Genomic DNA, 112,930 nt, shown 5'->3' on the forward strand with positions numbered 1-112,930 from the left:
TTCTTTAAAAACCTCCAAAAGCTGTAGGAAAATCAAATTTAGATTAATGAAGTACCTAGGCTGAGATGGTTAAAGGTAAGCTCCAAAGTAGGGTCGGCAATTTGTTTGTTTGTGTAAGAAATGGTTTTGTGTCAAATTTAGGTCTAATCCAAACATGCCCACGTTTAGTAAGCATTCCATATTTTTTGAAAACACAAACATGAAATTTATTCAATGGGCCATAGGATCGACATGTTTAACATGTCAAACAGTTACAGATATATTCTCTTATATAAACGCGTCAAAATGTATTTAAAGTATATTAATGTGCCTTAATGAATGTATCTAAACATGTCAAGTTGAAACAAATAACTCACTAACATGTTTATTTAAGCGCGTCATAAACAGGGTTAAAAGGGTCAACCTGTGAACGACACGTTTATTATTAGGTTCCGTTCGTTTGGCGGAAAATATTTTCCGAGTTTTCCGGTGTTCGAGGGGCGGAAAACGTTTTCCGTGGAAAAATATTTTCCTTCCCCCCCTCACAAAATAGCCTAAATCTATGGAAAATGACTTCCGCTTCTTCAAAAGCGGAAATCATTTTCCGGAGCTGCTTCTTCTTCTTCTTCACTAAGGTCGCCGGCCGCCGCTACCGCCGGTCGCCGCCACCGCCGCCGCGGCCGCCGGTCGCCGCCACCGCCGCCGCGGCCGCCGGTCGCCGCCACCGCCGCCCGCGCGCGGCCGCCCGCCGGCCGCCGCCGGCGAAAAATATTTTTCGAAAATTTTTCATATTGATCACCGAACACCGGAAAATTATGTTCCGGGAAAACATTTTCCAGGAAAATGACTTCCGGGAAAATATTTTCCAAAAGGAGAATCTTTTCCGCCAAATGAACGGAGCCTTAGTGTATAAACAAATTGACCTGTTTGTGACACGAACACGATGAAGCTCAACCAAAGCACGCTTAACTACATGTTAAGCAAAAGGGCAGCGCTATTGAAAATTGATAGCCCTACTCCGAAGCTATGAAAGAGTTCGTGTTGATGGTCATATCATTACACTGGGCAAGCAATAAAGCACTGGTTTTGGAAGTTCCAAAATGAACACACGTCATATCACTAGCAACTTATGTACATCACCAAAACTAGGAAATGTACAGGACTGCATAAAACAGGTCAGCCATTTATAAATCACATGCTAGCTAGGTAGAAGATATAGGGATCAGTGAAACATACAGAACTGAAGACACAGAATTTAACTTTTATCAGGTACTTTTAAAGGGAATAAACCCCCATGTGTAAGTAACTTTCAGATATGTTAGATTCTATTCGTCATATATGAGCTCTTCCGTGTATATGCTTGTTAGCAACAGCATTTCTTCTCTTATTTAGTTCAATCCCCTTGACGTTTAGTTTCGTTAAATCCATATCACATTGGAATGAAGCAAGCCACCAATTTAAAGATCACTCAGTCGTGTGGCCCAAAGTTCCACACTCATCCTACCTGCTCAAAGAGGTAACATGTGTGTGTGCCCTCACTTTCACAGAGAAAGAAAAGAAAAATATATCGTAAGCTCATCAAAATCAGATTATTCAGAAGATGTTTCCATCAAGTAACTGTGCAGTTAAGGAATTTAGCATGGGACTGTACCTGCAGTGAGACAAGTCAAACTGAAAGACACAAAATACAACAAAAACACATGTCAAGCAATGTCCCAAAATCCCATGAATCATCATCACAAGAAGAGCAATTCAGCAAGAAGAATGTGACGATGGTTAGCATTTGAACATCCGGCTTATCCGCACCTACAACTATGGGGACTAAAAGAAGTTGAGGATTGGTTTGAATATTAATCACCTTTAACAATTACTGAGTCACTGATAGACACAGCATTAACATAAATAAATAACAGAAGATACTTAACCTCTGGATTCCTCCTTCCATAGTCACAGCCAAACAATGGCTGTCCCCACAAGCAATTTGCTTTATTCTCAAACCCTGTAAAGTTTTGATTGGTTGAGGCATAAAGACGTCACTAGAGTTGCCATGACCCAACCTCCCAAAGTCACCCCTGCAGAATAAACAAGAAGCTTGATTGCCAATTGTGTATGCAAAGACACAAAATGACAGAGAGACACAGAGGGGACCTCAAAATGACTAAATTTGGAGCAAATCCTGCTCCTCCAACTGACTAGGTTTGTCAGTATTAATGTTGCTTATGCAATAACTAAACTTTCCCTTATAAGATAAATAAGACATCTTGTAGAAGATGAAAGGTTGTTTATGTTTATTCTGTGTGAGACCTATTCTTTTTGCTGTCTTTGTTATATTTCCATCAACAACATTCATCTCAAGGGTAAATGTCTCAAACAGAAATTCACATGATGGCCTAACGAACCTTAAAGCCAATCTGAAAGTAAAACCATCAACTCAAGTCCAAACAACTGCCCAAGGTAGGAAATAGACACTAATATCTAGCAGAATGATTGAAAAATGGAATCTTTTATAGTGTTAAATTAAAAGATTCAAACAGACCATCCCCAGCTCTCCTTAAGTGATTCAGAATATGCAGTTGTGTGACAGCTCAACAAGTAACAGATACTACTTCTTGACCATCCAGTGCACTCAAATGTGTAGGTGATGAATGATCTTCAGCATCCCCATGGCCTAGTTGGCCATCCTCCCCTCGTCCCCATGAGCAAACAATATTTCCAGCTGCAGACGACACAGAGTAAGCTTTAAAAATTTATGAAGCCAACCTAAATTTAAGAAGTTATCACACAGCACAACCATTGGCCCATGCAAAACGCTATAAGTCTTTCTTTTAAAGACTTTATCACAAAAAAACCAAGGGAAAGTACCTAGGATGCGATTATCATAAAGATCAATCCAAAAGCAAACAAAGATTCTAACACTTGTGCTGAATCTTACCATTCTATCTCCTCCGCAAACTAATGTCCATGATCCATAAATTTGGGATTTGGAAAGAGTCTATGACATTTAGTAAGAACTTTTTTTAAAGAAAAGCTCTCCTCACTTGGTACAGACTCAAGTACTACCTTATCGCAACAACGATTGAACTAGAAACACACAGAGTCTTAACCCCAACGAATAACCAAATGAAGGTGCATAAGATTCCCATCCCAACAAACCCAATCAGATTAAACCAAAAGTAATCGCATATCAAATCACCTAGTCACCGGCTGGAGATCAGCAAGTTTCAGGCAAAGGTTTTTGTCCACAAATTATCATTCTATGAAGGGAAGGCCACAATACATATTGGCAGGAGTAGTGTACCAGTAAAATAATCTCAAATTTTTCCAGACCCTGTGCTGTCAAGCAAGCTTTCTGGATATTCTTATCAATGGGCTGGCATAGGTTTATATCCATTGGTATGTGCTAATTACATCAATTACATCCTCCTCACACCTTGATTATTTGTCAAAATAGGGGTGTAATTGAGTCGAATTGACATGGTTTAATAATCAACTATGTGCAGTTTGAAACTCGACTCAAGCTTGATTTCTCAAGATTGAGCTCTATTTCCCAATATCAAGCTTGACTAAGTTGAGTTTTTCAACAACCTCAAGCTCGAATAAGCTCAGGTTAATTAAGTTTTGGATAACCTCAAGCTCAGATCAGTTTGACTCAGTTTTCGCTGGTAAATTGTATTCTAAGCTCCAGTTGAGCTCGAAGCCATGTATCCATATGATTAAGGCGGACAAACATTCAACCACTTGATTGAACCTGAGAGCTACTCGGATAAAGTATTTTCAAGTTCGAGCTCAACTCAATAAAATGTTCAAGCTACGACAAGCCGACTCCAACTCTATCCGTCCTCAAGTAATCTACAAGTTGAGACCGAGAAGATAGGTTAACTCATCTACACCCTTATCTCAAACCTTACAAGGAACGGGGACGCGATAATATTCCCTTAAAATGCACACAAATGCACGAAGACGGAACCAGAGCAATGAAGCCCCAAAAGGAAAGAGACAAACACCCATCGTGAGAAGACCTACAAAAACTTACGCGACACTCTCAAAACTATAATGTTAGCAAGCAACGCAGCGTGGCTCGCAGCAAACTTGCTCAACTGCACACCCAACAAGCCAATGGCTCTAAAGGATCAAAGACCTACAATATGAATCGCGAGCCACATGACCGCGCTTTTCGTCGTACTGCAGTGCAGACACAAACAGCAACAGAACCATAGCGAAGCGCGAAGTAGAGTTCGCGAAGCTTACAGAGGAGTGCAACAGAGCGACTCGCGCCAGCGGAGATGAAACACGTGTGTAAGCGACACATATACGCCAGCGGAAATATGTGTCATCTGTTTACATATCAGCTTAGTTGACATTTCTTTCTTTCTTTTTTTGGTTCTTCTTCCTTTTACCGCCGCCATTGACAACCTGTGTAAGCGACACTGTTCATCGTCTTCTTCGCAGGGACTCGCTGGGCCACAGTTCACCGGCGCTCAACCATCGCCATCCAGACCTCCGACGCCGGCAACGACCTCCGACAACCCCTCCGCGACTGTAGGCAGTCGTCGGAATCATCTCCGGCAGTCTCGGCCGAGACCCCTATTTCCGTTTCCAGTTTTTCAAGCTTCAAGAAGGCATCTTACCTTCGCTCAGTCATCCCCGAAGCCTTGCAGATCCATTTCGTGCCCGGGCGACGACAAAACGAGCCCAAGCTCTTCTCTCTCTCTCTCTCTCACTCTGTCCCTTTGCCCTTTGGTCGACCTCCATTAATGGAGGTTGCCACCCGCAATCGGGGCGCCCGATCTCACGTTTGAGGTAATCTCTCCTGTTACGTTGAACCATACACAACCAAGATTTCAGTTTCGCACATGCCCTTTGAGCTCTAACTCACAGATTCGCTGTCAAAATCGAATCACTTCGGCCTCAAAACATCTGATCTGGACCATTTTCAGTCCTCGAAACTCTATGAACTCTCGAACTTCTCTTTTGTAAGCCTCGCTAAAAAAAGTACAAGACCCATCATCACTGTTTCAACCCACGACGAGGTCTCAATTCCCAGAGCAAGAACAGCCGAACTGCCCTCGTTGCAATTCCAGCAGTTTCAAGTTCTGCTATTACAACAACTACAACCTCTCTTAGTCCCGCCACTTTTGCAAGAGCTGTCGTGGATACGGGGCAGCCGGCGGTGCCCTCCGCAACATCCCCGTCGTCGTCGGCGGCGGCGGCATCCCGAAGGCCACCGAACAGAGTTAAGTTGATCTCATGGCTGGGTTGATGGTGTTCTGTCATGGCGGAAGTGAAAAGAGAAGAAGAAAGGGACAACAAAAAAAAAAAAACAAGAACAAGGAGTAAAAAATGAAAATAAAATAATCTTGATTCGGAAGATTTAACGAAATCTTACGGCGGTAGATTCGTTATAATTGCACTTTATTTTTAGTGATCAAAAAATTAATTTAAAATTAATTTATTATAAATATATTAATTTGAAATTTTTCGTGATATTAATTCATATTTATTATGAAACTTTGCGCTAAAAATAAGAGTTAATATCATGAAAAATCTCAAATCGGTATACCCGTAACAATTTTACTCCGAACTAATTTTTTAACCACTAAAAACTCTAAACTGATATAAATATAACACATTTACTCTGTACTAATATTTTGACCACCAAAAACTTTAAATTGATACACTTGTGACAAATTTACCTTCCGTTAAATTGAATTAATACTACGAAAGACCATAAATAGGCAAACATGTGATTAACAGAAAGGTAAAACCTCAAACTGATACATCCGTCAACTGTCACGTGCCATCCAACTCAGCAATTTGGTGCTAAAATTTAACGAAAATTAATTAGAGTAAATTTATCGTAAATATATTAGTTTCGGATAAATTTATCATAAATATATTAATTTTGAGTTTTTTCGAAATATTAATTTTAGAAATAATTAATAAGTACTGAATTAACTATTGCCTAACTATTTTTTCCTCGGGTTTATAAGTTGCTATGCCCCCTTGTCTCAGCCAAATCGTTCATAATTGGTACACCTGGCAATCAACTCATTTGCTTCCAAGTTATCAATTGACTGACCCAAAGCATGCCACGGTCGCAAGCCCCTGTCAAAGATGATTGATGGACACGCGGGAGTAGTTAGGTTGTAGAAATTTCGTGGAATTTACGTGTGTTAAGTGTATGAATCCCTACTTGAATCATTTGAAGTCATAACTCTTCGCAGCGACGATGATATCGTATGGACAGGATATCTTAATTTATAAACTATCAGAACTTGAACTTCTCATTGGTAAGTCTCCCTAAAAACAGTAGGCGAGGAAATGTACCAAGACCCACCATCAGTGTTTCGACTCACGAGGAGGTCTCAATTCTTAGAGCAAGAACAGCTGAAATGCTCTCGTTGCGACTCCAGCAGCACCAAGTTCTGCTACTACACCAACTGCAACCTCTCTTAGTCGCGCCACTTTTGTAAGAGTTGTCGTGGATACGGGGCAGCCAGCGGTGCCCTCCGCAACATTCCCGTCGTCGGTGGCGGTGGCATCCCGAAGGCCACTGAATAGGGTTAAGTTGATCTCATGGCTAGGTTGATGGTGTTCTGTCGCGGGGAAGTGAAAAGAGAAGAAGAAAGGAACCAAAATGAAAATAAGATAATTTTAATTTGGAAGAATAAAATGACGTGAAATTGACACAAGAGATTCCAATTATATAATTGCACAGAAAAATAACAGCGGGCGGATTTAGAAATGAGGTGAAAGTTCATCATTTTTTTACGAGACAAAAAATAATTTGAGGTAGAATTTAACATAATCTAAAATTTGAGGTCTTTAATGGAATTAGGCCACAAATTAACTTAGTGGAACAATAAGCCAAATAATGATTAAAAGAATGCAGTATATCCGTGCCTCCGTTTGGAAATGTCTAAGAAGTCTATTTCCTTCCCCACCATCTCGAGGGCAGATCGATCCAAACACGTTAAAACCATACAATATATTCATACCTTCATTTGAAAATGAATTTAAGGGTGCATTTGGTAACTTGTCAGACTGATTATATTCTTTTATTTTCGAAAATAGAAAAAGAATAGAAATCTGTTTGGTAATTTTTTTGTTCCCGGACACAAATTTGTTCTCAGAATCAGTTTTGAAACAGAATTAATAAGCAAAAAAAAGTTGCTTCTTGATTCTGGAAACAAAAATTAGAAATAGAAGAGAAATTTTTTTTTCTTTTTCTTCTTTCCTTCTTGGCTGTGGCCAATTCTTCTTCTTTCTTGGCCTGTGGCCTGTCGAGAGTCCCCCTCACCGGCGAGGGCGAGGGCTGGACCCTCACGACCTGGGCTAGGGTGGCCCTCGCTGGCCTTTTCCAGCCCTTGCTCGAGCCAGCAAGGGCCACTGTCGAGGCTCGTGGCCTGGGCGAGGGCGGCAACAAGGGTCCAGCCCTTGCCAGATCCGGCGAAGGCAGCCCTTACCAAGCCACGAGCCTCAACGGCGGCCCTCGCCCTTGCCGGCGCTGGCCTGTGGCCGGTCGCTGGCCAACCGACCACTGCCAAGAACGAGAAGAAGAAAAAAAGAAAAAGAAAGAAATATTAAAAAAATTAAAATATTATTAATAAAAAGAAATTATGTACAGTTACCAAACGCATTTCTGTTATTTTTCTATTTTAGAAATGAAAATTTTAGACTGTTATCAAATACCTTCAAATACTTATAAATTATTTTCGAAAATAAAATAAAAAAATTTATTTCTGAGCAGAAATATAACAGCCAAGACCATTAGATTCGCTAGTTGACGAATCTCAACCATTTTTTTTTGATATAAAAGAGGTGTCCGCGGCCGAGCTAGGGCTCAAACGCGGTGATGCAGCTAGTCCTCGAGGGGGCTAGCAGCATCCCACCGCCACGACCCCCCACTTAAATCACTGATGGGCGAGTTTGAACCCAAAACCTCTCGTGAAAGGAACTGAGCGCAAACCAACGCGGCCACCGATGGGTGGGTGAATCTCAACCATTTTATAGTGCACTGTCTCAAAGAATAACCAGTTTTATCACGAAGCTTTGTGCTATTTATAATTAGGGTTAATACCACAAAAAACCATAAACTGGTACACTTGTGACACATTTACCCCAAACTATTTTTTTGACCATAAAAAACCCTAAACTGGTATGCCTGTGACAATTTTACCCCAAACATATCACAAAAAACCTTAAACTGGTACACATGTGACAATTTTACTCCGAACTAATTTTTAATATTATTTTTTTGAATTTTTTTGAATTTTTTCTTTTTTCTTTTCTTTTTTTTTTCCTTCACCTTCAACCTCGGCCGATCAGCGGGTCCGGCGAGGCCCAGGGAGAAGCCGGCGAGGCCGCCTCGCCCGTCTGGGAGGGCCGCTCTCGCCGAAGTCGGGCGACCCTCGCTGCGTCGGGCGACCCTCGCTGCGTCGGGCGACCCTCGCTGCGTCGGGCGAGGCCGCCCTCGCTGCGTCGGGCGAGGGCGTCTCTCACGCCCGGGGCAGGGCGACCCTTGCCAGGCTCGGGTGAGGGCGGCCTCGCCTTGCCTGGGCGGGCGAGGCGGCCTCGCCGGCAGCCGGCGAGGGCGCCTCCTCGCCGACACGCCGGCGAGGCGGCCTCGCCCGACGCCGGCGAGGCGGCCCTCGCCGGCTTCCGCCTGCCGGCGTCGGCTGGGCCATGGCGGCCATAAGGTCGAAGATGAAAAAAAAGAAAAGAAAAGAATAAAAAATAAATAAAAATTCGAAAAAAATAAAAAATAATATTAAAAATTTAATTCGGGTAAAATTGTTACATATGTACCCTTTGAGGTTTTTTTGTGGTAAGTTCAGTGGCAAAATTGTAATTGTGTGTACCATCAGCCGGTTTGGGGTTTGTACCAAAAAAATAGTTCAGTGAGTAAAATTGTCACAAAAGGTGTCTGGCTTTGTAGTTTTTATTGGTCAAAAAAATAGTTTGGGGTAAATGTGTCACAAGTGTACCAGTTTAGGGTTTTTCGTGGTATTAACCCTTATAATTAATAAGTACCGGAATAATTATTGCCTAACTATGTCTTCCTCGGGTTTAGAAATTGCTGGGTCCCATCGTCTCAGCCAAATTTCATAATTGGTACCCTTGGCGGTCACCTCACTTGCTTTTAAACATTCCAAGTTATTCATTGACCGACCCAAGGCCCATGACGGAGTTTTTCTTTTTTTTTTCGAAAGGTCTGTGATGGAGTTTGGTTGTAGAATTTCGGGGAATTTACGTGTGATGATCAAATACTGTAATCACTTTGGCGCATGTGGGCAAATAAAGGTTCCCTCCCGCGTCCAACAATTTAACTGAGAGGAGACTTCTAGGGATTCACAAAATGCGTATATCATGCCATTGAAGCTAAGAAATGCGAAGTTTTGCCTTGAAACCCGGCCATCACCTGGAAGTGACATGCCGGGGTGGCCTAAGCATAATGAGAAGTAGACCCGTAAAAAATGAGTCATCGACTCATTCCTTAACCTATATTTAATGAGCTAGGTTATTATATGTGTTAAGTTATATAGGTAAATGAATCATAAATTGATTTCAAATAGTACGGCCCAAAATAATATGGGTATTAAATGGGTTCACAGCTTATTTAGACTCAGTCCATTTCTATGTTTCTCTCTTTACTTCCTCTCGATCTTTCACTTGCTTACTCTATGCTCTCCTCAATTTGGGTATGGATTTTCTTATATTAGGTTAAATATAAAAGTGTTTTAATAATATGGATTGGATTGGATTGGATATGGGCTGGGTATAAGTTAAGTCGGGTATGATTCAATATATTTTTATTATATGAAAATGTGTCAATTTGGATTAGACTATTTTTGATATGATGCAAACCCAACTGAACTCACCTATTTGACAGGTCTAGTGAGAAGTAAGCAAGGCCACTTGACCAACACCGAAGCATTTTGTTAAACAAGAAAACGACATGATGATTCCTAAACTTTGGTCCAATATACAATATTGTCCTTAGACTTTTAATCCGCTTTGATCTAATTCTTAAAATGTATACATGTTGTCCTTCCGTTAATTCAAATTAACAAAATTTGTTGATGCGACTTCCAATCTGTGTTAGTTTGAACTGTGGACAAAAAAAATTAAATTTTGATTATCCAAGTAAGTTATTATTTAACATCAAGGTGTAATAATCCATGTCATCAAATAACGATGGATATGTTAACGCCCTATATTTTTTTATTATAAATAAATGGATAAAAAGATGAACATGTTGACTCATCATTTTTCTAAATCCATCTCAAAATATAATAATTCACGTCATCAAATTACGTTTGATTTGTCGTTTGAGCAAACAAAAGAACTATGATAAATATTTACCGGTAGTTCAGGGATAACATTGAACAAATTAAAAGTCTAAGGACGACATTGTACCCAAATTAAAACACCATTTGTGTCATTTTTCTTTATCAATCGAACAAGGGTTGTCGGGTATTAGACAAATAAGGGTAAAGAAGTCGGTCCATTATACGATGATTTGGTTGGGACTTTGATTGGGTGAGTTGGTGAAAGCGATTGGCGTGACGATGGGCGAGTTTGGTGAATGTGAAAGTTCATACTACCCTTTGGTGAGAATTAGAGAAGTGCGTGTGGTGCTTTGTGCGATAGTCATACGTCAGGTTAACAAAAGGAAAAAGTTTATGGGACGACAATAAGATTAGAGCTACTCCATGACACGAGTTCGAACTTCTAAGCAAGTAAACATCAACATGTGCGCCAAAATAAGCACCGGGGAAATGAGAATGCTTCATTGCATGCGGGAACACGGGAAAAGACAAGATTAAACATGAATCTATATGAGAAAAAAAAATTGACGTTGCTCAATCGAGGATTCTATGAAAGCAGGCTGTTCGAGATGGAATTGATCCTATTAAACGAATCAAATGCTCCTGTGCGGAGATGTAAGCAAAAGATACAAACGATGGTTGTGGAAGGAGATGATCATAAGATAAGATAGGGAGAGTTTACCGAGAACTTTCATTGTCCGCAAACTTTATAATGGCAAAAATTACTTAAAAAATCTTAAACCTATTACATTTGTGCCAATTCAGTTCTAAACCTTTTGATTTGGTCAATTTAGTCCTAAACATTTTGACGATTTGCCAATATTATCCTTTCGATCAATTTTGGCCCGAAATCACTAACATTGACGCCGGCAATGCCATGTAGGACGGCCGGCGTTGACGTGGATAATTTTTATAATTTTTTTAAAAATTTTCTGAACTCTTTGTAAGTTAGAGAATATTAAAATATTATTAAAAAATTGTCCACGTTAGCGCCGATCATCCTGTTGGCTATGCCACGTAGGACAGCCGGCGTCTACATCAATGATCTCCGGCCAAAACTGGTCGGAGGGACTCAATTGTCAAAACGTGAAAATGTCTAGAATTTAATTGGCAAAATTGAAAAGTTTATGATCAAATTGACAAAAGTTAAATAGGTTTAAAACTTTTTGGATAATTTCCTCACTATTTGATAGAAAATGTGGTGAGTTAATGGATCTTTTATCTTGGGACCACTTTGTTATTGGGACATGAGCTTTCCAAAATTAGCATGTAAAATTATGGTCAAAGTGATTAGAATTTACTTTAGTGATTTCGAAGTCCAAAACTTAAGAGGGTCGAACTGCCTGACTAAAAATTAATGTAGATAATAATTGGAAAAAAAACATTTCAGTGGAGCCATTTGTCCCCAATCAAATTGTTTCACGAGAAATGGTAGTCAACTCAAACATTGAAAAGTCATTCACCAAAGATTGATCTTTGACTGTTCTGTTAGACGGACTCAGTGATGATTCGAACGGGGAATTCGAGTCGAGTATCAGGGACGAAGAACGATAAATTTAGAAATAAAATATTGTAAATGCTAGAAGCTGAAAATACATTGAAAAATTGACTGGTACATAGAGAAGTGTGTTTTTGATGATCGTGAGTCCCTCTACAATAATTACACATTGCCTATTATAATCTACTAAACATAACAACCCACAAGCGCAGTTAATACTCTACGTGCGGTTACAACTACAATTCCACAATTTTAATCCTCATGATCACATATCGATCTTATCCATAGGTGATTATAACTTCTAAAGTATCACTTGGCTTTAATGGTTGATCATATATATTGGTCTTCAATCGGCATATTCACTTTGTCTCCTTTTCTCATTTCCCTACATCCAACACTTAGCCAAATTTACTATTGGTTTTTATCATCAAATCGATATGTTCATCGACAGTTTACCATCGTGCATCGATAGCTGTATTTTATGCTAATTGATAATCGTTGCTCATAGTCATCGATGAGTTCTACTATTATCGATAACTACATTATATAACTGTCGGTGACCATCACATTACTTGTTAATAGCCATATTGATCTCATGACCGAGTTCTATGTTCGTCCAAATCGACTTCATGTCAATTATAAAGAATTGGACATTTTTTGGTGTAAATACAAATATATGAAACATTGCCACTCTTAAGCGATGGGGAAATTATCCACAAAATCCGAAACCTATTACACTTTTGCTATTTTAGTTATAAACCTTTAAATTATGTCAATTTAGTCTTAAATATTTTCACATTTCGCCAATTTAATCTATCATACCAATTTTGGTCAAAAATTGCTGATGTGGACGCCTAGCATCCTACGTGACACGGCCGGCATTAACTTGAACAATTTTTATTAATATTTTTTGAATTTTTTATATTTTTATTTTCTTTCTTTTTCTTTTTCCTTCTTTACTTTTTTTTCTTTTTTTATTGTCAAGGGTCAACAGGGGACCACCGGCCACTAGACGAGGGCTCGCTGTCCTCGCACGTAGCCAGTGAGGACCGTGCGGCCCTCGTCCAATGGTTGGCGAGGGTTGTCACGCCTCGGTCGGTGGTTGCTAACCCCTTGCCGGCCCTTAAAAATAAAATAAATAAATAAAAGTAAAGAACGAAAAAGAAAAAGAAAATTATTAAAAAATCAAAAAATAGTAAAATATTATTAAAATTGTCTATTTAAGCGCTCGTAAATTGGCCGAATTGATTCAATTGACACAATTAAAAGGTTTATGACTAAATTGGTAAAAATTTAATAGATTTAAAACTTTTTGGATATTTTTCTCCAAGTGAGGTAGTAAATTTCAAGCTAACGTTGAAATAAACAAGTTATACTTTTTTTCTTTTATCATGTAACACATCAATTGGTACGCCAAATTTGGTGAAATCAATTTTACCATGACTAGCATTTCTCGTTGCAAAAACTTGTTTTTTCAATGGTCCACGTGTAAAAAGAGAGGGAGAGAGAGAGAGCGCTAGAGAGAGCGACCAGTTTGGAAAGAGAAAGGTATAAGCAAAACCAACAGCCAACTATCGAGTATAGGGCCTCGAAAGAAAATCGACAAGCATGCTTTGCGAATCGACCTTGTGGTGGTGCATCATGAAAAGCAAGTCCCAGAGCGTCTGCCTTCTACGTCGAAATCAGAGGGCAGAACTGTAATTGTCCTTTCATGAGCTGCAAACTTTGACGTCCACCATCTCTATCTGTCCTGTGTTTTGTTTCCGAGTTCCCTTCCTCGTCTCTGGAAATCAACTTCCAATGTTCAGCAAGATCCAAGTCTGGGCAGGTCTCCGACTCAGCCCCAGCTCTCACGACTTGCCCACATATAAATGAAAACGACCCAGAGAGATAAGGAAGAGCAAATCCCTAACCTTGAACCCAAACAGCACCTGTTGATATTCATCGCACTTCCCACTAGACGAGCAAAAGAGTAGATCATGGACGCCGACGCTTCGTTGTATCAACCTTCTCTCTCTTCTCCTACTCATCTCGATTTCCGGCAATCCCATGTTTCAAGCTACGTTTCTTCCTTAACTTTTGCTCTGTTTTGTTTTTCTTCTTCCCTTTTTCTCTCTTGTTTTGGCAAGGTTTGAGACGAGCGAGATGGTGGGGACTTTCCTGGCGTCGACGCCGCTGCTGCAGGAGGCGTGGAGGCTGTGCGGCACCGCGAACTTGATGGGGCGTGGGGCCTTGGTGGCTGAACAAGTTGGGGGCGTGGGTTACGTGGCATTCTCGGGCGTCCAAGCGCTGCCGGTGCCCAGTTCGGATCTGAACTACGGGATGCTGGTGCTGCTAGATGAGGCGGCCCACGGACTGTTCACGCCGTTGAAACGCCACTACGACGGGGAAGAGCCAGTCATGGTCCACTCGGGAGTGCTTAGCCTCTTCCTTGATTTTCATTCATGTCCTGAGTTTCAGAGCCAGGTTAGCGATTTCTGTTTCCCGATATTATTAGCGTTATTTACTGTTCTTGAAAAGTTTTTCACCGGTCAGTTGCCGGTGGTTTTTCAAGACTTCCGCAAGGGTGATGAATACTAATAGTCAACTTTTTTGTTTCTGAGCTTCTCCCTTGAACCTACCTAATAATTTCGCGAGGACGATGTCTAATGGTTAACCTTTTTTTTATTTCTGGGCCTTCTTTCTACGCTGCCGAGCCTGAAAGTTCTTGTCCAGGCTCGCCCACGACTAAAATATTAGATTTTATTAAGGCTTGGACGGGCCAAAGTGGGCTGGCCAAGCCAAAGAAAAGAGGTGCTTTGCTCAGGCCAGCGATTTTGTCCTCCCTATCCACGTTGATCAAGCATGGGCGGATCTGCCGGCCCGTTTGGTCCATGATAACCTATGGGTCCGAATTTCGAAATAATGTAGACCGATGATTTTGGATTGGAGTTATATCAAACCGAACCGTTCTTGAGACAGAACTTCTGGTCCACCCAATAACTTTTGCTTGACTTTAGTGGCCACTTAAAAGCTTAGTTAGTGCTCAATTAGTGCTCGACTACTCTATCTATTGTTGATCCATCATATGACGAGTTTAATTATAAAAAAATGTTAGTGGGTACTGTCCCATTGCCAAATTTTCCACGGATTAGCAAACAGACAGATAAAGAAAACGCAAGATGCTATATTTTAATCCCCGTTAGCTCATTGGTTGTTTGTAAATATATGGATTCTTTGGCAATAAATATACTAAAAAACAACGCACATTATTTATTGATCTATTTTATTGTAAATTGCTGCTACCGGTTTACCTGCACCAGGCTTGAGTAATCATCTATCTCTTAGTTGATGTCTGCAATATTACATAGGCAATAGTACCAATAGGCTACTCTTATCAATGGGCGGGCCTGGACAAGCTGGGCCAAGTGCAAAGCCTAAAAATTCTTGTTCAAGCTCACCCACCATTAGAATATTCAAAATTTTCAAGGCTTGGACGGGCGGAGGTGGGCTGGGCAAGCTCAAAGAAGAGGATTTCTTGCTCAGGCCCGCCTTTTTTTCCTTCAGCCTATCCACGTTGATCTTGCATGGGCAGGTCTAACGACCTGTTGGGTCTATGCTAACTTCCAAGTCCAAATTTCGAAGTTCAGTAGACCAATGATTTTTGTTTGGTGTTAATATATAACATATGGTCCACACAAATCACATCAAATTGTTCAGGTGACAGTGTTCAATGCATGAATGGTATTGTTCTCATAGATTAGCTTAATACATACGATGGTGAAATGCGCGGGTGCATTGTGTTAGGAAAAATCATATAAAGGAGAATCGGTGCGATGTAGAGTAATTGATATATCCTAATTGTTTTAGAATTCATTGGTTTAAACTTTTGAGTAAAAGTGAGTCTAACTAGATATATTGACGAGCTTGAACGTAGGCTTCCTTGGCGATTTCTCAAGCGAATGTATCGAATTTTTGTTACGCACTCTCAACAAATGATATTACAGGCGATGGTGGCCCACTCCCAATATGTTATTGGTGTTTGGTGAATATCTAAAGTAAGGAATCTCATGACCATCCCGGTTTCTAGGTAGCATTCACGGTTCGGTCTGGGAAAGAGACTAAGAGTGAAAGTGGGCGTTTTGGTGTAGTAATGTAATCTCGATAGCAACCTTCATGGTATTTTGGTCTGGTGAAAGGGACTTGGGCTAAAGGTGTGCATTGTGGTGTTGTAACGCGGTCCCGATGATAGCCTTTATGGTTCGGTTCGAAGAAAAAGATTAGGGATGAAGGTGGACGTTCTTATTGTCGCGGTTCTCACAAGGGAACGAGGAGATTCAAGTTGAGGGTTGTGTTAGAATAAGTTATACATTAGGGAATTTGTGTAGTGCAGAGTAGTTAATATATAGTTGGCCCATAACTTATTAAATTAAGTTTTTGAATGAAAATAGGTCAAACTAATTATATTGACAGGCTTGGGCTCTCTTTTTGTTGTGCGCTCCCAACATTCACCATACACGTAGATACATTCTAGACATGTGTTAAACGTATTTGCACACTTATCATCATTTGCTGAACGTGTTAGTGTTGTTCAATTTATTTAATAGACAATTCCGTATGGTTAGCAATTGCAGCACGACCAATAATTTCTAGCTGATCTATTAGTGTAACTCTTCTAATTTGACATGATCTGGTGCAACTTGATTTTTCAGGGAAGTTTATAAAAAGTTGTAATCGAAATTCTTTCACGAAGTGTTTAACTAATTTTAAGAAATCTTAATTATGCATGCAGATTCGTAGCTTGCTGGCTGAAACCAAGTCAATAGTAATCACAGGCCACTCCATAGGAGGATCAATTGCCTTCCTCACAGCTCTTTGGCTCCTCTCCAAGCTCAAATCCATCTTCCCACCCATCTCAGTCTTGTGCATTGGTTTCGGCTCGCCTTTCCTCGGCAACGAGTCGCTTTCCTGAGCCATCCTGCGAGAAAGATGGGGCGGCAGCTTCTGCAACATTGTGTCGACGCATGATATAATGCCGAGGTTATCTCTCGACCAATCACTTGTTCCAACTCCCCAGTGGCAGGCTCTCATAAGATTCTGGTACACGTCTATGATGTCACCGAACTCTATGAATTTGGCTAACCTCCAATTAACTGAAGAAGACAAAGCTTGGTTATTTTCCTCCGTTGCTGCTGACATGGAGCGCCTGGCGCAAGCAGTGGAAGGCTCGGGAGGGAGGTCGTTTTGGCCGTTTGGGAATTACTTGTTTTGTTCAGATGAGGGCGCGATTTGTTTGGATAACGTAGTATCGATCAATAAGATGATGCATTTGATGCTATGGACAGGTTCTCCAAATTATATCATTGAGGAGCACCTTAAGTACGGACAATATGTTGAGAGACTCTCTCATCAGCCTTCGAGGAGAAGCTTCACGGAAAGACATCTCTCTGAGTCAAGCTATGAAGCAAGTAGGAACATGACACCTTATATCGTCGGAAAGACATCCTCGGGAACTTACCGTCAGGTAGGAACACGACACCTTATATCGTCGAGTGATCAAGATAAAAAATGTATCCATCTAGGCCTTCTGTTCCCGGGTGCAATTCCTCCAGTTTAAAAGTTCTTTGATCCCCTTCTATGCAGGTATTGATTGCACCGATGGCAAAAGATTGCTTGAAGATGGCAAGGCAAATAGGGCACGCGCCAAACCTAAATGCCACCAAATTAGCCATTGCGCTATCAAAAATCACTCCTTATAATGCGGAGATAGAGTGGTATAAAGCTTGGTGCGATAAGTCCAACGAGCAAAGAGGATACTATGATTTTTTCAAGCAAAGGGGGGCCTCGAAGAGGGAGTTCAAGATAAACATGAACCGGTTCATGCTTGCGGCCTTTTGGGATAATGTCATACACATGATGGACAGGAAAGAGCTCTCACACGATTTGCACAGAAGGTCAAAATGGGTAAACGCATCGCAGTTCTACATGCTTCTTGTGGAGCCATTGGATATCGCGGAGTATTATCGGTCGGGGATGCACCTTAAGAAAGGCCACTACATAAGCAATGGAAGAGAGAGGAGGTACGAAATTTTCGATCAGTGGTGGAGCAAGGGAGCTGTTAGGCAGAAAGTGGGCAATAGGAGGACCGAGTATGCAAGCTTGACCCTTGACTCCTGCTTTTGGGCAAGGGTGGAGGAAGCAAAGGAGTGGCTGAACAACATTAGGAGTCAGAGTGACCCTAGAAACCTGGCTTTTCTTTGGGATAGACTCAATAAGTTTGAAACTTATGCAATGAGTCTGGTTGAAGGAAGAGAGGTGTCTGCTGATGTTGTGGCTAAGAATTCAAGTTTTACCCTGTGGTTAGAAGAATGGACAGCATCGAAATCACAAATTGATCCCCTTATTGTGTCCCAATCGATGTCACTTATTTAGGTTGATAATACTGTGCTTTCGACTTTTTAAAAGTTTAGCATTAATAAGAAGTGAGTCGAGATCCTATGCATGTAAGATCGGGACACATCCACGGGAATAGAGGGATGTAGGATTGATGTGGTACTGAGCTCCCCAGGGACAGACAATCAATGGATGGAACTTATACTGCATGTGGGTGATGAATTTAGAAATTATCTTTGTGCTGACAAGATGTCTTTGTATTATGAGATGTATCATATGTCATTTTAGATACTAGCATTTGAATTTCTTTATCACCTATGTACAATATGGAGTGAGAATCTTCACTCTCCTGAAATACATTTTCTTTTTAAAAGAGTACACTAAAGTTTGCCTCAATTGTTAAAAGGCGTGTAGCAAAATAATATTAAAAGGGAGAGACTAGCCATTGATAGTAGTAACTCGACAAACATCTGGATTCAACTATCTTTTTCCCCCCGAGTTAATTATTTGTTTCCCAACTTAGAATACACCAACCAAAATGTTTAGCCTTGCTTAAGAGGGTAAAATGAGCCCAGAGAAGAAAGGAGTCGAGATTCAGGTACCAAAGTTGGGAAATATTAATTTTACAGAAGGAATCAAAATTCCTTTTTCACAATTCGTTCACCGAACAGTAAAGATGGGATTGTGGCCTTGCAAATGCATTCCATTCAAGAAGGAGTTTTGTGTACCAAAAGTATCGGCCTAATTCCAAAAAAAACCCCAAACTTTATACTTTGTCCCAATTATACCTTGAACTTTTTTTTGTCTCAAGAAAAACCTCAAACTTTTCTCCGAATCCCAAATCTACCCTACCGTTATAACTCCGTCCAATTAACGTCGGAAAAAAAAAAACAGAACCAGCGGTGCGGCGTGGCCAAGCCTTCGCTGTGGCCGCCGCCACCGCCCGTGGGAAGGAGCGGCGACCCTCGCCGGCCCGGGCGAGTCGCCGGCGAGGGTCTGCGGCCCCGATCACGGGGAAGGGTCGCCCTCCCCGGATCGGGTCCCGAACCCTCGCCATGGAATCGCCCGGCCTTCGGGGAAGGCCCGGGCGAGGCCTCGCTGAGGTCGGCGGCCCTCGCTTGGGCCTTCCGAGGCGGCGACCCTCGCCGGCCGGGCGGAGTTGCCGGGCGAGGGTCTGCAGCCCGATCCGGGGCGAGGGTCGCGGCCTCCCCCGGATCGGGGCTGCGAGACCTCGCCTAGGGTCGCGGCCCTCGCTGGGCCTTCCGAAGGCCCGGCGACCGTCGCCGGCCCCGGCGAGTCGCCGGCCCGGGCGAAGTCCCCGCCCAAGCGGAGTCGCCCGGCGAGGGCTGCGGCCCCGATCTCGGGGGAGGGCGCGACCCTTGCCCCGGATCGGGGCGCAGCCCTCGCCGGCGACTCGCCCGGGCCGGCGAGGGTCGCCCGCCCGGGAAGGCCGGGCGAGGGCCGCCGCTCCTTCCCGGCGGGCTATGGCGGCGGCCACCGCGAAGGCTTGGCTGCGCAAGCCGCACTGGCTTCAGTTTTTTTTTTTTTTTTGTCGACATTAATTGGATGGAGTTATAACGGTATGGTAGATTTGGGACTCGGAGAAAAGTTTGAGGTTTTTCTTGAGACAAAAAAAAGTTCAGGGTATAATTGGGACAAAGTGTAAAGTTTGGGGTTTTTTTTAGAATTAGGCCCAAAAGTATCAGAATTATTGATCTGATCAACTTATTTCCTAGAATTGAACCCATCGATGCACGGGACTCTATAAAATAAATAAAAATACAAAATCTTGATATCTCTAAAATATAGACAAATTATATGAAATATATATAATTTAGGAGTACAGTTGTAATTTCCAGTGATTTAAAAATTGGGCTAAAGAAAGCGATTAAGAATGGGATAACTTAGAATAACAGAACAGATGGTCGGAACACTAGAAGATATTCATACATGAAAATCACATGTGAGAGTTGTATTATGTATAGTGAATTTTTATTTCATGGATGTTGAGATTAATAATTTTTATTCAATCTTATAGTTAAAACTTATCTACTAAGTTATTGGTATTGCTAATTAAACATAGTCAAGGAGATAAAAGTAAAACTATTGAGTTATATACTCATTTATTTCACGGAAAATGATTGATTTAGAAAATATTTTTCTAAAAATAATAGCTTGTATTGCTTATAAAAATGAATAAACGAAAAATATTTTCATCGTTCACGAAAAAGTTTTGACATAAATTGTTATCGATAATCAAAATATTTATCATTGACTAATTATTTTAAGCGATACAAGCTATTATCTTTAGGAATATGTTTTCCCAATCATTCTTTTACCACTAAACAAACGCTCCCTAAAAAGTTACTTAATAAATTATTGCAATTTCCTATTGGTTGTTTAAAGTTAATTGTTCAATTCAAGAGTCCCAACTTATTTCAATATCCAACCCAATTGCCACGTCATAGTAAACTTTAGTAAAATTTCTTAGTACATATAACATTTTCAATCTCTTTTCTGTGGGAATGTAATTAGCTTTTGTTTTTCTTGACAAAATTTCACAATTTGTAAAGTATCCAATGAGATAATCGACTTTTGCTTTGAATCTTCTCCAAGTTTAATCTTTTTATGTGAAAAGAAAAATTAAGTCACATTTCGTATGTAGATGTCACGAGTAATGAATTGCTAATATCCCTAATAGTGATAAGTTTTCTGTCTCAGCTTGACTTATCAAGTAATAATTGTTTCACAAATAAATGAATAAATCTTTAGAAGATTTTATTCAATGTTTAAACGTAAAATTGAGCTTTCAGTAACGAGGGGTAAGATCAAACATAAATATTTACTTATTCGACAAAAGAAAAGGAAAAGGAGTAATTTTTTACAGGTAAATAAGTAAAATATTTAAATATTAGCACCTGTGTCCATTGGCCCTCACTAAATTTCCAACATCACAATGTCAAAATTTAAATAAATAAAAGGTTAATATCACGAAAACCCCAAACTGGTACACATATCACAAATTTACCATAAACTAATTTTTTCACCACAAAAAACTTTAAACTGGTATACATGTGACAAATTTACCCTAAACTAATTTTTTGACCACCAAAAATCTAAAACTGATACATTTGTGACAAATTTACCCTTCGTTAATTTCTGTTAAATTGGATTAATACAAAAAAAAAATCACAAACTAGTACACTTGTGACAAACGGAGGGTAAAACCCAAAACTGACACATCTGTCAACTATCATGTGTCATTTAACAAAATAATTTGACAGTAAAATTTAACGAAAACTAACGAAAGGTATGTGGGTTGTATCTCTGGAAAGGCTGGGAATATTAGCTTCATATCTAAATTTGTTAGTAAGAAATTCAACTGTCGCCTTGTATACAACCAAATATTCATTGAGGAAACTTAAAAATTTAACTGCAGAAAGATACTTCCTCTTAATAAGACAGCTTCAAGCATAATATCTACACAAATCTTCTCAGCAGTTCTACCAAAAACCCAAATTGCTATTATTATTATTTTTATTCATTTTTTTAGTTTCTAGAGGATCGATATATAATCATGCGATAATGACACAAACAGTTCTTGAACTTCAGTCCAATGTGCAATTTGATCTCTGAACGCTCTGAACTTTTTATTTGTTCAATATAGTCCCCGAACTTTGGCCTAATATTCAATTTGATCCATGAACTTTTAATTTATTCAATGTGGTCCCTGAACTTTCAGTACATGTTCAATTTAGTCCATAAACTATATGAAAATGTTTAATGTAGTCCCTGAACTTGAATTAATGGAATGACAACATTGAATATTTTCAAATAGTTCTTGGGCTAAATTGAACATGTATTAAAAATTCATAGACCACATAGAACAAATTAAAAGTTCAGGAACCAAATTGAACATTAAGCTAAAGTTCATGGACTATATTGAACAAATTAAAAGTTTATGGACCAAATTACACATTAAATCAAAATTCATGGACTGTTTGTGTCATTTCCCAATAATCGTCGTCATCATCAGCTCTTATAATGCTTTTTTTTCAGCTCTTATAATACTTCGGTTGGGAGCTTAATGCGATAAACCGTATCTTTCGTCCAGAATCCCAGCTGGCCTTAACTTTGAAAGATCTCATAGAAAATCGCAAATTAACTTGGATTACACAATGTGATTTTTGCTATACTAATCATGCCCTTCGATTCAACTCGATTTTCTTAAACAGAAAATGGATCATAATGGAATGTGAAGTCGTTGATGCCGAATGATTAATCTATCCATTCTGTTATGTTTGAGAGCTTCCCGGTCTCTGTGCTCTTTTTCCTTCCTTCTCGCCTGAAGAGTGAAAACCTCAAAAACCCAAAAGCCCTCCACTCTCCTTCCTTTGATCTCCGTCCGAGGGCAAGAGCGCCGGAGCTCGTGTGACTTCTCCTCGTTCTATTCGATCTTTTTCTATAACAAGTCTCCACCTTAGTTTGGCTTCATGTAGTTGGTAAGGGCGCGTTTGGTAACGCTTCTGTTTCTCTATTTTTCTGTTCTTCTATTCCTTGGAATAAAAAAAGAATAGAAATCCGTTTGGTAACGCATTTTATTTTTCTATTTCTTGGAATAGAAAAGTGGCCAAAAAATAGATTTGGAGCAGAAATAAGAAGATTCTTTGTTCCTAGAAATAGAAATAGAAATAGAAAGGTCCGGTCCTCAAGCCGCGACCTCAGCTCCTCCTCCATCTTCCGTCGTCTGCAAATCGTTTCAAAGCACCGGTCCGATCCATTCTAGGCGGAAATAATAAAAAAATTATAAAAACTTAATTAAATTATAAAAAATTAAAAAATTCCAAAAATTCATAAAAATTCTCAGAAAATCCATAAAAATCAGAAAAACTTAGAAAACCCATAAAAATTTGCAAAATTCCGAAATTGAAAAAATTAAAAAAAATTCATAAAAAGCTTTGTGGAAAATAAAAAGAGACAAATTTCGGGAAAGTAAAAAGTTTTAATAAACTTTTCCCAAAAAAAAAAACAAAAATAAAAAATTCACATAATGGCTTAGAATAAATTAAAAAATTCTGAAAATTCATAAAAATTAGAAAAATTTCAGAAAAATCCCATAAAAAATTAGAAAATTAAAAAATTCCTAAAATTCATATAAATCAGAAAAATTCTCAGAAAATCCATAAAAATCAGAAAAACTCAGAAAACCCTTAAATATTTGTAAAATTCCCAAATTAAAAAAATTAAAAAATGTTCATAAAAAATTTTCGGAAAAATAAAAAGAAACAGATTAGGGAAAGTAAAAAATTTTAATAAATTTTATCCCAAACAAATATTAAAAAATTCACATAATGGCTTAGAATACCTGTGGCCACCCACTTTGAGTGAAATTTAAATTTTTGAGGTGCCCAAGTGGTATTTTTGAAGATTCCTTAGCTTAGGGATTAAAAGGGATTTTAAACCCCTAAAAAGGATTAAACAAACCAATAAATCATGCTTATTGATTTTTTTCACTTATAACTTGTACTTATAGTTAAATAAAAGATATAGATTTGAATGCAAAAAATTGGGAATAGAAATTTTGTGCAGTTACCAAACGCATTTCTGTTCTTTTTCTATTCCAGGAATAGAAATTTTGTGCAGTTACCAAACACATTTCTGTTCTAGAAATAGAAATTTTGTGCAGTTACCAAACGCATTATTTTGCTCAAAAACTCTTCCAAGAAATAGAAATAAAAAAACTATTTCTAAAAAGAAATTGTTCCCAGAAATAGAAACGTTACCATAGGCACTCTAAGGGTGCGCATGAATACCATTTTGTGCTTGGGAACTATTTCTGAACAGAAATAATTTTTTTTTATTCTGTGCCCAAAAACAATTTCTGAGTATTTGAAGGCGTTTGATAAACTGTCCAAAATTTCTATTCCTAGAGTAGAAAAGAACATAAATGCGTTTGGTAACTACGCAAAATTTCTGTTCTCAAATAATATTTTAATAATATTTTGAATTGTTTAATTTTTGTTTCTTTTTACCCATTTTCTTCTTTGGCCATGGCCGGTCGCCGGTGACCGGCCACCGGCCACAGCCCAGGGCCGGCGAGGGCGTCACGGCCCTCGCCGCCGCCGGCAGAGGCGAGGGTCGCCCTCGCCGACGAGGGCGAGGGCTGAACCCTCGTCGCCCGGGCGAGGCGGCTCGGCCCGAGACGGCAAGGCTCGGCCTCGCCAGATCACGGGCGAGGCCGAGCCTCGCCGTCGCGACCGACGGCGAGGCTCGGTCTCGCTCGATCTAGGCAAGGCCGCCTCGCCCTCGCCTCCGTAGGCGGCCGGCGAGGGCCGTGACGCCCTAGCCGGCCCTGGGCTATGGTCGGTCGCCGGCGACCGGCCCAGCCCAGCTCAGGGAAGAACAACACAAAAATAAGAAAAGAAAAAAAAGAAAAAAAACTGATTCTCAAAATTGTGCCGAGAAACAAGAAGCAACTTTTTTTTACTTCTTGTTTCTCTTCCAAAACTGTTTCTCGGCACAAATTTTTGTAAAAATGTGCCCAGGAACAAAAAGTTTACCGAACGCATTTCTGTTCCCAAACTATTTCTGGGAACAAAAGAACAGAAATTTTCACTATTTGGCACGTTACCAAACGGGCCCTAAGTCTCTCTCTGTAACTGGTGTTGTTCTTATGCGCCTCCTCTTTGTCAATCGACGTATCTGGTGCTCACATTCGGTTTAATTTTGAGTTTGGAACATACCCTTTTGTGCAGACATGCTTGAGCACAGGTAAAGGGTTCTACTTTCGCCCATGTCACATGCTGAGCGTCCGTGGGTTTAGGATCTTGGTTGATTGTCCCCTAGACCTGTCTGCTCTCGCTGTTTTCGCCCCTATACCTCCCGGATTTTCTGCTGTGCAAGATGAAGGGCCCGTTTGGTTCAGCATTTCCAATGCTCATTTGGAGAATGCAAATACCTTTAGCTGAAGTCACTTTAGGGAAATACAAATGGCGTTTGGTAAAAAATCATTTGAAAGCCATTTGAGAAAATGCAATTGTGTTTGGTTATTTTTCTACAAATGAGCTTTGAGAGGTTTTTTTTTTCAAAAAAAGATACTCTTTGGATGAACAGGTTCGCGCCGGCGACGGCCGCCCGGGTCGCGCGACCTCGGCGGCCATCGCCTGAGGTCGAGCGACCCGGGCGGCGGTCGTCGGGGTCGCTCGACCCCGGCGGCGACCCCGAGCGACGGCCGCCCGGGTCGCGCGACCCCAGCGACGCCGCCGAGGTAGCGCGACCCGGGCGGCGTCGCTGGGTCGCGCGACCCGGCGACCGAGGCGACTCCCGAGGTCCGGCGACCCCAGGCGACAGTAGCCGGTGTCGCGCGACCCCCAGGCGGTGGTCGCCGTGGTCGGGCTAGCCCTCAGGCAGCGGTCGCCGGCCGCTGGAGCTGCTGCAGGGTGAAGATGAACCGTTCCAGTGAACAGTACCAGTTGCATTTCGAAAATGAGCATTCCTAATGGACCTTTCAAGGTGCTTTGGCCAAATGAGCATTGGAAATGTAATTGCATCTCCCCAAAGTGAGTAAAAAAATTTGCCAAACACCATTTGCATTTGGCCAAGGGCCTGAGCCCAAATGAGCATTGAAAATGCTGAACCAAATGGGGCCGAAGAAGGTTTTGTACATTCAGTTGATGAATCCGATGGCTGTGAGAAACCCTTGAATGCAAAGGTTTTGATTCGTTCTGAACCGTGGTACAAAACTGTGGCGAACCTGCACTTGTGGAATCTCTCGTTCGTCGATGTAGTGTTGATCTCGAGCCCCCCGCTGGGATGCTCGGGTTGCCGTTTCTCACTCAAGCGAAGGGCTTCTCGGCGAAGGTAATCTTCATCTCGTTGATTGAATTTGGAGTAATTTTTACGTATATGGTCGAGTGTTAGTTTAATTATCGCTTGGTCTTGGGCTTGTGCATTAAAAGATTGTAACTTGCTTAAAGATTCGTGCTTTTACCTTAGGTATATGTAAACGAGGCGGCAGCGAAACTTGGGAAACTTATGATGGAGGACCTTGTTTCAATGCATGAGGAATTCAGTCAGTTTTATGGGTCTGAAGAATTCAGTAGTCCTCACTGGATGAAGTGGCAGGAGCTCGAATCACTTCCTTATGCATTGAAGGAGATAGTATTGGGCACTGATGGGATCGAGCTTGTTGGATGGATGCCATTGTATAGGTAAGGAACAACCTTTGTAGTAGTACTGTTTTATAGCTAAATCGCTTACAAGATGTGGCTTGATAGTTTATCACGGCTTAGATCCTCATTGTAACTATCTGCAAAGCATAAATACTAGTTTATTTCTCTCAGCCCCTCCCTTAGTCAGGATAGAGCCCAAACTTTTAATGGGCTGTCGGCTTGGTAAGCCTTTATATTATGCTTTAATCTCCCGAGATCCAGATTAAATTTTGATGTTGGGAGTTCTGTCCTGCAGCCAAGGCTTAAAATGCCCTTTCTTGTTAGATGATTTTCTTGATAGGTTCTGCATCTCTAAATTAAATGCGCAAAGGCTCACATCTTGTGGTCAGAATCTTCAGCCGTTAAAAAGATTATGAAGTATTGGTTGTGATCACGCTTGTTGCAGATTACATCTTACTTCTCTTCCTAGAAACTGCATTTTCGTTTGTTTGATAACCTTTTAAGAGATAGTGATGAAGAGTGCCTCTCGGTGCAGCTGACATAGAGGATTGTGTTGAGAAGGTTCAAAAACTCAAATATGCGGAAGTGGCATGCTACAATGGCACAATAAGTATCAAACTAATCAGCTCCGGATTGGAAATAGGAGCCTGTAATTGGACAATAAGATATCTGGATGGAACAATAAGATTTGTCTTGAGCTCTAAATTTGTTCCTGGTCATGCTTTGGAGTTTAATTATAACGCTCTTTGATCATGCGATGTGCTAATATATTCAGATTTTTCATCTCTGGATGTACTGGAACCTTCCAACAAGGGGAGTTATTAAACTGCTCCTGAGGATTCTTCAACTTCGAGGTAACTTGTTTTATCGAGTATATCTCCTCTTGGGTTGTGAGTATTATGACCAAATGCATGGTTGTACAGTGTAGTACCATTTTTTTTTTTTATAACCGAGGTATCCCACGTGCAATGGACTATTTCTTGGGGTGGTGGGGTACAAGACCAATGTCACCGGGTAAGCCCCCAAGATGTGATTGGCAGGAAGTGTAGTACCATTTGATTCTTCCAGCTCTTCATATTTTCTAATACGGTAGCTTTTGACACTTGGCATCTATGAAATTAAACTGTGAGTTTACTGTGATGAAACCAGTGATCTAGAGGAGCTCTTTCTTCATGCTGATGACAGCTCAGAGGAAATGGACAAATTGAACTTTATATGCTCCTGTGCAGTTGATGCTGTTAAAGCCGGTGGTTCAGTACTCATTCCTATAGGACGACTTGGAATCATCCTACAACTCTTGGAGCAGATATCTATTTGCCTGGAATCATCACATTATAAGGTATTCCATTAGTTTGCATCTAAAATTTATACTGTGACATCGGTCTTCTCTTCCTTAAGTGGATATCAGATAAAGCTGATGCTACAAGCATAAAGTTCGAATTTCACTTGAAATAAACTTAATGATGGTGATAGAAAAGCCCGAACTATTTGTGTTCCTACACAAGAAAATCACCTAGACCAATTTTTTTTTTGGGGGATGATGAAAATCACCTAGACCGAACTATACGCTTATGTTGTTTCCTTTAGTTGCAACTTCAAACAAGTCAGGTGATGAATTAGTATGCTATGTTTAAACCCGCTGCTAAAACCCTGAACAAGCTATAATTACTCTATATATGGCACTTTGTCCACATTGGATGCCCTGAGCATGTCTTCATCTGCTTAGGATTTGATGGTGTATTAGTTAGTTTGATTGGCTGTCGCCACATTTTAACTGTAACCCAATCTAACTTGATGAGAGTTGCTGATTCTGCAGATTGTATTTTCAGTTTACTTGTCTCGCTTGTGTGATGGGTTTTACAATGTAAAAATGTGGGAACTCCTTTCAAACGGCAATGCGATCTTGTGCTTCAGAACCACAGAGAGCAAAAAACACAATCCTCCTTTTGTTTTCGTGGATAAAAATCATTGGCTGTGGTCAACCTGGTAGTGTTGTCTCCTAGGTGATCATGCAGTTTTAGTCTCAGGATTTTATTTTTTGTAATTGCTTTTGCGAACTGGAGTTCTGGTCGCTCTCACTGCTGCAAGTGAAGTCTATGTCCAATGTACTTCCTGAATGAGATATTCCAGAATGAAAAAGGCAATCAATATTTTCGGAAAAATGGTTCTTCGGAGTTTTTTTGTCTTATAACTAAAAAAAGTCCTTGTAATACCTTTTGTTCTCTCCATAGGTTCCCATATTTGTTATCTCGTCGGTAGCAGAAGAGTTATTGGCATATACCAACATAATACCTGAGTGGGTGTGCAAACAAAGGCAAGAAAAGGTATGTTAATGAGGGCACATGATTTATATACGTAGGAAGTCTCCAACTGATTATTCACATCCCTACTAAACGCAGTTTTTTTGTTGATTTTATGCCCTTCACAGTTGTTCTCTGGTGAGCCATTATTTGCACATGTCGAGCTTTTGAATGGAGAAAGGCTGCAAGTGTATCCTGCAATTTACTCACCTAAGCTATTGTACGATAACCTTTTGTTTTGACCGTGCAACCTGTCACCTAATCTTGTCCTCTGATAGCTGTTGGAATGTGCGCAGACTTCATTGGCAGGAGCCGTGCATTGTAGTTTATCCTCACTGGAGTTTGCGACTTGGCCCAGCTGTTCATTTGCTCAGACGCTGGCATGGGGATGAAAGATCATTGCTCATCTGGGAGGTGCTAATATATTCTCTCACTCATCTAAAAACAAATGGTGCTTCTCTCTTTCCCATTTTTCAGCCAATAGAACCATTCAAAAAGCAAAACCTTTTGTTCAATTTGCAGGAGGGCGTGGATAGCGATAGAGCTCTCTTGCCTTTTGATCCGAAGGAGATGAAGATGAAGGTCCTTCGATGTTCGTTTCTTTCGGGAATAGTGTAGAGACCATGCATTAGCTATGTCGCCTTTTCTTCACGAGAGTAGAGCGATATCTCACTTATCGGGACTTACGCTGTTTACACGAATAGTGTAATGGTCAATTGCCAATAAAAAGGGAAGTTCATGGGAAAGTTCTCAAGATTTAATATTAGACAAGTGCTAGTGCATGCAAAGTCAAACCTAGACAAACCAAAAGCAATGTTAGATTCACTCAATTTAATAGTAGACTAGTCGTTGATTGTTCTGTCTAGCGGTTTCTCTGTCGGAAGGACGCAATTTTTTTGTTGGAATATTTTAGGCAATTTTTGTTGGACTTTTATTAATTCTACCGTCACAAGGCATTTTTCAATTCCACGTATGGAATTTCTTTTGGCCGCTCAAATGGATGGAACTCGTAGCGCATGCGGGTGATGAAATTGAAAATTGTCTTTGGAAAGTGATGACAAGATAAAAATATTCGGTTTTCTCTCCCTTCCTCCTCTCTCCCTTTGCCTCCCTTTGCCTTCAATTCCGCAGATATCCGGCCATTCGATCATCAAGCTCGGCCGTCTCCATCGCCCGAGCTGCCATAATTTCCATCCTCGAGCCAACCAGATCTGGCTGATGTCGCCACTAACTTTGATCCCTTTGTTGCCCAAAGAAAACCCGTAGAACTCCGTCATTGCCCAAATCTGGCCTCTCCCATTTCAGTCGAGCCATCGTAGAACTCCGTCATTGCTCGTCCAAATCAGGGGCTTGAACGAGGCGTAGCCTAGCCGACCAGCCATAGATGCCAACTAGCCGGTGATGCCGTTGGTCCATGAATGACAACAGACGCAAGCCCCTGATTTGGAGTTGATGTGATCTTTTGAAACTATTGAAAAGTTTGTCAATTCCGAGTCATATCAAATACAGTGGACATCTTCTTCCTTAAATTTTGCTTTGTTTTGTTGTTCTTTTCCATAGAAAAAATTTCTCTGTTAGTCTAATTGTATAATAGACTACCAGGACGATGATATGATAGAAAACGTGGTGAGTTAAATAGCGGTATGATTGGACGGAAAACAACGGAGGGTAGATTTGAGAATGAAACGAAAGTTGATGAGTTTTCAAGAGACAACCCTTTCGCCGTACTTATTTGTCTTAGCTAATGGAAATCTTCTCGGGTGTGCTGAGAGATAAAACTCATAATCCGGACTTCCAATGGTTCTGGCGTTGCAAGAAAGTGCGCACCTCCCATCTTTTCTTCGCGGATGACGTCCTTATATTCGCACAAGCGCACTTGAGATCTATACAACTAATCAAGGAAGCAATCGATTTGTTCTCGAATTGGTCTGGTCTAAGACCAAATGCCAGGAAAAGCAACATTTACCTCTCGGGAGGGAACCCGGAGTTACATAGTGGCCTTCTACTTTGCCTTGGGTTTCAACAAGGCTCTCTCCCTTTTCGATACCTAGGCGTGCCTGTCATAACTTCGAGGCTTCGTAAAGAGGATTGTAAATGCTTGATTGATTCCATAACGTCGCGTGTCCGATCTTGGACCCATCGGTTCTTGTCTTTTGCGGGCCGTCTGCAACTTATTCGATCAGTCTTGCATTCTATCCAGGTGTATTGGGCCACCATCTTCTCTCTTCCTAAATCAGTGCTATATGGTATTGAGGCCATTTTGAGACAATTTCTTTGGAAGGGCCCTGAATTAGGTTCGGGTGGCGCTAAAGTTGCATGGGATACGGTATGCCTTCCTAAAGAAGAAGGAGGTCTTGGGATCCGAAGACTTACTGAATATAACAGAGCTATGATGCTCAAACACATATGGCTTCTTTTCACCGATAAGGAGTCCATGTGGTGCAAGTGGATACACTCGAACTTCATAAAAAGCTCTAACTTCTGGCTTGTTTCTAAGCCCACTTTTTGTTCCTGGACGTGGAAGAAAATCCTTGATATGCGAGACTCTGCTCGGACTATTTTTCGATGGAAAATTGGTAATGGTCGTTCGGTCTCATGGTGGTTTGATTGGTGGCATGACAAAGGCCCCCTATACCTTCTGTTCAGTGATATGGACATTTATCAGTCTCGTATCCCCCGGGACACGTCTATTCGGGCCTTTTATGACTCGGTATGGCAACATTCACATACTTTGGATACTATATTGAACTGGACGGAACCTCCACCTATTTTTGAGGAAGACATTGAAGATGAGCTGATCTGGGCTCCTCAACCATCCTCTACCTTCTCGGTGGCGATAGCTTGGAACCATATAAGAAGAAAAGGACTCCCGGTTCAGTGGCATTCCTTTGTATGGGATCATCATATTGCTCCACGCCACTCCTTTCTTCTATGGATAGTTTCCCTTGGTCGGTTGCCTACTCAGACTGCTCTTATTCATAATAGCAGGATTGATTCCGCTTTGTGCGCGTTTTGTGGTACTACTCCGGACTCAATCAACCACCTCTTCTTTCAGTGCTCCTCTACAAGAAGTTTGGCGTTTTTTTGGGCAACTAAATGCTATCTTCCATGGCGTAACCGGCCGTGGCATGAGCATGTAACATGGGCAATGAAGGTTTGTGGAGGATCATCATTTGCTCATCGTCTCTCCAGGTTCTCACTTGGAGCCCTTTGTCATATAATATGGACTGAAAGAAACAACTCTATCTTCCGAAACAAGAGTATTTTCATCCCTGGTATGCGCAATCATATGATCAAAGTGGTGAAGGATAAAGCTTCAACCCTTGGAAGAATTGCAGACACGCCATTGAATAGGAGATTACAAAGGAGTTAGGGGCTATCATCTTCCATTTTTTCTTAATTGGACTGGTTTGGCCTTCCTTTGTATAGCTTTTCCTTGCTTCCTTTATCTTTTTGTGGTTGAGCTTTCCGTGTTCCCTTGGATTTGTATAGTCCCTTTGGAACTTGGTTAGTCTCTTGCTTTCCTTTGTATTTGGTGATTTGAAAGTAATATATACCTTACCCTTACCAAAAAAAAAAAAAATTAGTTTGGGGGTGAATTATGAAATGACTTAAAGTTTAGGGTTTTTAATGAAATGAGGCCGCAAATTAACTTGGTGGAGTCAACCTAAGCCAAATAATGATGCAATACATTTGTGCCTCCATTTGAAAATGTCTAAGAAATCGATTTCCTCGCCACCGTCTCCAGATCAATCCAAACTCGTACGAACATAACGGCCAAGACCATACAATTTGCTAGTTGACGATTCTCGACTAGTGCTACAGCTTAATTTTCTTCCTCGCGTTTATTAATTTTTTAGTCAGAAGACGGCAGGGTAGTTAGGTTGGACAAATTTCGTGGAAGTTCTTGGTGAGAATTAGAGAAGCGCGTATGGTGCAAGCTGTTAAGAACTATTATTTAGTGTTCTTATTTTCGCCGATGGTAAACACCTTTTTAGGCTAGGAAAACAATGACGCTCATATTGATGATGTATTTTCCTGATTTGTAAAAAAAATAAAAAATTAAGCCTTCCGGAGTGAGCTCTGTAATTACTATTGACCGTGTACGACCATGTTCCTCATAATACTATAAGACCAAAAATCAGAAAAACTTATAATTATTCATATTCTTATTACAATATCTCGAATTATAAAACTTTAACGAAGAGACTTCTCAATTAGCTTCTTTTATTAAAAAAATGAATTCTCCGTTAGTTTAATTGTTAAATGGACTATTTGCTCGATAACGTGGTGAGTTAATGGATCTTTTATCTTGAGACCGCTTTGCTATTGTGACACGAGCTTTCCAAAATTAGTACATAAAATTATGGTCAAAGTGATAAGAATTTATTTTAGTGATTCAAAGTCCAAAATTTAAGGGGCAAACTACCAAGAAAATCATAAACCTATTGTATTTATGTTAATTTAATCTTAAACTTTTCAATTTAGCCAATTGAATTTTAAACATTTTGACAATTTGCCAATGTAGTTCATCCGGCCAATTTTGGCTGGAAATTGTCAACGTGTATTCAGGCTATTTTACGTGACACGGCCGGTACTGACGTGGACAATAAATAAGCTGGGAAAGATACAAGCAAAAGCAACTCTCAGAATGAAAAAGGGATTTCAAAACTAGAGTTGCGGAATGTAATTGGGCAACCATGCCAGATCGTCTTCCGTATCGAACCCAAGTCATAATCAAATACATAGCCACATTTTCTTCTAGACAAATTCTTGCGTTCTTAATCATTAAAAAATAAATGGGAAAGGACAGCGCACTGCGGACAAGACGAGGGCGATTTATCCGAAGGGAATCCCCACCACGCAAAACCGACGTGCTCTGTCCCGTTCTCCATCTTTCTCTGTGTGTGCTGTCTTTTTGTCTGCAAGTCTTCTTCTTTGTCTCTGGAAATCAACGTCCCAGCTCTTCAGCAAAGATCCAACTCGCTGGCCTGGCATGGCCTCAAGTCTTCGGCGAGTCTCCGACTCAACGACTTGACCCACTTCACATGGCCGCCATCATCGGACGAAAAATTCAGGGTTTGATATCCATCTTACTTCCCCCTTCATCGAGCAGAAACTGTGAACCATGGAACACCGAAGCTTCATCGAAACGCACCTCCTCTCCCTTCTCCTGCTCCCCTCAATTTCCCCGCATTTCCATGTTTCCAGCTACGTTCCTTCCTTAACTTCTGCTTAAACAAATGCCGGTGCAGTCTTGTGCTTGCTTTAGCTGCACAAACACATGCTGGTGCAAGCACAAAACTGCACCAAATTGCTGATGCTTGGACCAGCAGCACAGCCGGTGCAACCTTCTAACAACCAGCAGCACCAGCTAAAAGCAAGCATATACAACACCAGCAACACAAGACCAAACTTAAACTTTGCCAACATCAGCCCATAACAAACTTGCACCAATAGCATACCAAGCAAAAATTACACACGACATAACAACCATATGCAGCACTAGCCAAAAGTAAGACAAAAATGGGAACTGGCAAAAGCATTGATATAAACATCATTGCCTTAACATTGATCTGCTTGTTTACATTGACAAAAACATCGTTTTCTTCACAAAAACATTGTTTCCTTGACAAAAGCAACCATATGCAGCACCAATCCATCAGTGAAGCTTCCCCTCCCACCAAACATCTCAAAACCAACCCAAAGAAAATCACGTGCAGCAATCCCAACAGTCAATATCAACCTCCATCAGTCAAGCTTCCCATTCCAACTAAAAATAAAATACCATATTCACAACCCCATCAATCAATAACCACAACCCCAGTTCATTTCCCTTTTGATGGACTTTTGGTTTGATTCATAAGGTTTGCACTCTTTCTAACTAGAACTGGACCTACATGTACTTCAACTGGCCTTCTTATCCCATGTATCTTCTTCTTAACGGCAGTCATTTTCTTTCTAGGAGAACGTATTGTCATTTGATGGGAGCACTATGTAAATGACATTGACTCTGTGCTAGTGATGTTAGGGTCATAGTTGGAGCCAGCATCAGTTGGTTATGGAACTGGTGCCAGGTTCTTTGTTGGTGGCTATTATAGAGCTGCACCCGATATCATCTTCTTTAGAGCCACCGCTCTTGTCTTTAGACCTATTGCTTGTCTATGTAGACCTCAATTTCTTTGTGATTGTGGGGATCTATCGCGCACCCGATGGGATTTCCTCAATTACTCAGAATGATGAGTGCAGTTTTAGAGATAACCAAGAAACTTGACGTACATGTACAAAATAAATCTCCATGGTATATTCAAAGTACAAACACATTTATTATACTGTAAAGGCAATGGGGCTTGAAAACATACCCAAATTCATATTAATTGGCATTAAGGCCGCAACTATGCATGCTAATGAGCGCCACCGGAACATCCTTGCTGCATTCTTCATTGCAAATCCACATTCACATCTAGATTATCCACAACTTCCAAATATAACACTAGATTATGGAAAATGATTGCAGAGTACCGTACGACTCCATTAACAACTAACCATGCGAAATAGAAATCCAATAAACCAAACAAAATCTTCAACGGAAAAGCAATAGTAGAATCCAAATGTGAAGCAAAGCCAACAAAATATGCTGACTTCCCGTATATAATTTGTTGCATTCTCCACTGAAAATTCACATTCATATGCAGATTAAACTCAACAACTTCTTTGAAAACTAGAACCCATCCGATCCAAAAACGACGTCGCAATTGGGTGTCAAAATAGGGCTCGGAGGTCCACCGTGGTTCAACGCTCACTCAATTCGCCATTGCCGTTGCCGCCGCTTGCTCGCCATTGTTGTTTGTCTCTCTGACTCAGTCAGGTTCGTCATCCTCTCTCATTCGCTCAATTGGTTGGAAAATTTAGGGTTCAGAGGACAAAATTAGGGTTCTTGGTGTAGCCGTGGGGACGGCAGTGGTGCAACCGTGGGGACGGCAGTGCTAAAGGACATACCACGTAACAATGAAGTTGTGATTGTCTGGACCTCAATTTTTTTAATGTTAGGTTGTGTTTTTTTGCCAAAGATGGCGGTGCTTTTGCTTGATGGTAATGTCGTTCCGGTTTTTTTCTTTTTTATTTTTTTTCCCGTAGTTAATATACGGTGCTAATGCAACTGTATATACTTGCTTGACTTACTCGATTAGACAGGTCGATTCTTAGTTTATTACTCAATCTCACCGATACCCAAAAGGCGGGTGAAGAACACTAGAAGTGCCAAAACTTATGTATGGCGCTCACTTTAGTGCCAAAAGTTTGTTTCGAATCACTTAAGTGCCACTTTTTTGAAAAAACGATCACTTAAGTGCCAACTCCGATTTGAATCACCGGAAATCTGACGTGGCCATATTTTATTAATTTCTCAGTCCTATGTGGTACGTCGGCGCTGACGAGGATAATATTTAATAATTTTTTTAAATTTTTTTTCTTTTTTTTCCTTTTTTCTTTTTTTCGTTTTTTCTTTTCTTTCTTCTTCTTCGTTTGGCCGGTGACCGGACACCGGCCACCGGCCATGGCCGGCCGCCTGGCCTTGCCCGGACGAGGCCAGATCTGGCGAGTTTCAACGGAGGCCATCATGGGGCATACCCAAAAGCTCAAAAACGGATTTTTTGGCACAACGGAGCCAGGGAAGGCTCAAAGTTTGGAACTTTCGGAGATTTTAGAACGAGACGGCGAGTTTCCAAGACCCCGAGAGGCAGTGTCAACCGAAGCGCTCGATTTAAAGAGGAGGGAGGAGACTGGTTTTGGATTAGGTGGCATTCCTCTCTACTCCACTGTGAGAGGCTCCACGGAGCATCGGCAAAAAAATACAAAAAGATGAAAAAATTTCAGTGGGGTTTGGGATTGACAAGGAGGAGAGGAGGAGAATAATGTCAGAGAGAGAGAGAGAGCGCAAGAGAACAAGAACAGTGACACAAAGAAAGAAAGAAACTGTCTTTTGAGAACGGGGCTGCTTTTGCTTTTTGGCAGAGGGGGCAGGGGGGAAACGAGAGAAGGAAACTTGCAGGGGTGGGGATTCATTCACACATTATTCACAGAAGTTACACAGCACAGAAACGGCAGATTTCCAGCTGATTCCTTGCTATATTCGCCGGATCTGGCGAGGGTCGGCCTCGTCTCCCCGGGGCTCGCCCTTGCCCAGGCGAGGCCGCCTTGGCCTGGGCGAGGGCCGGCCTCGCCTCGCCGGGGCCGCACTTGCCTGGGCGAGGCGAGGCGAACCCTCGCCGGGGCTCGCCTGCCCTCGCCCAAGCGAAGGTTAGCCAGGCCTCGCCCGTGGCGGGCAACGGCAGCCTCGTCCGGACGAGGCCAGGCGGCCAGCCATGGCCGGTGGCAGGTGTCCGGTCACTGGCCAAACGAAGAAGAAGAAAAAAGAAAAGAAAAGAAGGAAAAAACAGAAAAAATAATCAAAAAAATAATTAAAAATTCGAAATTTACACATGGAAATGTCACGTAGGACTGAGAAATTCGAAATATACACTTGGAAATGCTACGTAGATTAAAATTTTAATTAAAAAAGCCACGTATTAATTTGGCCGGAATTTCTCGCCGTTGGCACTTAAGTGATCGTTTTTCTTCAGTTTTGGCATTTAAGTGATCCGAAACAAACTTTCGGCGCTAAAGTGAGCGCCGTACGCAAGTTTTGGTACTTCTAGTGTTCTTCACCCTCCAAAAGGCTGTATATTAATTTTGAAATTCGAGTGAGTAGGTAACAGACCAGCAACGTTTAAACTCGATTATACGGGATAGAACATTTCTGAAATCGAGCATTTTCTTTTTCAAGTTAGATGGGCTTGCACATGTTGAGCGTGCTACTGGGATCAGGAATGGTTTTTCTTTATAACCCAGGGGCACAGGCATGGATACTCGATTACCCGAAGATTCATTGAACACTTTAGAAGTCCAATAAAACGGTCAAATGTACGGTTAAATCCAAACATTTGATTAGTGTTGGTGACCCCGACGCAAAACAATCTGCATGGAGTTGGTGGGGTTTGAGCAAATGACCTCTAGACCTTGGGCTGGATCCCAAGTCCTCAACCAACTACGTCGATCGGTCTTGAGAGATTGATAATGAGCAGGTTTTTTAAATTTTTGGTCATGATCATTAGCAGGGTTTTTTTTTTTTGGGTCGAAATGAGCAGGTTTACGATGCACCATATCATCAATGCATAAAAACATTAATGTGCGTGCACGAATAGTTGGGGGGAGGGGGACTTAAATCCTTATTGGACCCACGAGTCAACAAGGACGGAAGCACAAATCGAGCGTGTCTGGGGAAACAATATTCTCACGAGACAGAAGCACGCACGATGGAGATTTAGGGGCACTAAATTGCTAGTTTGAGGAACTTGTGCTTTTAGATTCTAACGTAGCCTACATGATCTGCACAAAAATAAATATCGATAGAACGAATTTAAAAACAGAGCCCTAGCTGAAAAAGACGATGATTGAGGAAGGTTTCCCAAAAGCAGCTTCCGACTTCAACTGATTTACGCGCAATAAGACACAAAAATCGGAAGGAATTCTGGCAGATCGGAGAAATGACGTGTGAAGAAGCGTGAACTTATGAGTTTTCTGAATACAGATGCGGGAGAGAGACTATGATCTTCTCTGATGAAGTGGAGGACTGTCCAGGCTCGGCGATGCCATCTCCGGCGTCGCACTTTCGTCTTTGCTACAGCAATGACGCCCTGCCCCACACCAAGCGAGAGCCTTTGCGCCCTCACCAGCCAGGGTTTGGAAAAAAAGGAAGAAAAGAAAAAATTAATTAAAAATTCGAAAACATATTAAAATTTATCCATATCAGCGCTGACCGTGTCACATAAGACGGTTAGCATCCACATCAGCAATTTTCGGACAAATTGGCCAGATTGACTCAATTGGGAAAACAAGAAAAAGTTTATAACTCAATTAGCAAAATTGAAAGGTTTACAACTGAATTGACAAAAGTACAATAAGTTTATGACTTTTTGATAATTTCCCTTGGGTTCTCTCTTCTTCCTTTTTGCTTTTAAACTTTTTGGTGTGCCCCCAATTAAGTTTCTAATTTCTTATGGCTTTTTTTTTCCTATTTTGCTGGTTCTTGCATTTGAATTTCATTTCTGATTGACTGTAAAATGATGGTAGCGGTGCTTGGTAATTGTCCTTAATAATTGTAATTTTCCTATAAGCCCTTGTAAATGACAAGTTAGTAATCATCTGTCACACGTAGTAATTAACTTAAAGTCCCGTAAGGTTGAATATCTTAATAACGTTACTTTCCATGAAAAATTGTAATTAACCTGAATCTATTGTAGATCTTTTTATTCTTTTTATAATAACTTAAGTCTATGATCGTAACGTTCCTTCAATGTTCGTAAGCTTAAAGGCCATGTAGGTGATTTATTGTCCTCATATATCGTAGATTTCCTAAATCAATAGTAACATTGGCAATTTTTAGCATAAAAAAAAGTAACATTGGCAATCTTATGGTCAGTAACTTTCTTTAATTGTTGGTTAGATACAATCTTTTTAAATTATCCTGCGGTTGAAATTTTTTTCCTTTTAATCCTCCAGATTATGTACGGGACTGGTCTTGGAAATCGTTAGACGGGACCAATACTTGTCTGGGCAAGTGGGCATGGCTTTTTATTGACGACTAAACGAATATTAGATGAATAAACAGGAATTTGGAGTCTATAAAATATCCTAGTAACTTCATTGATTAGTTGAGACAGGAGTCATGAGATTAAGCAAAAAAACTGTTAATTATTCGGCTTCACTGGAATAAAAAAAATACTTTTAGTTTTAAGAGGTTGAAATAGTTTCCCCAAGATTCTAAAAAGATCTCATAAGTTTCGGAGTGTACAAAATTAATATACATGTCAAAATTCGAATACCATAAGAAGAAAGAACATAACTAAAAATAAAAATTTAGAAGTCTTTCTGGCTGGACAGGTCTTCGAAAATGTCTAGCTATCCGGTGAGAGCCGCAACGCAAACGCAAAGACACTCCCACGTCGGGGATACTGTATTTGCAGATGAGATCGAAACATTTGACAGAAAAAGAACAAAACGCCGAAATTCACGGAAGCCCTCGTCCTAAAGTTCTTTTCATTTTTTACCCAAAAAAAAGTGCTTTTTAATGGCCTCCGGTCAATTAACGAGGCGATGGTTCATGCGAAATTTCTGAAGATTTAATATGATACTAGTGCATGAAAATTCAAACCTAGAAACTGCTAAAATCTAAGCCCTTCAGGCGCACATAAATCCAAAGGACATACTAAAAGCAGCGATGAATTGGGTCAATCATACCTCGCGTGGCGTTCTAGTTCTGTGCATTAAAAGATTCGAGTTCTGGCTTTCATAGATAATACGTGACCACCATGTCAGCCATGCATTGAACCATCCGGAAGCTGACACATGGCGAGAACCGGCCCACCGTCACAATTTTCAACTCACCTTCTCTTTCTCCTACCTCTCTCTTTTTCTCTAAGTTCCTTTGTTTTTTTTTTTTTTTTTAATGACCCGGACTTCCATTCCCACCGCAGTACAAGAGTATGATAAGGTGGAAGGTAGGGGGTCTCGAACTTGGGATCAATAACCCACAAGCCCAAAGCCTTTACCACTCCACCAACCCATTGGAGGGTTCTCTCTCTAAGGATGCGTTTGTTTTACGGAAAAACGTAATATTTTTGAAAAATATTTTTAGGAAAATCATTTTTCAAGAAAAAAAATTAGTATTCCTTTGTTCGGTGATATGATGTTTGAATCTTATTTGGAAAGTGATTTCAATCTCATGATTTTATCTCAAGCAAAAAAAGAATTTCAAATTTTTTAATATTTTTATTTTTAAAAATAAAAAATAACAAGAAAGAAACGAATAAAATATTTAAAAAGTCATGGGAAGCAATTTCGAAAAACGTTTTCATCTTCTTAGATTAAGAAATTCACTTTTCTAATTTTATACATGAATGTTTTCTTTTACTGGAAAGTGTTTTCGGCTGATTTATCATTTTCGGCGAATCAAACAGGTGAAAGTCCGGAAAAACGGATTCTCGAAAAACACTTTCCCCTAAACAAACGCACCCTAAGTTCTCCCTCCGTTCACAGCAAGTTCACGACTCCACACCTCTCCGGCTCCACACCTCCGCGACCTTAGCTCCTTGTCACCATGAGGGTGTCGCAGTGGCAGTCACGACCAAGAATCGAGGTTGCGACGCCATGGCCAACCGAGATCTGAGGACGCCACGGCGGTCGCGAACTCAATCAGAGGGTCTCCATGTCCAAATGGCGACCTCAATATGGTTGCCCATGGCGTCGGCGACCTCGATCCCTCATGGCAACACAATGGGCGACCTTGGATCGAGGCGCAAGTCGCAGTGGTGTGCCTGTGCGCGAGACAACGGTTGAATCGGCAAAGAGACAGAGCACAACAACCACTCCTTCGTCGAATTCCACCTTCACGGTTTGATTTTTGTTTTCCCCTTTGTTAGTCCGTTGAAGATTTCTTCATTTCTTGAATTTTTGTTGAGCACGGAGAATTAAAAAGAAGAACAATGGAGGTTTTGATTAGAGGACCTGAAATTGGTGATCCCTCGTCAAATCCTGTGATGATTAGAGGCTCGGTTTTTGGCACGTGCCATGCACCGAATGGTTCAATGCATGGCTGATGTTGAGTGTTTCATGCCCTAGATTACTGTTTCATTTTCATGCCCTAGATGACTGTTTCATGCTTTATCTTCCCGGAAAGTTCTTGCTTCTCCTTTTTCATCAGGACTGAGTGGTTCTCTTCAAGCTGTAATCACCACTTGTCTTCAAGATCTATTTCCCTTCCTGTTCTTGGGCATACCTCTTCCCCGGGATCAGTGCAAAGCCGAGTTGATATTCATTCCGCCTTTATAGCTCTGCCCGAATCGATATCCATCATGGACACCCAAGCTCCATCGTAACGACATCCTCCCTTCTCCTCCTTTCTTCCCTAACTTTTGCTTCTTCTGTTCTTTTTTTCTTATCCTTTTCCTTTGTCGTTTCGGCAAGGTTCGAGACCAGCGAGATGTTGGGGACTTTCCTGGCTTCGACCCCGCTGCTGAAGGAGGCGTGGAGGCTGGCCGGCACCGCGAGCGCGATGGGGTGCGGTGCCTTCGCGGCGGAGCAAGTCGGGGGCGTGGGGTACGTGGCATTCTCGGGCATCCAGGAGACGCCGGTGCTCGGTTGGGATCCGAACTACGGCATGCTGGTGCCGCTGGACGTAGCAGGCCACGGGCTGTTCGCGCCGCTGAAATGCCGTTACGACGACGAGGAGCCGGTCATGGTCCACTCTGGAGTGCTTCACCTCTTCCTTCAATATCATTCGCGTCCGGATTTCCAAAGCCAGGTTAGTGTCAAAAACAACCTTTTCTTCTTCATATCTGAGATATTATGTGAATAAAACCCATGTATTGAATTTAATGAGAAAAAATGATAATAAATAAAGTATAAATAAAAAGGGTATCGCAGAACCGATCAGATCACTCACGAAAATCAAATCTTTATTTTCGTCCAACTAGATTCTAAGACTAGTGATTCCTATAATTTTTTCCTTTTTTCTTTTCTTTCCTTTTCCTTTTTCTTCTTCCTCAGGCCGGTCGCCGGCTACGGCAACGGCCGGCGAGCTCGAGGCGGGGCCGATCCAGGCGAACCTCGAGCTCGCCCGAGGCCGGCGAGCTCGAGGCTCCGCCGATCCAGGCGAGCCCGGGCTCCGCCGAGACCGGCGAGCTCGCGGCTTGCCGGGGCCGGCGAGCTCGCGGCTCGCCAGATCCAGGCGAGGCCGGTGAGCTCGAGCTCGCCTGTGGCCATCGCCGAGCGAGCCTCGAGCTCGCCTGTGGCCATCGCCGAGCGAGCCTCGAGCTCGCCAGTGGCCGTTGCTGGCCGGTCGCGGTGGAGGGAGGAGGAGGGAGGAGGAAAAAGAAAAGGAAAGAAAAGAAAAAAGAAAAAGAAAAGAAAAAAAATAAAATTAAAAAAATTCAATTTTTTTTAAAAAAGAAAATAAAAAATAATTAAAAATTCGATTTTTAAAAAATAAAAATATTTAAAAATCATTTTTTTCCTAAAATAAAATCATGAGATTTAAATCATTTTTCAATGGAATCCAAATATCAGAAAACGATTTTCATTGTAGATCACTAAATAAAGGAAAACTAAGTATATTTCTGGAAAATAATTTTTTGAAAAATATTTTCCTTCGTAATTAAGTTTTCCACGAAACAAAGGTGCCTTTAGCAAAAACACAAATCATCCTTTCATATCGTTCTTGACTCTTTTCGCAAGGCTGATGACGCTAGTGGTTAATTTTTTATTTTTTATTTTAATTTCGGAGCTTCTTTCTTGAAGCCATCTAAAACTTTCGCGAGGGCGATGTTACGAATGGCCCGTTCATGAGACAGATGATTTTGGCTTGGAGTTATATTAAATCCACCCGTTCATGAGACAGATCTTCTGGTCATGAACGGTATTCTTCTCATAGATCATCTAAATAAAAAAGCCATACGTGTAAATACATTCTATACACGTGTTAAACGTATTTGCACACTCATCATCACTTGCTGAACCATGTTGGTGTTGTTTTACTTGTTAAATAAACAGTTCTGTATACGACCAATGATTTTCAACTAGATCTATCCGTGCAATTCTTTCTGATTTGACATGATCCGGCGTAAGTTGATTTTTTCAGCGAAGCTTTGGAAGCCTTGCCATCGAGATTTTTTTGGGAAGCGTTTAACTAGATTTAAGCAAATCTTATATATGAATGCAGATTCGTAGCTTGCTAGCTGAAACCAAGTCAATAGTGATCACAGGCCATTCCCTAGGAGGATCAGTGGTATTACTCACCGCTCTTTGGCTCCTCTCCTACCTCAAATCCATCTTCTCACCCCTGTCGGTCTTATGCATTGGTTTCGGCTCTCCTTTCCTCGGCAATGAGTCGCTTTCCCAAGCCGTCCTCCGCGAAAGATGGGGCGGCAGCTTCTGCAACGTCGTGTCGACGCATGATATAATGCCGAGGTTATCTCTCGACCAATCACTTGTTCTGACTCCCCAGTGGCAGGCCCTCATAAGATTCTGGTACACGTCTATGATGTCACCGAACTCTATGAATTTGGCTAACCTCCAATTAAATGAAGAAGACAAAGCCCGGTTATTTTCCTCCGTTGCGGCTGACATGGAGCGCCTAGCGCAGGCAGGGGAAGGCGAGGGAGGGAGGTCGTTTTGGCCATTTGGGAATTACTTGTTTTGTTCAGATGAGGGCGCCATTTGTTTGGACAACGCTGTATCGGTCAACAAGATGATGCATTTGATGCTAAGGACAGGCTCCCCAAATTGTATCATTGAGGAGCACCTTAATTATGGGTGGTATGTTGAGAGACTGAGTCTTCAGTCTTTGAAGAGAAGCTTCATGGAAGGAGATCTCTCTAAATCAAGCTATGAAGCAAGTCTTTCATTGGATTTGAACTCCTCAGGGACTTATCGACAGGTAGGAACACGGCACCTAAAATCGTCGAGTGATCGCGTTCTGTAAATGTATCGATCTATGTTTTATTCTTGGGTGCAACTCCTCGAGTTTAAAAGTTCTTTGATCCCCTACTTTGCAGGTATTGATTGCACCGATGACAAAAGATTGCTTGAAGATGACGAGGCGAATGGGGCTCGCGCCGAACCTAAACACTGCCGACTTAGCCAATAGGCTCTCCAAAATCACTCCTTATAGGGTGGAGATAGAGTGGTATAAAGCTTGCTGCGATAAGTCCAACGAGCAAAGAGGATACTATGATTCTTTCAAGCAGAGGGGGGCCTCAAGGAGAGAGTCCCATGTAAACATGAATCGGTACAAGCTTGCGGCCTTTTGGGACAATGTCATACACTTGATGGACGGGAAAGAGCTCCCACACGATTTGCACAAAAGGTCCAAATGGGTAAACGCGGCGCAGTCCTACATGCTTCTTGTGGAGCCATTGGATATCGCGGAGTATTATCGGTCAAGGATGCACCTTAAGAAAGGCCACTACATAAGCAATGGAAGAGAGAGGAGGTACAAAATTTTCGATCAGTGGTGGACTGAGAGAGTTGTTACCGAGAAACTGGGCAATAATAGGAGGATCAGGTATGCAGGCTTGACCCAAGACGCTTGCTTTTGGGCAAGGGTGGAGGAAGCAAAGGAGTGGCTGGACAACATTAAGTGTCAGAGTGACCCTAGAAACCTGGCTTTTCTTTGGGATGGACTCAATAAGTTTGAAACTTATGCAATGAACCTGGTTGAAGGAAGAGAGGTGTCTGCTGATGTTGTGGCTAAGAATTCGAGCTTTAGCCTGTGGTTAAAAGAATGGACAGCATGGAAATCACAAATTGATCCCCTTATTGTGTCCCAATCGATGTCACTTATTTAGGTTGATAACACTGTACTTTTGACTTTTTAAAAGTTTAGCATTAATAAGGAGTGAGTCGAGATCCTATACATGTCAGATTGGGACACATACACGGGAATAGAGGGATCTAGGATTGATGTGGCATCGAGGTCCCCATGGGCAGACAATGAATGGATGGAACTTATACCGCTTGCGAGTGATGAATTTAGAATTTATCTTTGTGTTGACAAGATGTCTTTGTATTATGAGATATATCATATATCATTTTAAATAGTAGCGTTTGAATTTCTTTATCACCTATATATGATATAGAATGAGAATCTTCACTCTCCTGAAATACATTTTCTTTTTAAAAGAGTACACTAATGTTTGCCTCAATTGTTAAAAGGAGTGTAGCAAAATAATATTAAAAAGGAGAGACTAGCCATTGATAGTAGTAACTCGACAAACATCTGGATTCAAGTATCTTTTTCCCTCCGAGTTAATTATTTGTTTCCCAACTTAGAATACACCAACCAAAATGTTTTTTTTTTTTTTGGTAAGTACCAACCAAAATGTTTAGCCTTGCTTAAGAGGGTAAAATGAGCCCAGAGAAGAAAGGAGTCGAGATTTAGGTACCAAAGTTGGGAAATATTAATTTTATAGAAGGAATCAAAATTCCTTTTTCACAATTCGTTCACCGAACAGTAAAGATGGGATTATGGCCTTGCAAATGCATTCCATTCAAGAAGGAGTTCTGTGTACCAAAAGTATCATAATTATAGATCTGATCAACTTATTTCCTGGAATTGAACCCATCGATGCACGGGGCTCTATAATATAAATAAAAATACAAAATCTTGATATCTCTAAAATATAGACAAATTATATGAAATATATATAATTTAGGAGTACAGTTGTAATTTCCAGTGATTCAAAAATTGGGCTAAAGAAAGCGATTAAGAATGGGATAACTTAGAATAACAGAACAGGTGGTCGGAACATTAGAAGATATTCATACATGAAAATCACATGTGAGAGTTGTATTATGTATAGTGAATTTTTATTTCATGGATGTTGAGATTAATAATTTTTATTCAATCTTATAGTTAAAACTTGTCTACTAAGTTATTGTTATTGCTAATTAAACATAGTCAAGGAGATAAAAGTAAAACTATTGAGTTATATACTCATTTGTTTTACGGTAAATGATTGATTTGGAAAATATTTTTCTAAAAACAATAGCTTGTATTGCTTATAAAAATGAATAAACGAAAAATATTTTCATCGTTCACGAAAAAATTTAGGCATAAATTGTTATCGATAATCAAAATATTTGTCATTGACTAATTATTTTAAGCGAAACAAGCTATTATCTTTAGGAATATGTTTTCCCAATCATTCTTTTTCCACTAAACAAACGCTCCCTAAAAAGTTACTTAATAAATTATTGCAATTTCCTATTGGTTGTTTAAAGTTAATTGTTCAATTCACGAGTCCCAACTTATTTCAATATCCAACCCAATTGCCACGTCATAGTAAACTTTAGTAAAATTTCTTAGCACATATAACATTTTCAATCTCTTTTCTGTGGGAATGTAATTAGCTTTTGTTTTTCTTGACAAAATTTTACAATTTGTAAAGTTTACAATGAGATAATCGACTTTTGCTTTGAATCTTCTCCAAGTTTAATCTTTTTATGTGAAAAGAAAAATTAAGTTACATTTCGTATGTAGATGTCACGGGTAATGAATTGCTAATATCCCTAATAGTGATAATTTTTCTGTCTCAGCTTGACTTATCAAGTAATAATTGTTTCACAAATAAATGAATAAATCTTTAGAAGATTTTATTCAATGTTTAAACGTAAAATTAAGCTTTCAGTAACGAGGGGTAAGATCAAACATAAATATTTACTTATTCGACAAAAGAAAAGGAAAAGGAGTGATTTTTTACAGGCAAATAAGTAAAATATTTAAATATTAGCACCCGTGTCCATTGGCCCTCACTAAATTTCCAACATCACAATGTCAAAATTTAAATAAAAAAAAGGTTAATACCACGAAAACCCCAAACTGGTACACATGTGATAAATTTACCATAAATTAATTTTCTGACCACCAAAAACTCCAAACTGGTACACATGTGATAAATTTACCCTAAATTAATTTTTTGACCACAAAAAACCCAAAACTGGTACATTTGTGACAAATTTACCTTCCGTTAATTTCTGTTAAATTGGATTAATACAAAAAAAAATCACAAACTAGTACACATGTGACAAACAGAGGGTAAAACCCAAAACTAGTACATCTGTCAACTACCACGTGTCATTTAACAAAGCAACTTGACAGTAAAATTTAACAGAAATTAACGAAGGGTCTATGGGTCATATATCTGGAAAGGCTGGGAATATTAGATTCATATCTAAATTTGTGAGTAAGAAATTCAACTGTCGCCTTGTACACAACCAAATATTCATTGAGGAAACTTAAAAAATTTAGCTGCAGAAAGATACTTCCTCTTAATAAGACCGCTTCAAGCGTAATATCCACACAAATCTTCTCAGCAGTTCTACCAAAAACCAAAATTGCTATTATTATTATTTTTATTCATTTTTTTTAGTTTCTAGAGGATAGATATATAATTATGGGATAATGATACAAACAGTCCTTGAACTTTAGTTCAATGTGCAATTTGGTCCATGAATTTTTGATTTGTTCAATGTAATCCCTGAACTTTAGCCTAATATTCAATTTGGTCCCTGAACTTTTAATTATTCAATGTGGTCCCAGAACTTTTAGTATTTGTTCAATTTAGTCCCTGAACTATATGAAACTGTTCAATGTAGTCCCTGAACTTGAATTAATGAAATGACTATATTGAATATTTTCAAATAGTTCAGGGATTAAATTGAACATGTATTAAAAGTTCACAGATCACATAGAACAAATTAAAAGTTCAGGGATCAAATTGAACATTAGGCCAAAATTCAGGGACTACATTGAACAAATTAAAAGTTTAGAGATCAAATTACACATTATTTCAAAATTTAGGAACTGTTTGTGTCATTTTCCCAATAATCATCGTCATCATCAGCTCTTAGAATACTTTTTTTCAGCTCTTATAATACTTCGGTTGGGAGCTTAATGCGATAAACCATATCTTTCGTCCAGAATCCCAAGTGGCCTTAACTTTGAAAGATCTCATATAAAATCGCGAATTAACTAGGATTACACAATGTGATTTTTGCTATACTAATCATGCCCTTCGATTCAACTCGATTTTCTTAAACAGAAAATGGATCATAATAGGATGTGAAGTCGTTGATACCGAATGATTAATCTATTCATTCTGTTATGTCTCCCGCACCCGATAGATCTTAATAAGAAGTATATTTTAAAAAAAATCTTCCTTAACGATACTGAAGTTCTTGTCCAGGTTTGCAATTTCCATTTCTGAATATATAATTTAAACAACCATTTAAATAATAATAAAAAGTTCTCGTTGTGTTGTTGTTTGAGAGCTTCCCGGTCTCTGTGCTCATTTTCCTTCCTTCTCGCCTGAAGAGTGAAAACCTCAATAACCCAAAAACCCTCCACTCTCCTTCCTTTGATCTCCGTCCGAGGACAAGAGCGCCGGAGCCCGTGTGAATTCTCCTCGTTCTATTTGATCACTTTCTGTAGATTTTCTGTAAGAAGTCTCCACCTTGGTTTGGCTTCATGAAGTTGGTAAGTCTCTCTCTGTAACTGGTGTTGTTCTTATGCGCCTCCTCTTTGTCAATCGACGTATGTGGTGCTCACGTCCAGTTTAATTTTGAGTTTGGAACATACCCTTTTGTGCAGACATGCTTGAGCAGAGGTAAAGGGTTCTACTTTCCCCCTTGTCACATGCTGAGCGTCTGTGGGTTTAGGATCTTGATTGATTGTCCCCTACACCTGTCTGCTCTCGCTGTTTTCGCCCCTATACCTCCCGGATTTTCTGCTGAGCAAGATGAAGAAGGTTTGGAACATTCAGTTGATGAATCCGATGGCTGTGAGAAACCCATGAATGCAAAGGCTTTGATTCGTTCTGAACCGTGGTACAAAACTGTGGCGAACCTGCACTTGTGGAACCTCTCGTTCATCGATGTAGTGTTGATCTCGAGCCCCCCGCTGGGATGCTCGGGTTGCCGTTTCTCACTCAAGCGAAGGGCTTCTCGGCGAAGGTAATCTTCATCTCGTTGATTGAATTTGGAGTAATTTTTACGTATATGGTCGAGTGTTCGTTTAATTTTCGCTTGGTCTTGGGCTTGTGCATTAAAAGATTGTAACTTGCTTAAAGATTCGTGCTTTTACCTTAGGTGTATGTAAACGAGGCGGCAGCGAAACTTGGGAAACTTATGATGGAGGACCTTGTTTCAATGCATGAGGAATTCAGGCAGTTTTATGGGTCTGAAGAATTCAGTAGTCCTCACTGGATGAAGTGGGAGGAGCTCGAATCACTTCCTTATGCATTGAAGGAGATAGTATTGGGCACTGATGGGATTGAACTTGGTGGATGGATGCCATTGTATAGGTAAGTAGCAGCCTTTGTGAAGTAGTTCTGTTCCATAGCTAAATCGCATACAAGATGTGGCTTGATAGTTTATCATGGCTTAGACCCTCATTGTAACTATCTTCAAAGCACAAATACTAGTTTTTTCTCTCAGCCCTCCCTTAGTCAGGATAGAACCCAAACATTTTAATGGGCTGTCGGCTTGGTAAGCCTTTATATTATGCTTTAATCTCCCGAGATCCAGATTAAATTTTGATGTTGGGAGTTCTGTCCTGCAGCCAAGGCTTAAAATGCCTTTTCTTGTTAGATGATTTTCTTGATAGGTTCTGCATCTCTAAATTAAATGCGCAAAGGCTCACATCTTGTGGTCAGAAGCTTCAGCCATTTAAAGATTATGAAGTGTTGGTATCCTTGCATCTTCCGAGTTGTGATCACGCATCAGCTCCGGATTGGAAATAGGAGCCTGTAATTGGACAATAAGATATCCGGATGGAACGATAAGATTTGTCTTGAGCTCTGAATTTGTTCCTGGTCATGCTTTGGAGTTTAATTATAATGCTCTTCAATCATGCGATGTGCTAATGTATTCAGATTTTTCATCTCTGGATATACTGGAACCTTCCGATAAGGGGAGTTATTAAACTGCTCCTGAGGATTCTTCAACTTCGAGGTAACTTGTTTTATCGAGTATATCTCCTCTTGGGTTGTGAGTATTATGACCAAATGCATGGTTGTACAGTGTAGTACCATTTGATTCTTCCAGCTCTTCGTATTTTCTAATACGGTAGCTTTTGACACTTGGCATCTATGAAATTAAACTGTGAGTTTCTTTCTTCATGCTGATGAGAGCTCAGAGGAAATGGACAAATTGAACTTTATATGCTCCCGTGCAGTTGATGCTGTTAAAGCCGGTGGTTCAGTACTCATTCCTAGAGGACGACTTGGAATCATCCTACAACTCTTGGAGCAGATATCTATTTGCCTGGAATCATCACATTATAAGGTATTCCATTGGTTTGCATCTAAAATTTATACTGTGACATCGGTCTTCTCTTACTTCAGTGGATATCAGATAAAGCTGATGCTACAAGCATAAAGTTCAAATTTCACTTGAAATGAACTTAATGATGGTGATAAAAAAGCCCGAACTATTTGTGTTCCTGCGCAAGAAAATCACCTAGACCAATTTTTTTTTGGGGGGATGATGAAAATCACCTAGACCGAACTATATGCTTATGTTGTTTCCTTTAGTTGCACCTTCAAAAAAGTCAGGTGATGAATTAGTATGCTATGTTTAAACCCGCTGCTAAAACCCTGAACAAGCTATAATTACTCTATATATGGCACTTTGTCCACATTGGATGCCCTGAGCATGTCTTCATCTGGTTAGGATTTGATGGTGTATTAGTTAGTTTGATTGGCTGTTGCCACATTTTAACTGTAAACCAATCTAACTTGATGAGAGTTGCTGATTCTGCAGATTGTATATTCAGTTTACTGGTCTCGCTTGTGTGATGGGTTTTACAGTGTAAAAATGTGGGAACTCCTTTTGAACAGCAATGCGATCTTGTGCTTCAGAACCACAGACAGCAAAAAACATAGTCCTCCTTTTGTTTTCCTGGATAATAATCATTGGCTGTGGTCAACCTGGTAGTAGTGTTGTCTCCTAGGTGATCATGCAATTTTAGTCTCTGGATTTTATTTTTTGCAATTGCTTTTGCGAACTGGAGTTCTGGTCGCTCTCACTGCTGCAAGTGAAGTCTATGTCCAATGTACTTCCTGAATGAGATATTCCAGAATGAAAAAGGCAATCAATATTTTCGGAAAAATGGTTCTTCAGAGTTCTTTGTCTTATAACTAAAAAATGTCCTTGTAATACCATTTGATCTTTCCATAGGTTCCAATATTTGTTATCTTGTCGGTAGCGGAAGAGTAATTGGCATATGACAACATAATACCTGAGTGGGTGTGCAAACAAAGGCAAGGAAAGGTACGTAACTGTGGGCACATGATTTATATATGTAGGAAGTCTCCAACTGATTATTCACATCCCTACTAAACGCAGTTTTTTTGTTGATTTTATGTCCTTCACAGTTGTTCTCTGGTGAGCCATTATTTGCACATGTCGAGCTTTTGAATGGAGAAAGGCTGCACGTGTATCCTGCAATTTACTCACCTAAGCTATTGTACGATAACCTTTTCTTTTGACTGTGCAACTTGTCACCTAATCTTGTCCTCTGATAGCTGTTCGAATGTGCGCAGACTTCATTGGCAGGAGCCGTGCATTGTATTTTGTCCTCACTGGAGTTTGCGACTTGGCCTAGCTGTTCATTTGCTCAGACGCTGGCATGGGGATGAAAGATCATTACTCATCTGGGAGGTGCTAATATATTCTCTCACTCATCTAACAACAAAAAGTGCTTCTCTCTTTCCTATTTTTCAGCCAGTAGAACCATTCAGCAAGCAGAACCTTTTGTTCCATTTGCAGGATGGCAAGGATAGCGACATAGCTCTCTTGCCTTTTGATCCGAAGGAGATGAAGATGAAGGTCCTTCGATGTTCGTTTCTTTCGGGAGTAGTGTAGGGACCTCGCATTAGCTCTGTCGCCTTTTCTTCACGAGAGTGGAGCGATGTCTCACTTATTGGGACTTGCGCTGTTTACACGAACAGTGTAATGGTCAATTACCAATAAAAAAAGAGTTCATTAGAAAGTTCTCAAGATTTAATATTAGACAAGTGCTAGTGCATGCAAAGTCAAACCTAGAGAAACCAAAAACAATGTTTGATTCACTCAATTATCCGTCACATGGTTTTTATAGTTGCATGCATTTAAAAAATACTTAGTAGACTAGTCGTTGATTGTTCTGTCTAGCGGTTTCTCTGTCGGAAGGACGCAATTTTTTTGTTGGAATACTTTAGGCAATTTTTGTTGGACTTTTATTAATTCTACCGTCACAAGGCATTTTTCAATTCCACGTATGGAATTTCTTTTGGCCGCTCAAATGGATGGAACTCGTAGCGCATGCGGGTGATGAAATTGAAAATTGTCTTTGGAAAGTGATGACAAGATAAAAAATTCGTTTGTCTCTCCCTTCCTCCTCTCTCCCTTTGCCTCCCTTTGCCTTCAATTCCACAGATATCCGGCCATTCGATAATCAAGCTCGGCCGTCTCCATCGCCCGAGCTGCCATAATTTCCATCCTCGAGCCACTGATGACGCCACCAATTTTGATCCCTTTGTCTCTCAAGAAGAACCCTTTGCCTTCAGCTCTCTGTGAGATCCTCCAGCAACTCACTCGCCCTGCAGGAGCTGTTGTTGCTCTCTCCTTTGCCTTACAAGAGATCGAAGACCCGCCTCACTGATAAGCTTAAAGCCGCTGAGGGTGCGCATGAATACCATTTTGTGCCCGGGAGCTATTTCTAAACAGAAATGATTTTTTTTTATTCTGTGCCCGGAAACAATTTCTGAGTATTTGAAGGCGTTTGATAAACTGTCCAAAATTTCTATTCCTAGAGTAGAAAAAAACAGAAATGCGTTTGGTAACTACACAAAATTTCTGTTCCCAAATAATATTTTAATAATATTTTGAATTGTTTAATTTTTTTTTTTACCCATTTTCTTCATTTGCCATGGTCGGCGAGGGCGTCACGGCCCTCACCGACCGCCGGCGGAGGCGAGGGTCGCCCTCGCCGCCTGGGCGAGGCCGACCTCGCCGTCGAGACCCGACGGCGAGGCTCGGCCTCGCTCGATCCGGGCGAGGCCGCCTCGCCCGGGCGGCGAGGGTCCGACCCTCGCCCTCGCGGCGAGGGCGACTCGCCTCCGCCGGTCTGGGGTGTGGCCGGTGGGCCGCCGGCCGCCGGCGGCGGCGGCCGGCTCGGCCAGGGGAAAAACAACACAAAAATAAGAAAAGAAAAAAAAAAGAAAAAAAAAATTGATTCTCAAAATTGTGTCAAGAAACAAGAAGCAATTGTTTTTTACTTCTTGTTTCTCTTCCAAAACTGTTTCTCGGTACAAATTTTTGCAAAAATGTGCCGAGGAACAAAAAGTTTACCAAACGCATTTCTGTTCCCAAACTATTTCTGGGAACAAAAGAACAGAAATTTTCACTATTTGGCACGTTACCAAACGGGCCCTGAAGAGCCAGTGGAGGGGTGTGGTGCAGTGGGAGCGCTCCGCAAGAGGAGGGAGGGGGCAAGCGAGCCTTTTCGGGTGCGACTTGCCGAAGAGCAATCGGCAGTCACGGAGGCGAGCCGAGGTGGAGGTTAGAGAGGAGCGCTATCCGAGACTAGTCGAGGAGGCCATGGAGCAGCGGAGGAATCACGATGTAGGTCTGGGAAGGATAGATGGCAGTCAAACAATCTCCACCCCTTCCAACGTTGCACGCGGTTGGCTCGAGCCACCCCCTCCAACGTTGCTCGCGATCGGCTGCAGCGTCGCTCATCCAGATATGGAGAATCCAAATCTGGCCTCTCCCATTTCAGTCAAGCCATCGTAGAACTCCGTCATTGCTCGTCCAAATCAGGGGCTTGAACGAGGCGTAGCCTAGCCGACCAGCCATAGATGCCTACTAGCCGGTGATGCCGTTGGTCCACGACTGACAAACAGGCGCAAGCCCCTGATTTGGAGTTGATGTGATCTTTGGAAATTATTGAAAAGTTTTTCAATTCCGAGTCATATCAAATACAGTGGACATCTTCTTCCCTCACTTTTGCTTTGTTTTGTTGTTCTTTTCCATAGAAAAAAGTTCTCCGTTAGTCTAATTGTATAATAGACTATCAAAACGATGGTATGATAGAAAACGTGATGAGTTAAATAGCGGTACAATTAGACGGAAAAGAACGGAGGGTAGATTTGAGAATGAAACGAAAATTGATGAGTTTTCTTGAGACAAAAAATAGTTTCGGGGTAGAATTATGAAATGACCTAAAATTTAGGGTTTTTAATGAAATTATGCCGCAAATTAACTTGGTGGAGTCAACCTGAGCCAAATAATGATGCAATACATTCGTGCCTCCATTTGAAATTGTCTAAGAAATCTGTTTCCTCGCCACCGTCTCCAGATCAATCCAAAAACATGCGAACGTAACGGCCAAGACCATACAATTCGCGAGTTGACGAATCTCGACTAGTGCTATAGCTTAATTTTCCGTCCACTATGTAATTAAATAATCAGTGGCTACCTATTTTCTTCCTCGCGTTTATTAACTTTTTAGCCAGAAGACCAAGGGGGTTAGTTAGGTTGGACAAATTTCGTGGAAGTTCTTGGTGAGAATTAGAGAAGCGAGTATGGTGCAAGATGTCAAGAACTATGAGTTAATGTTCTTATTTTCGCCAACGGTAAACACCTTTTTAGGCTAGCAAAACAATGACGCTCATATTGATGATGTATTTTCCTGATTTGTAAAAATAAAAATAAAAACATTAAGCCTTCCGGAATGAGCTTTGTAATTACTATTGACCCTGTACGACCATGTTCCTCATAATACTAGAAGACCAAAAATCATAAAAACTTATAATTATTCATATTCTTGTTACAATATCTCGAATTATAAAACTTTAACGAAGAGACTTCTCAATTAGCTTCTTTTATAAAAAAAAAATGAATTCTCCGTTAATTTAATTGTTAAATGGATTAGTTGATAGATAACGTGGTGAGTTAATGGATCTTTTATCTGGAGACCACTTTGTTATAGTGACACGAGCTTTCCAAAATTAGTATATATAAATTATGGTCAAAGTGATAAGAATTTACTTTAGTGATTCAAAGTCCAAAATTTAAGGGGGAAACTACCAAAAAAGTCATAAATTTATTGCATTTGTGTCAATTTAGTCTTAAACTTTTTAATTTGATCAATTTTCTTTGTTAATTTAGCCAATTGAGTCTTAAACATTTTGACAATTTGCCAATATAGTTCATCCGGTCAATTTTGGCTGGAAATTGCTAACGTGTACTCAGGCCATCCTACGTGACACGGCCGGCACTGACGTGGACAATAAAGAATACGGAGAAAATACAAGCAATAAAAGCAACTCTTGGAAAGAAAAAAGGGATTTCAAAACTAGAGTTTGCCGAAATGTAATTTGGCAACCATGCCCAGCTCGTCTCCCGTATCGAAAGCGTCCCGTAAGTCATGTAATTTGGCTAATTAACCCACGTGCGCTGTCCTTTTATCATTTATTCTTCTTTTGTCTCTCTGGAAATCAACGTCCTCCATCTCGGCAAGATCCAGGCATGGCCTCAAATCTTCGGCGGATCTCCGACTCAACCGACTTGACCCCACTTTACGAGGCGACAAATTCGGGGTTGATATCCATTCATTCACACGTGGAACACCGAAGCTTCATCGCAACTCACCTCCTCCTCCCTTCTCCTGCTCACCTCAATTTCCGACATTCCCATTGTTTCAAACTACGTTTCATTCCGTCGCGTAGACATAGCCTCGCATCGTACGTAGTCCAATGGCTATTTACAATGATTTTGTTTATTGAAATGGCTTTCGCGTAAGACTATTGATCACGTGGACACGAATAACGAACGGCTATATATATAAGCGATTCGCACGATTTATAAATTATATAAAAAAAAAATAACTCGAATTAATCATCCAACCTGTGCTAAGTGTATGGATTCCCTTCCCGAATCATCTAAAGTCATAACTCTTCGAGGCAACGATGGTATCGAATGGACGGAACATCGCGGTTTATAGATGTATGGTTGATAAGCAATAGTTACGCATCATATTCGCTTATGGGTTCGGTATTAAAGAGTGTTATATTTCATTTTATTTTTGGTTGAATGTGTAATGATTAATTTACTTCCGACCCGTATAATTTCGAAACGCTCGAATTATTACATAACGAAGTGAAATTGTCGGTAAGAATACGTAATGCGAAGAAACTGTATGAATTTTTATGGAAAGCGACAGAGACTCGCCGCCACATCACTTTGTCGCAAAACGCAGCTAAAATGACGGCAACCAGCCATTCATGTGAAGCCACGTCAAAATTCTAGGGAAATATTTATAAAAAAAAAAAGAAAGAAAAGAAAGCAAAAAAGACGAAGAGTCACCCAGCTACCTGCCTGCGTTGTGGTGCTTCTAGTGCAATAGAAACCGGTGCAAGTCCGTTTCGCGTTATATAAAAGCCATCATCACCACGCAAAACCAACGAGATCGGTCTCGTTCTCCACGTCTCTCTGTGTGTGCTCTGTCTTGTTGTCTGCGGATCCTCTTCTCTTGTCTCTGCGACAAATTCAGGTTTTGATATCCATCTCTCTTCCCCCTTCCACGAGCAGAAACGGTGAACCATGGACACCGGAGCTTCATCGTAACACACCTCCTCTCTTTCTCCTGCTCACCTCAATTTCCTCGCATTTCCATGTTTCCAGCGCTACGTTCCTTCCTTAACGTCTGCTTTGTTGTTTTTGTTGTCCCTTTCCTTTTTCCTTTGTCGTTTCGGAAAGGTTCGAGACCAGCGAGATGTTGGGGACTTTCCTGGCTTCGACGACGCTGCTGAAGGAGGCGTGGAGGGTGTGCGGCACCGCGAACGCGATGGGGCGCGGTGCCTTCGCGGCGGAGCAAGTCGGGGGCGTGGGGCACGTGGCATTCTCGGGCGTCCAAGAGATGCCGGTGCTCGGTTGGGATCCGAACTACGGCATGCTGGTGCCGCTGGATGTAGCAGGCCATGGGCTGTTCGAGCCGTTGAAATGCCGTTACGACGGCGAGGAGCCGGTCATGGTCCACTCCGGAGTGCTTCACCTCTTCCTTCAATATCATTCGCGCCCCGATTTTCAAAGCCAGGTTAGCAATATACAAGAGTTGAGTTCTAGCTGTGCATGCAATTTAGGCATCGTAGGCAGAACGGGTCCGCTCACTTTTTTATTTCTTTTATCTTGTCATACTCTAATTTTTAACTCGTTCTTAAATTTTTATTTCTTTTATCTTGTAATACTCTAATTTTTAACTCGTTCTTAAAAGTCAAACTCCATGTCTGAAACTAAACATCCACACTCCTAACTCTCTTGAGAATGTGGAGATTCGAACTCCCCATATTTTTCTTCCCATGTGAAAATGGTGGCCACTTGAGCAACCTCCAGTGATTAGGGTCATCTCACTTTAGTTACACGTAAGACTCATCTCATCTAGCAATTCAATTTGATTTCAGAAGTCATACTTTTGGTCCACCCAATAAGTTATGCTTGATTTTAGCGGCCGCCTTAAAGCTTAGAGCTCAACTATTTAATTTATTGTCGTTGACCCATCAAATGCCAAGTTCGCTCGAAAAGTTTGCGTGTGTAGTCGGCTTTCTGCTTTCCCCCCGCTAAATTTTCCACGGATTAGCAAGAGGACAGATTGACAAAATGCAAAATGTTAATATTTTAGCTCCCATTAGCTCAGAGTCGTTTGACTATATGAATATGAATACTAGGCCTAAATAAACTAAAAAAAACCGCACATTATTTATTTATAAAAAGGAAAAGACATTTTCTTGAAATATGATTTCAGGAAAACTATTTTCTTTTATCATGAAATTTTCCTTAAAGCAAACACACTCTTAAAGAATTCATTTTCCTAACTTTAAGCATGCATATTTAATTTGACCGTAAATAGTTTTCACTGATTATTTTCAGCAAACTAAACGCGCGAAAGTCTAAAAAACTAATTCGCAAAAAATTCTTTCACTCAAATAAACATAACGTAAAATGATTCCGCAAGATTAATAAAAATAGGCAATATGCCCAAATTAATGGGCGGGCCTCAACGGACTGGGCCTAGTCCCAAGCCTAAAAATTCTTGTCCAGGCTCGCCGATGCTTACAACATTAAATTATTTAAGGCTTGGACTGTCCGAGGTGGGCTGGGCAAGCTCGAGAAGAGAATCACGTGGGCTTGGCACGAACAGTGTTCGCATTTTGTCATTACATTCTATACACGTGCTAAACATATTTGCTCACTTATCATCATTTGCTGAACATGTTAGTGTTGTTTTAACTTGATTCATAAACAGTTCCGTATGTTTAGCAATTGCAGTACGACCAGTGATTTTCTACCAGATCCTTTCGTGTAACTCTTCTTATTTGACATGATCTGGTTGATTTTCAAGTGAAGTTTTTGAAGCGTTGTAATCGAGATTTTTTCAGGAATTGTTTAACTAGATTTTAGGAAATCTTGAACATGCATGCAGATTGACAGCTTGTTGGAAAACACCAAGTCAATAGTGATCACAGGCCATTCCATAGGAGGATCAATTGCCTTCCTCACAGCTCTTCGGCTCCTCTCCAAGCTCAAATCCATCTTCCCACCCATCTCGGTCTTATGCATTGGTTTCGGCTCTCCTTTCCTTGGCAACAAGTCGCTTTCCCAAGCCATCCTCCAAGAAAGATGGGGCGGCAGCTTCTGCAACATCGTGTCAACGCACGATATAATGCCGAGGTTATCTCTCGACCAATCACTTGTTCCGACTCCCCAGTGGCAGGTCCTCGTAAGATTCTGGTACACATATATGATGGCACCGAACTCTATGAATTTCGCTAACCTCCAATTAACTGAAGAAGACAAAGCTTGGTTATTTTCCTTCGTTGTGGCCAACATGGAGCGCCTGGTGCAAGCAGGGGAAGGTGAGGCAGGGAGGTCGTTTTGGCCATTTGGGAATTACTTGTTTTGTTCAGATGAGGGCGCCATTTGTTTGGACAATGTTGTATCGATCAACAAGATGATGCATTTGATGCTACAGACAGGTTCTCCAAATTGTATCATTGAGGAGCACCTTAAGTATGGGTGGTATGTTGAAAGAGTGACTCATCAGTCTTTGAAGAGAAGCTTCATGGAAGGAGATCTCTCTGAATCAAGCTATGAAGCAAGTCTTTCATTGGCTTTGAACTCCTCAGGGACTTATCGACAGGTAGGAACACGGCACCTAAAATCGTCGAGTGATCGCATTCTGTAAATGTATCGATCTATGTTTTATTCTTGGGTGCAATTCCTCGAGTTTAAAAGTTCTTTGATCCCCAACTTTGCAGGTATTGATTGCACCGATGGCAAAAGATTGCTTAAAGATGACGAGGCCGATGGGGCGCGCACCGAACCTAAATGCCGCCGACTTAGCCATTAGGCTATCCAAAATCACTCCTTATAGGGCGGAGATAGAGTGGTATAAAGCTTGTTGCGATAAGTCCGAAGAGCAAAGAGGATACTATGATTCATTCAAGCATAGGGGGGCCTCAAGGACAGGGTCCCATGTTAACATGAATCGGTACAAGCTTGCGGCCTTTTGGGACAAAGTCATACGCATGATGGACGGGAAAGAGCTCCCACACGATTTGCACAGAAGGTCCAAATGGGTAAACGCGGCACAGTCCTACATGCTTCTTGTGGAGCCATTGGATATCGCGGAGTATTATCGGTCGGGGATGCACCTTAAGAAAGGCCACTACATAAGCAATGGAAGAGAGAGGAGGTACGAAATTTTCGATCAATGGTGGATTGAGAGAGTTGTTACCGAGAAACTGAGCAATAGGAGGACCAGGTATGCAGGCTTGACCCAAGACGCTTGCTTTTGGTCAAGGGTGGAGGAAGCAAAGGAGTGGCTGGACAACATTAGGAGCCAGAGTGACCCTAGACACCTGGCTTTTCTTTGGGATAGACTCGATAAGTTTGAAACTTATGCAATCAAGTTGGTTGAAGGAAAAGAGGTGTCTGCTGATGTAGTGGCTAAGAATTCAAGCTTTAGACTGTGGTTAGGAGAATGGAGAATATCGAAATCACAGATTTATTCCCTTATCAGTATCGATTGTACATCAAAAGGGATAGAGGAATGTACAATTGACATGGGATCGAGCTCCCCCGCGAGCCGACAAGGGGCCGTCCCCTTCGGATCTGGAAGCTCGGCCTCCATGGCCATGGAGGAGCCACCGCCTCGAGATCTAGAGAATCGACACCTCCATGGCCACAGGACTTGGTGGCGAGGCTGATATCTCGGTAAACATATGTTGCGATCTAATGTGAAGCCAACAAATGGGACATGTGGGAGACAGAAAATTTAAATCTGAGATAGAGGACCAGCACCCTTAAAGTTGCCCAGCCAGCAATAAACTTCTCATTTCTCAGTTTGTGTCAGAATTAGTTCCATAGCTTCCCTTTTCCGACAAGGATTTAATTTGGATCCCGCATATGTTTCTTTGACTTTGTACACCACTCGACTGGGGATTAATTCGTCAATCTAGTGTTATCTTACAATAGAGCAAGATTTCCTGTGGTGCCGGGGACTGAGGTGGGTTATAAGTATGTCAAGCCCTGGCAGACAACAATCTTTTATGTGCGGATTATCATGCTGACGAAAAAACTTGATATGATGCACCGGGGATGATATTCTGCAGTTACATCACCTCTCAAGCTTTCTCACCGATCGACCAAAGATGCATCAGGGACTGCTGAGTGAAGTGAAGACAGGAGATCTAGTTCTGCGCTTTGAACAAATTTGAGCTTTCATGCTTTTTTGGAATGTTAACTAAGTGTTTATGTCTTGCACTGGTACGAATGCTCATGACATATGCCTGAGGCAGAACACGATAGAATTTTTTTCAAATCATTCTAGGGGCAACCAATTGACTATAGCGAAGCATCGGATACAAGAGCATTGGACCATACCTTTCCGTTCTGTGCATCGATGTTCCTAACTGGTCCCTTAAACCACCTCCGGGCATCAAACACCCACCAAAGCATTATCATACCTAAACCCACACCCTAAGCAACCGGTGCATAGTTGAATGTGTCCCAAGTAATGGGATACAGAGTCGGCAGAAGAAACACTGAGCAGGTATAACACATCCACAGAAATGCTATCAAACAGATCGGTCTACTTGCCTTGCCCAAGTAAAATGGCCCGGGCTTGAAATTCTTCTCTTCCATGACCATCCTCACGAATATCGGGACTGCGTATCCTCCGACCCATCCTATCGTGCATATGGAAGTTATGGCAGTGAAGACTACATTCACTTTCAATATTGAAATTCCAAGTTGAACGCAGATGGCCGCGCAGAGCCACACTGCTTTAGATGGGACTTTGTGCTTCGGATGCACTTTTTGCCATATCAATGAAAATGTGATGCCCATGTCTCTTGACAACGCATATACCTGAAGAGAACCGTGGTGAACAGGTTATGTATCGATAGACAGAGTACCTGAAACTTTTCGGATGGTGAAGCATAACAAAGGAAAAGAGGAATAGATACCGACCATTCTTGCTGCAATGGTAGTGATGGAAAGCCCACCAAAAAAGAATGAACCCCATGTAATGAATAGCAAGAAGATTGCGCCAGTAGCACTGTGATACCTCCCATGGAATGCATCATAGAGTATTTGAGCTGGAACGAACACACCCGCCATCTCCTTGGTAGGATCATAAGTTGGAGTAACTTAGAAATCCACGAGAGGTAAAATTGCGTGTTCTGTCTTATGAAGCTGCAAATTTTTTCCTCATTCAACTTGCTACTTCATTACTTCTAACAAAGAAATATTTTCACTTAATAAGTAGATATGAAGAGTTTGTTATCTGAATGCTAAAAGTAAGAGGCAATATATAGGCCCATCCAAACACTGAAATGATCCCTATACTGGTAAGAATCGCAATGGGAGCGTTCTTGTCAGCGCCTTTAGTTTCTTCAGTTAGATGCGCAGCTGCATCATACCCGTAAAGTGCATACTGACTGACAAGAAAAGCTAGAATTACCACATAACGTTTGCTCGATATCCCAGTTGTTTCGGCCATTTCGAAATGGCTAAACACAAAAGACGCAGACTGTGTAGTCAGTGCTACGAGCAGAAGCATTATAACTATGACAATTCCACGGATCAACTAAAGGAAAAGGAAATGCAGCTTTGATTAGTAATTGAAATAATCTCATAGGTCACTTATTTTGGTCCACACAGACTATTGATACATTAAGTTTCTGATAGTAATAGAAAGTCCAACCCAAAAGCTTAAGCTGTTAGATGAATGTGTGATTTAATATTTAATTACTCTAACACTCCCCCTCACGCATAGGCTGGACTTTGGCCTAAGCCTAGACATGGAAATATATAATTGAGGAGGCAAATAGGGGCCTGGAAAGATTTGAACTCAAGACCTCCTGCTCTGATACCATGATAGAAATTCCAACCCAAAAGCTTAAGTTATTAGATGAAGGCGTAGTTTAATATTTAATTACTCTAACACATAGAAAATGCTTGAGTTTTTTAATATACCTGCCACCACATAGAGATTATTTCGATGAAGGCAATTACTTCAAGCGCGAATGTGTTGAGGACTGCCCATATGAAAGTAAGACCCATGTACACGCATAAGAACAACCACTTTGGCGCAAGGTAGCCACCATCTTTGTTTGTGCCAGTGCACAATAATATGATACTCTGAAGGGTTTGTGATCCTGCATATGCCTTCCGAAACCACTCATGGGATCAATTCACTCACCAAGCTTTGATAGATACTTCGAAGAAGTAATGCAACATGAAACAGAACAAGAAGCAAACAGAATACGGAATCTGCCTGAGTACCAATGCCAGCAACGAGGCCTATGGCTTCAAACAAAGCGCAACAGCATGAAGCAAATGGGCCCCACGTGGGGCCAGCGAGATGGGCAACCCAAAAATAAAGGGAACCGGTCATCTGTTAAAAGTTCACAAAGATAAGATCATTAAATATCTCAGAAAAGCATGAACTTCTTTTTTGAAAGAAACCCTCCAAATAGCATAAGTAAAACCTATATCAAGGAAAATGAAGCATTTAGTACTTTGGAGGACTTTGTTCCCAACTTCCTTTAAATTCTGTTGGAAAACGGACCAGCAACTAAGTTTCGACAAAATGGTTTTACATGCACCACTTTCCCTTCTATAAAGTGTTCTTGTTAGTCTTCTTGGGCCAGTTCTGCTATCGTCTCTTGAAACAGAAGAACAAAGAATTTCCATAAGGTTCAAATTTGCCAAACATTTCAGCTAAGGAAAGAGCTTTGCAGTTTGCAATTTCACCAGCATAACTTCCTGTATCCTTTCCGTTTGTTTTTCAAAATTCATGTAAGATGTTATGACTAGAGGAGTCCATTTTAGACCCAAAACAGATTCCTTCTTTTACACAAGATAAATCATTATGTTCAGATAAACAATCTTTTTTGTTAAGAGTAATGACACCACCTGCATAACTTTCAAACAAGTTCTTAAGAGTCAAAAGGTACTAAATGCACAATCAAACTATCCTAAGTTAACACCAAGCACTTCAAAGATAATACTGGATTGACAAACAAATATGACAAAAAATGAAAAGGAGAACAAGTGACGCGGAACAAACCGGGATAGAAGAGCAGATTTCAGCCATTGCGATCCCAACAAACCAAGTGAAGAATGAAACCACAACCCATTCCCAACCAAGCTTGCAGGTCCTGCATACAAAAGGCTTGATCCATACAGAGGAGTGATCCCAGTGAAGAGTGTCATCGTCGAAAATGATATTGCAAGAGTCTTGAATAGAGTCCGCCACCAAAAAAAATATATATATATGAGAGAAAGCAATTTTTTATACAATTGAAGCGTGGAAAAAGAGAGGGGAAATATGCTAAAAATTGAAGTTACCATCTCTCTTCTGAGCTCTTGCTTGTAGCCCAGTTCATTCAACCGCTTCTCTACAGTGTCCATTTCTACGAATTGGTTCTTGCCCTCTGCTGCTTCATTTTTTAAGCCCCATGTTGGATCAAAAGATTTATCACCTTGTTCTTGTGTTCAAGATGATCTTCAAATTGTCATAAACCAAATTTGCAGAGAGACCAAGAGCAGAGAGAGAGAGAGAGAGAGAGAGAGAGAGAGAGAGAGAGAGAGAGAGAGAAGCATTGACTCATGCAGATTCTCCAGAATATATAGACATGGACCATCATGTTCTGGTGATGTATTTACCGACACGTACAATTCCAAAATCGAAATTAAAGAAAAGGGTGGTGTTATAATATATTTAATCTTTTTCCAATGTTTGACTTGCGGCCAGTTGGTTGCATCAAATCTAAGACTGAGAGTAAGAAGTCAAACTAATTCAAGCTCACATTATTCAACCGAAAAGAAATATCCAAGCTTTTACAATTGAAGATTGTTATACATACATGCTGTCTGTGTATGTAAAGCTGGAAGTTGATTGGAAACAGAGCCAATGTGAAGAGCTTTATTATAAGCATGCTTGCATGCTTTTCTTTTTATTTTCCCTTTCTGGTTTGAAATAGTATAGTTCAGATTGGATGCACGAAGCCGAGTTGTTCTTGACCGTCAAATTAAGTCGAATTCAGCTACATTCTATTTTCTACGTTCACACTTCACATCTAAACATGCAGAACAAAACACAATGAAGCGAAAGCTAATGAACTCAGATAAAAAGTTCTGGATGCACGAAGCCAGTTGTTTTAGGTGGAATTATTCTTTACAAAAATGAAAATAAAAAGAGGAAATTCTTGTTTCTCCCTTTCCCTTTCGGTGGTTTAGAGGAAAACTCTTATGTCTCCATGCAAATTGGACAAAACTACGACGGGAAGTCGCTTTTGCATAGAAGATAAATCTCAAAGCACCCCCTTAGAAGATTCACAAAGGGACATTGCCTTGGTTCGTTTTAATTCTTTAGGGGAAAAAAAAAGTACCCAAGATGCCTCCATAATTCATGCTTGAATCAGCATTTATCCGGGTCCGAGTGCATCGGCTTCTTTTCCAGGAATTACAGTTTCCCTTGAACCCGAAACTCAAATATTGTTAGGAGCCCCCGAGAATGAGCGAACTTGGGAAGATGAAACTAAATGAGCGTTGCCAGGCAGATAATTGAGAATGAGCACAGCGAGAACGCCATACTAGGTGTGGTAAAAGCATTGCCTAATTAGTGATTACTAATCATCGATAGGAGAACACTTACATTTTTTATACAAATGGTTAATAAACAATAGAATTCGCTTCTCATAATATGTTATAACTTACCTTTTTCATTTGAAAAGTTTCGAAACAAATATGAGAAGTACCTCTCTTCTCTAACAAATTAATGACGTTCACACAATAAAGAATCTGAGAAATCTCACGTAAGAAATTCTTATAAGTATGTGGAAACGCAAGAATGATATAACGCCGCACAGAGGCTGTTTACAAAAAGCAGCTCACCTTTTACTTCGCCTAAGAATGTAAAGAATGATACCATTGGCTTCCTTGAATGCATTGCCAGAGTCATTGAACAGGTGAGCTTTGCCACCTCAAACACAAGTTTAACTTGCAAGATAAGGTGCTCAAAAGATATGTTGTTTACTCCTCTCCACAAGACAAAAATGCCCAAAAAAGAATCTTGAAATGCTCTCACTGATGCTGAGATTGAAACGACGAAGTTTCGCGGTCAAGTAGCATTTTAAAATGGACGGAAAAGGTGCCGGATGATTGTAGTAAGTACCTTATGTTGCACAGCGCGTAGATGCGCAAGGAATGACACAGAAGAATGTGATTGTCTGCATGTTTTTAAGCTAACATATTACAAATTCTGCAATAGTTTTTTGGATCAAAGAGGTCACGAGTTCAATCTCTCTGCCACAGTCCAAGCACAAACCATCCAGAGTTTTCTCCTTCCGTTAGATCAACACCTATTCAACCGAATCAATTCAGTAGTGCATTACCTCAGGCGTCAGTGACCGTGTTCGGAGCGACATAGAGGAAATAGTCATGTCGTGATGGACTGACATGCTCATGTGCCCGGAACAGCATCAAAAGAATGGAGAACTTCCTCCAACATCATCCTTCTTTGAGGTCACAAACGCAGCCGAAAAGATCCTTTTCATCTCTCCCCTGGTGCTGTCCTCTTTGTACTCAAACTTGTAAACTTGCAAGCCTCCCTGGCCCGATCTCTCCACCACTCCAATCACTTCAGCGTCTTTCGTACTTTCCTGTTTGGAAAAAAACGGTGTTGAGCAAATGGAAGCTTCAAGCCAAAGCCAAAACTATCAACATATCACTTATAGGTTTACAGACAGAGCCTAAAGACCTGAATCAAGCCAATTTTGACTAATTAAATCATCATCTTAAAATATGATAGAGGAATGAAAGTCATGTGAAACATGGTTGAATGCATTTTACATATGCAATTATATGATTAAGCGATAACTATAACTACACCAACACGTCTGATAATAGAACACTGAATGCAGCTGAACCAAAGTTTTAGTTCAGTTTTCCTCTTAAATTATTTGGATTTTAGATCTGGTCAAATATCGCAATTAACGGATCATGTCGGGTCAATATTTGGGGTAACATGCAGCTAAATTGAACTGTGACTGTGAGCAACCACGCCTCATAAGGCAGTCAATATTGAAGAGGAGCATCTATCATTCGCCATTATCTCTACAGCCCAGAATTATCTCTCTCTCGCTCATCATGTCGATCATCTCTTATGCACTATATAGACCATTGAGTTTGAATTATTTACTCACAAACGAGTTCATCCATCTTGATTTAGATATGAAGCTGACATTTCCAGCCTTTTGAGTAAGAAATTCATACTGTTGCCATCTATACGATAGAATAATTATTTAGGAAACTTAAAAAATCTACTGCAGAAAGATACTTCACTTTAATGTTTCCTCTTAATGAGACAGCTCCAAGCACAATATCTACACAAATCTTCTCAGCAATTCTACCAAGAACCAAATTATCTACCACAATAGTCCATCACCTGAAAACATAAGAGGCTTCGGACGCCGTACATTTAAGACATACCCCATTTAGAACGAAGCAAGCAATTAAACAAAAGCACCTACTTTGCGCCTTTCGGCTTGTATGAGCTTTGTCCGCAACAAACTGAGGACTCCCAAATTCGCCGAGGCTTGCAAGACGAACTGGACTCACCACCACTCCCACATTGTTGCCCAACTTGTTTGGCTCCTCAAACAGCACAGTCGCTCCTGCTTTATCCACCTTCAACCCCAACAAAAGAGCAACCTCAATTTTACTCGAACAATACTTGGACAGTCAGATCACTTTTGCAAGTCTGATATTCTTAATACATTGTGCACTGTACATATAAACGTGCACCTCAATCCAAGAAGAAGGTTTGAGGGAGTGAAGCCCTCCTTGGAGTCTGAGTACCTCCCCAGCTCCATTTCTTGAGGCAACGTCGCCACCGACGCGCTCGAGCCATACCCATTTAGCAAGATTGCAAGAATCGACAGGCTCGCCTCCCTCTTGCTCAAACGAAGAGATGGCAAGAATGTTGGTAAAAAATATGCTCCTTCGAATTGTAGAAGAAAACTTCAAATGAGATTAACAACGAAGTCAGACTTTAAGGCGTGATATTACTTTCTTTAATGAATTATTTGCCCCAAGAAGTTGATAATGGTCACTGGTAAATTTCCTCCGGGATGCAACAAAGTCTCGATTGAGAATACCGAATAGCAATTTCGGTATATCGCCAGGATCTCTCTAGGAAAACAATTAGAAAGAAAGGTTGCAGTTTTCGAAACGAAAAAGTGTCTAAAAATCCGAATGAAGAGACTTAATATTCAACCATATAAAAACTGACTCACTAATCACACCCTTTTAAACAAAGGCGTCCCTTCATAAAAAAGATGTATAGTGAATTGGTACGAAATCAAAACTCATGTTGAAAAAGGATATATGAAAATTCGGAATAAAATAATAATAAAATAAAAGAATAATATTTTTTAATTATTATTATTTTTTAATCATTTTTATTAATCAGAATTTTATAAATTCTGAAAAATAATCTTTAAACAAATACAACCTTTCAACGTTGAAGGAGTTATGTCCGAAAAGACATAACCTTCCAAAGGTGAAGTAGTTATGTCCGAAGGAACACAATTCTTCCAAAGGTTGTAAGAGTGCCTAATAACCGTTAGGCTAAATAATAAATTTCGAAATTAATTAATAAAAAAATAACTGTAACTCTATTGCGAATAGTCACACTATTTCAGTAGGATAAAATCGTTATTTTATAATAATAAATTCGAAATTTAATAATTAAAAAATAGTAAACGAGGATTAGTGTTAATTATCATCAGCGAGCGTGCGGGTGCGCGATTTTGGCGCACCCGCACGCGGGTATTGAGAAGTCTAGTCCACACCCCATTGTGTTCACTTTAACAAGGAATAAGACACTCACACATATAAAGTGGCCCACCTTCTCAAAACTTTCCTATGTGGGACAAAGGAAAAAACACTATTTTGTTTGTTTTACAAACAAACAACAAACAATCCCCCACTTTGTTTGTAAAACAAAATACCAACTAAGATTATAAAAAGAATACAGCCATAATTTCCATGAGATTAATATACATACATAAAGGTCTCTTTCGAGTTAAACCTTCATTTAGTGCAAGCACATCAAAACTCTATAAAAGTGACAAGTAGCTATACTTTAAACTTGTATTCTATGTAATAGAATCGAACAAATCACACATATACTAACCTCTTGTTTCAGCGAGAAGTTCCATATTACTCAGCACTATTATGGCCCTGTGCTTGTACCTGTTTCATGAGCTCTTTAAAAATCAACCCCAACTTTCGTAAGAAGCGGCACCACTTCTAAGCTCATATAGGTGAAGTATCTTTCATGTGCTTCTGTTACTAATAACACATTTGAACCATACTTCATTAAGAATTTAATTCAACCTACAAACATAACAGACGATACTGACTTCTTATGTCCGGGCTCATGTCAGTATCAAACAATCACTTCAGTAACTTGATTTTACCCATTAAACCTTATAACTAGTGATGTTCTAGTATAAGATCGGGTTAGCATTACTGGTAATTTTGATTAAAGGGTTTCAGCCCCATTTCTTTCGAGGTCGTAGTTACTATCTCTTTTGGTAAAGCCTTTGTAAAAGGATCAGCTAAATTATTACTTGACCTCACGTAGACAATTGTTATGGTACTATCCTGAATCAATTGTCTCACGTACTCGTGTCTTAGACTAATATGTCTAGACTTATCATTATCAGTGTTACTATAAGCTCTTGCCAAAGTAATCTGACTATCACAATGAACAGAAATAGGAAGCATATGACTAGGCCATAATTGGATATCCAACAACAAATTCCTAATCCATTCAGCCTCTTTTCCAGTTGCTGCTAAAGCAACATATTCGGATTCCATTGTCGAGTGAGTTATGCATGTCTGTTTTTTGCTCGCCCAAAATACAGCACACCCACCTAAAGTGAAAATCCATCCAGAAGTGGAATGTTGATCACCTACACTTGAAATCTAACTAGCATCGGCGTATCCGTTTAGTACAGCCGGATAATTATTATAGAACAATCCCAAATTTTTAGTTCTCTTGAGATAACCAAAAATTCTGGCAATAGCCTTCCAATGTTCTATATTTGGATTACTAGTATATCTACTCAACTTACACACCGAATAAGCAATATCAGGTCTAGTACAATGCATCGCATACATTAAAGACCCTATAGCACTCGCATATTCAAGTTGTGCTACCGCTCTACCAGTATTATAATTCAATTTAATACTGCTATCAAAGGAAGTACTCATTTCTTTGAAATCAAGATGACTAGATTTATTTAATATTTTGTTAATGTAATCACATTGGCTCAAAGAATAACCCCAACTATGCCTTTTTAACTTTAATACCTAAGATAGTATATACTTCAGCCAAATCTTTCATTTTAAACATGGAAGTTAGATAATTCTTAGTCTCAATGATTCTAGTCATATTTGTTCCAAAAATAAGCATATCATCAACATATAAACACACTAAAACACCATAGTCTTTAGTGAATTTCGAGTATATACACTTATCAGCACTATTGTGTTTGAAACCACTAGACAATATGACTGAATCAAATTTCTCATGCCACTGCTTAGGTGCTTGCTTAAGCCCATAAAGAGATTTAATTAATTTATATACTTTCCTTTCATTTTCAGGTAGAACAAAACCGTCTGGTTGTTCCATGTAAATTTCCTCATTTAAATCTCCATTCAAGAAAGCAGTCTTGACATCCATTTGATGAACACAAAGAACATAAATGGAAGCTAGAGCAAAAAGAATTCAAATAGAAGTTATATGTGCTGTAGGAGCAAACGTAGCAAAATAATATATTCCTTCCTTTTGTCTATACCCCTTGGCTACTAGTCTAGCCTTGAAAGCTTGGATAGAGCCATTGGAATGACAATTTCTCCTGAAAACCCATTTGTTCCCAATAGGTTTAGATCCTTTTGGTAAGTCTACTAATACCCAGGTATTATTGGACATAATTGAGTCCATTTCGGCATTTATAGCTTCTTTCCAAAAATAAGCATCTCTAGAAGACATAGCATCACTAAAACATTTAGGATCGTCTTCTAAATTTAATACTAAAGGGTATTTATTTACCACGTTATTATCTCCGTCTCCTTCAACAAGGAAAACATGAGTAATAAAATCTAAACCAAAATCCTTCGATTTTCATGCTCTAGTGCTTCTCCTCAATTCAGTCATGTCTCTAGAATCATTTGTTTCTTTCTCATGAGAATTTACTTGAGTTTCTATAGGTTTTGAATTATTTTCAATAATTTCAGAACCCGCAAAACATTTATTCTCAAAGAATTCAACATCTCTTGATTCCACAATACATTGGACTTTAAATCAAGAAGTCTATAAGCTTTACTGTTTTTGGCATATCCAATGAAAACACATTTGATAGCTCTAGGACCAAGTTTCGTCCTCTTGGGGTTTGATACTCGGTAATATGCCAAGCACCCCCACACTTTAAGGTACAATATATTCTGTTGTCTACCTTTCCATAATTCATAAGGGCTCATGTTATTTCTCTTAGATGGTATTCTATTATGAATATAATATGCAGTATGCAATGCTTCTACCCAAAGATTAATTGGTAGCTTTGAATTCAAAAACATACAATTAACCATTTCTTCAAGGGATCGATTTTTCCTTTCAACCATACCATTTTGTTGTGGAGTGTATGGTGCGGAAACTTGATGAATAATACCATGTTCTTCACAAAATGAAGGAAATTCATTTAAGAAATATTATCCACCTCTGTCTGAACGTAGAACTTTAATTTTCCTTTCTAATTGATTTTCTACTTCAACCTTATATTTCTTAAACATGGTAAAAGCTTCATCCTTCGACCTCATGAGATAAATATATAGATACCTACTGCAATCATTCACAAAGGTAATGAAATACCCTTTACCACCACGAGTTAACATGCCATTGAATTCGCATATATCACTATGCACCAAATCCAACAAATTCGAATTTCTATTAACACCAGAAAATGATTTCTTTATGAGTTTAAACTTAGCACATATTTCACATTTGTCTAATTCGCCATTGAAATTAATCAAGTCTAATTTTTTCATATTCTTTAAATAGCGAAAATTTATATGTGCTAATCTACTATGCCATAAAGAAGCAGACTCAACAGTATAAGCAGAAGATACGATAGTATTATTGATACTTAGTTGATACAAGCCATCATTGGCATAATCCTCAACCACAAACATCTCGTTCTTTGACAGGATACCCTTGTCGGATTCAAACAAAATCTGAAACCCCATCTTACAAAGTAAATCAATTGAAACTAGGTTATTCCTAATTTCGGGTACATATAACACATTAAGAAGGGTAATCTTCTTTCCAGAAGTAAGGTCAAGTTCCACCGTGCCTTTGCCAGCAACCTTTGCAAGAGCCTTGTTCGCCATTAGGACCTCTCGAACATTTGTGTCGACAGTCTCTTCAAATTGCTTAAACATATATTTGTCCTTGCACACATGGACCTTAGCCCCGGAGTCTAACCACCAACTGGATTGGACAGAAGCAGAATTGATTTCAAAAACCATGGCCACCTTATCATTGATTTAAGAAATTCTCAAATTTGAAAACTTGATTGAAATCATGGCCACAAAGTTCTCTTCAACCAAATTCGCATATGCCTTCACTGTCGGAATGTTCTTGTCCTTGAACATGATCATCTTATGGTGCTTGCACTCCTTAGCATAGTGTCACTGTTTACCACAGACAAAACAAGAACCCTTCTTCTTCTTATGTGTTTTTTTAAATTTCGGCCCCTTTTTTTCCTTGCAATTCAGGCGGTTTTTGGATTGAAATCCATTACCCTCCACAGCATTCACCTTGGTATCAAACAAAACAGAATTGTCACGCACACGTGACTCTTCCTCAATTCGAAGATGTTTCTGAATTTGCTCCAAGGATATGTCCTCTGACTTATGCATAAGCCTTTTTCCATAGTCTTTCCAACTTGGAGGCAATTTTGCAATAATTGCTCCAACTTGAAAAGCTTTTGGAATTTTGATTTTCAGGGCACAAATTTTGTTGACCAGTACTTGCAGTTCATGGACTTGCTCCAACAAAGGTTTAGTATCAAAAAACTTAAAATCAAAGTACTTAGCGATCAAACACTTATTGGTACCCTACTCCTATGCTTTGTACTTGAATTCAAGCACGTTCCAAATTTCTCTAGCCGACTTTATTTCAGTGAATAAGTCGTAAAGTCGATCGGACAGTGTTTTCAGAATATGTCCACGACATAAGCAATTTATCCTCCTCACATTTCTTCTTTTCCTTGTTAACACATTCCGTGGCTTCTGCACTCGGCTGGCCTCCTTCAGTAGTAGGTTTCGGATCCTCTATAGGCTTCAGGTTAGGATCCATAATATAGTATATCTTCAATGGAGTGAGTAGGAGCATCATCTTGTCCCTCCAACGAGCAAAGTTGTTCCCATTGAACCGGTCTAGTTTCACCATGTCTTCGTTCATGACCTTGATTGTCTCTGACTCCATTGTTGAATGAATAATTCCTTAAAATTGTTGGTAAAAAATATGCTCCTTTGAATTGTAGAAGAAAAGAAACTTTAACTTCAAACGGGATGAACAACGAAGTCAGACTTTGAGGCGTGATATCACTTTCTTTAATGAATTATTTGCCCCACGAAATTGCTAATGGTCACCGGCAAATTTCCTTCAGGATACAACAAAGTCTCCATTGAGAATACCGAATAGCAATTTCGGTATATCTCCAGGGTCTCTCTAGGAAAATAATTAGAAAGAATGACTGCAGTTTTTCGGAATGAAAAAGTGTCTAAAAATTCGAATGAAGAGACTTAATATTCAACTATGTAAAAACTAACTCACTAATCACACCCTTTCGAACAAAGACGTCCCTTCATCAAAAAGATGTATAGTGAATCGGTACGAAATCAAAACTCACGTTGAAAAGGGATATATGAAAATTCGGAATAAAATAATAATAAAATAAAAGAATAATATTTTTTTAATTATTATTATTTTTTAATCATTTTTATTAATCAGAATTTTATAAATTCTGAAAAATAATCTTTGAATAAATACAACCTTTCAACGTTGAAGGAGTTATGTCCGAAAAGACATAACCTTCCAAAGGTGAAGTAGTTATGTCTGAAGGGACATAATTCTTCCAAAGATTGTAAGAATACCTAATAACCGTTAAGCTAAATAATAAATTTCGAAATTAATTAATAAAAAAATAACCGTAACTCTATTGTGAACAGTCACATTGTTTCAATAGAATAAAATCGTTATTTTATAATAATAAATTCGAAATTTAATAATTAAAAATAATAAATGAGGATTAGTGCTAATTATCATCTGCGAGCGCGCTAAGTGCACCAAAATCACGCACCCACACGTGGGTATTGAGAAGTCTAATTCACACCCCATTGTCTTCACTTTAATAAGAAAGAAGACACTCACACATATAAAGTGACCCACCTTCTCAAAACTTTCCTATGTAGGACAAAGGAAAAAACACTATTTTATTTGTTTTAAAAACAAATAACCAACAAAGAAAGGGTCGTCCTCATGGGAAATGACTGAAACTTGGGTGCGAGGACTATGATTTTGAGTTGGCATCCGAGTTTTGGCGATCGAAAATGAGAAACTGGATATTTTACTGGTTTTTTTAGGAGTATGCAAAACGGACCATCCAGCCCAGGAACCACCCGGACCGGATCGGGAACCGCCCGAATCGGACCGGACCGGCCAGTTTGATTCGGTTCCCGGCAGTGTCGATCCAGTTCCCGATTCCAAAAAGTGGAACCGGTGTCCGGGCGATCCGATTCTCGGTTCCAAGGGAAAACTGAACCGGACCAACTATGTATGTGTATATATATATATATTAATTTTTTTCCTAAAAAATTAGTAAAATATGAACAAAACCCTAAGTAAACTTCATAAAATGTGAACTAAACCTTAAGTGAACTTCATTAACATAAATTCATTGACAAAAATTAGTAAAATGTAAACTAAACCCTAAGTGTTTGACCCAAAAAAAAAACTAACCCTTAAGCGACCGGTTCCATTAGACCGGACCACTGGTCCGGTTCGGTTCCCGGTCCGATCCCGATTCTCAATTTTGGGAACTGGTTCTCCCGATCCGGTTTTCGGTTCCATCTCGGAACCAGACTGGACCGGGAACCAATTAACCCTACTTTTTTTGTCGTGAATTTTCTCGCACTTTTCATTTGTCTACTAGTTATTTATTTATTGACTTTCTAGAGGACAGAAATATAATCATCTTCATCATTAGCTCTCGTGGTACTTTGGTTTTGAGCTTAATGTGAAAAAAATAGACCATATCTATCGTACATAATTACGGCTGACCTTCACTTTGAAAGATCTCGTGTAAAGTCGTGAATTAACTTGGATTAAAAACATGATTTTAACTATATTAACCACATCCGTTGATGCAACTTGATCTCCCCAAATAAAAAAGAAGGATAATTTCATAATAATTGTCGATCCCAGATGATTAATCACGCTTTGCTTTATTATTTTTGACACAAATAAGTAATTAGGTTGTTGACAATAAAAATAAAATTTGGGGATATGCGGGATGTCATGACATCACCTCCGCGGGGTACATTAGCTTGGGGTTCGACTAATGGATTATTAAGTCTAGACTTACTCGGGCTCTTCCAAGCTCTTACCAATTCGCAACTTATGATTCAAGTTCTTAGCATGGAGTCACCACTAATCAATTTACGGTAAGTTAATTAGAAACTAAAGTAAAGTATCGGGAGAATTACTTTACTTCTACGAACCAAAGATTATGGATTCGGGGACTTGGTTACGCTAGATTACTCTAACGTCCTTTCGGTACCTTTTCTTTTCATGAAAAAATATTTATGCAGGCAGCTTGAATTGATTTTATTATCTCCTAACATGTGAGGTGATCATGCGGGTGCGCATAAACGATAAATAAATTGCAAGGAAAGAAAGGAATACTTACCTCAAATCAACATAAGCATCTGCAAAGTTAGCTAGAAAATCACATCATCAATCCTAATATGATTTCTAATTAACACGCAATTCCACTCAATTACTCTAAATGCAATGACGTACAAAATATGTTTATTCTAACATGACACGCAACTTTTAATTAATTAAACCTAACATGACATGCAACTTTTAATAAACCTAATATGCAAGTTATATGACATGCAATTTATGAAACTAATTCTACATGACAAGCGCATGATATATTTTTGTATCTTTTAATTAAAATTCGTAATTAAAAATACCATTATTTAAACATGCAATTTAGACTAAGGAAAGAAACCTAATCTATTCTAAAACAATGTTTTTGGTATTTATTTATTTATTTAAATTGGAAGATTATCCCATCTTTCTAAAATAAATTCAAACATGCAAATTTAAATTATTCTATCCTATTGAAAGAAAGTTATCTAGATATATTCTAAACAAACAACATTATCTTCTAAGAAATCAATTCAAATTGTACCTAATCTTTTTGGATTTTCTTTTAAAGAAACAAGATCAAATAAGAGATAAACACCACCATCGATCAATCCTCGCAATCAGCAAGATCTACTTTATATGTTCAAATTCGGAAACGAAATAAACGAGCGATCATATCTAAGTGATTATGGATATTGATGGAAGGTTTTCGTTTAAATTTGGAAACGGGATAAATTGACAATTGTATCCAAGTGGTTATGGATAGAATGGAAGATTTTCCGTGCTACCGGGTATTGTATCTCGTGATTGAGATCGGATTACCGTCTTAGCATGTTGTTAATTTCCTAACTTAAGGTAATTTTTAATATCCTGCGGATATGCATGCATTTACCTGAATATATCGAAAAATCCTCAAAAGATAACATATTATCCACATTAGGCATTTACATATTTAAAACGACATGGGATAATATTCTTACGTAATTTGTGGATAACTTTCAAATTCGATTGGATCACAGATGACCGACGGTGGTGGACTGGCGATGGATCACGAGCGACTCGTCTCGGCATCGAGCTCGCGGTGGATCACGTGCAGCTCGTCGGCGTCGCGGTGAGGCTCCGGTGTTGCTTGGTGAAGTATTGAAGCTCGGTATGAACCAGTGGGCCGGCGTCGGACAATGGTCAGCAAATCTGAGAGAATTTTCACCGTGGCTAGCTATCGTCGGACTCGATTATGGCGTGCATTCCGTCGTAGATGTTGGAGGCGTAACAGCCACAATCGCAGAAGGGAGGGGCACACTCCTTTGTCTTTCTCTCTCACGTGCGGGTTCTCGCATGAAAACCTCTACTCTCTTTTGACTTCTTCCCAGTTGACAAAACGTGGCCTCTGTCTCGAATCTTCCACTATCTCCCACTAACGGCTAAATTTGCACCGCTTCAAGCCGGACGTTGTCCACTTTTCATGTGGTCTTCCTTTGGCTGAGACTCATTGGCTCCACGGATGATCGTGAATCGGAGAACTAAGACTTCTCGCGTCCTTTGATCTAATTTCAACCACTAGTGAAGTGGGTTGATATACTCCAAAGTGTGAACGCCGGTGAAGCTCCATGCTGATGATGGTCCAAGAGCAGCGAAACGCCAATGGATTCAAGGGGCATCAGAGTTGGCATCAAAGTGGTGTCACTTGCAGACGTAGCTCAGTGGATGCCAGAGAAAATTTTGAGAGATCATGCGTAAATCTCCTCTCTTTTGTGGTTCTCTCTCGCTTCCTCGTGGCCGTATATTGAATTGTGTGGCCTCCTCTGAAGCTTGTCCTCACTCTTCTTTACTTCTTTGAACAAGGAAAAAAAATATATTCTTATTCCCTTTCAATAAAATGAGATTCACTTTTACTTCTTCCCTTTCTTTATGTTCCAATATTGCGCGAATATGGCCAAAGGATCATGCATTTCTTTCCTCTTCATTCAATGCTGGTCAATTTTGTTGCTCTCCCCATGTTGACCGAATTTCGGCTATGGCGGGCTTAGTCCAATTAAGCTGACAATCATCCACCACCGGTCCAACTATTTAACTACTAATGTAGATGCAATTTAACTAATATTTTTATTTAGGGGCCGAGGTTGATCCCTAATTTTCTATGCAATAAATGATTAACTAGATTGCCAAAATTTAGGTATCAACACGGGACAACAGAGATAAATGCATAGGATCATCGATGAGAAATGACGTAAGACATAAGTTTAGTTGTTGAGATTACGGCAGCAAACAGCTAGCAATCATTAAAATATGCCGGCGGGAAGTTTGAGTAATTGAAAATTGAAAAGACTGGAGTCGAAGAAAGAACAGTTGCCACACGAGAATTTGTACCGTAGATTATCGATGAAATTGTCACTACGTGAAGACCAGGCCACCGAAGCTATCGATAAGAAAAGGAACACGTGATTTTATGCACGATCAATGGCACTTACCTGACAAAGAGGGACAGATGTCGAGACAAAGACGAGATCGATCACGGTTACCTTGCAAAGAGGGACAGGTGTTAAAACAAAGACAAGATCGATGACGGTTATCATACATAGAAGGACAGGTGTCAAAGCAAAGACGAGGTCAAACAACAGTTACCTAAGATAAATTGACATATGTCATAAAGATGAAGGATAAAAATGAGATCGATGACAGTTATTTGACAGGTGTCGTAAGGACAAACGGCGAAAATAAGATCAACGGCAGTTATCTGATGTGATCCGACATATGGCACTAAAGGATGGTTATCGTGCTTACAGTATAAATATCATCCCATACCCGACAAAACCCCCGAACACACAATCAAAATGCTATCTTTTTATCTTTAATTTTTAGCACTGAACTTTCAATTTCTTTAGCTGTAGTCATCTATGTTTCAAGCCTAGTAGTTGTGTAGAATGGTATCGATAGAGTTCGAACGCTGCCAGTCAGTAACTCGTCAGATTTATTCGAATTGATTATGAAGTTCAAAGTTCTTGCTGATCGGATCTTGTCACAACCTGAATCCGTACTACTTGATCGAAACAAACAAGCTCTTTGTTCTTGCCCGAATATCTCATGTCCGGAATCATCACAAACCCGGTCTCCTCTCATTAAAAACTGAAGAACAACGATCGATGAACTATATTTCGTCGCGGGAGCAATTCCGGCAAAACGATTAGGGAAAGTTTCAATTAAGGCCAGCCTTGCCATTGCAGGCGAGACCGGCCTCGCCCGACGCCGGCGAGGTTGAGCCCTCGCGACCTCGGGCGAGGCTCGACCCGCCGCTAGCCGGGCGAGGTCGAGCCTCGCCGGATCCGCGAGGGCTCGACCTCATCGGCGCCGAGCGAGGCCGGGCCCCGCTGCGAGTGAGACCGGCCTCGCCGACGCGGCGAGATCGAGTCTCGCCAATGATCGGCGGGGCCGAGCCCTCGCCAGATCTGGCGAGGCTCGACCTCGCCTAGCAACTGGCGAGGCTCGACCTCGCCCAGCCCAGGCGAGGGCGGCCCTCGCCTAAGGTCGGCGACCTCTGCTGGCCCCGGCTATAGCCGGCGGAGGAAGAGAAGAAAAAAAAAGAAAAGGAAAAGGAAAAACAGAAAGGAAAAAATAATAAAAAAATAAAAAAATTACTGTTCCGGTGTCGGAATAGTAACATTCTCGCCGGCCGACGGGCATTTTGGCCGGCCAACGACCTAGGCCCTTATTTGAGACTTTTTGGGCACTTTGGGTCCTTATTTGAGACTAATTGGGCACTTTAGGCCCTTATTTGACACTATGTTCACTTTTGGCCCTCTTTTGGGAATTTGCCCACTCGGGGCCCTTAATTGAAATTTTCCCAAACGATTATTAACTATCTATTACCAATAAAGCCAATGACTAAGGGCGAATGAGTTATTTTCCAGCAAGACAAAAAAGAAAAAGAACAATACAATTTCAAAATTGGCAAAAATTAGAGTTTTTACATGATGAAAATCAAAACTGTGATAAAGACTTCGAACCACCAATTTGAATTTTTCCTCCTCAGTCCTCAAACCGTTCACTATGATTTTAGTAATTTTACCATAAGTTTATTGAGGTTTTCATTAATGACTGTCCCTTAGGGTAGACATGGCCAGGGGCCGATTTTGGCCCCGAACTGGCCCGTTAACCGAGCCCGCAGTTCAAAACCGGAACTGGCCCGTGGCCTACGGGCCCGGTTCCAAAAAAAAAACTCACCTCCTCAAGTCCTCCACGCCCTCCTCTCCCACTAATGACCAATCTCTCGTCCACCACTTCCGCTCCACCCTCTCCTCCTCCGTCCACATCCCTCTCCGCCACTCCCACCCCCTCTTCGCCGCCGCCGCCGCTGCCACCGCCCCCTCCGCCTCCCTCCTCCTTCCCTCCTGGTCCTCCCACCCTTCCCTCCCTTACATCGGCGTCAAGCTCGTGACCCACTTCTCCAGCAACTCCTCCGCGCTGAACCCGCCGGGGGTCCACGCCGTCTTCGTCCTCTTCGGCCCCTCACCGGCGCGCCCTCGCCACCGCGAACGCCACCATGCTGACCCTGTATCGCATCATCTGCGTCTCGGGCCTCGCCTCCGAGCTCCTCTCGCGGACCGACAGCAAGGTCCTCGTCATGGTCGGTCCCTCCTTCCCCCCTCTCCCCTGCGCCTCCTCCGGTCCTCTTCTTTTCTCCTCCGCCCGCCCCCCGTCTTCCCAGATCTGACCCCAGCCGCCGTCACCCCCGCCCATGGCCGCAGCCGCCGACGCCGACGCCAACGCCCCCTCCTCCTCCCCCCTCGCTACTCTGCGCCTCCTCCCCTTTTCTCCTCCTCCCCCCTCAAACCGGAACCGCCCCCTGCGGTTCCGGTTCCGATTCATACATGGCCACGAACCGGAACCGGCGGTTCCTGAACCGTGGCCATGTCTACCTTAGGGGCTGCACTAAAGTGCTTGTCGAGGTTTGCATTTTTCATTTTTGAACATCATTTAGATAACCTTTATATGATATTAGAGATTCTCGTATGAATACAATCAAGCCTGTTCATAAAGAAATGACTTCTTTTTTCAAAACAAGAAATGACTTCATCACACGGACAATGAACAAACTCGATCTTAAGAATAATTTTTTCAAGAGGACCCGATGGTAAGAACTAAGAGTCGATGACCGTGGGATGCGAGTGTCGTCGAGAGCTTGCCGGTCTCTGTTCTTTCTCCTTCTCGTCTGAAGAGTGAAAACCCAAAAGCCCTCCACTCTCCTTCGTTAGATCTCCGTCCGAGGACAAGAGCGCCGGAGCCCGTGTGAAATCTCCTCGTTCTAATTGAACTTTTTCTGTAAATTACCTGTAAAAGTCTCCACCTTGGTTTGGCTTCATGAAGTTGGTAAGTCTCTCTTCAACTGGTGTTGTTCTTATGCGCCTCCTCGTTGTCAATCGACGTATCTGGTGCTCACATCCAGTTTAATTTGAGTTTGGAACATACCCTTTTGTGCAGACATGCTTGAGCAGAGGTAAAGGGTTCTACTTTCCCCTATGTCACATACTGAGCGTCTGTGGGTTTAGGATCTTGATTGATTGTCCCCTACACCTGTCTGCTCTCGCTGTTTTCGCCCCTATACCTCCCGGATTTTCTCCTGACCAAGATGAAGAAGGTTTGGAACATTCAGTTGATGAATCCGATGGCTGTGAGAAACCCATGAATGCAAAGGCTTTGATTCGTTCTGAACCGTGGTACAAAACTGTGGCGAACCTGCACTTGTGGAACCTCTCGTTCATCGATGTAGTGTTGATCTCGAGCCCCGCTGGGATGCTCGGGTTGCCGTTTCTCACTCGAGCAAAGGGCTTCTCGGCGAAGGTAATCTTCATCTCGTTGATTGAATTTGGAGTAATTTTTACGTATATGGTTGAGTGTTAGTTTAATTATCGCTTGGTATTGGTCTTGGTCTTGGTCTTGGTCTTGGTCTTGGGCTTGTGCATTAGAAGATTGTAACTTGGTTAAAGAGTCGTGCTTTTACCTTAGGTATATGTAACCGAGGTGGCAGCGAAACTTGGGAAACTTATGATGGAGGACCTTGTTTCAATGTATCACTGGATGAAGTGGAAGGAGCTTGAATCACTTCCTTCTGCATTGAAGGAGATAGTATTGGGCACTGATGGGATCGAGCTTGGTGGATGGATGCCATTGTACAGGTAACGAACAACCTTTGTAGTAGTACTGTTGTATAGCTAAATCGCATACAAGATGTGGCTTGATATTTTATCATGGCTTAGATCCTCACTGTAACTATCTCCAAAGCACAAATACTAGTTTTTCTCTCAGCCCCTCCCTTAGTCACGATAGAACCCAAACATTTTAATGGGATGTCGGCTTGGTGTGCCTTTATAATATGCTTTAATCTCCCGAGATCCAGATTAAATTTTGATGTTGAGAGTTCTGTCCTGCAGCCAAGGCTTGAAATGCCTTTTCTTGTTAGATGATTTTCTTGATAGTTTCTGCATCTCTAAATTAAATGCGCAAAGGCTCACATCCTGTGGTCAGAAGCTTCAGCCGTTAAAAGATTATGAAGTATTGGTATCCTTGCATCTTCTAAGTTGTGATCATGCTTGTTGCAGATTACATCTTACTTCTGTTCCTAGAAACTGCATTTTCGTTTGTTTGATAACCTTTTAAGAGATAGTGATGAAGAGTGCCTCTCAGTGCAGCTGACATAGAGGATTGTGTTGAGAAGGTTCAAAAACTCAAATATGCGGAAGTGGCATGCTGCAATGGCACAATAAGTATCAAACCAATCAGCTCCGGATTGGAAATAGGAGCCTGTAATTGGACAATAAGATATCCGCATGGAACAATAGGATTTGTCTCGAGCTCTGAATTTGTTCCTGGTCATGCTTTGGAGTTTAATTATAATGCTCTTCAATCGTGCGATGTGCTAATATATTCAGATTTTTCATCTCTGGATATACTGGAACCTGCCAACAAGGGGAGTTATTACACTGCTCCTGAGGATTCTTCAACTTCGAGGTAACTTGTTTTATTGAGTATATCTCCTCTTGGGTTGTGAGTATTATGACCAAATGCATGGTTGTACAATGTAGTACCATTTGATTCTTCCGGCTCTTCATATTTTCTAATACGGTAGCTTTTGACACTTGGCAGCTATGAAATCAAACTGTGAGTTTACTGTGATGAAACCAGTGATCTGGAGGAGCTCCTTCATGCTGATGAGAGCTCAGAGGAAACGGACAAATTGAACTTTATATGCTCCTGTGCAGTTGATGCTGTTAAAGCCGGTGGTTCAGTACTCATTCCTATAGGACGACTTGGAATCATCCTGCAACTCTTGGAGCAGATATCTATTTGCCTGGAATCATCACATTATAAGGTATTCCATTGGTTTGCATCTAAAATTTATACTGTGACATTGGTCTTCTCTTACTTCAGTGGATATCAGATAGAGCTGATGCTACAAGCATAAAGTTCGAATTTCGCTTGAAATGAACTTAATGGTGGTGATAAAAGAGCCCAAACTATTTGTGTTCCTAGGCAAGAAAATCACCTAGGCCAATTTTTTTTTTTTGGGGGGGATGATGAAAATCACCTAGACCAAACTATATGCTTATGTTGTTTCCTTTAGTTGCACCTTCAAAAAAGTCAGGTGATGAATTAGTATGCTATGTTTAAACCCGCTGCTAAAACCCTGAACAAGCTATAATTACGCTATATATGGCACTTTGTCCACATTGGATGCCCTGAGCATGTCTTCATCTGGTTAGGATTTGATGGTGTATTAGTTAGTTTGGTTGGCTGTTGCCACATTTTAACTGTAAACCAATCTAACTTGATGAGAGTTGCTGATTCTGTAGATTGTATATTCAGTTTACATGTCTTGCTTGTGTGATGGGTTTTACAGTGTAAAAATGTGGGAACTCCTTTTGAACAGCAATGCAATCTTGTGCTTCAGAACCACGGACAGCAAAAAACATAATCCTCCTTTTGTTTTCCTGGATAATAATCATTGGCTGTCGTCAACCTGGTAGTTTTGTCTCCTAGGTGATCATGCAATTTTAGTCTCAGGATTTTATTTTTTGCAATTGCTTTTGCGAACTGGAGTTCTGGTTGCTCTCACTGCTGCAAGTGAAGTCTATGTCCAATGTACTTCCTGAATGAGATATTCCAGAATGAAAAAGGCAATCAATATTTTCGGAAAAATGGTTCTTCAGAGTTTTTTGTCTTATAACTAAAAAATGTCCTTGTAATACAATTTGATCTTTCCATAGGTTCCAATATTTGTTATCTCGTCGGTAGCGGAAGAGTTATTGGCATATACCAACATAATACCTTAGTGGGTGTGCAAACAAAGGCAAGGAAAGGTATGTTAATGAGGGCATATGATTTATATTTGTAGGAAGTCTCCAACTGATCATTTACATCCCCACTAAAAGCTGATTTTTTTGTTGATTTTATGTCCTTCACAGTTGTTCTCTGGTGAGCCATTATTTGCACATGTCGAGCTTTTGAATGGAGAAAGGCTGCAAGTGTATTCTGCAATTTAGGGTGCGAATGGTAACCATTCTGCTCCAGAAATCAAATTCTGCTGAAATTGATTTCGAAATTCTTACGTAAAATTGATTTACGGAGGAGAAATCTGTTTGGTAAAACATGACTAATTCTCGCTTCCGAAATTGATTTACAAACATAATCTGTTTTGATTTGTTGATTTTTTTGCACCTAAAAAATTTAAATTTTACTCAAAGTGGGTGGCACGGGTATTATAAGCTCATTCCGTAAATTTTTGAAATTTTTGATTTTTTTAATTTTTTGGACACCTAAAAAAATTTAAATTTCACTTAAAGTGGGTGGCCACAGGTATTCTAAGCCATTTTGTGAAGTTTTGAATTTTTTATTTTTTTTTATTTTTTTAGGCACCTCAAAAAATTTAAATTTTACTCAAAGTGGGTGGCTACAGGTATTCTAAACCATTTTGTAAAGTTTTGAAATTTTTTATTATTTTTATTTTTTTTGGGCACCTCAAAAAATTTAAATTTCACTCAAAGTGGGTGGCCACAGGTATTTTAAGCCATTTTGTGAAGTTTTGAAAATTTTTATTTTATTATTATTTTTCTTTTTTTTTTGTAGCTCAAAATTTTAAATTTCACTCAAAGTAGGTACCATTGTGTATTTTAAGCCATTCTCTGAAGTTTTGAAATTTTTGATTTTTTTGGACACCTCAAAAAAATTAAATTTCACTCAAAGTGGGTGGCTACATGTGTTTTAAGCTATTCTGTGAAGTTTTGAAATTTTTGAAATTTTTTATTTTTTTTATTTTTAAAAAAAAAAATTCACCAAATTTCATATTTTCCCAAAATCTGACTTTTTTTTATTTTTTGGAAATTTTTATGATTTTTTCTAGAATTTTTCAGTTTTTATGCATTTTCTGAAAAAAAAAATTATGAGAAAATAGGGAGAATGCATTCCGGAATCAAGAAGCTACAAAAAGTAGCTTCTCTTTTTCTTGCCAAAAATGCATTCCGAAATCAAAAGTGCATTCCGGAATCAAGAATGCATTCTGGAATTAAGTATTTTTAACAAACGCATTTTTATTCCAGAATGCAAAAATCGCTCCAGAATGCATTCCGGAAATTTTTTAACAAACGCCATTCTGTTCCGGAATGCATTTCGGAACAGAATTTTTATTCCGGAATGCATTCCATGCGCACCCTTACTCACCTAAGCTATTGTACGATAACCTTTTCTTTTGACTGTGCAACTTGTCATCTAATCGTATCCTCTGATAGCTGTTGGAATGTGCGCGGACTTCATTGGCAGGAGCCGTGCATTGTGTTTTGTCCTCACTGGAGTTTGCGACTTGGCCCAGCTGATCATTTGCTCAGACGCTGGCATGGGGATGAAAGATCATTACTCATCTGGGGGGTGCTAATATAGCTCTCTTGCCTTTTGATCCGAAGGAGATGAAGATGAAGGTCCTTCGATGTTCGTTTCTTTCGGGAATAGTGTAAGGACCATGCATTAGCTATTTCGCCTTTTCTTCACGAGAGTGGAGCGATATCTCTCTTAAGAAATGAGGTAACAGAAAATATCCCATCATCAACAAACATGTTTAAGCATGAATTATTGTTTATTGATTCATTTTTGTAGGAACTAATAATGATTAAAGTTTGGGAATTTTTTTTGGGAAAAAGCCACCAAAAACTAAAAAATATGCCCATTGTGATATATTTACCCCAAATTTTTTTTTATGATACCAAAAATCCCAAATTTATACTAGTATGGCACATTTATTTCAAGTTTTTTTTTTTACCGCAAACTTGTAGCCATAGATCTATTCAGAAACTGGACTGGCGGTCCGGTTTCCAGTTCCAATTTTTCGGAACCGGTCCTTAGTGGGCAATTCCCGGTTTTATGGTGGGAATCACCCACCTGAACCATGCTCATCCCTACCTTGAATGGCATTCTTCATGTGAGTTCCTGTGTCTACACACTCCCACAAAACGAGGTTGTCGAGAGAAAATATTGTCATCTTTTAGAGGTTGCTCGTGTCATCAAATACCAAGGTTTCATTTCTGAAACGTTCTGGGGAGACTATGTGGTCACTGCAGCCTACTTAAAGGGGACGCCTTTAGAACTTGCAAATTCACAACAACTCAATTTGTGGAGGTACCACGTTAAACCTCGTCAAACCTTTCTTCTTATTTTTAGCACTAACGACAAGCAATCTTAATGGTAACTCGTTCTATTCAACATATTTTTCTGCTCAAAAAATGTTTTTCTTTCCATTTGTCTTTACGTAGAGCATTAGTATACACTGAGGAATCAGTCAACTACCAGAATACAAATTTAACTCATCAAACAGAAAGAAGCTGGATGAGATGAGCGCGTGATCTTAAGCCCAAAGGCCAAGAAAGGTATGAGATAAGCACAATTACAGAGTAGCGTTTCTTCAAGTACTTGCCAGCTTTGGACTATCAAAACTACCATAAGACTTGTATTTAGACCGGGAAAATTGTCCAAAAAGCTCTAAATCCATTGTACGACGGTCAATGCAATTGTAAATCTTTAAATTGTGCTAATTTAGTTCAAACCTTTAAATTGTGCCAATTTCATCCAAACCTTTAAACAACTTTTCAATTTAGTCCCAAACCTTCCAATTGCGTTAATTTGTTTATAAAGTTTTTGATAATTTGTCAATTTAGTCTTAAAACCTTTTGATGATTTATTAATTTAGTCTTTCCGTTCAATTTGGCTAGAAATCGCTGACATGGACGCCAACCGGCCATCCTACGTGATACGGCCATCGCTGATGGGGATAAATTTTGCATTTTTAAAAAAAAAAGGTAATTCGTTTTTTATGTTTTTTTTTCCGTTTTCTTTCCCTTGAGACAGTAGCCGGTACTCAGCCATGACTGGTGACCGGCCATAGGTGAGGGCTAGCGAGGGCATTGTAGGCGAGGGTTGAGCCCTCGTCAGATTCGGCGAGGGTGACCCTCGCCCAAGCCATGAGGGTTGAGCCCTCGCCAGATCCAATGAGGGCGACACTTATATGTGGTCGGCGAGGGCCATGACGCCTTCGCTTGTGGTCAATCACCGGCCATGACCGAGTTTTAGCCACAAGCCAAATGGAAATAAAATGAAAAAAAAAATAAAAATGGAAACTTTGTCGATGTTGGCGTCGGCCACACCGCATGAGATGGTCGGGTGACATTAATGTCAGCAATTTCTTACCAAAATTAGTCAGAACGGCTGAATTGACAAATCGTCAAAAGATTTATGACTAAATTGAGAAATTATTATAATTTTTCGGACTAAATTGGCAAGTTTGAATTGACAACCGTACACAAGATTTACGACTTTTTTACCATTATCCCTACTTACGCTAGATTTGAAACAAGAAAACCCCTAAAAAAACATAGGCATGTTTAATTCCTTGACTGAAGTTATTAATTGCTTGCGAATCTACTCCAATTAATCACATTTATATAGAATCGGATCCTCTTGCATTTTATTTAGTCAAGTACTTGATTGGTCGATTTCAGTTTCCCTATATAGCCACATCTATATCAGTGTATGTACATGCACAACTCTCGGGGTCTTTTGCATTTTCCCAAAATCCTAGTCCTATGTACCTCCAGAGAGGCTAAGAATAGCTAGCGCGTCGTTCCTCGACTGAAGTTATTAATTGCTTGCGAATCTACTCCAATTAATCACATTTATATAGAATCGGATCCTCTTGCATTTTATTTAGTCAAGTACTTGATTGGTCGATTTCAGTTTCCCTATATAGCCACATCTATATCAGTGTATGTACATGCACAACTCTCGGGGTCTTCTGCATTTTCCCAAAATCCTAGTCCTATGTACCTCCAGAGAGGCCAAGAATAGCTAGCGCGTCGACAGTTCTCTGATTGCCGCCACGATGATGAGTTTTGCCACCTTGGCCCATGCCCTACTTCTCATGGCACTAGTCTTTCACAACATCATCAAATCTTTTTGGTGCAAAAGCGTCAAAGGAATATCCAAGCCGCTCCAACTCCCACCGGGGCCGCCCCATGGCCAGTGGTCGGCTGCGCCCTCAGCGTGCTCCGGAACAAGCCCACGGGCCAGTGGATCCTTCGTTGGATGGAGGAGATGGACACCAACATCGCGTGCTTCCGCATAGGGAACACGCACGTCATCCCCGTAACCGACCCGAAGATCGCCCGGGAGTTCCTCGTAAAGCAAGATGCCACGTTTGCGTCGAGGCCCGTCTCGATGGCGGCCCGGGCGTTCAGCGGGGGCTATGTGACCACCATCTTCTCGACCCATGGGGAGCAGTGGAAGAAGATGAGGCGGGTCGTGAAGTCGGAGATCATATGCCCGGTGCGATACAAGTGGCTCCACGACAAGAGGGCCGAGGAAGCTGCTAACCTAATGAAGCACGTCTTCAACCAGTGCCAAAGCCTAGGGCAGGTGAACCTGAGGCAGACAACGAGGCACTACTGTGGTCGATTAATCATTAAAAAATAAATGGAAAAGGACAGCGCACGGCAGACAAGGCGGGGTCGATCTATCCGAAGGGAGTCCCCACCTCGCAAAAGCAACGAGCTCTGTCCCGTTCTCCGCCTTTCTCTGAGTGTGCTGTCTGTTTTGGGTGCAAGTCCTCTTCTTCTTTGTCCCTGGAAATCAACGCCCTCCATCTCGGCAAAGATCCAACTCGCTGGCCTGGCCTCATGTCTTCAGCCCCCAATCGCCCGAATTGACCCACTTTAAAGTCGACAAATTCAGGGTTGATATCGATTTCATTCCCCCGTTCAACGAGCAGAAACATTGAACCGTGGAACACCGAAGCTTCATCGCAACTCACCTCCGCCACCCTTCTCCTGCTCACCTCAATTTCCGACATTCCCATTGTTTCAAGCTACGTTTCTTCGTGTCGATGTAGCCTCGCATCGTAGTTCAATGGCTATTTACAATGATTTTGCTTATTGAAATGGTATTCACGTAGCATGTGAATACATCTAGACTATTGATCATGTGGACATGCACAATGAACGGCTAGAATATAAGTGATTCGCATGATTTATAAATTATACAAAAAACAATCAAATTAATCATCCAACTTGTGTTAAGTGTATGAATTCCTTCCCGAATCATCTAAAGCCATAACTCTTTGAGATAACGATGCTATCGAATGGACGGGACATCGTTATTTATAGATTTATGATTGATAAGCAATAATTGCGCATCATATTCGCTTATGGGTTTGGTATTAAAGAGTATTCTATTCTATTTTTTTTTGTTGAATGTGTAATAATTAATTTGCTTTCGACTCGTAAAATTTCGAAACATTTGAATTATTACATAATGAAGTGAAATTATCGATAAGAATACATAACGCGAAGAAACTGTATAAATATTTATTGAAAGAGAAAAAGATTTCATACTTGGACGCAACATTTATTTGGTTCTATGGTCCACGCATACGGAGGGAGGGAGAGAGACTCGCTGCTATATGACTTCCTCGGAAACTGCATCATTTCCATTTTTCCCGTATGAAGAGGTAAGCAAACGCAGCTATTGACGGCAACCAGCTACTGACGCCAAAACCATTTTCTTTCGAACAAATTAATTGTTAAATGGACTATTTGATAGACAACGTGGTGAGGTAAGCATATGAAATATCCGACCGTGTAATTGTGAAATATTGAAGAGCTCCGACGATACTTCGATATAGCGTAGGATCCGAAAATAGTCTTGCATCCGTACTAGAATGAGAACTAGCGGCCAAAGGGGTGGAAACTGGCTTGCAGCCCTCCAAATTGTCTTTCCAAATATTTCTCAAAATTGAGAAAACATGCAAAAAGTCAGATTTTTGCCATAATGGAAACAACCAAGTATATCGCGTATAATCATCTACAAAGCAAACATAATACTAAAACCTTTGAAATGAGATTACTGGAGCATTTCCCCACAAATCACAATGTATCTTTTCATAAGGCTTAGTAGTACTGGATTTGCAAGGCAAAAAAGGAAGTTTAGATGCTCGACCCATTTGACAACTACTACATATGGTAATATTGCAGATGTCGGATTGTCATCAGTTGTAGATGTCCCAACCTTTGATGCCAAGTACTTTCATTAGCTTTCCTGAACCGATTCGAAAATAGTGATTCGTTTGGCACCTTCAAGGTATATAAATCACCTTCACGGTTTCGAACTATTAGAACCTTTCCCTTTTTCCCGTCCTTTATCAACAAAACCAGTGGTAGATAACTCAAAATTTAGAAAATAGTTGGTTGTAAATTGGATTAACTATGCTTCATCAAAGTGGAATTCCTAAAAAATATTGGGTCAAAAGCTTCCAAACGGCAATTTTTCTCTTGCATCGGCTTCCTGCAAGGGTGTTGGGCATGAAATCACCTTATCAATTTTTATTTGGCAGAAAACCATATTATAATTTTTTGCGAGTTTTTGGTTATAGGTGCTTTCCTTATCATAGGGACTACACCAAAGATAAGTTCGATGCTCGGTCATTGCCATGCGTGTTTCTTGGCTATATTGATCGCCATAAGGGATATCAATGTCTCTATCCTCCAACCTCTCGAATCTATATATCACAACACATTATTTTTTACGAGACCGTATTTCCTTCTATCGTGCCCAGCTCATTATTTCAGGATCAAAGTGGTAAAGTGGGGATATCTGAATTTATAAGTTGGCCAAATCATGATACGACAGCGTCAAACTCGGAAATTTCACATTTGTATTTGCAATAAGATCCGTTCTCCATTAGCTCTGATATCATGTAAGATATAGTGGGATCACGGTCAACTGCTCTAATAGTTTAAACTGTTAGATGAAGGGGTGATTTAATATGTAAATATTCTAACAAAAGGGACCAGCAAAAGCAACTCTCTTGAGGCTAGTGCTGCTTCAAAAGAAAAAGGGATTTCTCAAAACTAGGGTTGCAGAAAATGTAATTTGCCAACCATGCCAGCTCGTCTTTGCGTATCGAAAACGTCCCGCAAGTCATAATCAAATTACACATCGACTTTTTCTTTGAGACGAATTATCGAGTTATTAATCATAAAAAAAGAAGAAGGAAAAAGACAGCCCCCGGCCGTCTACGTGGATCTATCCGACGCAACGAGCTCCCTCTTTCCTGTTCTCCACTTCACTCTTTGATGCCCAGACATCCACTGTCAGTGCACGAGTCCCTTAAAAGTCAAAATATTAACAAGACCAAAATCATAAGATGGTCCACATCTTAAATTCTTGTTACAAGATCTCGAATTACAAAACTTACCAAAGAGACTTATCAATTAGATTTTCCATAAATAAATAAAAAAGGTTCTCTGTTAGTCTAATTGTATAATAGACTATCAAGACGATGATGATATGATAGAAAACGTAGTAAGTTAATGGATCTTTTAAATTGGGACCTCTTTGTTATCGTGACGTGGGCTTTTCAAAATTAGCATGTAACGTCATGGTCAAATTGATAGGAACTTAGCTTAGTGATTGCAAAGACCAAAATTTGATAGGGTTGGATTACTCAATCAAAAATTAATTTACATAATAATTGGAAAAAATATATTTGGGGAAGTTAATTAAGCCCAATCAAATATACGAAGCGTCGCCACTCTTAGGCCATGTAGCAAGTTGCGAGTTGACATTCAATGGACCGAATCAAATTTAACATATTATTAGTTAGCATGCCAATTGCGTAAACTCAATTTCTCATCACAAAACATCTTTTCTATGATCCACGTATGATAAAAGAGAGGGGGAAGAGGGCGCCAGATAGAGATCCAAGATTTGGCCAGAGAAAGGTACAAGCAAGAGCAACTCTTTTGAGCATAGTGCCGCTTCAAAAAGAGAAGGGCTTTTCAAAGCTAGAGTAGGAGAAATGTGATTTGGCAACCATGCCATCTCGTCTGCCGTATGGAAGACGTCCCGCAGCAAGTCATAATCAAATACACATCGACTTTTTCTTCGAGACGAATTATTTACGCACGGCAGAAAACGTCGATCCATCCGTAGAGAGGCCCCTTGCGAACCCACCGAACTCTCTCACGTTCTCCACCGAACTCTTCCCCGTTCATCTCACCCCTATATAAGGCCACGACCTTCTACACTTTTGAACAATACTTTCAAACCATAACTTCACAGTCTATATTCATTCCAGTTCCCACATTCGCCGAGCAAGGGAGGAAACCATGGACACCGAAGCTTCACCGTAACAGCCTCCTCCCTTTCTCCTGCTCTGATTTCGCTTTGTTTTGTTCGTTTTTCTTTATGTACTTTTTGTTGTTTTGGAAAGGTTCGAGACGAGCAAGATGTTGGGGACTTTCCTGGCGTCGATGCCGCTGCTGGAGGAGGCGTGGAGGCTGTGCAGCACCGCGAACGCGATGGGGCCTGGGGCCTTCGTGGTGGAGCAAGTCGGGGGCGTGGGGTACGTGGCGTTCTCGGGCATCCAAGAGATGCCGGTGCTCGGTTTGGATCCGAGCTACGGTATGCTGGCGCCGCTGGATGCGGCTGACCACGGGCTGTTCGCACCATTGACATGCCGTTCCGACGGGGAAGAGCCGGTCATCGTCCACTCCGGAGTTCTTCGCCTCTTCCGTGATTTTCATTCGCGCCCTGATTTTCAGAGCCAGGTTAGCCGTTTCCCGATATTAGCGTTATACACTGTTCTTGAAAAGTTGCTTCCATTAAAGTTGCCGGGGGTGCTTTAAAACTTTCGCAAGGCTGATGACGATTAAGGCATGGACTGGCCGAAGTGGGCTGGCCAAGCTCAAGAAAAGAAGTGCTTGCCGTCCTTCGGGCCTGTCCACGTTGATCAAGCATGGGCGTGTCTACCCGGCCCGTTTGGTCCATGATAACCTCTGGGTCCGAATATTTCGAAATACTGTAGACCGATGATTTTGGTTTTGGACCGAACCGTTCATGAGACAGATCTTCTCTGGTCGTGAATGGTGCTCTTCTCATAGATTTTCTAAATACAAAAGCCATACATATAAATACATTCTATACAGGTCTTAAACATATTTGCACACTTATCATCATTTGCTGAACAAGTTAGTGTTGTTTTAACTTGTCAAATAAACAGTTCCGTATAGTTTAGCAATTGCAGTATGACTAATGATTTCCTACCAGATCTATTCGTGTAACTCTTCTGATTTGACATGATTCGGCGTAAGTTGAATTCAAGTGAAGTTTATGAAGCATTGTAATCGAGATTTTTTTTTCAGGAATTGTTTGTCTAGATTTCAGGAAATCTTGAATATGCATGCAGATTGACAGCTTGTTGGAAAACACCAACTCAATAGTGATCACAGGCCATTCCATAGGTGGATCAATTGCCTTCCTCGCAGCTCTTGGGCTCCTCTCCAAGCTCAAATCCATCTTCCCACCCGTCTCTGTCTTATGCATTGGTTTTGGCTCTCCTTTCCTTGGCAACGAGTCGCTTTCCCGAGCCATCCTCAGAGAAAGATGGGGCGGCAGCTTCTACAACATCGTGTCGACGCATGATATTATGCCGAGGTTATCTCTTGACCAATTACTTGTTCAAACTCACCAGTGGCACTACCTATTAAAATTCTGGCACATGTCTATGATGTCACCAAACTCTATGAATTTGGCTAACCTCCAATTAACTGAAGAAGACAAAGCCTGGCTATTTTCCTTCGTTGTGGCCGACATGGAGCGCCAGGTGCAGGCAGGGGAAGGCTCAGGAGGGAGGTCGTTTTGGCCGCTTGGGAATTACTTGTTTTTTTCAGATGAGGGCGCGATTTGTTTGGACAACGCAGTATCAATCAACAAGATGATGCATTTGATGCTATGGACAGGTTCTCCAAATTGTATCGTTGAGGAGCACCTTAAATATGGGTGCTATGTTGAGAGACTGACTCATCAGTCTTTGAAGAGAAGCTTCATGGAAGGAGATCTCTCTGAATCAAGCTATGAAGCAAGTCTTTCATTGGCTTTGAACTCCTCGGAAACTTATCGACAGGTAGGAACACGGCACCTAAAATCATCGAGTGATTGCGTTCTGTAAATGTATCGATTTATGTTTTATTCTTGGGTACAATTCCTCGAGTTTAAAAGTTCTTTGATCCCCTACTTTGCAGGTATTGATTGCACCGATGGCAAAAGATTGCTTGAAGATGACGAGGCGAATGGGGCGCACGCCGAACCTAAACGCCGCCGACTTAGCCATTAGGCTATCCAAAATCACTCCTTATAGGGTGGAGATAGAGTGGTACAAAGCTTCTTGCGATGAGTCCAACGAGCAAAGAGGATACTATGATTCTTTCAAGCAGAGGGGGGCCTCAAGGACAGGGTCCCATGTAAACATGAATCGGTACAAGCTTGCGGCCTTTTGGGACAAAGTCATATGCATGATGGACGGGAAAGAGCTCCCACACGATTTGCTCAGAAGCTCCAAATGGGTAAACGCGGCACAGTCCTACATGCTTCTTGTGGAGCCATTGGATATCGCGGATTATTATCGGTCGGGGATGCGCCTTAAGAAAGGCCATTACATAAGCAAGGGAAGAGAGAGGAGATACAAAATTTTCGATCAGTGGTGGACTGAGAAAGTTGTTACCGAGAAACTGAGCAATAGGAGGACCAGGTATGCAGGCTTGACCCAAGACGCTTGCTTTTGGGCAAGGGTGGAGGAAGCAAAGGAGTGGCTGGACAACATTAGGAGTCGGAGTGACCCTAGACACCTGGCTTTTCTTTGGGATAGACTCGATAAGTTTGAAACTTATGCAGTCAAGTTGGTTGAAGGAAAAGAGGTGTCTGCTGATGTAGTGGCTAAGAATTCAAGCTTTAATCTGTGGTTAGGAGAATGGAGAGCATCGAAATCACAGATTTATTCCCTCATCAGCATCGATTGTACATCAAAAGGGATAGAGGAATGTACAATTGACATGGGATCGAGCTCCCCCGCGGGCCGACAAGGGGCCGTCCCCTTCGGATCTGGAAGCTTGGCCTCCATGGCCATGGAGGAGCCACCGTCTCGAGATCTAGAGGATCGACACCCCCATGGCCACAGGACTGGTGGCGAGGCTGAGATCTCGGTAAACATATGTTGCGATCTAATGTGAAGCCAACAAATGGGACTTGTGGGAGACAGAAAATTTAGATCTGAGATAGAGGATCAGCACCCTCAAAGTTGCCCAGCCAGCAATAAACTTCTCATTTCTCAGTTTGTGTCAGAATTAGTTCCATAGCTTCCCTTTTCCAACAAGGATTTAATTTGGATCCCGCATATGTTTCTTTGACTTTGTACACCACTCGACTGGGGATTAATTCGTCAATCTAGTGTTATCTTACAATAGAGCAAGATTTCCTGTGGTGCCGGGGACTGAGGTGGGTTATAAGTATGTCAAGCCCTGGCAGACAATAATCTTTTATGTGCGGATTATCATGCTGACGAAAAAACTTGATATGATGCACCGGGGATGATATTCTGCAGTTACATCACCTCTCAAGCTTTCTCACCGATCGACCAAAGATGCATGAGGGACTGCTGAGTGTAGTGAAGACAGGAAATCTAGTTCTGCGCTTTGAACAAATTTGAGCTTTCATGCTTTTTTGGAATGTTAACTAAGTGGTTATGTCTTGCACTGGTACGAATGCTCATGACATATGCCTGAGGCAGAACACGATAGAATTTTTTTCAAATCATTCTAGGGGCAACCAATTGACTATAGCGAAACATCGGATACAAGAGCATTAGACCATACCTTTCCGTTCTGTGCATCGATGTTCCTAACTGGTCCCTTAAACCATCTCCGGGCGTCAAAAACCCACCAAAACATTATCATACCTAAACACACAACCTAAGCAACCGGTGCATAGTTGAATGTGCCCCAAGTAATGGGATACAGAGTCGGCAGAAGAAACACTGAGCAGGTATAACACATCCACAGAAATGCTATCAAACAGATCGGTCTACTTGCCTTGCCCAAGTAAAACGGCCCGGGCTTGAAATTCTTCTCTTCCATGACCATCCTCACGAGTCACGAATATCGGGACTGCATATCCTCCGATCCATCCTATCGTGCACATGGAAGTTATGGCAGTGAAGACTACATTCAATTTCAATATTGGAATTCCAAGTAGAATGCAGATGGCCGCGCAGAGCCACACTGCTTTAGATGGGTCTTTGTGCTTCGGATGCACTTTTCGCCATATCAATGAAAATGTGATGCACTTGTCTCTTGACAACACATATACCTGAAGAGAGCCGTGGTGAACAGGTTATGTATCGATAGACAGAGTACCCGAAACTTTTCGGATGGTGAAGCATAACAAAGGAAAAGAGGAATAGATACCGACCATTCTTGCTGCAATGGTAGTGATGGAAAGCCCACCAAAAAAGAATGAACCCCGTATAATGAATAGCAAGAAGATTGCACTACTAGCACTGTGATACCTCCCGTGGAATGCACCATAGAGTATTTGAGCTGGAACGAACACACCCGCCGTCTCATTGGTAGGATCATATAGATAGTCAAAGTCCTGAAAGTATCAGCATGCACAACATAGCATAATACAGCAAAAACAGTTTCAAAAGCAACTCAAAGGATAGATGTAATAACAATTAACAATGTTTAGAAGAGGGAAAAAAAAAAGGCATATGTGCGTTCTTCAGCCTGCTCTTTGTACAAATTTAGACATACCACGTTACTGACTTCAATATTGGCAAACGGTAGTGGAATGGAGTTCCATGGTGATGTGAGATGTGGCTTTACAACAAAAAGTCTAATCAATTCCTGATTTTAAGTTGGAGTAACTTAGAAACCCACGAGAGGTAAAATTGTGTGTTCTGTCTTCTGAAGCTGCAAATTTTTTCCTCATTCAACTTGCTACTTCATTACTTCTAATAAAGAAATATTTTCACTTAATAAGTAGATATGAAGAGTTTCTTATCTGAATGCTAAAAGTAAGAGCCAATATATAGGCCCATCCAAACACTGAAATGATCCCTATACTGGCAAGAATCGCAATGGGAGCGTTCTTGTCAGCGCCTTTAGTTTCTTCAGTTAGATGCGCAGCTATATCATACCCGTAAAGTGCATACTGACTGAAAAGAAAAGCTAGAATTACCGCATAACGTTTGCTCGATATAGCAGTTGTCTCGGCCATTTCGAAATGGCCAAACACAAAAGATGCAGACTGTGTAGTCAGTGCTACGAGCAGAAGCATTATAACTATGACAATTCCACCAATCAACTAAAGGAAAAGGAAATGCAGCTTTGATTAGTAATTGAAACAATCTCATAGGTCACTTATTTTGGTCCACACAGACTATTGATACATTAAGTTTCTGATAGTAATAGAAAGTCCAACTCAAAAACTTAAGTTGTTAGATGAAGGCGTGAATTAATATTTAATTACTCTAACACTCCCCCTCACGCATAGACTGGACTTTGGCCTAAGCCTAGACGAGGAAATATATAATTGGGGAGGCAAATAGGGGCCTGGAAAGATTTGAACTCAAAACCTCCTGCTCTGATACTATGATAGAAATTCCAACCCAAAAGCTTAAGTTATTAGATGAAGGCGTGGTTTAATATTTAATTGCTCTACAGATAAAAAATGCTCGAGTTTTTTAATATACCTGCCACCACATAGAGATTATTTCGATGAAGGCAATTACTTCAAGGGCGAATGTGTTGAGGACTGCCCATATGAAAGTCAGACCCATGTACACGCATAAGAACAGCCACTTTGGCGCAAGGTAGCCACCATCTTTGTTTGTGCCAGTGCACAATAATATGATGCTCTGAAGGGTTTGTGATCCTGCATATGCCTTCTGAAACCACTCATGGGATCAATTCACTCACCAAGCTTTGATAGATACTTCGAAGAAGTAATGCAACATGAAACAGAACAAGAAGCAAACAGAATACGGAATCTACCTGAGTACCAATGCCAGCAACGAGGCCTATGGCTTCAAACAAAGCGCAGCACCATGAAGCAAATGGACCCCACGTGGGGCCGGCGAGATGGGCAACCCAAAAATAAAGGGAACCGGTCATCTGTTAAAAGTTCACGAAGATAAGATCATTAAATATCTCAGAAAATCATGAACTTCTTTTTTTGAAAGAAACCATCCAAATAGCATAAGTAAAACCAATATCAAGGAAAATGAAGCATTTAGTACTTTGGAGGACTTTGTTCCCAACTTCCTTTAAATTCTGTTGGAAAACGGACCAGCAACTAAGTTTCGACAAAATGGTTTTACATGCACCACCTTCCCTTCTATAAAATGTTCTTGTTAGTCTTCTTGGGTCAGTGTTCTTTAGTCTTCTTGGGTCAGTTCTGCTATCGTCTCTTGAAACAGAAGAACAAAGAATTTCCATAAGGTTCAAATTTGCCAAACATTTCAGCTAAGGAAAGAGCTTTGCAGTTCGCAATTTCACCAGCATAACTTCCTGTATCCTTTCTGTTTGTTTTTCAAATTCATGTAAGATGTTATGACTAGAGGAGACCATTTTAGACCCAAAACAGATTCCTTCTTTTACACGAGATAAATCATTATGTTCAGATAAACAATCTTTTTTGTTAAGAGTAATGACACCACCTGCATAACTTTCAAACAAGTTCGTAAGTGTCAAAAGGTACTAAATGCACAATCAAACTATCCTAAGTTAACACCAAACACTTCAAAGATAATACTAGATTGACAAACAAACAAGACAAAAAATGAAAAGGAGAACAAGTGTCAAGGAACAAACCGGGATAGAAGAGCAGATTTCAGCCATTGCGATCCTGACAAACCAAGTGAGGAAAGAAACCACAACCCATCCCCAACCAAGCTTGCAGGTCCGGCATACAAAAGGCTTGATCCATACAGAGGAGTGATCCCAGTGAAGAGTGTCATCGTCGAAAATGATATTGCAATAGTCTTGAATAGAGTCTGCCACCAAAAAATATATAAAAACAAAATATATATATATGAGAGAAAGCAATTTTTTATACAATTGAAGCGTGGAAAAAGAGAGGGGAAATATGCTAAAACTTGAAGTTACCATCTCTCTTCTGAGCTCTTGCTTGTAGCCCAGTTCATTCAACTGCTTCTCTCCAGTGTCCATTTCTACGAATTGGTTCTTGCCCTCTGCCGCTTCATTGTTAAGCCCCACGTTGGATCAAAAGATTTATCACCTTGTTCTTGTATTCAAGATGTTCTTCAAATTGTCATAAACCAAATTTGCATAGAGACCAAGAGCAGAGAGAGAGAGAGAGAGAGGGGGGGAAGCATTGACTCATGCAGATTCTCCAGAATATATAGACATGGACCATCATGGTTTAGTGATGTATTTACCAACATGTACAATTCCAAAATCGAAATTAAAGAAAAGGGTGGTGTTATAATATATTTAATCTCTTTCCAATGTTTTGACTTGCGGCCAGTTGGTTGCATCAAATCTAAGACTGAGTATAAGAAGTCAAACTAATTCAAGCTCACATTATTCAACCGAAAAGAAATATCCAAGCTTTTACAATTGAAGATTGTTATACATACATGCTGTCTGTGTATGTAAAGCTGGAGGTTGATTGGAAACAGAGCCAATGTGAAGAGCTTTATTATAAGCATGCTTGCATGCTTTTCTTTTTATTTTCCCTTTCTGGTTTGAAATAGTCTAGTTCAGATTGGATGCACGAAGCCGAGTTGTTCTTGACCGTCAAATCAAGTCGAATTCAGCTACGTTCTATTTTCTACGTTCACACTTCACATCTAAACATGCAGAACAAAACACAATGAAGCGAAAGCTAATGAACTCAGATAAAAAGTTATGGATGCACGAAGCCAAGTTGTTTTAGGTGGAATTATTCTTTACAATAATGAAAATAAAAAGTGGCAATTCTCGTTTCTCCCTTTCCCTTTCGGTGGTTTAGAGGAAAACTCTTATGTCTCCAAGCAAATTGGACAAAACTACGACGGGAAGTCGCTTTTGTATAGAAGATAAATCTCAAAGCACCCCCTTAGAAGATTCACAAAGGGACATTGCCTTGGTTCGTTTTAATTCTTTAGGGGAAAAAAAAAGTACCCAAGATGCCTCCATAATTCATGCTTGAATCAGCATTTATCCGGGTCCGAGTGCATCGGCTTCTTTTCCAGGAATTACAGTTTCTCTTGAACCCGAAACTCAAATATTGTCAGGAGCCCCCGAGAATGAGCGAACTTGGGAAGATGAAACTAAATGAGCGTTGCCAGGCAGATAATTGAGAATGAGCACAGCAAGAACGCCATACTAGGTGTGGTAAAAAGCATTGCCTAATTAGTGATTACTAATCATCGATAGGAGAACACTTACATTTTTTATACAAATGGTTAATAAACAATAGAATTCGCTTCTCATAATATGTTATAACTTACCCTTTTCATTTGAAAAGTTTCGAAACAAAATATGAGAAGTACCTCGCTTCTCTAACAAATTAATGACGTTAACACAATAAAGAATCTGAGAAATCTCACGTAAGAAATTCTTGTAGGTATGTAGAAAAGCAAGAATGATATAATGCCGCACAGAGGCTGTTTACAAAAAGTAGCTCACCTTTTACTTCGCCTAAGAATGTAAAGAATGATACCGTTTGCTTCCTGGAACGCATTGCCAGAGTCATGGAACAGGTGAGCTTTGCCACCTGAAACACAAGTTTAACTTGCAAGATAAGGTACTCAAAGGATATGTTGTTTACTCCTCTCCACAAGACAAAAATGCCCAAAAAAGAATCTTGAAATGCCCTCACTGATGCTGAGATTGAAACGACGAAGTTTCGCGGTCAAGTAGCATTTTAAGTTGCACGGAAAAGGTGCCGGATGATTGTAGTAAGTACCGTATGTTGCACAGCGCGTAGATGCACAAGGAATGACACAGAAGAATGTGATTGTATGCATGTTTTTAAGCTAACATATTACAAATTCTGCAATAGTTTTTTGGATCAAAGAGGTCATGAGTTCAATCTTTCTGCCACAGTCCAAGCACAAACCATCTAGAGTTTTCTCGTTCCGTTAGATCGACACCTATTCAACCAAATCAATTCAGTAGTGCATTACCTTAGGCGTCAGTGACCGTGTTCGGAGCCACATAGAGGAAATAGTCATGTCGTGATGGACTGACATGTTCATGTGCCCGGAACAGCATCAAAAGAATGGAGAACTTCCTCCAACATCATCCTTCTTAGAGGTCACAAACGCAGCCGAAAAGATCCGTTTCATCTCTCCCCTGGTGCTGTCCTCTTTGTACTCAAACTCGTAAACTTGCAAGCCTCCCTGGCCCGATCTCTCCGCCACTCCAATCACTTCAGCGTCTTTCGTACTTTCCTGTTTGGAAAAAAATGGTTTTGAGCAAATGGAAGCTTCAAGCCAAAGCCAAAACTATCAACATATCACTTATAGGTTTACAGACAGAGCCCAAAGACCTGAATCAAGCCAATTTTGACTAATTAAATCATCATCTTAAAATATGATAGAGGAATGAAAGTCATGTGAAAAAACACGGTTGACTACACCAACACGTCTGATAATAGAACACTGAATGCAGCTGAACCAAAGTTTTGGTTCAGTTTTCCTCTTAAATTATTTGGGTTTTAGATCTGGTCAAATATTGCAATTAACGGATCATGTCGGGTCAATAGTTGGGGTAATATGCAGCTAAATTGAACTGTGACTGTGAGCAACCACGCCTCATAAGGCAGTCAATATTGAAGAGGAGCATCTATCATTCGCCATTATCTCTACAGCCCAGAATTATCTCTCTCTCGCTCATCATGTCGATCATCTCTTATGCACTGTATAGACCATTGAGTTCGAATTATTTACTCACAAACGAGTTCATCCATCTTGATTTAGATATGAAGCTGACATTTCCAGCCTTCTGAGTAAGAAATTCATACTGTCGCCATGTATACGATAGAATAATTATTTAGGAAACATAAAAAATCTACTGCAGAAAGATACTTCACTTTAATGTTTCCTCTTAATGAGACAGCTCCAAGCATAATATCTACACAAATCTTCTCAGCAATTCTACCAAGAACCAAATTATCTACCACAATAGTCCATCACCTGAAAACATAAGAGGCTTCGGACGCCGTACTTTTAAGACATACCCCATTTAGAACGAAGCAAGCAATTAAACAAAAGCACCTACCTTTGCGCCTTTCGGCTTGTATGAGCTTTGTCCGCAACAAACTGAGGACTCCCAAATTCGCCAAGGCTTGCAAGACGAACTGGACTCACCACCACTCCCACATTGTTGCCCAGCTTGTTTGGCAACTCAAACAGCACAGCCGCTCCTGCTTTATCCACCTCCAATCCCAACAAAAGAGCAACCTCAATTTTACTCGAACAATACTTGGACAGTCACAGCACTTTTGCAAGTCTGATATTCTTAATACATTGTGCATTGTACATATAAACGCGTACCTCAATCCAAGAAGAAGGCTTGAGGGGAGTGAAGGCCTCCTTGGAATCTGAGTACCTCCCCAGCTCCATTTCTTGAGGGAACGTCGCCACCGACGCGCTCGAGCCACACCCATTTAACGAGATTGCAAGAATCGACAGGCTCGCCTCCCTCTTGCTCAGACGAAGTGATGGCAAGAACGTGTCGTCGTCATGAGTCATGGGAAGAGACTGAAACTTGGGTACGAGGACTGTGATTCTGAGTTGGCAGGCGAGGTTTGGTGATCGCAAAATGAGAAACTGGATATTTTACTGGTTTTTTTTGTCGCGAATTTTCTCGAACTTTTCATTTCTCCATTGTTTATTTATTTATTTATTGACTTTCTAGAGGAAAGAAATATAATCATCTTCATCATTAGCTCTTGTGGTACTTTGGTTGTGAGCTTCATGTGAAAAAATAGACCATATCTTTCATGCAGAATTACGGCTGGCCTTCACTTTGAAAGGTCTCGTGTAAAGTCGCGAATTAACTTGGATTAAAAATATATTGACCACGCCCGTCGATGCAACTCGATCTTTCCAAATAAAAAAAGAAGGAAAAAGATAGCCCCCGGCAGTCCACGTGGATCTATCCGAAGAGAGCCTCCCCCCGGCCGACGCAACGACCTCCCTCTTTCCCGTTCTCCACTTTGCTCTTCAATGCCCTGACATCGACTGTCAGTGCACGAGTCCCTTAAAAGTCAAAATATTAACAAGACAAAAATCATAAAATGGTCCGCATCTTAAATTCTTGTTACAAGATCTCGAATTACAAAACTTACCAGAGAGACTTATCAATTAGATTTTCCATAAATAAATAAAAAAAAAAGGTTCTCTGTTAGTCTAATTGTATAATAGACTATCAAGACGATGATGATACGATAGAAAACGTGGTAAGTTAATGGATCTTTCAAATTGGGACCTCTTTGTTATCGTGACGTGGGCTTTTCAAAATTAGCATGTAGCATCATGGTCAAATTGATAGGAACTTAGCTTAGTGATTGCAAAGACCAAAATTTAATAGGGTCGGAATACTCAATCAAAGATTAATTTACATAATAATTGGAAAAAATATACTTGGGGAAGTCAATTAAGCCCAATCAAATATACGAAGCGTCGCCACTCTTAGGTGATGTAGCAAGTTGCGAGTCGACATTCGATGTAACGAATCGAATTTAACACATTATTAGTTAGCACGCCAATTGTGTAAACTCAATTTCTCATTACAAGACTTCTTTTCTATGATCCACGCATGATAAAAGAGAGGGGGAAGAGGGCGCCAGATGGAGATCCAAGATTTGGCCAGAGAAAGGTACAAGCAAAAGTAACTCTCTTGAGCATAGCGCCGCTTCAAAAAGAGAAGGGATTTTCAAAGCCAGGGTTGGAGTAATGTAGTTTGGCAACCATGCCAGCTCGTCTGCCGTATGGAAGACGTCCCGAGACAAATTATTTACGCACAGCAGAAAACGTCGATCCATCCAAAGAGAGCCCGCTTTCAGACAAACCGAACTCTCTCACATTCTCCATCTCTGGAGAAAATATTGTGTATCCGTGTGATTCCACGGTGTGCGCACGCACGTGCTCTCACATTCTCCATCTCTGGAGAAAATATTGTGTGTGCGCACGTACCGTGGAATCACACGGATACACAATATTTTCTCCTTATATAAGGCCATTACCTTTTACTTTCGAACAATACTTTCAAGCCATAACTTCACAGTCTATATTCATTCCAGTTCCCACTCGACGAGCAAAACAGGAAACAATGGACACCGAAGCTTCACCGTAACAGCCTCTTCCCTTTCTCCTTCTCTATTTTCGCTTTGTTTTATCCTTCGTTTTTTTCACGTACCTTTTGTCGTTTTGGAAAGGTTCGAGACGAGCGAGATGTTGGGGACTTTCCTGGCATCGATGCCGCTGCTGGAGGAGGCGTGGAGGCTGTGCAGCACCGCGAACGTGATGGGGCCTGGGGCCTTCGTGGTGGAGCAAGTCGGGGGCGTGGGTTACGTGGCGTTCTCGGGCATCCAAGAGATGCCAGTGTTCGGTTTGGTTCCGAGCTACGGTATGCTGGCGCCCCTGGATGCGGCTGACCACGGGCTGTTCGCGCCATTGACATGCCGTTACGACGGGGAAGAGCCTGTCATGGTCCACTCCGGAGTGCTTCGCCTCTTCCGTGATTTTCATTCGCGCCCTGATTTTCAGAGCCAGGTTAGCTGTTTGCTTATATTGGCGCTACACAGTGTTCTTGAAAAGTTGCTTCCATTACTTTAAAACTTTCGCAAGGCTGATGACGATTAAGGCATGGACTGGCCGAATTGGGCTGGCCAAGCTCAAGAAAAGAAGTGCTTGCTGTCCTTCGGGCCTGTCCACGTTGATCAAGCATGGGCGTGTCTACCCGGCCCGTTTGGTCCATGATAACCTCTGGGTCCGAATATTTCGAAATACTGCAGACCGATGATTTTGGTTTTGGACCAAACCGTTCATGAGACAGATCTTCTCTGGTCGTGAATGGTACCCTTCTCATAAATTTTCTAAATACAAAAGCCATACATATAAATACATTCTATACAGGTCTTAAACATATTTGCACACTTATCATCATTTGCTGAACAAGTTAGTGTTGTTTTAACTTGTCAAATAAACAGTTCCGTATAGTTTAGCAATTGGAGTATGACCAATGATTTCCTACCAGATCTATTCGTGTCATAATCCGATGTAAGTTGATTTTTCAGCGAAGCTTTTGAAGCGTTTTGTAATCGAGCTTTTTTCAGGAAGCTTTTAACTAGATTTCAGGAATTCTTGAATATGTATGCAGATTGATAACTTGTTGGCTAAAACCAAGTCAATAGTGATCACAGGCCACTCCATAGGAGGATCGATTGCCTTCCTCGCAGCTCTTCGGCTCCTCTCCCACCTCAAATTCATCTTCCCACCCCTGTCGGTCTTATGCATTGGTTTCGGCTCTCCTTTCCTCGGCAACGAGTCGCTTTCCCGAGCCATCCTTTGTGAAAGATGGGGCGGCAGCTTCTGCAACATCGTGTCGACGCACGATATAATGCCAAGGTTATCTCTTGACCAATCACTTGTTTCGACTCCCCAGTGGCAAGTCCTCGTAAGATTTTGGTACACGTCTTATGATGTCTATGAATTTGGCTAACCTCCAATTAACTGAAGAAGACAAAGCCCCGTTATTTTCCACTGTTGTGGCCGACATGGAGCGCCTGGCGCAAGCAGGGGAAGGCGAGGGAGGGACGTCGTTTTGGCCGTTCGGGAATTACTTATTTTGTTCAGATGAGGGCGCCATTTGTTTGGACAATGCTGTATCGATCAACAAAATGATGCATTTGATGCTACGGACAGGTTCTCCAAATTGTGTCATTGAGGAGCACCTTAAGTATGGGTGGTATGTTGAAAGACTGACTCATCAGTCTTTGAAGAGAAGCTTCATGGAAGTAGATCTCTCTGAATCAAGCTATGAAGCAAGTCTTTGGTTGGCTTTGAACTCCTCAGGGACTTATCGACAGGGAGGAACACAACACCTAAAATCGTCGAGTGATCGCGTTCTGTAAATGTATCGATCTACGTTTTATTCTTGGGTACAATTCCTCGAGTTTAAAAGTTCTTTGATCCCCTACTTTGCAGGTATTGATTGCACCAATGGCAAAAGATTGCTTGAAGATGACGAGGCGAATGGGGCGCGCTCCGAACCTAAACGCTGCCGACTTAGCCATTAGGCTATCCAAAATCACTCCTTATAGGGTGGAGATAGAGTGGTATAAAGCTTGTTGCGATAAGTCTGAAGAGCAAAGAGGATACTATGATTCATTCAAGCAGAGGGGGGCCTCAAAGAGAGAGTCCAAGATAAACATGAATCGGTACAAGCTTGCGGCCTTTTGGGACAAGGTCATACGCTTGATGGACGGGAAAGAGCTCCCACACGATTTGCACAGAGGGTCCAAATGGGTAAACGCGGCGCAGTCCTACATGCTTCTTGTGGAGCCACTGGACATTGCGGAGTACTATCGGTCGGAGATGCACCTTAAGAAAGGCCACTACATAAGCAATGGAAGAGAGAGGAGGTAAGAAATTTTCGATCAGTGGTGGACTGAGAGAGTAGTTAGCGAGAAACTGGGCAATAGGAGGACCAGGTATGCAAGCTTGACCCAAGACACTTGCTTTTGGGCAAGGGTGGAGGAAGCAAAGGAGTGGCTGGACAAAATCAGGAGTGAGAGTGACCCAAAGAACCTGGCTTTTCTTCGGGATAGACTCGAAGAGTTTGAAGCATATGCAATGAAGCTGATTGAAGCTAAAGAGGTGTCTGCTGATGTTCTGGCTAAGAATTCAAGCTTTAGTTCGTGGTTAGAAGAATGGAGAGCTTTGAAACTGAATCAAACTGGCCTTACTTGACTGGTTCCAAGCTGATTCACATGGAGACCGATTCGCTTCGTGTTAAAATATTTTGGGAACCGATCTTGAAAGGTTCAGTTTCCGGTTCCACGGAGAACCGGTTCAAAATAAAAACTAAAAGTCCCTAATTTTTCATGTCATGTTCAATAAAAATAGGAGATTCAGCTTCTCATCCTCAGTTCTTTCCAATGTGGCTTTTTTAAACAAAGTTCGGAAATCAAAAGCAACTCAAAGGGATACATGTAATAAAGATTTTTGAGAAGAGAGGAAAGTAAATTCATATGAGGATTCTTCAGCCTGCTCTTTGTACAATTTTAGACGTACTATATTACTTACTTCAACATTGGTAAAAGGTAGTGGAATAGAGTTTCGTGATGAGATTGAGATGTGGCTTGACAACAAAAAGTGTACCTCCTGATTTTTTGCCCCCGAACACCGGAAAACGCGGAAAATATTTTCCGGAAAAATATTTTTCCGCAAACGAACACAGCCTTAAAGTCATAATTCTTCGTGACAACGATGATATCAAATAGACAGGACATTTTAATTTATAAATATGATTTTTTTTGTCGGAATTTATAGATATGGTCAATAAGCAATAGTTGTGTATTATATTCGCTTACGGGTTTGGTATTAAAAGGGTTCTATTTTTTGTTTCTACTCATATGATTTCGAAATATTTGAATCATTACATAATGAAGTGAAATTATCGATAAGATTACATAATGCCAAGAAACTGTGGAAATTAGAGGGCAGAATTGTAATTGTACCTTGTATGGCCAAACTCAACTGAGCTGTTTCACGTTCTCCGTCTCCCTCTCTCCTGTTTTTGCTTGCAAGTTCCCTTCCTTACCTCTGAGAATCAACGTGCAATCCACAGGAAGATCCAAGTCTTGTCACGACACGAGCACGCGAATGGAGTAATCTAGGGATAATAAACTTTTACTTTGTTCAATATAATTTATGGACTTTTGATACATGTTAAATGTAGTCCATGAACTATATGAAAATATTCAATGTAGTCCCTGAACTTGAATTAATGGAAGGACTATATTGAACATTTTCATATAATTTAGGGACTACATCAAATATGTACCAAAAGTTCAGAGATGACATTTAATAAATTAAAAGTTCAGGGACCACATTGCACATAGGGCTAAAGTTCAGGGGCCACATTGAACAAATTAAAAGTTCAGGAACCACATTACATATTGGGCTAAAGTTCAGAGATTATTTATGTCATTTTCCCAAAAATCTAATTATGACTTGAATGCGCTCAATAGAGTTACAAGATTGGCCACAAAAAGGTACAAGCAAAAGCAACTCTCTTGAGCATAGTGCTGCTTCAAAAGAAAACGATTTCTAGCCCGTTTGGTTCGGCTTCGAGAGAATGTCCTCGAGAAAATGCAAATACCTTTGGGCTAAAGGTATTTTTCGTACTGCAAGTAATGTTTGGTAAAGTGCATTTTAAAAACACAAAGGACTCCTGCTAGTCTTTTTTTTCAAAAAAAAAAAATTCTAAACTACTTGCCGGTGAAACTAAGCCGTCGGCCGCTCCCGGAGGCCTTCGTTGGCAAAATTAGGGTTTTTGAGGACATTTCCATAATTATGAAACCTGAGCGAGGGCAAAGTTGGAAGAAAAAAAATTATAGTTGCATTCCGAAAATGCAGCTTTTCAAAGAACCTTCGGACCTATCTTGGGCTAAAGGCTTTTAGAGGCTTTTAAAAATGCAATTAGATTTCTCCAAAGTTTTCCAAGAAAACAAACCAAAGGCTATTTGTATTTAGTCGGGAATTTTGGAGCTCCGAAACCCTTTTCAAATGCTGAACCAAAAAGCCATGGAAGCTAGAGCTGCAAAACTGTTGTGTAACAGTGCTAGCTCATCTTCCGGATCGAAAACGTTATGCAAGTCATAATCAAATACCCCACAGCGACTTTTTCGTTCCGACAAATTGTGTACGCACGGCAGAAAACGTCGATCTATCCGAAGAGAGCCCCCATTGCAGCGCACCGAGCTCTTCCACGTTCATCTCACCCCTATAAAAGGCCATCACCTTTTACTTTCGAACAATACTTTCAAGCCGTGACTTCACGGTCTATGTTCATTCCAGTTCCCACTCGACGAGCAAAACAGGAAACAATGGACACCGAAGCTTCACCGTAGCAGCCTCCTCCCTTTCTCCTGCTCTGATTTCGCTTTGTTTTGTTCGTTTTTCTTCACGTACCTTTTGTCGTTTTGGAAAGGTTCGAGACGAGCGAGATGTTGGGGACTTTCCTGGCGTCGACGCCGCTGCTGGAGGAGGCGTGGAGGCTGTGCAGCACCGCGAACCCGATGGGGCCTGGGGCCTTCGTGGTGGAGCAAGTCGGGGGCGTGGGGTACGTGGCGTTCTCGGGCATCCAAGAGATGCCGGTGCTCGGTTTGGATCCGAGCTACGGTATGCTGGCGCCGCTGGATGCGGCTGACCACTGGCTGTTCGCACCATTGACATGCCGTTCCGACGGGGAAGAGCCGGTCATGGTCCACTCCGGAGTTCTTCGCCTCTTCCGCGATTTTCATTCGCGCCCTGATTTTCAGAGCCAGGTTAGCTGTTTGCTGATACTGGCGTTACACAGTGTTCTTGAAAAGTTGCTTCCATTACTTTAAAACTTTCGCAAGGTTGATGACGATTAAAATATTAAATTTTATTTAAGGCATGGACTGGCCGAAGTGGGCTGGCCAAGCTCAAGAAAAGAAGTGATTGCTGTCCTTCGGGCCTGTCCACGTTGATCAAGCATGGGCGTGTCTACCCGGCCCGTTTGGTCCATGATAACCTCTGGGTCCGAATATTTCGAAATACTGTAGATCGATGATTTTGGTTTGGACCGAACCGTTCATGAGACAGATCTTCTCTGGTCATGAATGGTACTCTTCTCATAGATTATCTAAATACAAAAGCCATACATATAAATACATTCTATACACGTATTAAACATATTTGCACACATATCATCATTTGATGAACATGTTAGTGTTGTTTTAACTTGCTTAATAAACAGTTCCGTAGGTTTAGCAACTGCAGCACGACTAATAATTTGTACTGAATCTATTCGTGTAACTCTTCTGATTTGACATGATTCGGCGTAAGTTGAATTCACATGAAGTTTATGAAGCGTTGTAATCGAGATTTTTTTTCAGGAATTGTTTGTCTAGATTTCAGGAAATCTTGAATATGCATTCAGATTGACAGCTTGTTGGAAAACACCAACTCAATAGTGATCACAGGCCATTCCATAGGTGGATCAATTGCCTTCCTCGTAGCTCTTGGGTCCTCTCCAAGCTCAAATCCATCTTCCCACCCGTCTCCGTCTTATGCATTGGTTTTGGCTCTCCTTTCCTCGGCAACGGGTCGCTTTCCCGAGCCATCCTCAGAGAAAGATGGGGCGGCAGCTTCTACAACATCGTGTTGACGCATAATACAATGCCGAGGTTGTCTCTTGACCAATCACTTGTTCAGACTCACCAGTGGCACTTCCTATTAAAATTCTGGCACATGTCTATGATGTCACCGAACTCTATGAATTTAGCTAACCTCCAATTAACTGAAGAAGACAGAGCTTGGTTATTTTCCTTCGTTGTGGCCGACATGGAGCGCTTGGCGCAGGCAGGGGAAGGCTCAGGAGGGAGGTCCTTTTGGCCGCTTGGGAATTACTTGTTTTGTTCAGATGAGGGCGCGATTTGTTTGGACAACGCAGTATCGATCAACAAGATGATGCATTTGATGCTATGGACAGGTTCTCCAAATTGTCTCATTGAGGAGCACCTTAAGTATGGGCAATATGTTGAGAGACTGTCTCATCTGTCTTTGAGGAGAAGCTTCCTGGAAAGAGATCTCTCGGAGTCAAGCTATGAAGCAAGTCTTTCGATGGCTTTGAACTCCTCAGGGACATCTCAACAGGTAGGGACACAACACCTTAGAAAGTCTGAGCGATCGCAATTTGTAAATGTATCAATCTAGGCTTTTTATTCCCGGGTGCAATTCCTCTGAGTTTAAAAGTTCTTTGATCCCCTACTTTGCAGGTATTGATTGCACCGATGGCAAAAGATTGCTTGATGATGGCGAGGCCAATGGGGCGTGCGCCGAACCTAAATGCTGCCAATTTAGCCATTAGACTATCCAAAATCACTCCTTATGGGTTGGAGATAGAGTGGTATAAAGCTTGTTGCGATAAATCCGATGAGCAAAGAGGATACTACGATTCTTTCAAGCAGAGGGGGGCCTCAAAGAGAGAGTCCCATGTAAACATGAACAGGTTCAAGCTCGCGGCCTTTTGGGACGATGTCATATGCATGATGGACAAGAAAGAGCTCCCACACGATTTGCGCAGGCAATCAGAATTGGTAAGCGCTTCACAGTTCTATAAGCTCCTCGTGGAGCCACTGGACATTGCGGAGTACTATCGGACGGGGATGCACCTTAAGAAAGGCCACTACATAAGCAATGGAAGAGAGAGGAGGTACGAAATTTTCAATCAGTGGTGGACTGAGAGAGTTGTCAGCGAGAAACTAGGCAATAGGAGGACCAGGTATGCAAGCTTGACCCAAGACACTTGCTTTTGGGCAAGGGTGGAGGAAGCAAAGGAGTGGCTGGACAAAATCAGGAGTGAGAGTGACCCAAAGAACCTGGCTTTTCTTCGGGATAGACTCGATGAGTTTGAAGCATATGCAATGAAGCTGATTGAAGGAAAAGAGGTGTCAGTTGATGTTCTGGCTAAGAATTCAAGCTTTAGTTCGTGGTTAGAAGAATGGAGAGCATTGAAACTGAATCAAACTGGCCTTAGTCGACTGGTTCCACGCTGGTTCACATGGGGACCAATTCGCTTCCTGGTAAAACATTTTGGGAACTGGTCTTGAAAGGTTCAGTTTCCGGTTCCATGGAGAACCGGTTCAAAAAAAATACTAAAAGTCCTTTAACTTTCATGTCATGTTCAATAAAAATAGGAGATTCAGCTTCTCATCCTCAGATCTTTCCATTGTGGCTTTTTAAACAAAGTACGGAAATCAAAAGCAACTCAAAGGGATACATGTAATAAAGATTTTTAGAAGAGAGGAAAGTAAATGCATATGAGGATTCTTCGGCCTGCACTTTGTACAATTTTAGGCATACTATGTCAGTTGCTTCAACATTGGTAAAAGGTAGTGGAGTAGAGTTTCGTGATGAGATTGAGATGTGGCTTAACAACAAAAAGTGTACCTCCTGATTTTATGTTGGGCAGTAATTGAGTGTTCTGTCCTTTGCAGCTGCAAAATTTTTCGTCATTCGACTTGCTGCTTCTTACTTCCAACAATGAAATATTTCTAATTATAAGAAGACGTGAAGAGTCCACTTGGGCACAAGGTAGCCGCCATCTTTATTTGTGCCAGTGCACAATAATATGATGCTTTGAAGGGTTCGTGATCCTGCATATGCCTTCCAAAAGCACTAGTGGGATCAATTCACTGCACCAAGCTTTGCTAGATACTTGGAAGAAGAAATGCAACTGGAAACAGAAGAAGAAGCAAACAGAATAAGGAATCTACCTGAGTGCCGATGCCAGCATTGAGGCCTATGGCTTCAAGCCAAGCGTGACATCATGAAGCAAATGGACCACAATTGGGGCCAGCGAGGTGCACAACCCAAAAATTGAGGGAACCGATCGTCTGTTAAAAGTTCACAAAGATAAGATCATTAAATA

The 112,930-nt window shown here is 40.8% G+C and overlaps 5 protein-coding genes, 1 long non-coding RNA gene and 8 pseudogenes across 10 annotated transcripts in view; 10 read left to right on the forward strand and 4 right to left on the reverse strand.

Moving 5' to 3' along the window:
* The window catches only part of LOC115689688 (uncharacterized), a 4,756-nt gene extending 460 nt beyond the window's left edge, over positions 1–4,296 (reverse strand). Inside the window, exons 1-3 of one of the 2 annotated variants that reach the window (XR_008816806.1) lie at positions 4,228–4,296; positions 2,516–2,695; positions 1,905–2,051 (exon numbers count right to left, since the gene is read on the reverse strand). This is a non-coding gene — a long non-coding RNA (uncharacterized LOC115689688). The other variant, XR_008816807.1, reaches the window with a different exon arrangement.
* A 9,491-nt stretch (positions 4,297–13,787) lies between these two features.
* LOC115689687 (lipase-like PAD4) lies at positions 13,788–18,374 on the forward strand (annotated as a pseudogene).
* A 371-nt stretch (positions 18,375–18,745) lies between these two features.
* LOC115669732 (uncharacterized) lies at positions 18,746–29,913 on the forward strand (annotated as a pseudogene).
* An 11,074-nt stretch (positions 29,914–40,987) lies between these two features.
* LOC130138396 (lipase-like PAD4) lies at positions 40,988–45,093 on the forward strand. Its single transcript, XM_056312385.1, has 4 exons — positions 40,988–41,058; positions 41,714–42,050; positions 43,467–44,183; positions 44,302–45,093. The coding sequence occupies exons 1-4, from the start codon at positions 40,988–40,990 to the stop codon at positions 45,091–45,093; spliced, it is 1,917 nt and encodes a 638-aa protein (XP_056168360.1).
* A 3,481-nt stretch (positions 45,094–48,574) lies between these two features.
* On the forward strand, positions 48,575–84,402 carry LOC115669385 (uncharacterized; annotated as a pseudogene).
* On the forward strand, positions 50,030–52,790 carry LOC115669762 (uncharacterized). 4 transcript variants are annotated; one of them, XR_008816805.1, is made up of 4 exons: positions 50,030–50,257; positions 50,481–50,590; positions 51,850–51,967; positions 52,076–52,790. XR_008816805.1 is itself a non-coding variant. In XM_056312379.1 (3 exons), exons 1-3 carry the CDS (start codon positions 50,484–50,486, stop codon positions 52,169–52,171), a joined length of 321 nt encoding a protein of 106 aa, XP_056168354.1. In that variant the 5' UTR covers positions 50,421–50,483; the 3' UTR covers positions 52,172–52,790. The 4 variants fall into 4 exon arrangements, 1 of the variants encoding a protein (XP_056168354.1); XR_008816804.1 differs by lacking the exons at positions 50,030–50,257; positions 50,481–50,590 and adding exons at positions 50,597–51,577; positions 51,682–51,773; XM_056312379.1 differs by lacking the exon at positions 50,030–50,257 and having other exon boundaries at positions 50,421–50,590.
* On the forward strand, positions 56,832–60,824 carry LOC115661806 (lipase-like PAD4). The gene is made up of 4 exons (XM_030584010.2): positions 56,832–56,913; positions 57,050–57,386; positions 58,770–59,486; positions 59,605–60,824. Exons 1-4 carry the CDS (start codon positions 56,894–56,896, stop codon positions 60,553–60,555), a joined length of 2,025 nt encoding a protein of 674 aa, XP_030439870.2. The 5' UTR covers positions 56,832–56,893; the 3' UTR covers positions 60,556–60,824.
* LOC130138392 (amino-acid permease BAT1 homolog) lies at positions 61,130–64,439 on the reverse strand (annotated as a pseudogene).
* A 4,082-nt stretch (positions 84,403–88,484) lies between the features above and the next one.
* Positions 88,485–88,871, forward strand: LOC115662851 (tryptophan N-monooxygenase 2-like). Its single transcript, XM_056312386.1, has one exon. The coding sequence runs from the start codon at positions 88,485–88,487 to the stop codon at positions 88,869–88,871; it is 387 nt and encodes a 128-aa protein (XP_056168361.1).
* Positions 88,872–92,514: 3,643 nt separating this feature from the next.
* Positions 92,515–95,694, forward strand: LOC115662853 (lipase-like PAD4). Its single transcript, XM_030584939.2, has 4 exons — positions 92,515–92,583; positions 92,668–93,004; positions 93,643–94,359; positions 94,478–95,694. The coding sequence occupies exons 1-4, from the start codon at positions 92,564–92,566 to the stop codon at positions 95,459–95,461; spliced, it is 2,058 nt and encodes a 685-aa protein (XP_030440799.1). The 5' UTR covers positions 92,515–92,563; the 3' UTR covers positions 95,462–95,694.
* A 370-nt stretch (positions 95,695–96,064) lies between these two features.
* Positions 96,065–99,534, reverse strand: LOC115662852 (amino-acid permease BAT1 homolog; annotated as a pseudogene).
* A 557-nt stretch (positions 99,535–100,091) lies between these two features.
* Positions 100,092–104,337, reverse strand: LOC115661809 (psbP domain-containing protein 2, chloroplastic-like; annotated as a pseudogene).
* Positions 104,338–104,486: 149 nt separating this feature from the next.
* On the forward strand, positions 104,487–107,569 carry LOC115661807 (lipase-like PAD4; annotated as a pseudogene).
* Positions 107,570–109,343: 1,774 nt separating this feature from the next.
* On the forward strand, positions 109,344–112,336 carry LOC115661805 (lipase-like PAD4; annotated as a pseudogene).
* Positions 112,337–112,930: the final 594 nt, after the last annotated feature.

Source organism: Syzygium oleosum, unplaced genomic scaffold (genome assembly GCF_021117445.2).
Source record: "Syzygium oleosum isolate NSW1041296 unplaced genomic scaffold, Sole_v2.1 Sole_v2.06, whole genome shotgun sequence".
Lineage (NCBI taxonomy): Eukaryota > Viridiplantae > Streptophyta > Magnoliopsida > Myrtales > Myrtaceae > Syzygium > Syzygium oleosum.

Bases quoted from the DNA above. Each gene is read 5' to 3' on its own strand.
- LOC115662851 (XM_056312386.1), top strand. From the start codon at position 88,485: ATGGAGGAGATGGACACCAACATCGCGTGCTTCCGCATAGGGAACACG.
- LOC115669762 (XM_056312379.1), top strand. From the start codon at position 50,484: ATGCTGTTAAAGCCGGTGGTTCAGTACTCATTCCTAGAGGACGACTTG. The intron at 50,591-51,849 runs GTATTCCATTGG...GAATGTGCGCAG, and splicing joins TGGAATCATCACATTATAAG to ACTTCATTGGCAGGAGCCGT. The intron at 51,968-52,075 runs GTGCTAATATAT...TTCCATTTGCAG, and splicing joins GATCATTACTCATCTGGGAG to GATGGCAAGGATAGCGACAT.
- LOC130138396 (XM_056312385.1), top strand. From the start codon at position 40,988: ATGGCGTCGGCGACCTCGATCCCTCATGGCAACACAATGGGCGACCTT. The intron at 42,051-43,466 runs GTTAGTGTCAAA...ATATGAATGCAG, and splicing joins GTCCGGATTTCCAAAGCCAG to ATTCGTAGCTTGCTAGCTGA. The intron at 44,184-44,301 runs GTAGGAACACGG...CCTACTTTGCAG, and splicing joins CCTCAGGGACTTATCGACAG to GTATTGATTGCACCGATGAC.
- LOC115662853 (XM_030584939.2), top strand. From the start codon at position 92,564: ATGGACACCGAAGCTTCACC. The intron at 92,584-92,667 runs GTAACAGCCTCC...TGTTTTGGAAAG, and splicing joins ATGGACACCGAAGCTTCACC to GTTCGAGACGAGCAAGATGT. The intron at 94,360-94,477 runs GTAGGAACACGG...CCTACTTTGCAG, and splicing joins CCTCGGAAACTTATCGACAG to GTATTGATTGCACCGATGGC.
- LOC115661806 (XM_030584010.2), top strand. From the start codon at position 56,894: ATGGACACCGGAGCTTCATC. The intron at 57,387-58,769 runs GTTAGCAATATA...ACATGCATGCAG, and splicing joins GCCCCGATTTTCAAAGCCAG to ATTGACAGCTTGTTGGAAAA. The intron at 59,487-59,604 runs GTAGGAACACGG...CCAACTTTGCAG, and splicing joins CCTCAGGGACTTATCGACAG to GTATTGATTGCACCGATGGC.